Genomic DNA, 121896 nt, shown 5'->3' on the forward strand with positions numbered 1-121896 from the left:
AGCATAAGAAATATGGTGAGTAATTTTTAAGAACTTTGTATGGTGACAGATGGTTAGTAGATTTTCCGTGGTAATCACTGCATAATACATGCAAATGCCAAATCACTGTGTAGTATACCTGAAACTAACATAATACTGTATGTCAACAATATTTCAGTGTAAAGAAAAAAGAACTCCCTTTAGATTGTTGGTCATATAAATGCCATGGGAGTGGGGAGGGGCGAACAAGGGAGAGGGAATTATTCAAAAGTGAATCCGTTTTTAAGTGAAAAACTCCAATTATATATTCCTTTTAAAATAATTTTGTTAAAACATATGTATGTATATAAACAGTCCAGTGTCATAAGAGTGCAGCTCAGTGTGTTTTTATCAACTGAAGACATCCTGTGCTCAGAGCGCAACCAATGCAGGCATATTACCAGCACTCCAGAAGCCCCTCATATTTCCTTGCAGTCACCACATCCCACCAGGGATATAACCACTATCCTGACTCCTCACGTGGATTGGTTTTCCTGCTTTTATACTCTCTGTAATGGAATCTAGCTGCTCTTGCTCAATATTGTTTGAGATCTCTTCATATTCTTGTATTCTGGTATGGATGGTTCCTCCTCCAGGCTGTATATTTTTTCATTTGTGAAGACACCACCAAATGTATTTATCCTTTCTTTTTCTCTTTTTTTAAAGATTAGTGACTCATTGACAGAATTTTTTTTTAATACAGTAGTTTTTATTTTATTTTTTTAATTTTTGGCCACGTCGGGTCTTAGTTGCGGCACATGGGATCTTCATTGCGGCTCTCAGGCTTCTCTCCAGTTATGGCATGTGGGTTTCCTCTCTCTAGTCGTGGAGTGCGGGGTCCAGGGCGCGTGGGCTCTGTAGTTGTGGTGTGCGGGCTCAGTACTTGTAGCATGTGGGCTTAGTTGCCCTGTGGCATGTGGGATCTTAAGTTCCCCGACCAGGGATCGAACCCACGTCCCCGGCATCGGAAGGCGGATTCTTTACCCCTGGACCACCCAGGAAGTCCCTGTTTATCCTTTCTCCTACTGATGGACATTTGAGTAGTTTCCAGTTTGGGGCTCTTTTGAACAGTGCTGTTATGAATGTTCTGGCACTTGTCTGTTGGTGAATGGTCGTTCTAGGAATGGAATTGCTGGGTCATCAGTTTGCATGTGTTCAGCCTTAGAAGGCACTGTCGAGCCTCCACAGTGGATGCCCCAAATTGCATTCCCATCAATCAACAACATATATTCCAGTGGTAGTTCCACGTCCTCTGCAGTACTTGGTATTTCTGTGTATTTTCATTTTAGCCAGTCTAATGGATATGGTAGTTTTAATTTTAATTTCTCTAGTGACTCGTGAAGATGAGTACCTTCTCATGTATTTGTGCATGGAGGGATATTTCGTGTTTACAGATTGGAATACCCAAAATTATAAAGGTGTTGGTGTTCTCCAAATTCACGTATAGAGGTGATGCAGTCCCAATCATATTACTAGCAATGGTTTTTTTGTAGAAACCGAGATGTTCATTAAAAAATTCTCATGGAAATTCAGAAGACCAGGGATAGCTAGTGCATACGTAAAGAAAAAGAACTGGCATATTTCCACTACCACATGTAAAACCCCTTCTAAAGCTCTGTTAACTAAGATTGCGTGGCATTGGTACGTGGCTAGGCTACCTGATCAGTGGAACAGAACAGAGTCCAGGAAGAGACCCACTTACATACAGTCACCTGGTTTATGGCAGAGAGGTAACTGCAGTGCACTGGGAAAGGGATAGCCTTTTCAATCTGTGGTGTTCGGTCTGTTGGATAACCATTTGGGGGTGAAAGTATCCTGACCTCTTCCCCATTCATACATAAGAATGGATTGTAGAAAAAAAATGGACTGTAGATGTAAGTGGGAAAGGAAAGACAAGTTTAGAGGTGTTAAAGAAACAAAATTCAACTGAGTAAATTTTAAAGGTTTTATTGCCTTTATTGAAGGACTCATGAATCAGACAGCATTCAGTGTAGCAGACAGAAAAGAGCTCCAAGGGGCTGTACAGAATGAAAGACTTTTATAGATAGAAGGCAGTGGGAAGAGGGAGCACAGACTGGTTCGGTTGTGGCAAGGTCACTTCCCTTTAGAGGTGACGGGTCTGTCGGGCAGGCGACCTAATGAGTGCTGATCGGGTGATTCCTGATTGGCTGGTTTAAGATTCCGTTTCTGGGAGAGACCGAAACTATAGCTAAGTCTCCGTTTGGTGGTGTGTGGCTTAGCATAACCAACTCCATTTTGGACCTGTTGTTTTTAACAGAGGAAAACAAAAGAAAACAGCTGCATTACTTTGGAATAGGCAAAGATTTCTTAACTAGGACACAAAAAGTGTGAGCCATAAAAGAAAAAAAAATTGAGCTCTACTAAAATTACGGTGTCAAGAGCAATAGTAAGAGAATAAAAAAGCAGAGAAATGGGAGGAAATATCTGGAAAGAGATTTGCATACAGGATATATAAAGAACTCCTACAAATCAGTTTTTAAAAGACTGAAACCAACTCCTAAAAATGGGTAAAAAATGTGAACATTCACTTCACAAAGGTGATATCCAGATGGCCGATTAACTTGGGAGGATTCCCCTTTTGCCACGGGCGGGGGTGTGGTGTTCTACTTCTAATAAGAGAATGTGTGTGTCATTCACATATTCAAATACTTCTTTACTACTGACAGCCTACAGTAGTATGCTTATGCAACATCAAGAATGTGTGTGATTACGTTAACATACAATGTCCTTTAAATATTACTGTTTTAGGCTCATGATGTTTTGATGCTATGGACATGTAAACATGCAGGATCTAAAGGATGCAACAGCAGGAGACACCAGATGGTTTCACACTTACTTATAACCCTAAAGAAAAATTAGCTTTTCCATTAGCATGAACGTGAGCAAAGAGATCCCCCCCTGGGCTTCCCTGGTGGCGCAGTGGTTGAGAGTCCGCCTGCCAATCAGTGCAGGGGACACGGGTTCGTGCCCCGGTCCGAGAGGATCCCACATGCCGCGGAGCGGCTGGGCCCGTGAGCCATGGCCGCTGAGCCTGCGCATCCAGAGCCTGTGCTCCACAACGGGGGAGGCCACGCAGTGAGAGGCCCGTGTACCGCAAAAAAAAAAAAAAAAAAAAACCCGGTTCCCCCGTGCCGCTTGCTCCCCAACTCTCACCCACCCCGCTTCTCTCCCTCTTTCCCTCTCTCCCTCTCTCCCTCTCTCCCTCTCTCCCTCTCTCCCTCCCTCCCTCCCTCCCCCTCCCCCCTCTCCCTCCCTCCCCCCTCCCCCCTCCCCCTCTCTCCCTCCCTCCCTCTTTCTCTCTCTCCCTCCCTCTCCCTCCCCCAACTCTGTCTCCCCCCCCCCCCGCCCCCCAGTCTCTAAGCTATCCCTGACCCACTGCTGGTCACTCATGTCATCTTTAGGGAAATAACGAAAGGACACGGAAGTGGCAGGATAGAGGAGTTAGGAGGCCTGTTGTGTGCTCTGCGTGAACATTTTTTAAAGCTGAAGATTTAATGGTTTGTGTTTTAGGTAAATGAAGTAGGTGTGACCTTGATAGGAGACCAAGTTAAAACCACCTGTTCTAATTCATACTGATGAGGTAGAATCATATGGAGAGCTCCACAGACTTGCTGACCCAGGGGGGTCCGGTGCAGCCTGGACCACGGGAGGCCCAGAAACTCCCTGGGTGATCTGATGTGCAGACGAGGCTGGGATCTGTCCTGGCCAGGAGTCAGGGCACAGTTAACCTGAGACACCTTGACTGTGTTTTGGCTTTACTGGGGGAGGGGGCCTTGTTCTTTCTACGGCTCCTCTCCAGGGAGGATGAGCCCTGGGAATGACTAGCAGGAAGGGGTAAAACTGATACTCTGTAGAGAAGGATTTCCCTCCTTTCCTGATTATCCTGTGAGCAGCGCTAGCTCAGCAGCAAGGCTCTGGCCCAAGAGAAAGGCCTGGGTTGCTGCTGCATCTGAGAATCCGGCAGTCCTCCCTCCTTGCTTCCCTGCCGCCCACCACGCGGATGAAGGAGTCGTGATTGTAAATCAAGCGCGTCAGTGTTGTGAAAGCACGCAGCTCTGCTGCAGCTTCTTCCTGTGAGAAGCACGACGGTGGTGGCTGTTTTCATTTTTATTTTTAAAATCCCATTGTGAATACAACTATCCTGTAATGAAAATACATCACTAAAATTTTACATAATTCATACAGCCTTTTGTGACTGCTTTTCTCAGTAATTAATATCTTATTTGCTTTCCTCTTCAGTAACCAAAAATCATTGATGTACTGTATTTTAATATTTTATATTACACTGTTTTAACTAATTCCATAAGTTATTCCAAACACTGACCATAAAGGTACTTTGAGAAGGTTATAGACAACAGTTTGAAGACAATGCCATAGAAAAGTCTAAATAAAAGCAAATAAAGGAGGGCTTCCCTGGTGGCGCAGTGGTTGAGAGTCCGCCTGCCGATGTGGGGGATACGGGTTCGTGCCCCGGTCCGGGAAGATCCCACATGCCGCAGAGCGGCTGGGCCCGTGAGCCATGGCCGCTGAGCCTGCGTGTCCGGAGCCTGTGCTCCGTAACGGGAGAGGCCACAGCGGTGAGAGGCCCGCGTACCGAAAAAGCAAATAAAGGAAAACTTTTAAAGGTAAATTATACTAATTTATCATTTATCCAACAGGTTTTTTTTCATATCTTATATTTCTTCTGTTCCTTTACCTGTCTCTTGCCAACCAAAAGAAAATGGGAAATAAACTTTTAACCTACAGCCCCTAATCTGATTCTTATTCTTAATATAGCTTTTCACTCACTAGATCAAAATGGCATTCTTTAATAAAAGATATAAATTTATATACCACAAACAATAATTTAGAATGTTTTGATTACCCCATAATTGAGCAGTTTCTTCTAGTTTTAGACATACTGTGTGTATTATCCCATGCAGATTCCCAGCATTTTCACTATGTTGGATAAGACCAGTCGCGTTATAGTCTTCATTTGTCTCCTGGGAGATGTGACTTTCCGTATTGTAAATACAGGATGTAACCATTACTGGATGCCATTTTTCTGATCTGTATCACTTGCTCTGTTTGTTTTGGGAGCATCTTCATCTCTATAAATGTATGACCCAGGTGACGTGGAGGCAGAGGAGGGAAAGGGAAAAGGGAAGAAAATATCTCATGGGCATCAAGCAGATGCCACTTCACAGCTCTGCCTGGTCGAGAACCACGCCCCTGCCAAGCCAGCGTCTGGCCTTGTCCTTCATCTGAGAAAATGGCTGGTGCCCAGCCCAAGAGAGCGGAGCCCAGCTCTGCCGGACGTTGCGGCTCCTGCAGCTTGTGCTTCTCCAGGAGCTCAGAACCTGGTCGGGAAGGGGGGAAAGTTACACACACAGTGGAGCCCAGCTCTGCCAGACGTTGCGGCTCCTGCAGCTTGTGCTTCTCCAGGAGCTCAGAACCTGGTCGGGAAGGGGGGAAAGTTACACACACAGGGGGACACGCCTGAAATTAAAGTTCCACTTACTACTGTGAGTTCCAGAAATAGCCGTGCACTAAAGGAGACCAGAGAAAGCACAGAGCACTTCTGGATGGCTGGTCGGCAGACGGCTCCTTCATGGGAAAGGTCAGCCCTAAACTGGAGAGAGGGGATTTCAGAAGGAAAAACAGAAAACAAGATTCCAGGAAAGGCTGATGGCTTAGAATGAGAAGGCCACAGGGAAGATGAGGATATGGGGAAGCAGATGAGCGGCAGGAAAAGTAGATTCCAAGACCTGGCACACGTGCCAGGCGAACAGGGCCATGTCGATAAATGCCCCACGTCGAGTATTAAGAACTTCGGACTGAGGGGGGTCCCGTAAGGCTTCACAGCAGAGGTATGATCTGAGGTGGCTGTAAAGAGAGGTATGGATTTTAAGGAACATTCTTGAGCAGAATGTCAAGGTGAGAAGGCCTGATGCATGTTGGCCTGCCGATGGCGGAATGACAGCTTTCCCCTAGAGGGGCCTTGAGATGGTTTTGGGTGGTGGCAGTGCAGAACCATTAAAAGTGTTCCGTTTCAAAGGCTCCTCTCACCAAGGTCGCCAGCGACCTCTTCGTTATAAATACTGAATAAATTATAATAAAATAATAATTTCCGTCCCGCATCTCGCATGATCTTTCTCGGCTTTTGAGCATGTGTTGACCTCTTTCTCCTGAAAACTCTCTTGCCCTGGTGTCTGAGTTGCCCCCACTTCCCTGGCTCCCCTGTTCACCACCCTCGGTCCCCGCCGTGGCCGCCCTTCTCCGCACGCATCTCCTCATCCACATTCCCACAGCCTGGCCCTCCGCCCGCCCCCCTCCTTCACCCTCTCCAGCCCCGCACTGACCCACCTTCCTACTCAGGTTTCCACCCGTGAGTGCGAGTGCAAACGCCTGCTGTCAGCCTGGCCCAGACCCGGGTCTTCGTGACTGTCCCATGCTGCGACGCCAGGGGTCACGACGACCCCTCTGCTCCCCATTGCTGCACGTCCTATTCTACACCTGCCTGCACAGTGAGGTGCCGGGACCTTCTTACCACCCACATCTCACTAAAACTGTGAACATGTAAAAAACTCCCACCCCACCTGATGGGCACGTTGCCTCTAGAAATCTTCCCTCCTTCTAGACTTGACCCTCTTCCAACCTAGCAAAGGCAATGACGGTGACTGTATAGACTTGTGCTTGACGGGTGTAACCTCAAATGCCACATACCAGAGGAAAGAACCTTCCATACGGCCACCTTACCTCACTGTAGCAAGTGCTTTGGAAAAGAATATTGTTATTAATACTGGCTGTGAGCACCTACCAAAGGTTTTTCTGCCCGTATTTGCTTATGCTTCTTGAAATACTTTGAAATATTGATTAATCTTAAATCTACATAAATACGTATGAATATAAGTACGTACATACATAAATACATATGTGGGCATACATGCAGATGGATGGATAGATAAACAGATAAGAATAAAACCTTTGGGGGGATTAGGACTCATTTTTCTTCCTTTTTTTCCTTCTGTCTGAGTCTGTCCCAGTAATAAGCAGAGTGGGACATGCTTTGTGTTGCTGCTGACTTGGAGTCGAGAGCTGCTCCTCTTTTCAAAGACCCGCAGCCTCTTTCCGTCGAATCAGGAGTCATGGCGGCAGCAGGGCCTCTCGCTGCTGTCTTTCCCGTGGGCTTGATTTAGTCCAGCCGGTACCCTCCTCCGGCTCAGGCGCTGTTAAGATGGAGAGATACGTTCAGTTTTAAACGAGCGAACCAAATCTGTCTTCTAAAGAAAAGGAGGAACAGCCTTCTGTGGCATGTCTTTAAATGGATTAATATGTTGATCTTAGAGAAAACGGGAGCCTCCCTCATGTTTTCATTATTGAGCCAGGTGAAATGAAACGCGGAACTCACTGCTAAATGCCACCTCTGGGGTTTTGCTGTGTTGTTTCTGTTTTACAGTACCCCGCAGGATTCCTTCTTTAGCTAAAGCAGACTGTTGTAAGTGTACAGTCTCAGCATTCTTTTTGAAACACCAGACACTACTTAGTTGCCTCATACCAAAAACTCTGCAGTGTTAACTGGCCATGAACGTCTAATTGTGCGAGAAACAGTTGCCGTGTGTCTACCTTCACAAGTGACGGAAGCGGCAGCCTGAGTCTGGTAATAAGGTACCGGTTACCAGAGTACTGCCTCTTAGTCCTCGGCAGGCAGCTAGTCCTTATTTATATAAACGTTTGCTTGTAAGTGAAATTATCAGTCATAAAATAAAATGTAGGCATTAAGTGGAAACTCTTGCCATACTAGTTTATTCTTGATGATTCATGAGAAAATACTTTTCCGTATTGTAGGCTTTCATTCAATATCGATTTATAAGTGAGCGAATATCCGTATGATTTTAAGGGGTGGAAGAACGCTTTCTCTATTTTGTAAGGCTCACAAACCTCTGAACCTGACGTTCTGTGCCGTTTATCTGAGTGTAAGGGGAAAGTTCTAGAAGGTGGACTTAGCATTGCTTTACCCTTATTCATCAGGCAAAATTCAAAACGCTGGAAGAGGTGCTTTTTTCTTTCTTTCTTTCTCTCGAAAAGATGGAATCAGTCTGGATGGGAGGATAGGGGAAAGTCTTGGAATAATACTGTGATGTTTGCTGTGATTGGAGACCCTAACGGGTTTGCAGGCTGCTTCGGGGAAGTCAGGGCCAGCTCCGGTGGTCACGATTTCTCTCCCCAAGGGGACCCGAATGTCTCCTTGTGTTGAGCCCTTTCTGTTGGCATGAAACAGATAGGAAGAGGTTCAGAGGTTTGGTTGCATGGAACAGACCTGGGATGGGATTTATTCTAAGGACACCTAGGGAAACAAGGCCTCTCGGCCACGAGCCCCCGCAGATCACCCATCCTGCCTCACCGAGACTGGAAGCCCTGCAAGGATGTGGCAGCAGCTCCCACCATTCCCCTTTCCCATCTCCTTGCTGTCTCCCTGCTTATACTTTCTGCTACCAGTGGGCTGACTCTGTTTCAAACAATTGCTTGGATCCTTTCAGATTGGACGCCCCACCCTTATGGGCAGAGTCCCTGCCCCTGGCCCCTTACAGGCCTGGCCCTTAGCAGGCACCTGGGCTCCCAACACGTCCCCCAGGTGCTCCGCTGCCGCCGGGGCCTCTTGGGCCACTGTAGAGACCGGCTGGGGGCCTCGGCTTGTGGACGGCTGCCTTTCATCTTGAGATGAGGCTGCGCCTCTAGGACAGCCTCCCTCTACAGAGCTAGTGGCAATGCGCCTTGTTATCTGGGGTTTGATAAGGGGTTATTCATTGTTTACCTTTGCCACCTGTTTTGGCAAACACTGTACAAGATAGATGATACAGTCCTATAGAAGAATTTGATGTTGAGTGACCAGGTTATAAATCTATATGGGCGCCTCTGGAAGATGTCCGGTCTGCCCAGCCTGCTTCCAAAGACATCTCAAGACTTTCCTCTCTGCCCTTTCCTCTTAACCATAGAAATCAGCTGGTAGTTGTTTCTTGGGGAGCGTGTGTGATGCCTGGAATACACACAACCTGAGAGCTGCACCAAACCAAAGATCTTTGCTTAATGTTTTACTTTTTTTTTAAGTGCTCCCCATGCATTATCATTTTAACCTTCAGAGTGGCTGGGAGAGGCTGTATTCATCTGCTGCTGCTGAGAAAACAGACCTAGCACTGCACGACAAGCTTAATGGCAGAACCAGTATTAGAATCCCCATTTTCTGGTAGGTTCCAAGACATCCTGATACAAATGTGTCTGATCACTAAATATGTGTGTGCATGGTTCCCCCAACACAGACACACACGTGTGCACACACATGCATACACACTTGTGTAGACTCAGTTATTGGAAAATGACAGAATTTACCAGCATCAATCATTTCTTCTGTTTGTGGTTATGGTAGCTGGGAATTATTAGCCTAGTGAAGATGGAGTCTGAAAACCTGTCCTGTGTTTCTCTAGTATTGTTGAGCCATTAGTCTAGCAATAGGCAGTGCAGGGGGCTCCGTGATTTTGAACAGAAGAGGGTTTCTGTATCCCTCTTCTTCCTGCCAACCACCCTCTTAGAGTGACATCGTTTGTAAAAATTCCCAGACCTGGGGTGAAGGGACTTGAATTGTGATGCCCCTCCACCGGCACTTAGTATGTAGTTGGGTTTAGTTACTGTGAATTTGTGAATCAGATTTTGAAATCTGTAGAATGAGGTACCGGAGTTTTGTTTCCCAGTGTTTCGTGTACATGCTGCATGACCTTAGGTCCTCCACTCCACTCTCTCTACTACGTCACCCACTTTGTAACTCCTTTCCCGTCCAGGCCAGGGCTTGGGGACTGGGAGTGGGGTGTCAGAATATATTAAAACTCTTCCTTACATAGACCCAGTTTGCAGGTGTTACAGGAAATTCCCTCTGCCGTCTAATTCCGCTCAGTTGCATTTTTTATGTTAATAGGCTAATGTTTTATGAACTTATAAGACTGAATGTATGGAGTGAGATGAGTATTTCTGATAATTACTTGATGGGGGTGGGGAAGTTCCACAGAAAGCCATTGAAAACTTCCAGACTGATATTGATTAAAATTAGTGGCTCAAAGACTTAGAGTATCTAATTTACAGGATTTTTTTCACAGGTTATTCTATGACTTAGGCAAAAATTGTAGCGCATCATTTATGATAACATATATCAGGTAATTTTCTGTGCTGAATTTAAAGGAGAGCCAGTAATTTAGAATCAGAGCATTCTGTGTGTCCCTGTATAGGGTGTTCTCAGGCTTAATTGCTGCAATTAAGTATTTTTATCTGGGATGTTCTACTTCTAAGGGGCAAGCTCTGTTTTCTCTTTTGGAATTATCAGGATCTTCCTTTTGTATCTTTCTGTATTTCTTTCTACCAAAGAAGACACAGTGGGATGTACTTTGTTTAGATTAGAAGGATGAAAGATTATTAAAAGCCAGCTCTGGTCCCTTGTTTAGTCTGTCATGCCAGGCACTGAGATACTTACTACAGATGTGTTGCTAGATTACAAGTTGTTTATTTCCTATGGATATTTCCCCGAGTGGCATAAGTTATATGGGTGGTAACATCCTCCTAAGAAATACTTTGGGCATCACATACCTCCCAGCCTTGTCGCATTGATCAGGGAACAGCATGGTGGGTGATGGAGCTCGGAGCTGAGTGTGTGCATGTTGACTTGTGTGCCAACCTCAGGCAAGTCACTTGCCTTCTCTGGCTTATGGTGCCCTTATCTATAAAATGAAGTTGAGTTGGTGGTTTATTTCTAAGGTCCTTTCCAGTTCTCATACTCAGTGATTCCAGTGATTCATGTTAGCAAGAATATTATCATCATACTTTCATTCATTCATTCAGCATGTGTGTATCACCCTCTGTGTCCAAGGGGCTGTGCTATCTGCTGTGGTGACTCCAGCAGTGAGTCACCCAAAGGCCCTGCCCTCCTGGGCCCCCATCCAGCCAAGGAGGGGAAACAGCCACGCAAGTGAAAGGAAGTAAAAGTGAAAAATAGCAGTTGAGAACGACAAGGGAAACTAAACTTACATTTAGTTAGCCTCTCTGTGTGCCGTAGGGACTCCACTTTGTACATTATGTACATTTTATTTTAATTATCATGATAATCCTGTGAGCTAGGTGTTATTATCCCATTTTATAAATAAGGGATCAGCGGTCGTGCAGCTAGAATATTGTGCCAGGATTTAGAAGCAATGTTTTGTGTTTTCGAAGCCCGTGCTTCTCCTATGAAATCATGTTGCCTCCTGATAAAATGCTAGAACTGATAACAGGAGATCGTGTATGCTATTGGGGGCAAGACAAGCACTTTCTAGTAGAGGAGTCATTGGCTCAAGGACTTAAAATGGGTGGAATTGGCACGTGTGACCTGGGGAGGATGTTTCCAGCAAGGAGCCAGGCTAGAAAGGTGGGTGGGCCAGGCTGAGTTATTGAAAAGGCATTTTGGAACCGCTCCAGATTTGGGTAGGAGGTTAAGTGAGCAGAGGTCACCTCGAGCCATGTCTGTAGGGCACCCCTGTGGACGGGGATGGGAGGGGAGCCCTCTGGTCTGGCTGGGGAGCAAGAATGCAGGAAGGAGCTGATAGGGGCTCCAATATAAGGTCAAAATGAGGGGAGGGGATATGCAGAGATGGCTGTGGCTGCTCACAGGGGTCCTGTCACTGGGAAACCAAACCAAGCTCGGGAGCAATCCTGAGAGACACAACGAGGACGAGGACGCGGATTTTGGTGAACCTGAGATGCACATGATTCCTTCAGCTGAAGTCCCGGGACTCGGGAAGCCGTCAGAGCCTGATCCTGAAGGAGGAGGGGAGCCCGGAGGTGTGGGAGTCAAGGTGGACCAGTGAGGGTCGGGTCCTCTCCAGTTTACAGAGCACGCGTGCATTTGGCGTCTCGCACGCTGTTGGCCATGTGGCCAGAGGAGAGGCCACAGAGCAGGGATCCCTCTGCTTCTGGCTAACTGTTACTAAGTGCCGGCTGCGGCCAGGCACTGTGCCCGGGTCTCACATCCCTCTGCGCTCTGTACGAGGCGGGCAGCATCGTTATCTCCACCTCACCCAGGAGCCCGCTGAGACAAGGTGACGCAGCAACTGACTAGGAAATGGCAAAGCTGGTCCCCAGACTTGGTTAAACAGAGAGGAGAAAAAAGTGCTGTCATCAGGGAAAATCAGGCTCAAAGAAAGAATTGCAAGGAGGGCAGATGAGGTTGATTCCTCTGTGTCGTTTGCCATTAGCGCCTTGGAGAGTAACGTGGAGAGTGGAGTGGTGGCACGTCCACCCCCACTGACATCACCCGCAAAGCGTGTGCATCACCCGCAAAGCGTGCGTGCTTGGATTCTTTTGCTGACGTGCTGGGATTGTCCAGACTCAGGGACAGACAGGCCACAGCACAGAGCTGCCTCTCAGTGCCCTGTCCTACTCCGCCTGAGAGAAGAGTGTCTGAAAGTTAGCAAGGGCTCAGGGAGGCTTCTGTGCATGAAGGTTGGATGGCTTTTTTATACCCATCCTAGAGTTGTTGACATATTTTTAAGTGATGTTTTACTCGTAGGAAATCACTTACTGGAGTGACCAACTAGTGACCAACTAGTGACCATCACACCAACTAGTACTGTGATGAGCTAGTAGGATGGCATATCCTTGAAATGGCTCATACACCGTGTGTGTGTGTGTTTGTGTACGTACGTATGTACCTGCACATGTATGATTTATCTGATATTTACATTTACAAATATTCATATTTAACTTTAGGGGAACATTGGCTTCAAATTTGCGATTATCTCATAGTTTCACTATTCCACTCATAGCTCAGGGGGGAGCTTATCTGAAGCTCTGACCACTCACCCAGACGTATTTTAAGATACAAGAAGCCCTTTGATATCCTGATCACAGCAATGGAAGACTTCGGGGCTGTTTTGTTTCCCGTAAGACATGCCAAGATTTTTAGATTACTTTTCCCACCGACTTTAGTGCATCATCTTCTAATCCTAGAGTATTCAGTAGCCAAAGAGATTAGGTAAATCGGGCAGCTGAGGGTTACTGTGCAGTTTCTGGTTCTTTCCTCCCTGCCCCCACCAAGAACACTTGGAGGATGTCCAGAAAAGCCATAAGGATCCACCAGTGGTTTGAGCTGTGACTTTGAAACCCAGCATGTAAGAGAGCTGTTGTGACACGCTGTGTGGCCTCGGTTAAGCATCTGATGTTTCCCTCACTTCCATTTCAGTGTCTGAAATAATGAACCACACAGCATCCCTGCTACCTGTGTCCTCAGAACCTCTGAGAACTAATGAGCTGGTGGCCGTAAGATGCTTTTTATGAGAGTCTTGGGCTGCAGGGCCTCTCGTAGGAAAGCTTACGGTCGAGTGCTTTTTTTGTGAGCATGGTTTCCTTTAGGTCCTCGTTTTGTTATCCTCGTTTTATATATGCTTATAATATTGCTTAATATCACCCCATGAATACCTGTTTCTCTTATATTTTTGAAAACCTGAAAATATCACGCATATTAATGAAGTTTCACTGAGTTGTTGCTGAGCACTCCGGACTGTACATCCAACAGAAAGCTAAATTGGCTAAATATTACTCAGCTGATTGTCTATCTTATGGTGTCATCCTGCCAGCCTAAAAAGTGTAATAATTAATACAAAATTTCAATTTTAAAGTACAGTTTTGTTGTCCCAAGCATGTCAAAAAATAAAATTTTGTTAAAGGAGCTGTTCTAGATGATTAAAAAAATGAAACTTAAGCTCTGAAAAAAATCCAAAACTCACACTTTATTTTATAGTTGGAAGTACATTTTAAAGGTACTTTGTAAACGTACACGGTTCAGGTCCTTCCCAGACACTGTTCAGTGGGCCTTGCAGGGAAGCATGCTTCGGGCTTCCGGGCCGGCGGCAGGCGGGTGACGAGGCACGCTCGGTGCCCCAGCAGCTTGCTGTCTCACCGGGAAGCAGGTGTGAACGTGGGTGACGAGCACCGCATGCGCGGAGAGCGTATTAGAGAATGTAAGCAGTCAAGGGACAGCATGGCGTGTGTGCGCCGAGGGGCTGCAGTAAATGAAAAGCTTAATCGGTTGTGGAGCGCTGCTGGTGGAGGCATCGTGTCCAGGCCGCGAGCTCGTGGAGGGTGCGGGAGAGGCGGCAGGGACGGGAAGGAACGGAGGAGCCTGGAGGTCACGGAGGGAGCCACCGTGCTGCTCGGGGGTGCGGGGGGGGGGGCCGGGGGAGAAGTCTGGGCTAGCGATGCGGGGTGGGCAGTCAGTAGGACCGCAGCACCGGTGCCGAGGGCCTGGGAGCACGCGTCTGTTACAGACACACTGCGGGCCTTCCTGACGTTCATGCCGTGTCACATCAGCGTGTGCGAGGAATGAGGGCTGAAGCGTTACTCTTCTGCTCCGTGGCAGCCACGTCCCGTGTGCGTCTCCCCCGCAGCGACGAGGGTCGCGCGGCTTTGCGTCACCCAAGCCCTCACCATCGCAGCTCGGGGGCCGCGGGCAGCCTGACTCTTCGCCCTGGCGCCGCACACCTAAGCCGTGGGGAGCTGAGCGCGTTAGGTAGAGGGGAGGCAGCCTGAGGAGGGGCGGGAAGGGCTTGCCTGGCGCGGCGGCTGGCATGCCGGGCGGCGGGCAAGGCCGCAGGACGGCCCAGCTTCGCGCCTGACACGGCAGGCGGTGCTGCCCGCCGGGCTCGGCCCGTCCCTCGGCTCCGCCCTCCGCCCCGCCGCACGCCCTCCATGATGGGCGCTTCCGGCCCGGGCCGCCCCGCCAGGCCCGGCCACCCCTCGGCCGTGCCGGCAGCTCCGCGGCTCGCGCCCTCCTCTCGCGGCCCGTCCGGCAACGCCCCGCACGGCGCCTTGGCCCCGGGGGCCTCGGGAGGCAGCGGGCAGCCTGAGCCGAGAAACCACGAGAGCAGGGAGGGCAGCCGCTCGGCCCCAAACGGCCCGGCAGCCCTCGGGGGTGCGGGGTCTCTGGGAAAGCGGGAGGGAAACCCCATCACTTAATACCCTGTGGGAGGATTTCTTCTTTCTTATGTTCTTGACATATTCCTTACGAATAAGCCGCTCCTCCCGGCCTGAGCCGAGGCTGCACCCGCGCCCCGCCCAGCAGGCGGCCAGGGATGGAGGAGATGCAGGCACCCGGTGGGAGCACAGGGGGCCCTGGACGGGTTGCCCCCAGGAAAGCTGACAGAAGTCGGCCGTCCCGGTGGGGCGGTCACCCCAGACCTCTCTCACCCCCCCCCCCAAGCATTTCTTTTTCTGGGGTATGAAACGGCTTTTCTGGGAGGAAAGCAATTTGATGTCAGGGGCTCTTTGGAGCCTTGGGAATTAGGACTCAGAGCCTTGGGGACTGGAGCTCAGCTGCTGGTGGAAAATACACTGTGAATGTTTTATTCAGTAATGCATGTATAACATTGAGCAGAATCCAAACACATAAATCACTTATACAATAGCCGCTAAAAGCTCCCTTCCCGCGTTTCAGACCGGCTGCCAGAATAGCTCACAAAGTCCTCTGTTGCCATCTGCTGGTGGAACGTCTTATTACGATGTTAAGTCTTGCTCTGTTTTTAGTTCTCCCGAGCCTCTTCGTATCCTCTTGCACTCGAGTTTCCCGAGGGTGACATCTGCCTCCACAAAACCAAAATGCCTTGTGTGTCTGAGGACTGCAGAAGAGAACAGCGGCACCTTTAGAATCCTGCTGGGACAGAGAGAACAGGGCAGACAGATAATAAAGCCATTTTTTTCTCTTGGCTTTTAGCCGGGTCTCTGTGCATATCCAGGCGGCCAGAAGCCAGCCTGCATCTCCGGGTCGAGGACTCAGTGCTCAGTCGTCCTCAGAATAACAGGGTCCTGTTGTCATGGGTGTCTGCTTCTCACTGTCTGTCACAGTCCCCAACATATTACATCAGAGAAATAGGAATTATTAGTATCACCAGTGAAACCTGCCCGTAAGTCAGCAAGAGCTCACATGATTCCCGGTTGAGAAACCTTACCCCAGAGGAGACAGTTCATCACCTGCATAAGACATGGCTGAAAATTACTGGGTAACTTTTTGACATCAGTTCAAAACAGCTGTTGTATCCTGAATGACCGAGGTGCACCAACCCAAGCACCAGGCTGAAGATCTTCAGAGCAGCCCTGGGTCTTGAAGCACTGACAGATGTCACTTGCCCTTCTCAGGTGAGTCTTCAGCAACATCCGTGAGCCGTTCGGGACCTGCAGTGGCATGACTGAGGTTGCACCTGCTCTGAGACAATGCATCTAGCATCTCAGCTCTCTGAAGTTTCACAAAGGGCTGGATGGAGGATATCCAGAGTGCAGCCACTTGGTGACTCGGGGTGTGGGGCAGGGACACAACGGTGCCGACGGGCCTGGGGACGCCGCAGCGTGATGCGGGCAAGCTCAGGGGCTACGACTGCAGGTGACAGTGCTCTTGTTAGGCAACGGTTATCCAAAAACCGAAATTAAGAGGCAGAGTCGCTAAAGCATACTGGGCTCTTCACATCTGGGCAAGGCTGTAAGCCCCAAAAAGATGCTGTCTACTGACATTATCTCCTTAAAGAAAAGTTAGGTCATGGATGAAAAAAATCATGTTTCAAAGTTAGAGGGAAAAACTAAAAAGCAGGTTGACTTTCACTTTAACATAACCTGCAGAAAGGAGAGTGGGGTGGTAGGTAGAACAGAAGTGAGAATCGTCCTTTTCATAGAAAATACGGAGCTGTGTGAACCCGGGGTCACAGCACCACCCATATCCCCATCTCCACCCTTCCCATGAAGGGCCTGTGCCCTAGACAGTGCCATCTTCTTTTCAATTCCACAAATGTGACAAATGTTCAGTTACTTTTTATAAAGTATAGATTTGGGGCTTCCCTGGTGGCACAGTGGTTAAGAGTCCACCTGCCAATGCAGGGGACACGGGTTCGAGCCCTGGTCCGGGAAGATCCCACATGCCGCGGAACAGCTAGGCCCGCGTGCCACAACTACTGAGCCTGCGCTCTAGAGCCCATGAGCCACAACTACTGAGCCCGTGTGCCACAACTACTGAGCCTGCACTCTAGAGCCCGTGCTCTGTAACAAGAGAAGCCACCGCAATGAGAAGCCTGCGCACCGTAATGAAGAGTAGCCCCCTCTCTCTGCAACTAGAGAAAGCCCGCGCGCAGCAACGAAGACCCAACACAGCCAAAAATAAATTAATTAAACAAAAAAAAAGTATAGATTTTTCAGTCATGAAAACTCTAGATTAAAAAACTGAAAGTTCGGGCTTCCCTGGTGGCACAGTGGTTGAGAGTCCGCCTGCCAATGCAAGGGACACGGGTTCGTGCCCCGGTCCAGGAAGATCCCACATGCCATGGAGCGGCTGGGCCCGTGAGCCATGGCCACTGAGCCTGCGCGTCTGGAGGCTGTGCTCTGCAGCGGGAGAGGCCGCAACAGTGAGAGGCCCACGTACCGCAAAAAAAAAAAAAAAAAAAAAACACTGAAAGTTCAAAATAGAACTCTGGTAAGATACACATAATAAAGTTTACCATTTTAACTATTTTTAAGTACACTTGTTAGATTTTTTTTAACAGGCTCTTATTGAGTAAGAACCTAAGAAATGACCAGCAAGGAAATGCCAGGCCTCACATGCTTACAGGTGCAAAGCCAGTTGAAGCACCAGGTGCCATTCCTAAGCCTAAATCCAAGCTGCAGAAAAGGGCGTCAGCCACAAACCCATAAATACCTGTAACAGCCTGGAACACTTCTGCTCTAAGTAAAATGCTTAGTTTGACTAAACCTGCATGTGGGTCTCCTTCAAGGCTAAAGCCCTGTGAGTTTGGATGTACTCATTATGTGCTTATAAATTCCCCTTCTTCCACAAATTTTTAAAATTTTGTCAAACTTGGGCTTCTCTGGTGGCACAGTGGTTGAGAGTCCGCCTGCCGATGCCGGGGACGCAGGTTCGTGCCCCGGCCCGGGAGGATCCACATGCCACGGAGCGGCTGGGCCCGTGAGCCATGGCTGCTGAGCCTGCGCGTCCGGAGCCTGTGCTCCGCAACGGGAGAGGCCACGACAGTGAGAGGCCCGCGTACTGCAAAAAAAAAAAAAAAATTGGTCAAAGTTTAGTTAAACTTTATTTTTTAAAAACATCTTGCATAATATTAGACACAATGACATCAAAAGTGTCAAAAACCAGTAAAGAGGTACTGTTTTATAATAAAACAAAACATTTACTTTTACATAATACTGCTCATCCGCTTAACCCCAGCTGCAGCAAATACAGCGTGGCCTGTGTTGTGAATTGGGCTTGATATTCTCTTGCCTGACTTTGAAGTGTATTGTCGATCAGAGTTGTGATGCGTTAGCCATGTTGATAGAGTCGCGCTGATGAGATGGTGTGAACTTTGACTGTTTCTCCATGGGCCTTGGGCTAGGAGCCTGGACGAGTCACAGCTCTCAACCCACCAGCTCCTGTCATTTAGAATAGGCTGCCTGCCCTCTCCAGACCTCTGTCTTCTCGCCCCTACCACAGAGACTTTAATAGCTGTTTCCTAGGGGTGTTAACAAGGGTGACATTCAGTTCTGTGTATAAAGTGCCCAGCATAAGTGCCTGGAACTTAGTAGGTGTTCGGTGAACATTAATATGACGCTTCTGTGGGGATTAACTTTATCTGCAGCAACCACTTAGAAGTCCTCTGATTTTAAGAAAGACTATTTATTTTTAAGGCTTTAAGTATTAACGTGTTTGTGGAGAGCAAAACTTCTCTGTCTAAAGGATTAAGCTCATTTTTACCTTTTAACTTTTCTTAAAGATCTCTAGCACTTGCTTCTACTTAAAATCCGAAAGAACTTTTCCTTTCTATTAACCCTAACCCTTCAGTTTCTTTTACTTTTTTCTCTTTCTTACCCCCCAGTCTTAAGTCCAAAGTCATTTCTGTCACCAGGTTTGTTTTCTGTTGCATCTTTGTGTTTTCTTGGGTTTTGAGCAGGGGATGTATTAGGGTTCCTTATGTAATGCTCAAAAGTCATAATATGTAAGGTTTTTTGTGACATACTCTGGAAATCACTCATAAGAACACTCATTGTCCTTATTGGCTACTTATTCAAAATTCTTTAACTAAGGGAAACTACTTAGTATCATTTTTCTGTATATAAAACTTTGGCAGACATTTTTTTCTTTTGTCATCATGAAACTTAATTTGATAATAGCCTCTCAGAGCCCCTTCTCTACCATTAGTCTGGAACCCTTTTTCAGCTCCTGGAAGACAGCACAATCGTTTTTGTCTTTGTGAGTTGTAGAGCTCTACAATGCCCAATACATTTTGACCAAGGGCAGAAGTGAGTTTGCAGCACATCAACTATATGTAACACGATTGGGAGAGGTCAGATACTGGACAGAAGGCGTGACTTTTTCTGCAGCTCATGTGAGCTCAGAGCCTCTTTTGCAGGTTGATGCTGGAAGGAGAAGCAGACCAGAAATGGGGATTTGCAGAACTGCAGGAGACGTGCGCCATATCCCCCCTTAAACTATATTCTGATGAGGATAACTTCATTGGTGGTTTCCAGGTAACTTGCAAGGAAGAGCCTATCAACTCTGCCTCTGCTTTGTGACTGGAGCTATCTAGAAAAAAGCAGGAATTCTGTCTTTTTGGAGAGTGGGTCAACAAAATAGTAAGTAGTTTTAATTAGAGTAATAGGACATTAAGTGCGGAATACTAAAATGTCCATCATCCAGGGAAAGTGATTTTAAATACAGGTTGGACATACAGAGAAATATATTCGCCAGCCAGGTAGCAAAGTCAATATTTAAAGGACACTGGAGTTCTTATAAGAAGAGACTCAAAGAAGATGCTCGGTATCAACGCAGTGAGATTACAAACTTCAGCAGCTTTTTAAGGCGCTCTCTGAGTGGAGCCAACCCCAGGAGTTTGGTTTCTGCTGGTCTGGTGCCCTCCTGACAGATTCTGGAAGCAACAGTTCTATACTGGTCCTCAAAAGAAGAAGCTGTACAATCCAAGAATTCCACCCCTAGGTACAGACTCAAGAGAAATGAAGACATATGTCCACGCAAAACAGTGTACAAGAATGTTCGCAGAAGCCCTGTTCACTCTAGCCAAAAAGTGGAAACAACCCAGTGGCCATTAAGTGATGAATGGATAAACCAAACATGGTCCATCCACATGATGGAAGATTATTCAGCCCTAATAAGGAATGAAGTACTGATACCTGCTCCAATGTGGATGACCCTTGAAAACATTATATTAAGGAAAAGAAGCCAGACACAAAAGGATGTATTTTGTATGGTTCCATTTTTATGAAATGACCAGAGTAGGCAAAGCCACAGAGACAGAAAGTAGATGAGAGTTGCCATAGGCTGGGAAGGATGGGCGGCTCGGAGTGGGTAACAGTTCATAGGTACAGAGCTTCCTTTGGGGGTGATGAAAATTGATTGTGATGATGGGCACACAAGTATGAAACCATTGAATTGTACACTTTTTTTTTTTTTTTTTTTTTGCGGTACGCAGTCCTCTCACTGTTGTGGCCTCTCCCGTTGCGGAGCACAGGCTCCGGACGCGCAGGCTCAGTGGCCATGGCTCACGTGGCATGTGGGATCTTCCCGGACTGGGGCACGAACCCGTGTCCCCTGCATTGGCAGGTGGACTCTCAACCACTGCGCCACCAGGGAAGCCCAGTTGTACACTTTAAGTGGATAGGTTTTATAGTACGTAAACTATATCTCCATAAGGCTGTTAAGAAGAAGAGGAGGCACCAGGAAGAGAGCAGAGTTCTTTCTATGCACAGCTCTGCTCAGTAAGAAATGAAGAAAGTCTAACAGTCTTCCCGCGGTGTCAACTCCTAGGGCAGCTCAGCGCGCCATGAGCAGAGGCTGTGATTAGAACCTGTGGGCCTCGCCTTGGTGCAGGTGCCCTTCCCTAGCCACCACCTGGGGCTGTGGAGACGGAAGTGCTCTAGTTAAGAGAAGCCGTTCGTGGAATGCTGTGCGCCAAGCACTGTACTAACACATTATCAACACTGTCTAAGTTATATAAGATTGGCATTCTCCCATGCTATAGGTGAGGAAACAGGATTCAAGTTTAGGTAGTATACCCAAGGTTTCAGAGCTGATGAATGGCAGAGCGAGGTTGTATACCAGGTCTGTCTGAGGACAAAGCCCAGGATCTGAACTGTAGATTATCCTGCCTGCCCACTTTTCCACTCCCAGCCCAGCCCATTCTGAAAAACAGCAGGAAACTGGACAGGTTATTTAGAATATTGACTTGGTTTTAAAAGTATTGAATAGAATTGCTGTATGATCCACTTCTGGGTGTATGCCCAAAAGAATTGAAAGCAGGGACTCAAACAGATATATGTATACAGTGTTCATTGCATTATTCACAATAGCCAAATGGTAGAAGCAACTCAAGTGTCCATTGACAGATGACTGGATAAACAAAATGCAGTATATACGTGCAATGGAATATTATTCGCCCTTGAAAAGGAGGGAAATTCTGATACAGGTCACACCATGGATGACCCTTGAAGGCATTATGCTCAGTAAAGTAAGCCCGTCACAAAGGGGCAAGTACAGTATGACTCCACTTATATGAATAGGTCCCTAGAGTGTCAGATTCATAGAGACAGAAAGTAGAATGGTGGTTACCAGGGACTGGGGGAGGGGGAAGCTAGTGCTAATGGAGACAGTTTCAGTCTGGGAGGATGAGAACGCTAAGGTGGGTGGTGGTGATGGCTACACAGAAATGTGAATGTGCTTAATGCTGCAGAACTGTACGCTTTAAAGTGGCTAAAATGGCAAATCTTACGTTGTGTATATTTTACCACCATAAAAAACCATATTGGGTTTGTTTCAAATTCTAGAGCCGGGAAGACTTGTTGAATGGATTCAGCAGGAAAACTTCAAAGAAAACCCTTGTCTTTGGAGGAGACAAGGCCCTTGGCATCCCTGCCTAGGGAGCTAATTCCATTACCATGAAAGCACATCTGGCGGGAATGTGCACTGTGGTCACAGTCCCAGGGAGGGCAGTTAGCCAGCAGCGGAGGGGAGTGAGCAGAGATGAGGTCACAGTCCCAGGGAGGGCAGTTAGCCAGCAGCGGAGGGGAGTGAGCAGAGATGAGGTCACAGTCCCGGGGAGGGCAGTTAGCCAGCAGCGGAGGGGAGTGAGCAGAGATGAGGTTTCTTAAACAAATAAACATTTGCTTCCGTCTTCCGTCAATGTTAGTTTGCAATGGCTGGACTTCTTGTTTGTTTTTTAACTTTTTTCCCTTCTAGCCTTATTGAGGTATGATTTGCAATAAAAACTGTGTATATTTAAGTGTATGACACATATACACTGTGGAATGATTATCACAGTTGAGCTGATTAAAGCATCTATCCCCTTACGGTCACCTTTTGTATGTGTGGTGGGAATACTTGAGATTTACTTTCTTAGCAAATTTCACGTATACAGTACATGGATATGAACTGTAGTCACCATTAGATGGGGACCCCTGGGTCTCCAGAACTTTCTTATCTGATAAGTCAAAGTTTGTACCCTTTGAGAAATATCCACCTCCCCTCCCCCATCTGGTAAACACCATTCATTCTAGTACTCTTCTTTACTGTGAGTCTGACTTTTTTTCTTTATATTTCTACATACACGTGAGATCATGCAATATTTGTCTTTTGTGTCTGTCTCATTTCACTTATCCCGATGTCCTACAGGTTCATTCATGTTTTCACAATTGGAGGGATTTTCTTCTTTTTATGGGTGAATAATATTCCTGTGTGTGTGTGTCTCTGTTTGCGTGCACATGCATGCATGTATATATACATAACGTTTTCTTTATCCATTCGTCTGTTGACAGACACGTAAGTTGTTTCTGTATCTTGGCTATCAAAAGTAATGCTGCATTGAACATGGGGGTGCAGAGATCTCTTCAAGATACTGGTTTCATTTCCTTTGGGTATATATACCCAGAAATGGGAATGCTAGATCATATGATAGTTCTGTTTTTAATTTCTTCGAACCTCCATACTGATTGTCATGATACCTATACCAATTTATTGCTTAACTTTTTATTATGGAAAAATATGAACAAATAGAAAAGTCGAGAGAACAGTATAATGAGTCTCATCCTTTTGTGATTACATACTCACGGCCAGTGGCATTCTATCTGTATGCCCACCCATGCCCGCCCACATTATCTGAGAAAATTCATATTTTTTTTTCTTTTTTTTTTGGCTGTACGCGGGCCTCTCACTGTTGTGGCCTCCCCCGTTGTGGAGCGCAGGCTCCGGACACGCAGGCTCAGCGGCCATGGCTCACGGGCCAGCTGCTCTGCAGCATGTGGGATCTTCCTGGACCAGGGCACGAACCCGTGTCCCCTGCATCGGCAGGCGGACTCTCAACCACTGCGCCACCAGGGAAGCCCAAAATTTACATTTTTTATGAAACTATTTTAGTACCTATTTGAAAAGATAGATTCTTTTTTTTTTTTTTTTTTCCTGCGGTACGCTGGCCTCTCACTGCTGTGGCCTCTTCCTTTGCGGAGCACAGGCTCTGGACATGCAGGCTCAGCGGCCATGGCTCACGGGCCCAGCCGCTCCGCAGCACGTGGGATCTTCCCAGACCGGGGCATGAACCCGTGTCCCCTGCATCGGCAGGCGGACTCTCAACCGCTGCGCCACCAGGGAAGCCCCGTTCCCTGACTCTTGATAGGCTTACTTAGCTCTGATAAAGTAGCAAAGTGTGGTTATGAATATATATAGACAGAGATGTTTTGAAAAGGTCATAGGTTTTGGAGTCAGAAGACCTGGATTGGATTAATCCAGCTGCATAATTCAGGTACCAGCTGTGAAGATGTAGGCAGGTCACTAAACTTCTCTGATTCTCTTTACTCATCCATAACATGTATGTATCGTGTAGTGTTAGGATATTTGTAAAAATTAAGTGAGAAACTAAGTAATGAAGCCGCTCAGCCTGGTACCTGCCCAGTAAACGTGACTTTCCGAAAGACGCATTGCTCAGCAGGTAGAGCAGGCGATCCTCAACCTTAACCCCAGAGAGGCGGGATGTTGAGGAATGGGATGCAGAAATGCCTTCTCTCCTCACTCTGGGGGGTGTCCCAAAGCCACGAGAGTTGGGTACAGTCATAGAAACTTGCCTGGGGTTAAGCCAGGTCAGAATTTCCGATCTGATGATGAATCTTGATCTGTCAGCTGGGGATCCAGGACTGCATGAAGAAAAAGGTATAAGTTCGGGACAGAGTTATGAAGCCAAGGCATGTGATGATTGCCTCTCGATTATGATTTGCATCCTGCTTTTTCCTTTCCACTCAAATTATATTTGCCAGGTCATTAAATATTCTTCTACAATGTCATTTTTTTTATAACAGTCATTTTTAAAGTGGAAATGTACACGCCAATTAAACCACTTCCGTGGTGTTTAACAGTACCTCTTATCACAATAACACATTTTCAATTTTCTATTTTTAATACTATGGAAAATTTTAAGTTACCCTCAAAAACATCTTAGAACATTACTACAGGGAATGTTTAAGTGGTCTTTTAAGTTTAATACATACCAAAGAAAATAAATAAAACAATTAAAACCTGGAAAACCTGGACTACTAGTTTAGAGTTTAATAAGAATTGGTTATGAGAAGTTGACATTGCAGAATTCTGAAAAAGATATATACTTTTTAAGAGTACAGATACATCTGAGATGTTGTGAACTTATACTGTACAATTAAGGCTTTTTTTTTCATTTATTGATTTTTTATTTTTTTAACAACTTTATTGGAGTATCATTGCTTTACAATGTTGTTAGTTTCTGCTGTATAAGAAAATGAATCAGCTATACGTATACATATATCCCCATATCCCCTCCCTCTTGCCTCTCCCTCCCACCCTCCCTACCCCACCACTCTAGATGGTCACAAAGCATGGAGCTGATCTCCCTGTGCTATGCAGCTGCTTCCCACTAGCTATCTGTTTTCAATTTGGTAGTGTATATATGTCCATGCCACTCTCTCACTTCATCCCAGCTTACCCTTCCCCCTCCCCGTGTCCTCAAGTCCATTCTCTACGTCTGCATCTTTATTCCTATCCTGCCCCTAGGTTCATTAGAACCTTTTTTTTTTTTTTTTTTTAGATTCCATATATATGTGTTAGCATATGGTATTTGTTTTTCTCTTTCTGACTTACTTCACTCTGTATGACAGACTCTAGGTCCATCCACCTCACTACAAATAACGTGATTTCGTTTCTTTTTATGGCTGAGTTCATCTATCGATAAACACTTGGGTTGTTCCATGTCCTGGCTATTGTAAATAGTGCTGCAGTGAACATTGTGGTACATGTTGCTTTTTGAATTATGGTTTTCTCAGGGTATATGCCCAGTAGTGGGATTGCTGTGTCATATGGTAGTTCTATTTTTAGTTTTTTAAGGAACCTCCATACTGCTCTCCATAGTGGCTGTATCAATTTACATTCCCACCAACAGTGCAAGAGGGTTCCCTTTTCTCCACACCCTCTCCAGCATTTATTGTTTGTAGAGTTTTTGATGATGGCCATTCTGACTGGCGTGAGATGATATCTCATTGTAGTTTTGATTTGCATTTCTCTAATGATCAGTGATGTTGAGCATCCTTTCATGTGTTTGTTGGCCATCTGTATATCTTCTTTGGAGAAATGTCTATTTAGGTCTTCTGCCCATTTGTGGATTGGGTTGTTTGTTTTCTTGATATTGAGCTGCATGAGCTTCTTGTATATTTTGGAGATTAATCCTTTGTCAGTTGCTTCATTTGGAAATATTTTCTCCCATTCTGAGGGTTGTCTTTTCGTCTTGTTTATGGTTTCCTTTGCTGTGCAAAAGCTTTTAAGTTTCATTAGGTCCCATTTATTTATTTTTGTTTTTATTTCCCTTTCTCTAGGAGGTGGGTCAAAAAGGATCTTGCTGTGACTTAGGTCATAGAGTGGTCTGCCTATGTTTTCCTCTGAGAGTTTTATAGTGTCTGGTCTTACATTTAGGTCTTTAATCCATTTTGAGTTTATTTTTGTGTATGGTGTTAGGGAGTGTTCTAATTTCATTCTTTTACATGTAGCTGTCCAGTTTTCCCAGCACCACTTATTGAAGAGGCTGTCTTCTCTCCGTTGTATACTCTTGCCTCCCTTATCAAAGATAAGGTGACCATATGTGCGTGGGCTTATCTCTGGGCTTTTCTATCGTGTTCCATTGATCTATATTTCTGTTTTTGTGCCAGTTCCGTACTGTCTTGATTACTGTAGCTTTGTAGTATAGTCTGAAGTCAGGGAGCCTGATTGCTGCAGCTCCTTTTTTCTTTCTCAAGATTGCTTTGGCTGTTCTGGGTCTTTTGTGTTTCCATACAAATTGTGAAATTTTTTGTTCTAGTTCTGTGAAAAATGCCACTGGTAGTTTGATAGGGATTGCACTGCATCTGTAGATTGCTTTGGGTAGTAGAGTCATTTTCACAATGTTGATTCTTCCAATCCAAGAACATGGTATATCTCTCCATCTGTTTGTATCGGCTTTAATTTCTTTCATCAGTGTCTTATAGTTTTCTGCATACAGGTCTTTTGTGTCCTTAGGTAGGTTTTTTTAATATACATATAAATTTATTTTTTTTATTTATTTATTTCTGGTTGCGTTGGTTCTTCGTCGCTGCACGCGGGCTTTCTCTAGTTGCGGTGAGTAGGGGCTACTCTTCGTTGCAGTATGCGGGCTTCTCATTGCAGTGGTGTCTCTTGTTGCCGAGCATGGGCTCTAGGTTTGCAGGCTTCAGTAGTTGTGGCATGTAGGCTCTAGAGCACAGGCTCAGTAGTTGTGGCACATGGGCTTAGTTGCTCCGCGGCATGTGGGATCTTCCCAGACCAGGGCTCGAACCCGTGTACCCTGCATTGGCAGGTGGATTCTTAAGCACTGTGCCACCAGGGAAGCCCCTTGGGTAGGTTTATTCCTAGGTATTTTATTCTTTTTGTTGCAGTGGTAAATGGGAGTGTTTCCTTAATTTCTCTTTCAGGTTTTTCATCAGTAGTGTATAGGAATGCAAGAAATTTCTGTGCATTAATTTTGTATCCTGCTACTTTACCAGATTCATTGATTAGCTCTAGTACCTTTCTGGTAGCATCTTTAGGATTCTCTATGTATGGTATCATGTCATCTGCAAACAGTGACAGTTTTACTTCTTTTCTGATTTGGATTCCTTTTATTTCGTTTTCTTCTCTGATTGCTATGGCTAAAAATTCCAAAACTATGTTGAATAATAGTGGTGATAATGGGCAACCTTGTGTTTTTTTCCTTCAATTTGTTAATATGGTGTATCACGTTGATTGATTTGCATATACTGGAGAATTCTTGCATTCCTGGGATAAACCCCACTTGATCGTGCTGTATGATCCTTTTAATGTGCTGTTGGATTCTGTTTGCTAGTATTTTGTTGAGGATTTTTGCATCTATGTTCATCAGTGATATTGGCCTGTAGTTTTCTTTCTTTGTGACATCCTTGTCTGGTTTTGGTATCAGGGTGATGGTGGCCTTGTAGAATGAGTTCGGGAGCGTTCCTCCCTCTGCTATATTTTGGAAGAGTTTGAGAAGGATAGGTGTTAGCTCTTCTCTAAATGTTTGATAGAATTCACCTGTGAAGCCATCTGGTCCGGGGCTTTTGTTTGTTGGAAGATTTTTAATCACACTTTCAATTTCAGTGCTTGTGATTGGTGTGTTTATGATTTCTATTTCTTCCTGGTTCAGTCTCGGAAGGTTGTGCTTTTCTAAGAATTTATCCATTTCTTCCAGGTTGTCCATTCTATTGGCATATAGTTGCTTGTAGTAGTCTCTCATGATCGTTTGTATTTCTGCAGTGTCATTTGTTCTCCTTTTTCATTTCTAATTCTGTTGATTTGAGTCTTTTCCCTTTTTTTCTTGATGAGTCTGGCTAATAGTTTATCAATTTTGTTTATCTTCTCAAAGTACAATATCATTTTTAATGACTACATATTAAGGATATGCTTTAAGAGAAAGTTATGGGCACCTCTCTGGCAGCTAAATCAAAAATCGAATAAAAAGTAAATTAACCTGAGAAATGAAAACTCTTTTAAGATTTTCTTTGGCCAAGTGCTTGAATGTACTGGCTTTGCTCTGTTTTGGAGGGAGAATATCAGAGTTGCCCCCTAGAATCTTATTTTTATGCATCTCTCCTTTCATTTCTAATGGTTTCGGCTTCGTACGCTCAGCTGCTGTCTATTTAGAGCATATACAAGTTTACATCTTGTAAACTGCTGCTGCATCTTTCTTGTAAATGTTGCTCATTATTCAATTTAGTGCTTTTTAGACTCATCTCTACCTTGTCTACTGTTAATATAAACTGGTAGTTTTTTCCCCCAGAATATGCCTAGTGTATCTTTATTCATCCCTCGATTTTCAGTCTTTATTGCTTGTGTTTTAGGAGTTTTGTCTTGTTTTGTTGCCAATCCCAGCTAGTCCTTTCACATTTCGTGTAACAGCTGATGGAGTTGACTTTGTTCCTTTCATCTCGTTCTGTTATTTATCATGACTGGTTTTCTCTTCTCCGCTTCTTTATTTGTGTTGGTTTTATCAGGTAGCGACTCATGCCGTTTTCCCCTCTTTTACTAGTTTGGGAATTCTGTCCTACTTTTGCATGTCGTTAATGATTGTCTTCTGTAGCCTGATGCTGAGAATTAGAAGCATACGTTTTTTACTGTTATTTGAAAAAGGATACCTGGTTTTTCCATCAAGACATCCTGTCTCCCTACCTGTGTAAATTTCACAAGCAAGTCCATTCTTCCCAGTTGTTTCTTCCTGAGTCCAAGTGCGCGAACTGTGCACTGCTGGTCCTCCGCCTCTCCCAGCAGCTTTATGTTATAGGCGGCCATTTGGGTCAGGTTTCGTCCGTCTGGCTCCTAGATTCCCTTAGGTGTTCTGTTATTTTCCTTTGTCATCTCACTGGGCTTCAGTTCTGGTCGTTAGCCTACGCTGCATGGCTGCAGTTCCATACGTGACAAAAGGGAAGTGTTCCCCCCTCCCAGGGACTGGTGCCGTAGTGGTGGCCGCAGCTGCCTGTCTTCACGTCCCAGGTCCCCTAGTGCAATCCCAACTCGCGAGCAGAGAGCGTCAGCCTCATTCTCCAGCCCCTCCTTGACTGACAGAGCTCACTGACAAGAGGCCAGTGTCAGCCAGGTGGACCTCGTCTGGCCACACCCCTACCAGAGTCCCCAGGGCTGGCCTCCAGGCCCTGCATGGTCCCCTGCAGGTCCTTTTCCGGGGGAGGTTCTCACAAGCTCATCCTGCCACAGCCCAGCTGCCCCACTTGCCTCCAAGACTCATGACTGTCTCGGGCGGGAAGGCGAAGCCGGGAGGGGAGGGGAGCGTGGCGTACCCGGGTCCCCAGGTGCCCCGAGCCCCTCCCTCCGTGCTCTCAGTAGAGAGAATGCAGACTCAGCTGGTTTTGTGGTGGGAGCCGGGAACCTAGCTAGTCAGCACCACCTCCAAGAGTGCTGGCCTCCCACTTCCCTTCAGCAGGGCCCGCGCCTTGGGCAGGCACCTCCTTCTCTTGGCATCATTCGTTGTTCAGCAGGGATTGACTGAGGCACGCTCCTAGGCACGAGGCGGGGGTGAGGATTCAGTGTGAGCGAGCAGAAAAACCACATGTGACCAGAGAGGGATGATTCTAGCTGCTGAGCGGGGGTGGGCTGGGCGGGGCAAGGCCCTGTCTCCTCCTCGCAGCGGGCTGCGTCAGTGGGGTCGCAAAAGGTATCCCCCGGGCCGCGTTATGAGGACCAGCCTCCAGCCTCTCACTGGAGGGTGGTAAGGAAGCTGACTCCACACTGCTAGGTGCTAGGTGCCAGGGGCACGAAGAGGACACAGCCCCTGCTTTCCAGGAGCTCTCCGCCTCCTGTCGAGACAGACGCGTAAACCCATCCGGAATAAAGGCAGCGCGGTGTGGGTGTGGCTGGGACCAGGGCTGGGACCTGCAGAAGGCCACGCCCACCGCAGGGTTTTCCAGAGCCCTCAGGCCGCATCCCAGGTCTGCTCCTTTGTGCCTGTGGGAGAGCCCCACGGGGACCTCGCTGGGCTTGAGCAATGCCTACAGAGCCTACTGGCAGAGCCGGGCTGGGACGTGGGGCAGGGGGCGCTTCCTAGGCAGGGACGCTGATCTCAGGACAAAGTCCGCCAGCTGCTCTTTTCTGCAGTCGTGCTGGTTACGCAGTGGGGTCGTTATCTCAGCCCATCTGTGAGAGAGGGACATTTCTGAGGTCATACTTTTAGTCCAATTGGATGCATAAGTAAAGGGGGGGAGGAACAAGTGGAAAAGAGAAAAAAGGCAAAAAACACGTGAACTTATTAAAGTAATATATCTTCCAGGAAAAACACTTTTCTCCAAAATCTTGAAAAGGGGTGGGCGGGTAGACGAACCCTACCCTGGAATTGATCGTGTTTTCAGCTGAGCTACTGGAAATGAGACCGAACCTAGAGCTATGGAAACACGCTGTTGGCCGTTTACAGTTGTGCAGGCTGCGTGGACACATGGGGACACGTGTGTGGTATGAGGGTTCTAGGTTAGGAACACAGACTGTACGTGTACGTGATCATTTGTGAACAGTGTCTTCCAGCTTTTCAAATGTAAACGTGACGAAATTGGTACTTAGAAATAAAAATAAAGTTGATTTGGGGTGGTGGGATTACGGTTGATTTTTTTTTTTATTTCTTTTCATGCTGGGTTTATAAACCACCATGTATTCATAGAATTAACTGAGACTGAAAGGATTAGAATTTAGAGATTTGCTTCAAGTCAGAGTACTACATATGAACCCTGTGATGTTGGGTAAAGTAACTTTACCTCTTAGACCCTCATCTCTTTAACTAAAAGAGACATGAGGACGACACCCACCTGCTCTACGCACCTTGTAAGAATCAGGTGAGCCGATAGAGTGCATACAACCATGTAAACCATCAAGTGCTAGAGAGAGTTTAGCTATTACTGTGTCACACACAGAAGTATGAAGCTGTCCTATTCCTAGTAAAATGACTAGTCCAAGTTCTCCAAAGCAGTGGCAGTGAAGAAGGCCTGTCTGCTGGATTGCAGGTGCCTTAACAGAACAGAACGGTCCCAGGCTCTTTTTAAAATCAGCCGTGGCAAAAAGTTGGGGCAGGAAGATTCATTTCCGCGCACTTTCCCCTTCGCAGTTCAAGGTGAGCACGTTTAAGAGACAGTCTGTGTGCTTCAGAGAAAAGCCGTGTGCACCGAGGCCATCTCCCCGAGGTGGGGGGAGGAGGCTGCCGCAGTGGCGAGAAGCTCCTCTGGGCTTCCTTCTCCCCGGGGAGCCAGGGGGGCACGGAAGGAGGTAGGTGGAGGTGGCCTTGTGCAGGCTCGCCCGGGCAATCTGGCCTGTGCACCGTGTCGCCCGCTGCTGCAGCCTGTCCTGCTCTGGGGCAAGTGAAAGCCGGCCCAGGGGAGGAGAGCCGCATGGCCTGGCCACTGCTGAGTGCTGGCCGGGCGTCTGAGCTTGTGGTTCAGAGGCCTGGTTCTTTCCCCTGTTGTGGGGTCAGCCTGGCAGTTGGCCTCTTGATGCCGCTGCCCACGGCAGGTTATTCGGGGGCCAGTTAGTTCATCCACCGGGACAGCATCCACCTCGCAGTAGGTCTCCAAGGTCTGTACTGTCGGTTACGCAGAGGAGACCAGTAGTGGGCACAGCAGCCCACGGCCCTGACGTTGAAGTTGATGCTTCCGTTTGGGCATCAGTAGGGTCCCTCTGGTATCAATTCTTTGCTTCCTGGGTGTCTAATTGGAGAGTGTGTTCAGTAGCCGGGCTCCAGGGACAGAGCTAAGGCTGTGTACGGTGAGTCCTCATGTCCTACAAGGGCCTGGGAGGTGAGATTGTTAAGAGAAAGCCCCCCGCCCTCTCCTTGACCCTGTGAGCACTGAGGATACCCAGGGGCCGCCGCCCTGGGCTGGCACTGAAAGGGAAGGCCCATCTTACTGTCCCGTCAGACCCGTGGCATCATTTCAGGCTCTGGCTCTGGCCTTCCCTTTCTCTCTCATCCAGAATTACTTCCTGATGGCCTGAAATCTGGCCGTTCTGTCCAGCTGTCTTCACGTCCCCTCTGCGGAATACTGGGAGGAAAGCAGACGTGGGCCTCACGGTCAGTAGCCTGTCGCTGAAAACTCTGCATCCCTTTTCAGTAACAGCCCAAACCTATACCCCAGAGTCCCGGCCCCAGAGCTGATGGTCAGATGTTTACCCACCAGGGCAGCACAGGCATTGGCCCATCAGAATGAAAGCTGGCCAAGCTGGATCTGGAAAGTAGTCCACCAGGCCAGACGGGGACCCCAGCGCGAGGCCCAGGCCTCCTGGAAGGGGGAGACCGGGTGGCAGAGGGGGGGTCGGAGCAGCAGTCAGGTGCCGGGTGTGGAAGTAGTTCAGCGTTTTCACAAGTGTGGCCCTTACCAGCTGAAAGTCAGCCTTGCCCTGTCTCCCGGCCAGCAGGGACCCTGTGCTTCGAGGGGTCTCCTTCCTCCAGACATCCCTGAGAATCCCCAAGTGTCCTTTCACATACGCTGAAGTGTCTCCTAGACCCTGCCAAGTTGGGGCCTGTGGAAGACGGCGGCTCTCTGGGTCTGAGTCACGTCGAGCAGGGGCACAACTTCACTGCCCGGCACTGTTGGCGGCCCTTGTCCCAACTCCCTCCCACCGTCCAGGACCAGCTCCTCAGGGGCTTCCAGGAGCTCGTGGGCTTCTCAGGGCTGGGGATGGATGGGGGCGTGTGTGCTAGGTTGGGGCCCGGTCTGGCATCGCTTCTTAGCATCTGGGCCCACTGCTCCCTCTGTGAGTCTGCCGGGCACTTTGGTTCGTGATGGTGTTTGTCTCTCGGTGTCCACTGGGCTGCTCTTTCAACCTAACTTCGGAGTGAGGAAGACAGAAGGGAGCCCAGTTAATCAGATGTGCTGGGGTATGTCGGCCCCAGTGTTGTTTAAGGAAGCTCCCAAGCCCTGGGAAAGTGAGGGCGTTGCTCACCGTCTGTTCCAGTGTCCCTGCATATTACCCAGCAGGTCCCAGCGGGGCTGGGAGCAAAGGAAGACAAGGCAGCTGTTCGAAAGAAAGAAGGAGGTCTGTGCGTCCGGACACGGAAGGATGCTGAGCTTGAAAAGTAGGTTGCGGGAGAACGCACGGACTGTGATTCCTCATTTGTTTGTTTCTGTTGTTTGCTTCCCACTTCGCGCGTGAGGGTCCTGGCCTGGCCGCTGGCTGTGGTGGCCTGAGGCCCGCGTGCAGGGCTGAGGGGCACCGAGCCAGGCAGCAGCGCGACCTCTGACGGACTTGTCTCTGGCAGCTTGCTGGGGCTCTCGTTGTCGCCGTCCCGGGGAAGTGCCGCTTTCACTCTGACGTGACGCTCGGGCCCTGGGCTCTGCCCGCTTCCAAGAAGGGCTTGGTGACCGAGTTGCTGGTGCTGACCTGCCGCTGGGTGGCTTTCGCCTGCAGAGCTTCCCCACCCACGCCGGGGGACTGCAGGCCACTGGCCAGCAGAGTGTCTCTGGTGTCCCCTCGTGGCCAGCGAGTGTGAGTGTGGAGGGGGACGGCCAGCACCCGTCTCCTGCTTCACCCCGAGCAGTGCCCGGCAGCTGCAGAGAGCAGGTGCGGAGGGGGACGGAGGACACAGCCCCGGCCCTCGCTGACAGTGTGGCGTTTAGAGCGACACTGTGGGCTGCGGGGACGCTTCCTCCCCCACCTGGTCTCACAGCCTCTGCTCCACCTTCTGGAAGGGCTGGGCCCAAAGTGCACCTGGCGGGGAAGTATCAACCCTGGGTTTTGTTTGGTTTTGGGGGTCGTATTCACTCACTGGGGGAAAAAATCTGACCGTAATTTTAGAATAATAATGATGAAGCCCTTAGATCAGCAGTCCTGCTCGCTCAGGGGAGCGAGTCAGTAGCAAGAGAGAGGTGACTGCACCGTCACCCTGTGTCCCTCCTGAGAAACTCAACAGTGGCCCAGGCCGCTTGTGTCCTGGAAAGCTGGCCCTGCGATTCGGGGCCTCGTCCTCGTTGGGACCCGCTGCCTCACGTGCGTGTCTGTTCCTGCAGAGGGGACCCCTGCCGGCTGCCCTGCCTTCAGGCTCCTTTGTGGCCACAGTCCTCTGAGACCCGTTAAAATGGTCTGATTGCCTTTACTCTCGTGGCCTGGAAAACGAAAGAAGCCATCACATTATAGCCTGCTTTTTTCTTCTAACTGAACATCAGCCGTGCAGAAAAGCAACAGAATGGCCCAGAAATCTGACAACAGTTGATAAGAGGGCAACCATGTAATTCATCATCCAGACTGGGCCCCTTGAGGCGAAAGAGACCCCGTTAGCAATCAGGCTGGGATCCTCTGTGTGAACCGGACGTGTGGCCACGCCAGTGAGAGTGCACACACCTGCACCTGTGTTCTCTCTTGTCCCAACAAGCAACGACGAAACACAGTAGCTATTAAACGGAACATGGGATTTAGGGAAGAGATATGAATTTGTTCATCACTCTGCCAGGAGCATCACAGAGGAAATAAGAGTTCAGCTGCTCACCACCGCCCTCTACAATAGGCATAGCCAGTATCTGAACTTCAAGGCCCACAGAGCAGAGTGGAAGGGGGTTGGGGGGAGCACAGAGACCCTTCCCTGGGTTCTTTGAACGGACCTCCTTTCTAGTTGTCGGCTGAATTTTCACACATCTAGTTTGAGTGCTTCACGTGTTCTCCCATTGCACAAGACCATCCAAAATTACAAGTAGCAAAGTTATGTTACTATATGTGAGCATTTTTAGAGGAAGACCATGCAACCTATATTCTTAAGTTTTGGTTTCATAATATCTCTTGTTGCTAAACAGAAAAGACTGGGAAAAATTATATATAAGGTTCAGGAATCTCTTTCATTTTGCTCTTTAAAAATTATTAGGAAGCACGAAGTATGATAAAAATGGGTTATTTGAAAAATGTTTGTTAGGGCACGTGACTTGACTAAGGCTGTGACAGTGACTCTCTGCACTGGGATCTCACTGGAGAGAATTACTGTGTGAATTGCAGGCAGCGTGGAAAGCTGTCTGACGTTGTTATGAAACAGAGGGGGCTATAGGGGCCACAGACGGACGACCTGCTCACCTTCACGGCACGGGCAGGCAGACGGCAGAACCTGCAGGCTGACAAAGATTCATTATCTTGGTGGCTTAAAGGTTGCGGGGGAGGCTTCCAGAGCCCCGATCAAGTGTAGCTACCCTAGGAAGGTGTAATATCATTAAAACACGCCTCACAGTCTGGGTGTGTCAGGAGGCACTCAAAGGCACAGGACAGATACAGTGCATCTTTGTGAAGAGCCTGAGCTGCTGGACAACGTGGGAAACATATTAAAATGAGCATAAACACAGCGTAGAGCAGAATACACCAGTTCCGTGAAAGTCACCAGGAGACTTTCCAAGGACTGCTCCAGTTGCTGCAGCCGCTTCAGTAAGCCCCAGACCCCCATGAGTACGATTTTGTGAACAAAATGCTACTTCTGGACGACAGGGTCTGTTTTCTAACTCTCCTGTTCTGTTCATTTCTCTCTTTTAACTGAATCCCCAAAATGCTTTAATGTCTTCCTTTTCAAAATGTTCTTTTTTATTCTTGACTTCATATTCAGTCAAATAAACATTTCATTTTCTCAAGTAATTCAAAAAAAATCCTGTTGGGATTTTTATTATCATTGTGTTAAATATAATTTGGCAAAAGGTTGACATTTTTGTATGACTCAGTCTCTCCGTGAACATGGTGTGTCATTTTATTCAAACTTATTTTGTATTTCTAAGGTGTGCAGTGTTCTCTCTAAGAACCACACACATTTCTTACTAAGGTTGTATCCAGGCGTGTTGGGTTTCTTGTGTGATGGTTGCTGCTGCCTTTTCTCATTATATTTTCAGTGTGATCCACTGCAAAATGGAAGGGCATGTCCATTTGAGCAATTACAGGCCTTCCAAGTACAGAAATTAAACACCAAGGGTGGAGTTTGCCTATAAAAGCCTTTAAATCGATGGTGATAGTGTTATATTGTCCTCGTAAGTTTGTCCTGAGAGCAAAAGAATCAAATACTTTTTTTTTTTTTTTGGCTGTATCGGGTCTTCATTGCTGCACGTGGGCTTTCTCTAGTTGCGGCGAGCGGGGGCTACTCTTCCTTGCGGTGCGCGGGCTTCTCACTGCGGTGGCTTCTCTTGTTGCGGAGCACAGGCTCCAGGCGCGCGGGCTTCAGTAGTTGTGGCACACAGGCTCAGTAGTTGTGGCTCGCGGGCCCTAGAGCGCAGGCTCAGTAATCATGGCTTAGTTGCTCCGTGGCATGTGGGATCTTCCCGGACCAGGGCTCGAACCCGTGTCCTCTGCATTGGCAGGCGGACTCTTAACCACTGGACCACCAGGGAAGCCCCCCACATGCTGTTCTTATTTAATCCTCCCAACAGCATGAAGGCATCTGATAGATTTGGGCCTAGCAAGTGTCTGGGGCCGTCGATACCTCTTCTTCAAGTCCAGTCGTGTGATTCTCACAACAGCCCCGTGACATAGGCAGTGAGCATCAGACGCCCACACTGAGCCCCGCCACTCCGAGTCTAAGCCAGGTTGAGATGTGCTGCACGGGAGACGCTCCTGGCTTCAGAGGAGAAAGCAGGGAGGACCTGAGAGCCTGGACTACGTTTCGTTCCCTGGATCGTGCTCCTCCCTCCCCAGCAGGTTATTGGTCTGATGAGTCCCAGAGCTCATACGTGTTTCAGGGCCATCCAGTCATCCCATCTACTTGCGGTTGAGTCATCTGTCTGTTTCTCTAATGGAGTCTAATGCCATCTCCCAGAGTTCATAGAGCAAACGTGTGATTGGCTCTAATGGCCCATTTGTGCGTGGTGATAGTCTGGCGTGGGGTGGAGTCAGCTCGGTCCTGGAGGGGCCGTAGACTGCAGCTGTGATCGCACTTGCTCGCCTCCTGGCCACTTCCCCTCACCCGCTGCTGGAGCGACTTGCTCCGTCATTAGCACTGCAGGCTGCCCGCCCCCGGTGTGGGCTGACACAGCCCGAACAAGTGTGACAGAACTGTTACACCCACGTTTATTGCCTCATCTCGACAGCCCTTGTGGAGATGACTTTAATGATTACTCCCTGTGTGAACTGAGTCTTTCCCTTACCCCTCCTGTTACTGCTCTGGATTAATCCCCGTAGCCCTGGATTACAGCTTTAAACCCCTGCTGAGCCACGTTTAAATCGTGTGGTTTTGTTAATGGTGAGTGAGCATTCTCGTTACAGTAAACGGCCCGTCGCTATTTTTATTGACGTGCCTTTTATCAATTCTGTATTTCCACTAGTAGCTCTTCCACCAAAGCATGTCACAATCACTTACTGACCAGATTTTAGAGCGAGTGGACACGTAGAGCCTTATAACCAGGGGTACCAGACCCCGGTGTTGTTAGTTACCACGTCCCTACTGAGCAGGCTGGCGGGCCTGGCGCTGCCCTGGACTCTGCTGGGAAGGCAGCCGAGCCAAGCGGAGCGCGAGCCCCTGTTTCCTCCCACTCCGCCAGTCTCCATGCCGAGGAGCTGACACAGGCACACAAGTCGTGATGGGACAAGGCCGCGTGAGTGCCCCCCGGGTGGCGCAGACATTGCAATAAGTGTTCCCAGGAGAGAGAGAGAGCCCCTTCTGCAGAGGGGACCCAGGGGAGCTTCAGCGGCCGACTCAAAGGGTGGGTGGGCTTCTGCGCGGTGGGCGTGGGTCCACATGAGCCTGAGGGACAGACAGATGGGACCAAGGTCTCCTGGCGCCAGTGAGAAGCTCATGATCACGAGAGGGTGCCGGCCATGCGAGGAGTGTGCATAGCAGACCGGGGGCCTGCACAGATAGAAACATGTTCATCTTCGTGCTCTCTTAAAACCATTAAGATCTGTTTTCATTCAGTTTTTTCCCCCAAAGGCCATAGAAGTGTTGTTTCTGAGTGGAATTTTTAAAATCTTATTCATACTTTGGTCAAAGTGGACTCTACATTTGAAGGTTTGTTTTGACCTAAAAGTTTCCTAAAACTTGAGCTCTTTGGATCGCCCCAGTGCAGCTTTCGTGGAGCTGACTGGGACCAGGTCACCTCATACAGCTGTGTTTCTTGCGAGTGCACCTGCCCGCCAGAGGTTCCACCCTTTAGATGGCCGACCATGAGAAACACATGCTGCGTTGACTGCTGGTGGGGCCTCTGTTAGGGGGGCCGCACAGGAGAGCCATCGAGACGGCGGCCGTGGGCGCTCGTGGTGTCCACAGTGAGTTGGGTGGGAAGACACGTGTTTGTTCTGGGACGCGATCAACACGCTGCCGAACCTTCAAACAGTCCACCAAAGGGAGTGTCAGTTGTCGAGCAGATGCACACTTTTGGGAAGTTGTTTTGCTAGATCCATCAAGATCCATAAAAGTAATCGTACCTGTTTACCCACTAATTCCACTTCCAGAAACCTTTTATAAGAAAAGAAAATCGGAGATGCTGTGCAAGGTTTATACATGAGAATGGTAATCCCAGGACTAAGCAGAAACTCTGCAAGTGCTCATCACATGAGAATGATCACATAAATTACCGTGCATCTCTACAATGCACTTTATCAGTTTCTAAAGATACCCTTTCAAAGACTATTTAATGACATAAGGATATAAAGTTTTGAAAAGCGAGTTATGATTACAAATTTAAATATTCTGTTTATATATACACACACATACAGTTTAAATGTATAAGTGAATTAAAAGACCAGACAGAAAAAATGCTAAAATATTAATAGCCACATACTCTAAAGCAAATATTGCGGGACAAAAGAAGACCTTTATAAGTCCCAGTGTGGTTTTCTTTAAACTTTAGAAATTCACAGACTGTCTGTTAATGGTGCCTTCCCAGGTGACAGGGACATTGTTTCCACTTATCCTAGGGCACAGCACACCTTCTTGTCTGCAGTGACCTTTTTATCAATAGTCACATAGTCTACACTTAAAATTCACAATATACATTCACATCAGTTACGGTTTGGTTTAGTTGTATATAACAAGAAACCCAAATAACAGTAGCTTTAAAAATATGGCAGTTTATTTTACTCTCGTGTAAAAGAAAAGTTGGCATTAAGCCAGTAAGTTGGCTGGTGTGATGGCTCCATGGCCATCAAGAACCCAGGCACCTCCCTCCTGCCTCTCATCTTCCGCGTGTGGCCCCATATCCCACTTGCCTCATAGTGCTAGACGGCTGCTGATGTTCCAGCCATCAGGTTACAGTTGTCTCCCTCCTTGTCTGTCTCCCTCCTGGACTCTGAGCTTCCTGAGGGCAGGGATGGGTCTCCAGCCTCACCCAAGCACAGTCCCAGTACGGGAAGTGCCTGCCATTCATCTGTGGCCCAGCCGGGGCTGGGCTGCCCTTCACACCTCCTCCAGGGCTTGCCGGGGCTTTCATTCAACAAATGCCTGTACATCGTCTCTGCTGCAGAGCCCTCTGCTCTCCACTTCCTTTTCTCATTCCTTTGTCAGTGGTCGCAGGACTGCAGGACCCAGGGCCACAGCATGCCTGGGTCACCTGCCCTACCTTTGAGGGGCTCCCAGGCAGACCTGAAGGAGCACATGACCTCACACAGGCCCTGGGCACAGACCACCCAGGTGGTCCAGGCAGGCTGCAAGGTGGGGACAGCGGGCTTCACAGCCTCCCTCATGGCTGCTGCCGGCTGTAAGACACGTAGGAGTCAGAGAGCCGGCCCCTCAGGAGGTGACAGGAAGCCCTTTACACCTTCCACCGCTGCAGCACAGGCATCCTCGCCTCTGTGTCCACAGTGACGTCCCCTGGCAGGTTCCCCAGCTGCCTCCAGGGCTCTTGTACCACGTAGGTGCCAACTGTGTTGAGGGTCCAAAGGCTGTTGGAGCAGCAAAGGACGTGAAGATCAGCTGGGAGCAGCCCTGTAGCCCTCATCCCACAGGTGAGGATGCTGAGACCAGAGGGAGGAGGTGGACAGCGTGACAGGTGAGTGGCAGAGCAGGGGTACAGCTGTGCTTCCTCTGCCCCAGCGTGGACAGAGCTCACTAGTGCCTTACGGTGAAAGTCCATCCTTGCGGAAGAAACAGTCCTAAAGGCCAGAAATCCTGTTGGGTGAGGAGCTGCTGTGCACAGGTCTGGCTGGGTCTCACCTGGCTCAGGACAGCCCGCGGTCGGGACCATCCCATGGGCGAGCAGGAACAAGTGGGAATCTCCCACTGTTCCCACAGTGCGGGAAGTGGGGTGGGACAGTGCCGGGAATTAGCAGAAGCGAAGCTGGTGACTGCACTCCGCCCCACAGTGCCGTTTCCAGAACGACGTCCTGTGACGGTGCACATCTGCACCTAAATGTAGAAACGCACGTCTGAGTTTCACGGCTAACGGAGCCCGTGGTTCTTGATCTGTGTCTTCTCTTTGCCTCCAGGTACACATTGGCCAAATGTATTCGACTGACAAGCTCATCATTGAGAATCAAGAGAAGCCCAGGACCTAGGGAGCCGGGACCAGCCACCAGCAGCAGCCGTGGACCACTTTCAGCATCCATCCTGCTTGGCAAGGGCACTCCCAGCAGACCACAAGTGGCCTCCCACATCAGCTTTAAACAGCTTCTCACTCTGCCTGATGAACTGAGCAAGGTTCCCGTTCTCCTGCAGTCTTAGCGACAAGGGGCGGCCGTCTCTCCTCGGTTCAAGTGTTAGAGTGAAGAGCTGGAGCTCCTCAGGAGAATGCCGTGTATTACTGCGTCTCCTCCAGCCCAGCCCTCCTGGTAGCTCCTCAGCACTTGTATACAGCATTCCCAGAGTTTGTTTCTTGGTCCTTGACAATAAAAAGAAGGTCCCTAGGCCTCTGTACCGGACGCGCCCATGACGGTTAATGCCCTTCTGTTTCCTGCTGGGTGGCCGGTCAGTGGGGAGACCAACAGGGAGGGTCCAGCCTGAGCTGAGTCCCCCCTTTGCAAAGGCAAGTCCAAGCACAAGTAGAGATTTGGGGGCAGCGTGGAGTAGGGCAGAGCTGAAACGGTAAAGGGTGCGCCCTGCAATTCAGACCTGGGCCCAGTGCAACAGCAGAGGTGGTCTGTGTGTGGATGCACACCTGGGGACAGGTATGTACAACCTGCTGTCAGACTGTGGTCTCGGGATTGGCGACGTCAGCCCCACCGGGGAGCTTGCTGGAAGCGCAGAATCTCAAGCCCCACCCCCAAACCTTTTGAATCAGAATCTTCAGTCTGACACACCCTAGGAGACTCCAGTATACACCGAGGTTTGAGACATGCATCCCAAAGCTCACTTACTGAGTCAGAATCACCTGGAGAGACAGAGAGTTTTTTTGTTTTGTTTTGTTTTGAGGTACGCGGGCCTCTCACTGTCGTGGCCTCTCCTGTTGCGGAGCACAGGCTCCGGACGCGCAGGCTCAGCGGCCATGGCTCACGGGCCCAGCCGCTCCGCGGCATGTGGGATATTCCCGGACCGGGGCACGAACCCGTGTCCCCTGCATCGGCAGGCGGACTCTCAACCACTGCGCCACCAGGGAAGCCCCAGAGAGTTTTTAAAAAGGAATTTCTCAGTGCTTCATACTCTGACTCGATAAGTGAGAGGTGAGGCACAATGATTTATAAATACATTTTAAAGCTCTCCTGGTCTTTCTAATGTTGAGCCAGTTCGGGAAACTGCCCTTTGAGGATGTTACAGGTGAAAACAGTAGTATGCATTTATCCTTGGAAACACATCAGTTAAAAACAGGGAAATAAGGTAGTAAATAACTTACTTGACTTCTGGGAATTTTGTGAGGGACCTGGACACTGGGAGGTTTCTTGGCTTACCTCCATAAACAGTACTGAGTGAATTCATTACTCACGTGTTTGGGTTTGGAACAGGCTCATATAAATAGTTACAGGTCCTAAAATAGCTTTGACTATCACTGACCTGCCACTGAACCGCTCCCTGCGTCTTAATTCTCACAGTCATGTGAGCCAAGCGCGAGTGGCCTGGGTCCATGTCCTCCCTCCCGTGTTAAAGACTGTGAGTGCCCACCTTATCTATGGATCGTAGATATTGTTGTGATGGTGCCTTCCAAATAGGTTAAACGTGTAGTCATTCTGTTTGGCAATATAACGTGTGATTTCAGGATGCTTTGACCCGTGGTTAAAGTCTTGTGTGCCTGTGAGACCAACCCTTGGTTGGTCCCAGATCTATTACCCCTATAAACCCGGATCCTTGCACATCTTAGGGCCGAGGTGTGAGAATGAAGGGAGACAGTGAAGGGAATGGGAGTGTGCGCCCCCCTCAGCTGACTGTCACGGGGCAGCATCTCAGCCGGGGGTGTGGCTCTGGGGCACGTTCCCTTCTGCACCAGGCAGGCATGTGGTCACTCAGAAACAACTACATCCGACCACTGTGCCAGCCAGCGGAAGTCACCTCTGATTTACACTTAATTAAAGCAGCTGCTACTTGGAAACCTAAGTCCAGAGTTGAACCTCTCCCCAGAAATTCTGCTGGAATTGCCAGCAGGATAGCAGCTCCACGGGAGATTCCCCCCAGGTTTTACTCACAGAGAAAGTGGAGCAAGCAAACGGAACTCTGTCCTGCAGGCCTTCAACAGCGGGTGGCTCTTATGTTAATTAAAGCGCACGGATGGGTCTGAACATGCCCCAAGCCTTAATAAACAGAGCTAACTTTTGCAGCTCAGATAAAATTAACTATGCATTTGGAATTTGGAAAGGCATGAAGGTGAATTCTGTGACAAAAGCCACAAACGGGGGCTTCCCTGGTGGCACAGCGGTTGAGAGTCCGCCTGCCGATGCAGGGGACACAGGTTCGTGCCCCAGTCCGGGAAGATCCCACATGCCGCGGAGCGGCTGGGGCCGTGAGCCATGGCCGCTGAGCCTGCGCGTCCGGAGCCTGTGCTCTGCAACGGGAGAGGCCACAACAGTGAGAAGCCCGCGTACCGCAAAAAGAAAAAAAAAAAAGCCACAAACGGATCCCTCAACTTGGCGGTGCAGGTACGGCAGGCAGCACCTTGCACTGGGTGTCCCCCGGTTCAGAGGACCCAAGGGGATGTCCCTGTGGGAGGGCCGCTTGTGTAAAGCACTCCATTTGCTCGACGAGGCCCCACCTGAGGCCTTGGGGTGAGGACGCTCCCTCCGTCCCCGCCGCCTCCAGCCTCCGGAATGTGAGGCTGTCCTAGAGGCGGGATCCCAGCTGAGGATGCTTTCCAGCGTCAGCGCTGAGAAAATAAGAAATACCACAGTGTAAGCCAACTTGTCCTGAGACAGGAACCAAGCGTGCTGGTTTCTAGACCTTCAGAGGTAACACGTGCTTGGTCTGGCTGTAACGCTTCGATGCTGGGAGACCAAGCACATGGCTTTCGTTCTCCAGGTGGAGCTGGCGTAGCTCGCTTTACCTCTGCCTGCTGCCACCAAGCAGCTGTCACCTCCGTCCCTCCATCCCCAGCCTCACCCAACATCTCAAGTCCCTGGGCACAGCAAACGTGCCACCCAACATCCAGGAGCAAAGGCGACAGGCTGGAAGGAGCCACAAAGATGACAAACCTCGGACCAGCAGACACTGGAGCTCAGCGAACTCAACCCCCGAGCCCACAGGTATGAAAACTGAGACCCTGAGCAGCGTCTCCAGTCGGTCATGCGCAGGCCCAGCCCCCTCCCACCCCCCCCCCCGTCGCTCATCTCATCTGTTCAGTGTTGGCTGGGAGCCAGGAGCCGGGGACATACCAGCGACCAAGACCCGGCCCTGCCTTCAGAGCCCGCAGCCTCGCAAGAGGGTTACGTGAGAAAACGGTGGGTCTGCCGAGTGCGACAGATGGGGAAACAGGTGCTGCAGGAGGGGACAGTGAGGGTCGGGGAGGCCTCCCCAGGAAGGGGGCTTTCAGATGAAATGAGAGGCGGGTGGGCTGGGCAGAGGGCAGGGAGAGGAGCTCTCCAGGCAGGAGCGGCAGCACATGCGAAGCCCTGAATCAGGAAAAACAGTGCAACCCAAGGAACTAAAGGAAGCCCAGGATGGCTGGTGGCGAGGCTGGGTCAGGAGGTGGGGACCCGAGGACTGCAAGAAGCTAGTGGGGTTTTTAAGCAGGATCTTGTCTGTATTTTTAAAAGGTCACATTGCTATAGCGGGAATAGGATGCAGGGCGACCAGCTTTTGGTGGGAGAAATGGGGGGTCAGACTGAACACTTGTAATCCAGGCAAGAGATTGTGGTGACTTCACCGAGGCCGGTGATGTTGGAAACAGTCAGCATCACCCTGAGAAGAACTTGCCTCGGCCAGGGCTCTCCTCCCAGCGGGCAGGAGACACGTGGGAGAGACGCCCTGCAGAGCCCCCCAGGCCAGTCTAGCTTAGGTGAGCTGGCTTTAGCCACCCCTTAGCTCTGTGGTCAATAATCGACTACTGTCTAAGGCACTGAGCTTTGGGGTGGTTTGCTATGAAGCAGTGACAAACTAATACAGAGAACTAGTAGAAAACCTTAATTTATTACTTACTCAGGGCCACAGAGCAAACTTTGAAGAGTAGGCAGGCAACCTCAGCCCAAACTGGGGGTCTCCTGGGCAGGGCCGTTTCCACGAGTATCTTCAGGGCACAGGTGTCACGTGTCTTACAGACAGAAGGGCTTGCTAACTACTGGACCCCACTGGGGGGCACATTAGGAACAAAACAGGACGAAAAAAAGAAAGAAAAGAAAATAGAGTCAACAGGACTACCGACTGGGTGGGTGTGAGGTGTACGGGGCGTAAGGGGCACCTGGAGCGCCAGGTTTGGGGCCACGGTGGCTGAGCAGACGTAGGCCACCACCTGAGACAGAACAGGAGGGGACACTGTCTGCGCTTTCTCCCCCTGCTAGGTCCAATCAACTTCAAGTTCAAACAGAAAGTCTAGCGCCTACAAATGTGTCTTTTACCTCCAAATGTTGAAAATACCATTTCTGTAGATTCGTTTTATTTTTTTAAAAAAATCCACTGGAATAAAGCAGCTTGAAAGACCCTTATAAAGAGACTTCCCCTTAGCTCTCTGAAGAACAGATATTCTCCTTCTATAGGTTAAAGCCTATAGATGTATATCATCATTGGGAACAGGACGAGTAGGGGAAATTTTTCCATATTTAGCAAAAGGTGACACGAGATTAAAAAAACAAAGGGCTGAGGAAAGTTGGTCGACATATTCTGAGAATGTGCTTCCAAGAATGAAACTAAAAGGCACAGTAAAACCTCAGCAGGTACATACAGAAAGTGTGCAAGTACATTTTAGAACAGAAGGGACTGCTTTCTTATGAGGCACTTCCTGCAAACTGTTGCCCACTTTCTAGATGAAAGGATTGCTCAGGTATTGAGGCCGGGCTACACTTGTAGCAACAGCTGAAGAAATGACAAGCACTCAGAAGGCAGAAGGAGAAAGCGTTTCCTACACCGAGGATCATGTCCTCTGAGCTTGGGACGGTGTCTTCTGAACCCACCACGGTATGGACACAAAGTGCCTTGATAAATATGGTCAGAACCCAGATGACCAAATCTTGATTGCAGACAACCACGGGGACGGTTTGGAGAACATTTTAAAAGTTCTGCCTTTTAAATTGTGCAGTGGCCTCATGACGGTGGTCATCGCGTGACTCAGAAGCCACGGGAAGCAGCCACGCCATCTGGGTCATGGGCACGGACACAGCTAGTGAGGTCGGCAGACAAAGGCGGAACCCTGTGCTGATGCTCATTCTTACAAACAAAGGGAACAGCCCACAAGGACTCGTGCTCCGTGCGTCCCAGGAGCTCGTCTCATGTTTGCTTTGTTACAAGAAAACTGGAACTTGGTGGAGAAAGCGTGCTTTTCCTCTGAGCATTTGCCCAGGATCTCTATGGACAAAGGTTCACCTCACCCCGAGAACAAATAGGATTCTCCCTTTCCAGTCTGTCTGCAGCCCTTATTAGTCCTTCGGGACCCTTTCACGAAAACGGCTTCTCGTGCTGAAATCTGTTTTGGGGGTAGGATAGATGCTCTTGCTTTTGCTCAAGGGCAAAGCTTTAAGTCCAAAGACCCTCAAGAGAGAACCCAGAGGAGAACTCTGAGATGAATCTGTCTGTGTCTCTACCTGGAGGGACCACTGCACCATAAGAGCGACAGCAAAGGAAGTCGGTGCCTTATTGTCTCGAAATTAGACCATGAGCAAGCGTTGACACCAGTGGAGCTGGAATTGAGCTTGTTCTCAGACTCCTCATCCCTGTGCTGACCCAAGGGCCGTGTCAGTCATTGGACATGCTGGATGCCCCTTCCAGAGGAGCTGGACTTCCAGGGGTCTAGCTCGGCAGGAAAACAAATGACTTGCATCCTTTTCCTACTAAAGTGATGAGCTTTCAAAGGAAGTTCAGTGGTACAAAATAGAAACGCTTCCCTCTCATCAGCCAGAAAGTTACGGAGGGTATCACCTAAATGTCAACTAAACATTGTTAAAATATTTCAGTAGAACTTGCCATCAGTTACTAAGTGAATTCATGTGGCTTCATCTGTCTGGAATACAGAGACAGTTCAATAACAGTATAACTGGTTCTTAGTTCTTAAAGGAGTATTTCATTTAGGTGCATATGTGTGGTATACGAGGCACATAGAGGCTATATGATGAAGGACTCCAGTATTAACGCTAAGAGTCTTACCAAGATTTGCCAGATAGACTCTTCCACTCACACTTCAAACAGGTAACATATTTAGGATTATTAATTTGCCAAATTTTAACATGTATTTTCACTTTAAAAACACAGCCTTGAGGGCTTCCCTGGTGGCGCAGTGGTTGAGAGTCCGCCTGCCGATGCAGGGGATGCGGGTTCGTGCCCCGGTCCGGGAAGATCCCACGTGCCGCGGAGCGGCTGGGCCCGTGGGCCATGGCCGCTGAGCCTGCGCGTCCGGAGCCTGTGCTCCGCAACGGGAGAGGCCACAACAGTGAGAGGCCCGCGTACCGCAAAAAAAAAAAAAAAAAACCCCACAGCCTTACACTTCCTAATGGGACTCTACAAACAGAAGCTGATTCAAAGAGGTGAAACAATATATCCGTAACTCAGACTGCAAAAATAAATAAAACAATTCTTTAAAAAAAAAATTTGGAAGACAGGAATATGGTGTGATGGGAGGAATGCAGGTGGTGGGAGGAAAAAAAAAAAAGCCACTGGGCGGGACAGCCCGAGACCTGGGGATGCTGTTGCGTTTGTGTTCGAGGGGGTCAGCACTGGCCAGACCCCTAATGACCTTTCTAGCTCTAAAAGCTTGCAATTAATCAAAACGAAAGAAACCATCCTCGAGACCATCTGAAAGCTAGGGGTTTGGTTTGGTTTGGTTTTTGTTTTTCCTTTGGCCACACCGCCGGACTTGCGGGATCTTAGTTCCCTGACCAGGGATCGAACCCGGGCCCCGGCAGTGAACGCGCTGAGTCCCCACCACTGGACCGCCAGGGAAGTCCCTGAGTGCTAGTTTTTGGCACAATTCAGCAAGAAATCTTCAGGATCCATCCCCAGCTTCATGTGGAACTTTGGTGCTGCCTGGGGTTGGCCAGAACATTCAGCCCAGCCCATGGTCCATAAGAATATGAATTTGGGATTAATTGGACAGTGAAGCCAGCTGGCCCTCTGCAAAGGCACAGGGAACTCATGGATGGGCTGGGGGGCCGGGGGGAGGGGGGCCCTTGGCCCCTCGGAATCCTCACCAGCCACCAGGCCAGTGTCTGACCCAACAAGTGTGTTTCCAGCTTCTTCTGAACTAAAAACTTTTTCTCCCTGGCTTCTGCTGGCTTCTGCGATTCCTAAAGCAGAATTTGGACCCAGCTGAAAAAGAAAGGGACATCTGGCTCCTGCTCACCCAGCAACAACTGTTCCCTCACATGTCTTCCCAACAGGCACAGGCTTAAAAAGAAAGCTCTGAATGCACTCAAGGCAGAGCAAGCAGTTTGGGGTGGAGGCACATGTGGGCCAGGGGCCCCTGCCCCCGAGAATCTGACTTCATTGTTGGGGGGCCCAACACGTGGACAACCAGAAAACGACCGAGTGCTGGCCAGGCCGCAAGAGCAGGAGAGCAGCATATGGGCCAGACAGAACTCACAGAGATCCTGGGGCTGGAATAAGCCTCGGGGGAGAGTGGAGAGTCGGTGCCAGTGGGTGGAGAGCGTATCAGTTAGCGGGCAGGGGGACTTCCCTGGCGTGTGCTTTCACTGCAGGGCCCAGGTTCAATCCCTGGCCAGGGAACCGAGATCCCACAAGCCTCATGGCGCGGCCAAAAAAAGGAAAGAAAAAGGGAGGCAGCACGCCGGTGAGTGTTCACTGGGACGGGGCAAATCCTGGTTCCTCGTGGGCTTCCTATGGAGAAAGTAGGGACAGGGCCTCAAGGTCGCCCGAGCTACAGACACCCCAGAAAGTCGTCCCTTCCTTCATCCTCCAGCTCTGCCTCTTCCTCATGGCATCTCTAAACTTCTGTTTCCTCATCTATGAAATGGAGCTGGTCACATCCTGGACGTACAGGGTTGCTGTCAGGATTGTAAACACATAAGGCACGTAAAGTTCTCCTCCTGTGTTTGCTACCGAGTAAGCCAGCAGTAACTGGTAGCCGCTTTATCGTTCATTTAGAAACTGTGTCAGACGCCCTAGGGGATGTAGAGATGGACCAGATGTGGAGCCTTCCCTTAATTACAGTACATTTAGCACCGTAGTGAAGACGTGTGTAAATGGCTAAGGGGATAAGTTACCTGGGAGAGTCAGAGATCAGGTAGTGCTGGAAGCGGGGAGGAGGTGAGATACAAAAGGAGAAATTGCTTCCTTCTGAGCCACAGGTTCTGGGCTGAGCAGTCTGAGCCTTACTCAGTGGGAGAGGGAGCATTTAAGCAGGGAATGGTGTCTGCAGCAGATTGACTGGACGGCAATGCAGAGAACGCCCGTGAGTGAAGAGCTGGCCAGGAAACTGATGCCATAACGTAGATCTGAGGGGGCTGCAGCCTGGCTGAGGACAGTGGTGGTGTGGACGGGATACAGGGGAAAGAATGAATCCAAGTGACAGGCTTGATGAGAGACTGGAGACACAGAAGAAAGAAGGGAGTGAAGGAACTCCAGTGCTTCAATCCTGAGACGCCGGCAGGGTGGCTGCCCCTCGCTGAGATGCTGAGATTCAGGGCAGCGTTGCAGCCCCTTAAGGCAAACGCATGTCCACGTGCACACACTGCACGGCTGTACGTCGACATTTCACATCATCGTGTGTGTGTCTTATTTGCAGTGGGGACACTGGGGTATCCGCTGTCTCACGAGAGCCCTGCCTGCCCCCTCACAGCAGGAATCGGGGGCTCCCGGCAACCATTCTGCATCGTGATCCTTCCCCCACTTCCAGCCACAGCTCATGGAACAGGGGTGGACCCCTCACCCACAGTGGACCAAATTTTTTCCCTTAGAAACTCAGCACTGGGAGTGAGAGTTCTGTTTCTACCTGAGCTGTGTGCTGGGACTCAAGTGACAGACTCGGGAGGGACAGAGCAGACTTCGATCTCTCCTGGAGACAGAGGCAAGGAGAAATCCAGTCTGCAGGGAGAGAAGACGGCAGCACACACAGCAGAGACAGTGAGGCAGAGACCCTCCAGGTTCCAGGAGCGTCGCATGGGCCTCCAGGCCCGGAGAGGGCCCAGCTGCCTTTTGGTTGGTTGGTTGGTTGGTTGGTTTATTTTTTGCTGCGTTAGGTCTTCGTTGCTGTGCACGGGCTTTCTCTAGTTGCAGCGAGCGGGGGCTACTCTTCGTTGTGGTGCGCAGGCTTCTCATTGCGGTGGCTTCTCGTGTTGCGGAGCACAGGCTCTAGGCACGCGGGGCTCAGTAGTCGTGGTTCACAGGCTCAGTAGTTGTGGCGCACGGGCCTAGTTGCTCCGCGGCCTTCCTTCCAGGAAGATTCCTTCCGGATCTTCCCGGACCAGGGCTCGAACCTGTGTCCCCTGCATTAGCAGGTGGATTCTTAACCACCAGGGAAGCCCCCCAGCCGCCTTTAGATGCCACAGGAGAGCCCGGGATCCAGCACACCAATGCCCCACTTGCTCAAGATGGCTTGACGTTTCTGTAACTTGCAGTTTGGAACACTGACTAATGCTGTGTTTTATTGAAATATGGGGCCTGCAAGAAGTTAGTTCACATTTTTTAGTAGGTAATTTCCCCAGTAAAAAGGGAACTTGGTCCCAGTGTCAGTCCCCCAGAAGAAGCAGAGAACAGGAACTCTGATGACAGGACCGAGGTAGGAGGCAGAGGGAGGTTGCCCTCTTGTCCAGATATGAAGTCTAGCTGTGTAGGGCCGCACCACTGAGAGGCCCAAGGAGGAAAGGAGGAGCAAGGGCACCCTCCTCCCTCTTCTGTGGCCGAGCTGCGGAGACGCGGTCTCTTCTGTGTCTGTGTCTGTTGCAGCAACAGTGGGTCTGGGTCAGACAGTCTCCTGGGTTCAAATCCAAACTCAGCCCCTCTCTTTTCTTTATTGAATTTTTGTTTTATAGTGGAGTATAGTTAACGTGCAGTGTTGTGTTAGTCTCAGGTGTGCAGCAAAGTGACTCAGTTATGCATATATAGAGAGAGAGATTCTTTTCCAGATTCTTTTCCCATATAGGTTATTACAGAGTATTGAGTAGAGTTCCCTGTAGTACACAGCAGGTCCTTGTTGATTATCTATTTTATATATAGTAGTGTGTACAAGTCAATCCCAAACTCCTAATTTATCCCTCCCCCCGCCCCCCGCCTTTCCCCTTTGGTAACCTTTGGTTTGTTTTCTGTGAGTCTGTTTCTATTTTGTAAATAAGTTCATTTGTATCATTTTTTTAGAGTCCACATGTAAGTGACGTCATACTCTGACTTAGTACGGTCATCTCTAGGTCCATCCATGTTGCTGCAAACGGCACCGTTTCATTCTTTTTTATGGCTGAGGAATAGTCCGTCATCTGGATGTAGAAGCCCAGCCTCTTACTCGCTGGGCACATTATCCAACCCCTCCGAGCTCAGCTTCTCCAGCTGTAACATGGGAGTAATGCCCATCTCCTAGAGTTGCGTTGGAGTCTCTGAGGTTCCCTGTAAATGGCACCCAGCCTCCCAACCCAAGTCTTACGCCATCTAAGAAACAAGGAAAACAAGGTCAGTAGAGACAGAATGTCGTCTTTCTTACCGGTGTGGGCCACAGGGAACAATACTGCCGAGTGTGAGAGTCAGCATGGGTTAAATAAATCCGTTTTCCCAAGGAGACCCTCCCAGCAGGAGAGTACACACGCCCTAGCTGTGGCCTCCCACCCTCAGACGGATGGGTGACGGATGAGCTCACACACGCAACCAGGATCCGTCGAGCAGGTCACTGTGGGCAGCAGTGAGGGGCGGGCGGGAGGAATCCCTCAGCGTCCATCCCTGACTGATGGCTGTTAGGACTGGGTGAAATCTTCCCAGCCAACAGCACCACATCCTGGGGGGATCTAACCAAATCTCAATCAGCCATTCCCCCGCAGCAAGAGGGAGACATAACTGCGGAGCTAGGACACGGCGGGTTTGCGCACCACTGCACTAACGGGCTCTGGGTGTGTGGACCTGGGTCTCCCTCCTCTGTGCCGTCCACGCCGTCTCAGACGCTGCGTGAAGATCTCCAGGTGCCGGTCAGGGCTGTAGCACACGTTTCCTGCTTTTGACTGTTACAAACAACACTGCTGTAAACCTCCTGCACGTGTCTCTTGGTGCCCACGTGTACACACTGATGTTCGAGTGTGGAGTTTCTGACCAGGGGTTATGTGTATGGTCAGCTTCAGTAGATGCCGCCAAACAGGTTTTCACCGTGACAGTCTCACTCCCTGGATGTCTGGACATATTTGCTCGTGAAACGGGTTTGATGTAAAGGGTGGATGGACAGACCAGGCTGTAGGCTGAGAAGCAGCTCCCTGCGGTAGAAGGCAGCAGCCTTTGTCCAAAGACCACCCGCACCCTCCACCACGAGGAAGACCCACCTGAGGGAAGCAGGCAGGGCCACGTGGCCTCCCAGCCCTCCCCTAACAGAGATTCTCACAGCACCCACCCGGGGATGCTGAGTGCCAGAGTTATGGGGGGAAATGGCATTTCCTTAACGTGCGTGGAGCTAGCTCGCTGGGGCTCGGAGAGGAAAGGAAGGTGGAAGTGTGAGCGTAGACGCAGCTTGGGAGTTGTCCACACACAGCCCCAACCATCCCGGATGCGAGCTTCATGACGGCCATGCCCCGCATGTCTTAATCCCCACATGTCCCAGGGCCACGGCTGTGCCTGCCACGTGGGCAGTGCCCCGTCGACACTTGCAGAGACAGTGAATGGATTCTGACAAGCTGACTCAGGGCATGCTGGCCACTGCCGGGGGCACAAAAAGAACTAGACACAGTTCCCACACACACACACCCCGTGGAATTCGTAGCCTCTTTATAAGAGAACAGAATGTTGAAAAATGTTTGGAGGACAGGGTGATGGGAGAATCAGCCCCAACAGAGACTGAAAAGGAGCAGCTTGAGGGGAAGGGGGTGAGTCAGGAGTGGGCGGCCACAGAACCAAAACAGGCCACAAAGAATGGGTGTCAGACAGCAGTCGACAAACAGGAGGCCCCCAAACGTAGCTGCTTAACACAGGGCAGATGATCTCTGAAGAAGCTGTTGCAAGGAAGTGCAAAGATAGAAGTCAGATGAACGTATGTACATTGTACGTATATATGTGTAATATACATGTAATATACATCCCGTCCTGCGAACAGCAGAAACAAATGGCCGTCTGCCCAGGTACCAAGAACAGTCTGTCAGGTTCGCACAGTGGGAGCCCCTACAATTTGTTCCCCAAGTTAGAAGATTCATTCACTCTTCCTCTATTCAGATGAAGTCAGACGGTTTTCATCCTCAGAACGGAGCCAGTAGAAACCAGCCGGCAGAGGCCAGAGAGAAAGAGGAAGATGCTGAGAACAAGGTGTGTGCTTGGCACTCCACAAATAACTTCCCTTCACGCTCACAGCTATGTGGTAAGGCAAGAATTACTGCCCCCATTTGGCAGACGTGAAAACTCCTGCTCCCTAGGGAAGGGACGTATCTGAGAGCACACGGCCAGCCAGTGCCGAGCTGTGTCCGCTGCCAGCCTGGCTCACCTGGAGCAGGTGCATCTGTCCCACGTCAGGCCACCTCCCCGGTGGCTAAGCGCGCTTCCCCACTAGCACAGCGCCTCACGACGCTGTACACGCTTCACAATGGCAGGTTTTCTTTTTTAAAAAAAAGTTTAATTGGACGTTGTTGTTGTTAACTTTTTATTTGAAATGGTTTGAAGCTCACAGGAATTTGCAGAAAAGGCAGAGAATTCCCCTATATACTTCACATAGCTTTCCACAGTGATAGTGTCTTCTGTAACCTTAGTACATTATCAAAACCAGGAAATCAAAGCTGGGACAATATTATCAGCTCAGGGTTCTCCAGCCTCAGCACTGAGATTTCAGGACCCCTTTGCTGGGGGCCGTCCTGTGCCTCGTAGGGTGCTGGCAGCACCCCCAGCCTCTGCCCACTAGGTGCCGGTGGCCACCTCGACCCCCCGCCCCCATCCCAGTGTGACCACCAGATACGTCCGCAGACTCAATGACAGCTTTCAAAGTCCCAAATTGCTTTACATTCTTTATTCAAATCAGGACTTTGGGTTCAGTATTTTTTTAGGTGCAACACATACAGAAATATCACCATACAGCAGAGCAGCAAGCAAAATTTCCCAAAAAATCCTTAGAATTGAAAAGACATTTTCAAACCACAAAAATATAATCATCCTTTTAAAAACCAAGGAGAAACACAAGGGCTGTGTTTGGACTACAGTAGTTCTCAGCTTAAATAAACAGTATCAAAAGTCACATTCACAGAAATCTGTTACTCACCCCAGACATTCCACGGGGCACATTTCTCAGGCAGATCTCAAAAGGGAGGGTAATGAGGTTATTTTCTCTCACGTTGTTAGAAGGAACTGTACAAAATTCCACATAATCGCATTAAAATATCCTGTCTGGAAGAGTGCCCACTCTTGCCACTGCTGCCTGGCTGATAAAGGACCACTTGGGCCCCCTGGTTCCGGCTCGCGAGGGCAGGCTCTGTGCCCCCAACAGCCATGGTCATCTTGGACCCTGAGATCCGCCCCTACCCCACACAGGGCTGGGAGCCTCTGTCGAGTCAGAGCTGTCACAGGCAGTCCGCTGAGAGAGCTCGGGGATCCCAGACACACCTGGGTGAGCTACATTGCACTTTCAGACCCTGGAGGAGTGACGTGGGTGTTTGGTGATATTGCAATGGCCGTGGACCTCAACCACGCCGGGCTCTGGGCTCACCCGCAGAAGTCAGACCATCGCTCACAAACTGAAGGCCTTCACAGAAGCTGGAACTTACTGCCAGACGATGCCCAGCCTCCGCTGTCACCTACAGGTAACACGTCACAGATGTCTGCCAGGGCCCCTCATGCCTGTACCCACAGAGGATGGTGCCGTGCCGATGGCTTCAGAAACCCTTGGCTCTAACAGATTCATCTGGTGAGGTCTCCTGAACCACCTGGATGTGGCAGAGTCGAAAACAAAGGCCCAAGATGCTATGCCTTGGCCTTCACGGCAGCCCAGGTCCGGGCCTCGGGGCAGGGGAGGCTGCCGCAGGCAGGCCCAGGCCCAAAGCAGCGCTTCCTCCCCTGCACCTTCTCCTGGCTCCCTTCTGGTGGGCCGTGCAGGGCAGGGCCGCCCCCAGCTTCAGAACTCAACACCTTACAGCCGTTTTGAAGGTGTTTCCTTGGCCAGAAAATCTACTCTTTCAGGGCAGTCACACCAATAGAGAAATTCATTTTAATGACTATCTGGTCAACAGCAAAGTCCAAAATCACTCAGGATCTGGTAACAAAAGCAACCTCTAGTTCAGATTTGGGGGTCAGGGGGCGGGGAGGTTGGGAGTTAAGCAGGGGACTCACAGATTTTTCTAAATGTGGACTATTTTTTTTTCCAAAAGAACATATTGTGTATTTCATTGTTAAGGACTTGCCTGCAATTTAGTATCCATTTATATCTGTACTTATCCACACTATCGATTTTTAGATATCCCAGGGACCTTCAAACCGAATTCGATTTATATTTCCAATCCTAATACAACAAACAGACTCACTAATTCCAGGGTCGGCGCTTCACTGTGACATGGGCAACACACAGGCTTAGGGGTTTTCTGGCCGAAAAATATAATTTTATAAACAACATGCCTTAAGTCTGTGCGTAAAAACACAACAACTTAACCAGACTGAAAAGGACATACAAATGGAATCCTCTAGGCCATTTAAAGTGGTTCTGAGTATAAACACACCTTTCCTCTTATATAATGTAAAAATGAGGCAAAGCCTAACTCCCTCCGAGAAAGAGTAACCTCTTCCGCCTACTTAGGGTATACAAGGTCCTGCTTCAGCTGCCCCAGAACAGCCTCCTGATAACGGGTTCTTCACCCAAAGCTGTCCAGAGAGGCGCTGGACCCACAAACACTAGAGAGCCCTGCCAGGGGCCCCTATAAAGACCATGAGTTTCCCATAACCATAAACTTCTTATCTTTTGGAGTGGATGCTTCCTTGACATAACACATGTAGCTATTTGTAGAAAGGCCTTCTGTGGGATGTGCTCATGAATTTTTCAACTTGGAGATTAAATGTTCCAAGCTTAGTTCACAAAACCCACCTGCTTTCAATCTTTATTCAGTTCAGATTTTCAGAATGAGTTTCCCGTTCTGGGATACTTCAGGGTGCTGTCGGTTCTCCTGGGGCAGTGACTCGAGCCAACAAGTTTCAGAGAACCTGAGCTGTGCCAACAATATGAACGGGATGAGTAGTTACACTGCTCTAATGTTTTTAAGTGTCTGTAAGTGTCTCTAAAATGCCTTTGCTTTACCAGAGGTGTTTGTGTATCTGAAGATTTTCCGGGTTGAAGTGGCTCTGAACTCATGACCTAAATAGACTTCTGCTCTCCTATTAGATCCACGAGGCACATCTCACTAGCGCGTCTTAAAAGCAAGCCCTTGATCTTCGCCATCTCAAAAACCCTCCATTCAGCCCAAATGTCACTCACTTCTTTCCTTGCCAAAATGTGTCTGCTCACAGAGGGCAAAGCCAAAGAACTAAACTCTACAAGATGCAAATACAACGTGTCCCAAAAAGATTTAAAGGAGTTTAGGTCCTAATGAACCGAAAGTTACAGTGTTAGCTCTCTAGCAACCAGCCCTTGGAGGGTTAACGGACCATTTAGGGCTGCATCCTGACAGCCTCCCCGATCAGAGGGAGTCCAGAGGGGAACAAGGAAACACAGCAGGTCACCTAGTGGAAAGTGTCCATCACTAGTCCCGAGGAGAAGCCAGGGTCAGCCTCTTCCGGGGGTTTCCAGGCACCGGCCCGCTTATCGACAATAAGGCCAGGATGGCCCTGTAGGAGGACAGGTGGGGTCACGGGGCTGGGCCCAGGTTGTCAGTTTCTGCCCTGCTCCCAGCCCCTTGCCGCTGTGACCGTACAAAACACAACCCCCATCCTGAAGACCGTCCAGGCCTGGCATCACGGGGACTGACCGGGCAAAGCTGGACAGCAAACAGCTCACCATTTGCCAGGGCTGCCTGTTAAGTTACCACATGCCACGGTGCCCTCTTTTAACCTATAAACCCGTGTCCATTGCATGAGCCGAAAAGGCACGTCTGTCAGTTCCATGATGTCACACGAAGGCAAAGCCTGCCATTTCCTCCTGAAGGCTGTTCCTTGCACTCCTGACACAGTACACATGACACAGACCACAATTCCCCAAGTGCTCCAAGCCACATGCTCCTACGAAACAAGCAAATGAGTCGGGGAATGAGAAAACTTAGCACACTAAAATGTACAAAACCCGTTGGACCAGAAAGCAGAAATATGGACAACTCGTAAAATGATATAGCCAGAGTCCAACACAAATCTCCAAAAATGAAATGAGCAGGTTCTGCGTGGCCCAAAACCCACAGCATCACCGGGGAAGCCCTCCCCGACTCAGGGCAGAAGGAGGGCCCGGGAGGCGAGGGCGCGGCCAGGTGGAAAATGCACTGCGCACCTGTCAGAAGGTTCCCGTCCCTACAGCCCAGGCTCTGGATGACAAATGCCCACTCCCTGGTGCCTCAGGAGAGCTGCCTGAGCTGTGGCCCTGCTGCCTGGACAGAGACACTTGGTGGCCCCAGAGCTCGACCAGCTCCCAGGCTCCACTGCCCACACCCTGGAGCGGGGTCCTGTCCTCCCCAGTTAGGTCTTGGAAGCGACTGGTCACCTTGCTTCATAAACCTGGGGCTTATCAGGGGACATTTGTTCCGTACAGAAGGCCACATTTCCAGCCACTGCTTCTGACACGTGTTTGGTTTTTTTTGTTTGTTTTTTTGTTTTTCCACACTACGCAGCTTACAGGATCTTAGTTCCCACACCAGGGATTGAACCCGCGCCCTCAGCAGTGAAAGCGCAGAGTCCTAACCACTGGACCGCAGGGAATTCTCTTCTGACACTGTTTAGATTGGGACACTTACTTCATTCAACATCCCCTGACCCAGTGATCCATGGACCCCCTTGCTTATAGAGAAGAAACTGGAGTCTGTCTGGTGGAGGTCAGGACCATTAGCTGAGCTAAGCAGAACTTAGTTTTTGATCACTAGAGCCGGGTGAGATGTTGAAGCTATTACATTTTCAAGTAGGATGACTCTCACTTATCAAGTTGATAAATATTACCACAAAAAAGCCAAGCTGCATTGTGGGAATTTTGCTCTGGAGATAAGTGTGTGTGTGTTCATTCCATTCAGGAAATACAGTCGTAAATACTTCCTCAGTATTGCCTCTTCCTTTGAAACTTTTCAAAAACAAACAAAAAGACCTATTTTAACGTCCCTACATTTCTTCACAAAGTGAAGCCTACGATAAAACGTTGGCGCTTCATAAAATAAAACTGACACTTAGGAGACTGCCGGTTCCAGGACTTTGAAAGTCTATAACCACATGCAGAAAGACTGGGCTGTTGAAAATATTTTACAAATTTCTGAACCTTAGAAGAGCTTTTCTCCAAGATTTATGGGAGAGCAAAACTAGATTTCCTTTCCTAACAGCCACGTTTGAAGTTCTTACATTATTAAATAAGTACTCTTAAAATTGTTTGAATTCCAAAATATACTTTTGAAAATCAGTAATGGTTTTTATAAGAATAAAATTTTTGCTGTAAATACCTCTTAAAAATCCATTTCTTATTTATTTTATTCTAGATTTAATGGGTTACCATTTTAAAAGATACCAGACAAGAGGCTCTCTATTTTGATCATTATACTGTGTTCCTAATTTAATTTTAAATAATCTAAAACAATTCAAAAGAGTGCATTACTACCATATAAACTAGCATTTCAAACTGTGTTATAGGCCATATACACTATCAGTACTTTTCAACTAAAATGTATTCCTAAGTACATAAGAAAAATACAAAATGTATTTAGGTGTTTTTATTATGCAACAATGTGCTTTTAAAAAGGAAGTGATATACCAGACCCCATACCAGACATAGAATGAAAAGGCTTGATTGTGTTTGTATTTAGTAGCAGAAAAATTATGTAATTCTAATAAATGCTTATTGATTTTTATAAGCACATGTGAATTAGGTAGTGTTTCATCCACATGACCATTGTTTAGTCCGCTTTACTCCAAGAGTAAATTGTAATTCATTAACTTGATGGCTTTCCACTAAGAAATTAGTACTTAAATTTTTTTCCCATGATCAGTTACCCCTGGCAAACACTGCTGTAGTCAAAAAGGATGTCCACAAACCGGAGTTCAATCTAAATATTCCTATACTTGAGACACATCCCATTTTGAAGCATCGACATACCTGGCAGTTTTCTGTAGCCTGATGTGAATTCGGATGGTGCTATATTTTAGCTACCTTGACTTTCTGTTATTTCTTAGAAGTAAGAAGCAGGTAGATGCCCCTCCCCAGTACAGTAATAACTGTACATTTGGTGTCTTAGTGTTTACTGTAACCAACCAAGATTCCTGAGAGTAATGTAACCAGTTTTACCTTTACTCAGAGGAGGTTTACTTCAAGTGACAAATTTTACTAAAAGTTTAACTGATTTATTAAGTATGACTCTCAACATATAGTTTTAAAAAAATACTACTTCTCTAGAGCAGGGGTTGGCAGACTTTCTATGAAGAGCCAGATAGTAAATATTTTAGACTTTGCCATATGGTCTCTGTTGCATCTGCTCAACTCCACTCTTGTAGCAGGAAAGCAATCATGGATAGTATGTGAACGAATGTGCATGGCTGTGTTCCTATAAAACTTTATTTATGGACACTGAAATTTGAATTTCATACAATTCTCATGTGTCACAAAAATAGTATTCTTCTTTTGAATTTTTCCAAATCTTTAAAAAATGTAAAAAACATTCTTAGCTCTCAGGCCCTACAAGCACAGGATTAAGGCTGAATGTGGCCCATGGGCTGATTGTACTAGCCACGTGCTCGAACGTATGAGAACAAAAGACAGACAAGTTACCAAGGCAGGACCAAGGTATGAAGAAATCCAGTCCTCAGGAGGCTCACCAGCCCTGATCTTGGCATCCACAGCCATCAGCAGTGAATGAAGGAGGCCAGCCAGGCTGGTGCCCACCGGATTCGGAGCAGGATTTTCTTGCTGGGCATGCTTCATCATTCAAGCCACTGCTCCCTGCTGTGGCTCCAGGAGGGACAGAAAGCCACCCTTCCATCCCTCATCTCCCCGGCTTGGAGTCCAGCCACCGAGAGTCCGGCGTCTCTGACTGCTAATGGCCCAGGAGTCTAGCAGCTACGATGTGCTTTGCCTACACATCGCGGCTGGAGGCCAAAGACCGGCTCTGACGGCTCACCGCCAAGGCCTGCCGCCGGCATTTCAACTCACCAAGCATCTTATTTTGCCCGGGGAAAGAACGACTTCTACAAAACACTTTTAAGAACACTCTAGCCCATTATGGGAAATCTGGGCCTTTCCACATCAGACAGGAGGGATGAAAGAAGGGAAATTTGAAAATATTGTTGTTTGACCACTTTAAAGTGTAGCATCATCCGCTGAAGAAGACGACCCGACTGCCAAGGTCTCCCAAACTTCCGGGAGCTGAAATATCAAGTAACAGACGTGCACGTGACCTTTACTTTTCAAAAGGACATTTGTACGCAAGCGCACGAGTCACCAAACATTTCCCAGATCCCAGGTAAGAGAAAAGGACTGCCCGGCCAAGGCCCCACCTGGTTTTCTCGAGAAACAGGCCGCGGGCTCCCGCGGGCCCGCAGTTCACGCCGTCCCTCGGCGCGAGGCGGAGGGATGCTTCGACCGCTCCCTGAGACCCGAGGGGACGTCCACAGTTAAAGACAAATCCGAAGGGTTTGCAGCCTCGCTCAGGAGTCAGGAGTCTTTTTCGTGGAGAAAGCCACTGCTCGGAATCTTGAGGATTTCTTCCCATTCGACGCGCGGCGAGAACTCCAGAGGCCAAAGCGACGGGAAAGAGGCCGGGAAGGTAGGGCGCTTCGCCGGGTAGGGCTCCGTGCTTGCAGGCGGGTTCTGTCTGGGGCGCGAGCTTGCGGGGAGCGGCTTCTTCTCTCCAGAAAGATGACGCTCCGCAAAGCGTCGCGGCTGCCTGGGCTCCGCGCGCCGTCGGCCCCTTCCCGCGTCCCTGCGAGCGCTGCGGTGCCGAGGACTGCGGGCTCAGCGCGCGTCGGCAGGGCGCACGTAGCGCAGCGTGTAGTTGGCCCCCGAGTTGTTGTCCCAATACTCGCCCTGGGCGCAGCGGTAGCAGACGGCGAAGTGGACGGCGACGTCCGGAGCGTCCGCGTCCTCCCCCTCCTTGAGCTGCAGGCCCGGGGGCAGGCACAGCGCGAAGTGGAAGCGCTCGGCGCTCGGCTCCTCCTCGGCCTCCCCCGGCCCCCAGGACGGCGCCTCTGGCGGCGGAGGCTTCCCTGGCTCGGGCCGCAGCTCAGCCGGCACGTCCAGGAAGGAGCGCCACTCGGTGAAGGTGTAGCGCACGGCCACGACGCGCGGCCCCGGGCAGCCCAGCACCCGGCCGGAGCCTGTCACCTCCGCGCCCCAGGGTGCCGAGCACTGCACGCGCTCCAGGCACACGCGCTGTCGCCGCAGGCGCTCGTCTGCGGCGCTCGGCCCGGGGAGCTCGAAGAGAGGCTGCAGTCGGGGAGGCTGTTCGCGGAGGGGCGCGGCCGCCGCCGCCGCCGCCGCCGCGGCCAGCAGGCCCGGGAGCTGCTCCAGGTTCTCGGCGCGCGCCGGGAGGCTGCGCAGGCGAGAGAGCACGGCGGGCGGCACCTGCGGCTCCTCGGCCACGCTGAAGTGCTTCACGCTGGCCAGGCTCAGCCCCAGCGCGTCCGCGAACTGCACCCGCTTCTGGCACTTGGCGCAGCAGCCCGGGCTGTGCGGCGCGTCCTCGACCCTCTCGCCGCCCTCCGCGCCCGGCCCCGGGGCAGGCGGCCGCTGCCGCTGCAGGAACTTGGCCGCCTGCAGGATCGGGTCGGCGGGCAGAGGGAAGGAGCGCGCGCCGCAGCGGCGGCGGCGACGGCTTTCCAGCAGCTCCTCCTGCTCCCAGGGGGCAGTCTCTTCCTGCGGGGACGGGCCCTCGGCGTCGGAGCTCGGGGCCGCCGACGTGCCGCCGCCGTCCCCGCCACCCTCGGTGCAGAGGACTCCCGGGGCGGGCGGCTCCTCGGCAGGCGGGGGGTCTTCAAAAGGCGCAGGTCCCGGCGCCTCCAAACTTAGCAGCTGCGGCCCCGGGGGTTCCATGACGCCGTCTGACCCCGGGACTTGTTCTCTGGAGACTTGATGCCTGGGGTGGTGGAAAGAGCGCGCAGCGCCCGCCCCGGCCCGAGCGGAGAAGGCAGTCCCAGTCGGCAGGCTCCGGGTTTCAGCCGGGGTGCTCAGGCCGGAGCGGGAGGAGGATGCGGGCCGGACCGGGGCCGGACGCTGCCGCTCGGTGATGCGCCTGCCCGCGGCGCGGGAGGGCCCGGCGCCCGGAGGCGCGGCCGCTGGGCCCGGGCGGGCGGGGTCCGAGGGCTCCGCGGAGAGGGGGGACGGCGCGGAAGTCGGGGCTCCCTTTCACCCCCTCCTGCCCAGCGGGCCAGCGCCCGCCCTGCCTCCGGAGCTCCGGGGTGAACTCGCGCTCAGCTTCCGTCGTCCTCCAGTCCGCAAAGTTGGCCCCGCGGGTCCCGACGGGCCTGCCCTCTGGAGGGTCGCAGAGGGTCTCCTCCCGGCGGTCGCATCGGCCCAGGAGGTCCCCGGGGCAGACGCACAACTGCGGAAAATCGCCTGCGGGGACGGTCTCTTCCTTCCTCCCCAAGTTCTGGGCTCTCGGAAGCGGGCCCGGCCCGGCCCAGCGCGGGGGGCACTCCGACCAGTTGTGGGGCGGAGGCGGTGCGGGGACGCGCGGGGCCGGGGCCGGGGGGGAGGGGGGCCGCCGCCAGCCGAGAGCGACCGGAGGCCATTCGCGCGGGGCCCGGGGGCACGTCCCCGCTCCTCCCCTCGTCCCGCCCGCCGCGCTCCGAGCTCGTGCCCGAGCAGAGGGGCCCGCCGCTCGCCGCCGGCCTTCCAGGGACGCGAACCCGGGGGCGGGGGAGGAGACTGCCCGAAGTGTTTTCTCGCTGTTGGTTTTGCTTTGCTTCGTTTCTAGGGCTGACTCCACCTGCCGCTAAGTAGGGGCTTCTCAAACTCTGGCGCGCGTCAGCGTCATCTGGCGGGGGTGTGTGAGCTCACGGCTGGGCCCTACCCTAGGGCTTCGGAGTCAGTAGGCCCGGGATGGGCCCCAAAGTATTTCTAGCAAGAACGCCCCCTTGCTGGGATCTTTCGGGCCCGCCCGTGCCCGGCGTGGAATGCCGTGACGGCATCTCAACTTGGGGACTTACAAGAGGCCCCAGATACACCTGGCTTGTCTGCCTGTTGGAACAACATCAAGATTTGGGGAAGAAGATGGCAACTCCCTGGCGGTCCAGTGGTTAGGACTCCGCGCTCTCCCTGCGGAGGTAAGCCGGGAGGTGTGGGGGGAAAAAAAAGATTTGGGAAAGAAGATCACTGTTTTTACATTAACGTAAACATTGATGTATTATGGAGTGAAGTACAAAATTTGCCAACTATCTTAAGGATGAAATAGGACTTCACAGAGACTGTGAGGTTGTGGTGAGCTTCTTGGGCTCCAACCTCATTGCGGCTGGAGCTGCTCCAGGGCGGGGACAGGAGGGAGCCGAACTTACTTAAGGAGGCCCCCCCTCTCAGGGCCCTCGGGCCGTGGTCGCAGCCCTGTCCCACTCTTGTTTGGTGGGAACGTCGGAGGTCCCACCCTCGGGGCCCTCTCCATATATCTATCGGAGGAGACCAAGGTTAACCAGAAAGCCACACGGGTACAGAGAGAGTCAGCCCCTGCAGCAGATGCTAAGAAGGTGGGATCCGACCTGGTCAGGGAGGCCAGGGAGCCTCTGTGAGGGAGGAGACTGGGGGCAGCAGCAAGGCTGCAGGGGGCACCTTTCAGCCCTACAGAGGCCCTGGGGGAAGGGGAGGGCAATGCGCAAGCGTGGCTGCAGGCGGCACCTCCTTCCAAGATCCTTAAGGCAGCCTCTATTGTAGCCGGCCTGGGGCTGGTACCCACCTTGCTCGCAGGTGTCCCACCCCTCCCCCACGCGGCCGGCCCCCTCCTCCAGAAGAGCTCCTGTCTCATCCGACCCTAGGAGGCGTTCAGGAATGAGCAAGTGACCCAGCCAGTAAGACGGGGGGAGGGCGGGACGTCCAAGGGGAAGCTTCCATCCTTTTGCCAAGAGGGGGCGCTATAGCGCCCACGACAGTCGAGGCCACCTTGCCAACCGTCAGAGTGTTGCGATTCCTGAGCGTGGGAAACACAGGGTCCTTGAGGCGCTCGGGTTTCTCAGTGTGAACGCTGCTGGCATTGTGAGCAGGACAGTTCTTTGTTGTGACCGTCCGCTGCAAACAGTCTGAGCCCAAACTCCATGAGCCCTACCCTCAGAGCGCCACCAGCAGCCCCAGGAATCGCGACAACGGAGAAGTCCGTACCCCTGTTTGCAAACACGCCAGCTTGGGGGGTGGCACGGCCCCTCCGTCACTGAGAACCAAGGAGCTTGGTCTTTGGACCTCCCACCACGTGAGGTTTTAAAAATAAATAAATAAATACAACCTTCTGGTTCAGTCAGCGTGACTGGACCTTCTGCTGCTTGCAGACCAGTGTCCGAACAGGAAGGCATTATTATCAGAATCTTGAAAGAAAGAGTAAATGGAGCCTCACAGAGGTCAAGGGATGTGCTCTCAACTCATAGGGGATAGAGCGGGATCTGGCTCCAGGTGTAACGCCAGAGCTTGGCCGTTTCCTCGCTGTCTGCTTGCCCTCCAGCCACGTGGAACTTTCTTTGAACTTTCCTGTTCTGAGTTTTCTCCTTCCCACCAACTTCCCCCAAAAGAACAAAACTGGTTGATTTGTTTGGTTGGGGGGAAAAAGAATGAACGAGCAAAAAAACAAAGGATATTTATATGGACAAAAACTGATACATACAGAACACATCTCTGTGTATGCCTGGCGTATCTCTGGAAAGATCTTGTCGACAGAGGAATGGCTCTGGGGAGTCGTACCAAGGGACTGGGGGCGAGAGTGGGAGGGAAACTCGCTTTTCATGGAATTCTTTGTCTCGTGCAGATGTCTTCTGCGCAGCCCCAATGGAGGAATCGTAGCCTGCTGTGACACCACTGTGCACATCTGCTACGTATGCTCCAGACCCCTCACCCGACAACATGTAACTCCATCTGCTTTCACATCCTCCTGTCTAGTCCCCTTCAGATGACATTTTCTGCACAGCTCCCCTAGGAACCCCCTGGGCTGATGTGAGCCGAGGCAGCAGGGCCCCAGGCCTGCCTGAGACAGGGCAATCCTACCTGGTTTACACACTGGGCTTCGCCAAGCTTTGGTTTGGGCAAAGCATTCCACAGCAGAACCACAATGTCACCATCACCATCCTCACCGTCATATTAAACCAGCACTCTAGAGGACGCTCTTCCCTTGAAAGCACCGGTGCTCTCCTCGTTGCCTGGAGTGTCCTGCCCCCCACCTCCACTTACTGAACTTGCCTGGTCTTTAAGGCAATTTCCAAATGTTTGCCTCCTTTGGGACGTTTTTCGGGAGCAGCGCAGTTAGTAATGACGACTTCCGCTCAGAGGCAGATTTATGATGAAACTACAGGCGCTTGAGTATTCTCGGGCCCCTTCTGATGTGTTCCCGTAGTCATGCAATGAAATAAAATACATATTTTATGGCAAGATAAGAAAAGTTTAAACATGCATTTTTTTCTCTGCTCATGTGGGCCTCCTCGCTACCCCTTAGGGTGTATTTCGCCCCTGCGGTAACCAGACCTCCTTGGGAGATACCATGCCTCTTAATCTTACAAATCCACTACTTGCTTTGTATATGCAGATCAGGATTGTATAAACTGTAAATAATACATCATTTGACGTATAACCGTTTGTCTCAAAAACTTATAGGACTGTGCTTTGACAGTCCTCAGAGCTTTCTGAAAGACTGTCTCCCCAGTTAAAATCGTCAGCTTGGCTTGAATAAAATTTTCCATTTCTTTATTAGATCAACTAACCGTTTTTTTCCTCAACATAGTTTTTTTCATCGACAATACCATCTTAACAAACAACCATATATATGTAGAGAAGAGACAAGGAAGGGGGCTTTATAGTTTTAGGAGTGGCAAACCCAGGAAGATAAATATATGAGAGAAACTCATGGAGGATAAGGGTTGTCTAGTAAGGTTTGTTGTGTAGATTCGTCTGGTGCTGTCTCTGGGCTGATAAGAGCCTGGAATCAATGAGTCTATGAGTTCTCTTCCTCCTGGTATGAGGGAGGGAGACAGCTTCGCAAATGGAAATTACGTCCAGCTTTTAGCCAGATTCGGGGAGGGCAGAGAGGGGTTTTTTTCTTGATTTTCTCAATGTTGTGTCTTGATTTTCTTCAGCTCAAAATAATCCTTATGCCAAAGCGGTGGCCTGTTCTGATGCCCTCCGGTGTTCGGTGTGATGCCTTGTCCTTTAGCATGGGCAGGGCCTAGAGATGCCTTCCTACTCAACAGTGATGGGGTGTCGCTTCTGTGATAAGGTCTCTTGCTGGCACTGAAGAAGCCAGCTGCCGTGTTGTGAGATGCTCTGGGGAGACTCGTGGGGAAAGGAACATTTTTTGATGGTTATCATGTGAAATAGAATTGATCAGAGCTCTGGGGACTTCCCTGGCGGTCCAGTGGTTGAGACTTCGACTTCCAATGCAGGGGGTGCGGGTTCAATCCCTGGTCGGGGAGCTAAGATCCCAGACGCCTCGCAGCCATAAAACTAAAACATAGAACAGAAGCAATAGGGGCTTCCCTGGTGGCACAGTGGTTGGGAGTCCGCCTGCCGATGCCGGGGACGCGGGTTCGTGCCCCGGTCCGGGAAGATCCCACATACCGCAGAGCGGCTGGGCCCGTGAGCCATGGCCGCTGAGCCTGCGCGTCTGGAGCCTGTGCTCCGCAACGGGAGAGGCCACAGCAGTGAGAGGCCCGCGTACTGCAAAAAAAAAAAAAAAAAAAACCAGAAGCAATATTGTAACAAATTCAATAAAAACTTTAAAAATGGTCCACATCAAAAAAAAAATCTAAAAAAAATTAAAAAGTTGATCAGAGTCCTGTGTTCGGGGGCACAAACCTATAATACAACTTTTACAGCTGATATATGAAGGAAACTTGAAGGGGATTTTCCAAAATGTTCCTACAAAACTATAGGGGGAAAACATATGATAGAAGCATTTTAGGCAGTTAAAAAATTCTGTTTTCTGGATTTTGTGATGTTTGTGGTATAGGTTAGGTTTTTAATAATTTATACTTCGTTGTTACTTATTTCCTCATTCTAAATATTCATACTTACCTAATTTTTACTTGTGATTTTGTAATCTTTTTCTTAAAGAAGCCTCCCTTCTCCCCTGTCCACAATTATATGTTCCAGCCTCCATATAACCGGGATCTGCCCTTTTTTTTTTTTTTCCTAGTTCTGTTTTTATTTAAAATTTCAGGGACTTCCCTGGCGGTCCAGTGGTTAGAACTCCACACTCTCACTGCCGAGGGCCCGGGGTTCAATCCCTGGGCGGGGAACTAAGATTCCACAAGACACACGGCACAGCCAAGAAAACAAAAATAACAATTTAGATGTTTTGTTTCTGGTGGATTTTTTTGCACTAATTTGGATTTTTTAAATATTGAATTAAAATATTATTTATCTTGATTGCTGAGGTTTTGGTGCCCCTTAAATTTTGTGCCCAAAGCAGGTGCCCATCTTGCCTCACCTGAGTCCTGGCCCTGTTTCTTGGAGGTAGGCGAAGCAAAAGCTGAGATATGTTTTCTTCCTCAGCAGCCCATCCTGGCTCCTTGGGTTAAGGTTTTAGTTTTGTGTTGGCCACACTGCGTGGCTTGCAGGATCTCAGTTCCCCGAGGGGGGATTGAACCTGGGCCACAGCAGTGATAGCACTGAATCCTAACCATTAGACCACCAGGGAACTCCCGGCTTAAGGTTTAATTTAATGTGGTCCTGAAAAAAAAATCTTTTTAAGTATATAGAGCATATGCCTGTACATGCACAGAGTATATTTGAAAAGTTATTTTAATTAATTAATTTATTTATTTTTGGCTGTTGTGTCTTCGTTGCTGCGCGCAGGCTTTCTCAAGTTGTGGCGAGCGGGGGCTACTCTTCGTTGCTCTGCGCGGGCTTCTCATCGCGGTGGCTCCTCTTGTTGCAGAGCACGGGCTCTAGGCGCAGGGGCTTCAGCAGTTGTGGCTCGCGGGCTCTAGAGTGCAGGCTCAGTAGTTGCAACGCACGGGCTTAGTTGCTCCGTGGCATGTGGGATCTTCCCGGACCAGGGCTCGAACCCGTGTCCCCTGCATTGGTAGGCGGATTCTCAACCACTGCACCACCAGGGAAGCCCTGAAAAGTTATTTTAAAAACAGTAATACAGCGTGCTTTGTGGGAGGGCAAAGGAAATGACAGGGAGGGAGCTTGCTTTGGAGACTTGCCTTAGAACGTGTATTTTTAAATTTTTAAGGGAAAAATTTCTTAAGATAAATATTTTTTTTCTTATTACAAAAGCAGTACTTATTCACTATGGGAAAATTAGGCAATACAGATAAAGTAGGAAACAGAAAGCATAACCATTCATAATCCCATCACTCAACAAGAATCCTGTTAATATCTTTTCCTATCTGCCCCATTCGCGTCTGCAAACCCATAGCATCACTGCCTGCTTCGCTGGGATGCTTCTTACCACTTACTGCTTTGGCTGGTTCTGACTTGTTTCCAAATTTTATCTCCAATTAGCACATCTTTGCTTGCAGAACAGGGACTGTGTCTAACTGGTCTTTGTTACTTTCCAGAGTGTAGAATGGGAGGCTTGGTCGGACCTAAAGACCCAAGAGACAGAATAGCTGAGTTCAGACCTCAGCACCATCATTTCTACAAGTTATGTGACCTCTCTGAGCTGCAGTCTCCTCATCTGTAAAATGGGACCAGGTGACTGCCCGTGCAGAGGAAAGAGGGAAAAGCCTCGCAGAATGCTTTGCACAGAGCCCACCGTGCTGATGCACAGTAGTTGCTTTCCGTTATTACCTGCTGGCGCGACGCCTTCATTCGTTAATTCACCGTGTATTTATCGCATGCCTGCTCTGTGCCACACACTTCTCAGTGCCGGGGACACAACAGTCAACCACATGCGAGGCTCTGCCTCCCGTGAGCTCACATTTTATACATTTATTTATTTTATTTATTTATTTTTGGCTGCGTTGGGTCATTGTTGGTGCACGCGGGCTTTTCTCTAGTTGCTGCGAGCTGGAACTACTCTTTGTTGCGGTGCGCGGGCTTCTCATTGCGGTGGCTTCTCTTGTTGTGGAGCATGGTCTCTAGGTGCGCGGGCTTCAGTAGTTGTGGCGCGTGGGCTTGGTAGTTGTGGCTCGCGGGCTCTAGAGCACAGGCTCAGTAGTTGTGGCGCGTGGACTTAGTTGCTCCGTGGCATGTGGGATCTCCCCGGACCAGGGCTCGAACCCGTGTCCCCTGCACTGGCAGGCGAATTCTTAACCACTGCACCACCAGGCAAGTCCCATCACATTTTAATGTTGGGATCGGAGACAACACACAAGTACGTGAAATATACATCATCCCTGATAATGATACCTGCTACGCAATATAAATCTTTGCATGTAGTAGTTACTCATTAGACATGTTGGTTGAGTTGATTTCTTTTCCCTACCCTCCCGTCCCACATCTTCTCTCGGTCCCGAGATCCCATTTCCAGTGTGGTTACATAACATGAGGCCTAAACTCTCGAGACGGACAGTTGCAGACATGGCCCTGGGCGTATGCCTGGGAAGGGCTGCAGCACCCAAGAACGAAGCCCAGAGGTCCCACGACATCCGTACCTGTGACATCGGGAGACGCCAGCAGGTGTCTTGACGTGCATTTTCCTCTGGGTGATCACACTGTTGTACTCCTAAGTTTGCACTCCTCGGCGATCGATGGTCACTGTTCTGTGAAGTCAGGACAGTAAACAGCGGACTGTGCACCGTGCAGGGTGAGAGGTCGGGAGGCGCTGGCTGGACAGTGTGTATGACCCTGTGTGCCTGTCTCCAGGGGTGTCGCCTGGCCTCGTGTTTCTGCTGCAGGAACCGCCACGTGTTTACCTTTCCTCTGCTCCCTCCTGACCCTGGCATCCAGGAGCCCAGCTTGGACCTCCCACTGTGTCAGGGCCAACAGACACCACCACTGTAGGGCAAACACCTGCTTGTCCATAGCAGAAGACCGAAGGCCCAGGGTCAAAATGTATGAGCCCAAGCCCAAAGCAGATGGGAGTGTGGAGACCTGGGATCCTTTTCAAAGGAAATATAAAACCTAGGGTGTATCCTTACACTGTGACAATGTCGGGTTCTTGGATTAAATGCGTGAAAGTTAGATTATTCCTGCCATATGCCATAACCCAGCATTAACATGTTAGTTCACATGAATTTTAAACCTTCATACTATATATTAATATTTAATCATTATGATTCCATTATTATGATGGTTGAAATTCCTCAGCCATCATAATGGACCTTGGGGAATTGGAACAATAATAAAGGAGAGGTAACTGCACTGGAGCCTAAGGTAGAGGGGTGTCCCCCAAACCACTGAACGAAGACAAGTAGGTGTGTCATCCAGAGTGAGAGAACTTGGAGCTCGACAGCTAGAGCCCCTGGGTCTCCCCCATGGACCTCTTTGGTCCCAAGGTTGGGACAGAGGATGGACAGGGGAGGTGGGGGGGAGACTGGGGAGGCCTTGAGCCCCCGCTTTAGGTTCAAGCATGTGCCAGGCTCTCAGTTGCTGCCGGGCTGGGCAGCAGGGTCACTGCGCATCCGGAGCAGGGCGTGTGATGTCAAAATACTTTCGTAGCAATATTAAGACATTACTTGCCTTTTGCACTTTACAGACATCCGCACTGCGCAGAAGCAGTGGTGGGTAAAACCGTGCCAGCATCCTTTAAGAATATCCTAGATAAACCAGTGAAAATTATAAACTTTATTAAATCTCAACACCAGTACCCGACTTTCAATATTCTATGTGACGAAATTGGAAATACGCACAGAGCGCTTCTACTACTGACATGTGATGACTGCCCAGAGGAAGAGCGCCTGGGAAACTGTTGTGAGGTGAACCAGCTGCTTTTTTTCGTGAAACACCATTTTTTCTTAAAAGAATGATGGATAAACCACGGACATTCACATTTGGGCACGTAGAAGACATTTTCTTAAAAATCGCTGAAGCGAGTCTCTGACTTCAAGGAAAACAACAAAAAGAATGTGTTGCCGATTCTGAAATCTGAACTTTGAAGGAAAAATTGTAATTTGAAATACTTGCATCTACCACGGGATTGACAGCTTTCCAGCACTTGCAGCCTTCTCTGATGAGATCAGCAGTGAAACAAATGTGATCTTTTTTAATTTATTTATTTTATTTATTCATTTTTGGCTGTATTGGGTCTTCGTTGCTGCACGCGGGCTTTCTCTAGCTGCGGCGAGCGGGGGCTACTCTTCATTGCGGTGCGCGGGCTTCTCATAGCAGCAGCTTCTCTTGTGGAGCATGGGCTCTAGGCACGCGGGCTTCAGTAGTTGTGGCATGTGGGCTCAGTAGTTGTGGCTCATAGGCTCTAGGGCTCAGGCTCAGTCGTTGTGGCACACGGGCTTAATTGCTCCACGGTGTGTGGGATCTTCCTGGACCAGGGCTCAAACCCGTGTCCCCTGCATTGGCAGACAGATTCTTAACCACTGCGCCACCAGGGAAGCCCACAAATGTGATTTTTGATAGTGGCTGATGAAAGATGGTGATGTTTGGAAGATCTGCATTTCTCAGTAAATCAGTATTTTCCAAACAGCCAATGTATGATGTTACAGAATGGCGTGTGGGCCACTGTATATAAAATAGATGAACAACAAGGATCTACTGTAGAGCACAGGGAACTATATTCAATATCTTGTAATAACCTATACTGGAAAAGAATCTGAAAAAGGAGATATATATATATATCTGAGTCACCTTGCTGTAACCTTGAAACTAACACAGCATTGTAAATTAACTATACTTCAATTTTTAAAATGGTGGAAAAAAAAAATTTTAATTATCGTTATAGGGCATCTCTGTGCTGGAGATCAACGAGAGGAATAAACTTAAGGTCTTCCCAGGGCTTTTCTGAGCCTGCACCCTTCCTAAGGTATGTGCTGGGATTTTCTACATTTCTCTGTATATGTGGTTTCTTTTGAACGTTTTAGTCCTTTAATGTCTGACTCCCAAAGGGGAAAAAAAACCAGAACGTAAAAACAAGCACCAGTTCTTTAAATTCTCTAGAAGTCGTTTCAGCTGGAGGCTGCAGGGTTTGTAGCAAAAACAGTGAAGGCTGCAGCAACGCCGCCCATCTCTGTGTCTGCACCTCTGTGATCAGAGCAGCAATCAGTGACCATAGCACAGATCCCTGTTATTGGAGCACAGGGTCCTTCTTGCCTACCCCAGCTCCTGCAAGCTGCATGCAACCTGTTCTCAGAAATTGTGCTCAGCTGCTTGCGGGGTTGGGGGTGGGGGCTGGAGGATACGGAGTGCTACTGTGATAAGAGCTGAAATTGACCAAACTTAACAACTATGAGAAGTGGTCACAGAGTGTGGTTTTCAACCACCAGTTTTTTCCTTTTTAATTTTATTACTATTTCTTTGTTTAAGAATTTTTTATTGAGGTAGCAATGGTTTATAACATTATATAGATGTGTCGAAATTTTTTTGTTTAAAAAAATTGTGATAAAATAAGACACATTAAATTTACCATCCTAATCTTTTTAAAGCGTGCACTTCAGTGGCGTTAAGTACATTCACATTGTTGTGCAACCATCACCACTAGAACTCTTTTCTTCTTCCCAAACTGAAACTCTTCACTCATTAAACAATAATTCCTCATTCCCCCTGCAACCCAGCCGCTGACAACCACCATTCTCCTTTCTGCATCTATGAATTTGATGACTCTATGTACTTCCTGTGAGTGGACTCATACTATGACTGGCTTATTTCACTCAGCATAATATCTTCAAGGTTCATCCCTGCTGTAGCTCATATCAGAATTTCCTTCCTTGGGCTTCCCTGGTGGCGCAGTGGTTAAGAATCCGCCTGCTAATGCAGGGGACACGGGTTGAAGCCCTGGTCCGGGAAGATCCCACATGCCGTACAGCAACTAAGCCCGTGCGCCACAACTACTGAACCTGCGCTCTAGAGCCCGCGAGCCACAACTACTGAGCCTGCGTGCTGCAACAACTGAAGCCCGCGCGCCTAGAGCCCGTGTTCTGCATGCAAGAGAAGCCACCGCAATGAGAAGCCCGCGCACAGCAACAAAGAGCAGCCCCCGCTCGCTGCAGCTAGAGAAAAGCCTGCACGCAGCAATGAAGACCCAACGCAGCCCAAAATAAAATAAATTAAAAGAAGAAAAGAATTTCCTTCCTTTTAAAGGCTGAATAATATTCCATCGTGTGTTTATGCCAAAGTTTGTATATCCATTCATCCACTGATGGACACTAGGGCTGCTTCCACCTTTTGGCTACTGTGAATAACGCTGCTGTGAACATGGGTGGGCAGATCTCTCTCTGAGATCCTGCTTTTGATCCAAGCTACAGAATTCTGAGGTGCTTCATCACATAGCAGTAGACAACCAGCACGTTGAGCTGTGATTAGACCTCACCAGCTGAAATGGTGGGAGGATGATGGTTGCTGAAGCAGAGAAGCACATTGTCTGTGTCAGAGCATGGGGTCCAGCTTTAGAGACTGGTCGCTGACTGGGTGCCACCAGGTCCTCCGCTTAGGCGGTGGAAGCTCTCACTTCCCTGGCTGTTCGGTAGAGAGGATGAAGCAGGTTACCGAACAGCAGCAGTTTATAAAAGGATTCATGACAGTCGTCAATAAGGAGGAGAGACTACTCTGTCTGTATTCAGGCTGGACCGGCTGCTAACATGTCCCCTCCACCAGGACGATACTAGAGCCAAGTGTGGAAAATCAGAGGTGATTTGGTCAGGCCAGTGCTGGGGAGTTGAGAACCAAGAATTAAATCAACCTTGGCTTTCTCTCTTCTTTTTCTGTGGGGGGGGGGCGGGGGGCTGCGCTGCACGGCTTGCGGGATCTCAGTTCCCAGATCAAGGATTGAACTTGGGCCACGGCAGTGAAAGCCTGGAATCCTAACCGCTAGGCCACCCGGGAACTCCCTCAACCTTGGATTTCATCACAGACCTGATGGGATGGACTGTCACTGTCAAAGTTCACCAAGGCTGACAAAGGAAAGGAAGGAACCACGGCCACCTTCCTGGAGCAAGTCCAGTGGAGGTCAGCTCCAGGCACCAGGGAGCACCTGGGGATCCTGCTCTGAGGAGGTGAGCCTCACCCTCTTGACGTTGGTAGTGGGGAATGAGAGGTTCCCCAGCTGTTTTTAAAAATAGTGTATTAGGGCTTCCCTGGTGGCGCAGCGGTTGAGAGTCCGCCTGCCGATGCAGGGGACGCGGGTTCGTGCCCCGGTCCGGGAGGATCCCACGTGCCACGGAGCGGCTGGGCCCGTGAGCCATGGCCGCTGAGCCTGCGCGTCCGGAGCCTGTGCTCCGCAACGGGAGAGGCCACAACAGTGAGAGGCCCGCGTACCGCAAAAATAAAAAAAATTTAAAATTTTTTTAAAAAATAGTGTATTAATAGAAAATTTGGGTTATACTAAGGCCAACAGATCAGGAGACAATGGCTATTGAAAAGATGTTTTATAATCACAGCTCCCGAGAGGAGGGGGCGTGCCATGCCATGGGGGGGTGGGGCACACGGGGAAGCACCAGGGTTGGTCAGGAGGCAAGCCTCTATTGTGGTTTCCATGACAACAAGCCAGGGACACTTCCGGCCTCCTCAGACCTTCAGGGTTTGGAGCTGCCCCCATGTTGGCTCTGGTTGTAGCCACCTGGGTTGTTTCGTGGCCAAAGGCCCCTGTGAAAGAAATAACAAAATGAGTGAACTTTCCTTCCTCTTGCTGGACACAGTGACCCAGAGGAGGGAGGAATTAAGTCCTTAAACCAGCGTCATTGCTCCTGGTTTGCAAAGAGAAATGCTGGGAATCCCTAGGGAGTGTCTTCAGCAGGCTGGTTGGGGAGGAGTGTATCCTGATCCACGTGAGGGGGAAGGACGGAGGGGGGCTGAGGGCTGAGGCAGCACCTCTGGGAAGCACGGTGGTACACTTTCCTTCCCATCAGAGGCCCACAAAGATGAGGCAAGGGAAAAGCACAGTCGTCTGTGTTCACCTCTGGACCTTTCCTCCGGCTCCTGCCACCTCCCACCTCCTGGTTAGATCAGTTCCTGGTCCCTAGGGTCAGCTCTGCGCAGAATCCAGGTGCTAAGATAAGAACGTTAGAAACTTACAGAATCCAGAAAGGCTGAGTTGATGGAGTAAACAGACAGAGAGGAGAGGAGGTGGGGCGGGCGGACCCTGTGGACTGGCTATCAGGTGGTCGAGCAAAGCAGAGGTAAGGTCTCCGGGGGCTGTGATGAAGGCTGTGGGGTTGAGGGGCAAGAGGGAGATGAAGAAATATAACTTCCTGGGACTTCCCGGCGGTCCAGTGGTTAGGACTCCGTGCTCCCACGGCAGGGGGCACGGGTTCCATCCCTGGTCCAGGAACTAAGATCCCGCGTGCAGGCACGACCGAAAAAAAAAAAGAAGAAATATAATCTTTTATAGATGTCTTCCTGGGTTTTAAGAAAAAAGAATGTTTCCTCTTTAAATTTCTCTCCAGATTTGCACGGCTTTCAGTCCTGCTTTTATGTCAGGCTGTTATTTCCTGGAAGGTGACACCATGCCGGGACTGGGCCACGTGGAGGTCCCACGTTTATGTGGGTTACCTTGAATTGAGATGTGTGTTTTCATCAGCTACATCCAGGGATGATTTTGCTGCTGCCCGATTTTTATAGAAAAGCAGAAAAAGCATCCCTGGCTTGCATGTTTTGGGAGAGAGAGAAGCCTGGGTGTGGGCCCTAAGGCCCACAGATGCTCTGATTTCATCTCCCTTCCCAAGCGCCCTATTCTGATCTCAGGCTCGGAGGTAAAGTGGGTCTGTTTTCTGAGGGAGCGTCTACGCAATGCCAGACAAACTGGAGGAAAAGTAAACAGTTAACAGACAGCGGTTTGGTCTCCGGATTGCAGAGCGGTCAGAAGGGGTGGTTCGGCTCACGGTCTATGGTTTATTTCACAGTTTTCCCTTCCCTCAACGGTCTTATCCGAGTGACTGTTTCAGGTTTAAGCAGGGGAACCAGGGCTCTGCAACTTTTCTCAGCCAGAGAGATCTGGGCTTCTTTGTTTTGGAAAGCAGTAATGTCACGCCCAGTGTCACTTACTTCTGGCAAGTGGGACAGCTGATGGATGACTTCAGGACGGGGACCTGAAGCAGGAGAGCGCGAATGGGAAGACAAACGTGCTGCCGGCGGGCTGCCGCTCTCTGGCGCCTCGGATGGTAAACCTCTGTGGCAAGAGACACCCCCGACCTCCGCCCCCTGCGGCAGTGTAAAGTCAAGAGTAGTGGCTTGCTACTTGTTATTTTTAACTCTGAGGGAACGATTAGGGCCTTGCGAGCTTGTCCCCAGAGGCCCCGGTCCGAGCTGCTGACTCAGAAGACACAGACACACTCCCTCCCGGGGGCAGTAACAGGGCTCCTTAATTGGTTTGAAAAATGGCAGCTGGATCCCAACAGCTGCTGCTCTCTGGCTGCGGCGGGGGAGGGAGGAGGACGCCAGCTCCGCTGCAGCCTGCAGAGCCCCGCCTCGGCTTACCCTCACGCACCGCCTTTCCGTTCCTTCTCCGTGTTGTTCATTTCTGGCGCCCCTCCCCCAACGCTCTTTCCGAGCCTGGTCACGTGACCAGGCCTCTGCTCATCCTCTGCGCTGACGCTGCTGGAGGCAGCACTTCCTGCCTGTGCTGCCGGGCTGGTAAGTCCTTAGTGAGAGGTTCCTCTTCTGTCCCTCTGGCCCTAGGCAGCCCTCGTCTGCTCGTACCTCGGATGGAAAACTTGCGTCTTATTTTCTCTCGAGCATTTGTCCGTCTGTCCTTAACTGCTCCCTTTGCTGCCTCTGAGTTCCGAAGTGTGCTCACTGTCCGGCAGGGCTCCAGGCGTCCTTCTCGGGAAGCAGGGACACTGGAACACACCGGCCCCCCACGGGTGAGAGCAGGTTCCCCACTCTGGCTGGGAGGAGAGCTGAGTTTTCTTTTGCCTTGGTTTCCTCATCTGTCAATGAAGAGGGTTGGGTTCAATCAATTTGTTCTCAAATTCCTTTTTTCTTTCAGCGGTTTTATTCAAACAAAAACTAGCAGGAAACACATCCTGCAGAGCCCTGTCCACTCAGCTTCACGCCCTCTGTCCCCGGCTGACCCCTCTCCCCTGGGGCTCCGCAGAGCACAGCTCGGAGATCACCAGACTGGACTCTCCCCAAGGCTCCTTTCAGCTCTAACAGGCTGGGATCTTGGGGCTGGAGTTTTCAGGCAGGACCCCAGGAGAGGAGAGGGGTCTGCAGTGGGGCAGCCTGGCCCCTCCCATCTAAGTGCTCGGGGACAAGAAAGCCCCGATGACAACTGCTCGTGCTAGTGGCCCCGCAGCCTCTAGCCTCACTTTACCTAAAATCCAGTTGGGGAAACGGATGGGCATTTGCAAGCACCCTGGCCCACCCTGGGCGGTTGAAGAGGCAGGCCACGTGGAGGTTTTTGCACTTTTTTTTCAGTACAGTGGAAAGTTGTTGAAAGGTTTTAAATACAGGCTCAGCAAGATCTGATTTACACACTTAAAAGATTTACATGCTTAAAAAGCTCTAGTATTAGGTTGGAAAGTGGATTGCGAGGATAAACCTGATAGCAGGAAAATCTGCAAACGTATTAGTTTATTCATTAGTCTTACTGAGAGATGACAGGATACCCAGGAGAAGGGAACCTCATGTCTACACAAAAGCCTGCACAGCAATGTTCAAGCAGCACTATTCATAATAGCCCAAAAGTGGAAACAACCCTAATGGCCACCAGCTGCCCAATGGATAGACAAAATATGGGGTATCCATACGGTAAAAATTAATGAATGGAAACCTCAGTTAAATAGAGTCGGGAGACCATCCGGGGGAGGTCTCACCCCTGCGTGGACAGCAGAGCCCAAGGGGGAAAGAAGAAAGATTCCCCTTCTTTCTGGCCAAGACTCAGCCAATAAGAAACAGGGGCTCTGTTTACTAAGCCCGCCCACCATCCTCTCCCCTCTATAAAAGCGGCTCCTTCCCTCGCCTCACAGGGGTTTGCACGTGGCCGCCACGGTTGAAACCTCGAGTTGCAGTTCTCTGCTGATCCCGAGTGAACCCGTCCTTGCTGGGGAATAGCTGGCCGTCTTTTCACTTTAGGTCAACATTTTGGCGACCCATCTGGGAACCAGAGAAGACCCCTGACAGCTCCTGGGCTGCTGAGCAAACAGGTGCGGTGCCCACCCGGAGCTCGTTGTCACTGCTTTTCTCACCGACCCTGGATTTTGAAGGTACATCTTTCTCCTGGGTCCAGCTTCTTTGCGTTTGGAAGCTCTGCAGGTTCTATTCAGGATGGACGTTAAAGTCTGGTCCTTTCTGGTCCAGGCCTTGTTCTGTGTGCACGTACTCATTCGGCACTTCCTGTTCCAACTGGCATAGGCTTGCCTTTTGGGTGGATTCATGGAACGCGGTCTGTTCTAGGGAGCCAGGCTGAGGAGCCTTTGCCCAGGCTCCTCTGGGACCAGACTGTCGCCTTAGAACTGGCTGGTGTTAGGCCTGTGGGCTGTTTGAGCTGTTTTGGCTGTTTGAAAATTAGTCTTGGGAGTTCCCTGGTGGTCTAGTGGTTAGGATTTGGCGCTCTCACTGCCGAGAGCCCGGGTTCAACCGCTGGTCGGGGAACTGAGATCCCGCGAGCCACGCGGCCAAAAAAAGAAAAGTCACTTACTCCTGCCAAACAAACAAAAAATCACCTCTGAGAAACGAGATCCCAGTTATTCAAATATTTTGAGGGTGCTCCTCTGCGCTACTAACAGCCTCCTGATATCTGTCTGATGTTATGTTTTAAAATCGTGGTCCTTCCTCATTCACTTTTCTAACTAAACGGACTCACCTGACCAAAGGCAATTTAGAATCTCAGCAGCCGTTATGCGGAACTTCTGAAATCCCCGAACGTTCTTTTCTTAAAACTGAATTGGACAACCACAGTTTTCAAATTTCCAGAACTGACTGGAACACCTACTTCTGTTGGTATTTTGAGGCTTCCACATGTTGTTAGGAGCCTAAAGTTGCCTCTCTGCAAAATAAGATGTTAAGATTAACCGAGGCCAACAGACAATTAAAGCTAAAGTGGTTCCTGAAGCGCAGGCTCTTCCTCGGCGTCTTTGCCTCAGGCGCGGCCCCCCAGCACTGTCTTCCTTCTGCCCTTCTCTGCCGCCTGCCCCTCCTCTACACCCTCAGCTCCCCCCAGACTAATTCTCTTGCCCAACTTCCCTTTTTCTCTGAAATTCTTTCCACTCCCTTTTCCTCTAAACTGGTCAGAACCTGTCCCTTTAAAATTCAGCCTTTTGAGAATTCAGAGGCTAAACCCTTAATTTCTTTTATTTTCTCGCAATAAAGCAGGATTTTTAATACTCATTTTACTGGTGAAGAAACTTAGGCACAGAGAATATTAAAGGTTTTTTTGCCCATACTCAACTAACAGGAACTCTTCGGAGTTACTGCATGAGTGTGAATGCATGTACACTAAACCGTAATGAATTACAGAAAGAGTTACCGTGTCTGGGCATTCCCAACAAACGTTATAGGTTGAATTTTTATGGAATGCAGGTGGCGTTTCTGTAGTTGTCTCCTATCTTGAGAGATACTCAATGGGAGTCACTGCCTGGTGCAACAAGTGTTTATGTCTTTGAAACCCTCAATTTCTTATACTCCCTGGACTAGAGCTGAACTGTGAGCCACAGTCACAGATATTCCTGAAGTAACCAAGGATCCTCACACATTTGCTGAGGGATTTCACACAGTCATTCAAACCTAGCAACCTGGATTCTCCAGCTTATCTCAACTAGTTCATATGCTTGTCAGGGAAGCCAGGCCCAGCATTCAGTTTGCCGCTAATTGGCAGAGTCCTGAAGGATCTCTAGAATTACAACTGGGAGACCTGGCCATTTACTTATATGATCAGACTCAGGCAATCACTCAGTGACTTTATCAGGCCATTCCTAGGACTTTTCCAAAGACTGTTGATGGGAACAAAATTCAGGCTTGCACACAAAAATCTGATGAATCTGTTCATGACTATTACAATCAACTTCAGATTATTTTAAGGGAAAATTCTGGTCTTCTTTAGATGTTGATTCCACCTGGGTAGCTTTTAACTCTGCTTCTTAATGGGCTGAAGCAGAACCTTTCCCTTCTAGTAAAAAGCACCAGGATGGAGTGGGAAACCCTCCACTGCAGACTTAGTAAATCTGGCCAACCAGCTGTCTCATGCTGGATGCGTCTCCTCAAAGAAAGGCCGCCAGAAGTCTTAATCTTCAACTGAAGCAAACAAAGGCCCCTAAACAAAACCAAAACCCTCCTAGTTTCTGCTGTTATTGCAAAGAGCCAGGACATTGGGAAAGAGACTGTTACAAATGTAAGTGCTTCAGGCGCCTTCAGCCTTCTAAGGTGCCTTTCCAACATCCTCCTGATTCTGAATGACCCAAGGAACTACAGGGGCTCTTCCCAATCTTCCCTCTTAATTGGCTTGGAGAAACAGTTCTCCAGATTGGGGTTGAATCTCTTCCAGTCCTAACTGACACTGGAGCCAGAGTGCTCAACCCCACTACTACGAAACAGCCCCTGCCTCAGAGTGCTGAAACCGTTCCAATAGTGGGGATCTGTGATGCACCTCAAAAGGTTCCTGTCTCTGAACCTATTCCCTTTTGTTTAGGCCCTTTGAGAGATAGACACGCCTTCTGCTTAGTTCCTCTGCCCCTACCCACTTATGAGCCTGAGATTCCTTAGAGAAGTATCACGGCAGAATTTCTTTCTCCAAGAGGGGGAAATAACTCTAGAACTTGACGGCAGTCATCAAAGCAGCCAACCAGGTGAATTAAATGACCCTTTGACATCTTTTATTTGCTCCACCTCTGTTGGTGCTAGAGCTGATTCTGGAAACACTGATCGTTTGTCCCCTTTGAATCAGCTACCACCCTCCTTGTGGGCAAAATCTCAAACTGATATTGGCAAAATTCACAGCGCACCTCCCATCAAGATTCAAATAGATCCCTCAGAACTTCTTCCTGGAATTACTCAATACTTGTAAGTAAAGAAGCCCTTCAAGTCATACAGCCCATAATGGAAGACTGCAAGGCTCCGTGTCCCCTCTATTAGTCCCTGTAACTTTCCCATTTTACTGGTGAGAAAACCTAAGGGCCGAGGGTGGAGGCTAGTCGAGGCCCTCAGAACAATAAACAACGTTGTTTTCCTTCGACACCCTGCGGTCCCTAACCCTCACACATTACTAACGTCCATTCCCAGGGAAGGCATTCTTCACTGTAACTGGCCTATGCAGTGCATTCTTCAGTATCCCAGCTGAGGAAGCTAGCCAACACTTTTTTGCCTTCACTTGGGAAGAAAAACAACTCACCTGGACAGTAATCCCTCAGGATCTTACTGAGAGCCCTTCTTATCTTTTGCAAATCCTAAAGGTTGATCTGAGTGATACAGAGTTCCCCAGAGGTTCTGCTTTGCTGCAGTACGTGGAATGATTGGCTTCTTCACTTTCCTCAAGCCTCCTCACGGGATGACTACATCCACTTGCTAAAGCTTTTAGCCTTAAAGGGACATAACGTTGACAAGGAAAACTGCAGTTTGCCCAAAACCAGATTCCATATTTAGGGCATCTGATATCAGAACAAGGGCTAAACCAAGGTCCAGCTAGACTTCATCATGTCCTAAGTTTCCCAAAACCCAAAACTAAGTGCCAACTGTGAGGTTTTCTTGGGCTAGTTGGTTATTGCTCTAATTGGATTCCAAATTTCTCTTTTATGGCCAAACTTCTGTATGTTTTACTAAAGAATAACAAGCCTGACCTAATTTTATGGGAAGAATAGGACTACATAGGCTCTAAGGCCTTAAAGGAGAGTTTGATGAACCCACCTGCCCTTGGCCATCACTTTTATCAGGTTCCCTCTTTCCTTTTTGTATGTGAAAAGGAAGGGAATGCCCTTGGGGTGTTTATCCCAAAACACAGAGGCCACCATTGACCCATAGGGCATTATAGCCAGCAACTGCCCTGTAAGGGGGGGGGATACCCTCTGTTGCCTGAGGGGCATTACTGCCACTACCCTTTTGATTCTAGAGCTCTCAAAGAAAAGGAATAGAAATTAGTGACAGGTTGGATCTCAGGCATGAGAGAGAGAGGAGTCTGGTTCTTAGGCTCCAGAAGTGTTAGCCTGCGTGGACGGGAGTGCCACTGAGCAGGGCGAGTACAGAAGATGAGAAGCAGATTGAGTGGGAGCCGTGGGGTGAGAGGGGGCGTCTGTGCAGGGAGGGCTGCCTTGAGGTGGGACTTCCACGGGGGGTGTGGCCAGCGGACAGAGGCAGCAGTCTGTCCTGAGATGTAGATGTGGGCGCTGTCACGGAAACAGCCCAGCCCACCATGCTGTCTGGTCCTCCGTGTCTTAGGCACGCAGCTCCCTCCGTCCTGAGCACCTGCCCACCTTCTCTGCTCTGATGCCACCTCCATCCTAACCACTCTTCCCCTCCCATCCCAGGCAGGGCCCTGTGCTTACATTTACCTATGTTCTGACTACTTGGTACTGATGCTGAGTGGGTTTCAGTCTGTGTCCCCCGCTGGGACAGGGTTCCTAGTACATGGCAGGCAGACAGGCATGTGGTTATTGAACTGGAGTAAAACTTTAGCGTTGGTCCATCCTCTTAACTATTTGCGATTGTTTTCCCCACCGACCCCCATTTTTAAGCCACAAGACCAGAACCTCATGAGGCATTCCAGGTCTGGACCTATGGTGAGGCGGCACGCGGGAAAGGGCCCAGGAGTGAATTTCACTGGTCTGGTCGCCAGTGTTGGTTCTGCCCTGAGCTCACGGCTTCTCTTTAGGTAGATTATTTTATACATCCTCTAGGACCTAGTGGCTCAGCTATAAAATAAAATAACGCCCGTGACCTAGCTATTCTCTGAGACAGTACATCTGACAGCTTGCTGTGGTGACAGGGATTCTCCATGTCTGCGCTTCCAGTGTGACACCAATCGCCCCAGGTGCAGCCACCGAGACTGAAATGTGTGTGATTGTGTTGGAAGCTCAGCCCTGAGACCCCTTCCTGCTTGGTGATATCACTTCCTTTGTTGCTCTGTGCATTCAGTCTAATTTTCAAGTTCTGTCCATATGAAAATAGAAAACTCAAAGATAGGCTATCTTTTATCAGGTTTTTGTTTGTTCAGCAAAATGTCAACATGTTTATAATATTAACTAATCATAGAGAAAACATTTTATATAATTAGTTTGAGGAGCTGAGGGACAAACAAAAGGCTGTTCCAGCTGCAGGGCATAGGGAGGTGAGTCAAGGGTCCTGGGAGGAGGGACAGTGCCTTGAACAGACCAGACTTGCCCATGACCCCAGCTCCTGACAGGTGCCATGCAAACAGCCCCACCTGTGCCTCCGCTTCTGCCTGGGGAAGGGGAGGGGGTCCAAGCACTGAGGAGCTGCTGCATCTGCCCACCTATTGGGAGGTGCCAGTTTGGGCACAGACTCACTGCTGTCTATGGACCTGTGGCCCCCCAGCCCAGAAACGCTGTCGTGGGAGCGGTCCTCGCTAGGGGCCATTTGGCAATGTCTGGAGATGCTTTTGGTTGTCACCAGTTGGGGTAGGGAGTGCCACTGGCTTCTAGCGAGTAGAGGCCAGGGGTGCTGCAAACATCATACAATGCACAGGACGGCCCCACAGCAAAGAATGATCCAGATGCCCTGAGTCTCAGTAGTGCTGAGACTGCGGAGCCCTGACTCGTAGCTGTGTGGACTCTAGAAATGCAAAGATCCGTCACGGCAACTCCTGGATTCCTGAAGCAGAGTGACTTTTGAATAAATGACGTGGCGTATCTTCAGGACAATTTCATCATTTGGTTCTCCTTATTCTGTAGACAAAAGCCAGCAGTTGTTACAGTTTCCTACTATTTACATCACGTTCAATTTTATATGAGTTAGGTAGAGCCCAGACGACATTAAACAATGAAGTGAAAAAAGATCAGTTGCAAAATTTTTTTATTATTTTGATCGATCGCAATCATTTTCTATGAAAGAGATTTTCTCTCTTTGTTCATTGATAATTGTGGCTTTTTCTCCCTACTGGTATATATTGATACATGCATAAATTTGTATATACTTTCAAATGGGCTATAATTTGTTATTCCAACTTGCCTGTTATTTATAAATGTGGTTAGATAATATTCACCAGACAATAATCAGTATTTAATACTTTTATTCAGGAATTTCATGTGTGTTATAAACCATGAGCAAGATGAGATTCCTGCTTCACAGTGAGGGAAAACAAAAGCCAGAATGCGGCATAAGTGGTTTCCTGAAAGCTGCAAGAAGAACCGAGTTCCAGATATTCAGTATTTCTATCCCTTGGGTCTCTGTATACAAAACACCTTAGAAAATAATTACTTTTTTGTTTAAACAGCTAAACTTTTCATTTGCTCTGTCTTAAAACTGTGTTTTATTGAGGTATAATTTACATATATTAAAATACACAGTTTAGGGCTTCCCTGGTGGCGCAGTGGTTGAGAGTCCTCCTGCTGATGCAGGGGACATGGGTTCGTGCCCCGGTCCGGGAAGATCCCACATGCCGCGGAGCGGCTGGGCCCATGAGCCACGGCCGCTGAGCCTGCGCGTCCGGAGCCTGTGCTCGGCAACGGGAGAGGCCACAACAGTGAGAGGCCTGCGTATCGCCACACACACACAAAAAAATACACAGTTTGAGTGTTAAAAAACAGAATTAAACAGAATTCAATTCAATTCAACAGAATTATTCCATGATTCATGGATTGGGCATCATCCAGTCCAGCAGACAGAAAGGAGCTCTGAGGAGCTGCACAAAATGAGATTTTCAAGGCAGAAGGGAGCGGGAACCAGGAAAGTATACCAGGCCAAAAGTACGGTTGCTAATTGTAAGGTTACTTTCCTTTAGGGAATGGCGGGGGTCTATCAGGCAGATGACCTAAGTGGTGCTGGCCAGGTGATTTCTGATTGGTCGAAATTCCATTTCTGGGAGAGGGGGCAACTGTGATTAAGTCTCTGTTTGGTGATGTGGGGCTTGGCATAAGTAACTCCATTTTGGATCTGTTGTCTGATTTTTAACATGAGTTATGACTTTAAATTTTTTTTTTTTTTTTTTTTTTTTTGTGATACGCGGGCCTCTCACTGCTGTGGCCTCTCCCGTTGCGGAGCACAGGCTCCGGACGCGCAGGCTCAGCGGCCATGGCTCACGGGCCCAGCCGCTCCACGGCATGTGGGATCTTCCCAGACCGGGGCACGAACCCGTGTCCCCTGCGTTGGCAGGCGGACTCTCAACCACTGCGCACCAGGGAAGCCCTGACTCCGATTTTTTTTTAAACTTTTTAGAGCGTGATTTGTTAAATGTACACTGTGAATAGATCTAAGAGGCACAGTTTGGTTGACTATACGGCTCCTTGGTGCATGGAGAGGTCAATAGCTGTTCTCATGTCAATAACATCTCACTAATTTTGTCAAATTGGGAGAAAGTACAGTGTGACTTAACAGGAACAATTTTTTTTTTTTTGGCTGTGTTGGGTCTTTGTTGCTGCGCGTGTGCTTTCTCTAGTTGCGGCGAGCGGGGGCTACTCTTCATTGTGGTGCACGGGCCTCTCATTGCGGTGGCTTCTCTTGTTGCAGAGCACGGGCTCTAGGAGCATGGGCTTCAGTAGTTGTGGCACACAGGCTCAGTAGTTGTGGCTCATGAGCTCTAGAGTGCAGGCTCAGTAGTTGTGGCTCGCAGGGTCTAGAGCACAGGCTCAGTAGTTGTGACGCACGGGCTTAGCTGCTCCACAGCATGTGGGATCTTCCTGGACCAGGGCTCGAACCCATGTCCCCTGCATTGGTAGACGGATGCTTAACCACTGCGCCACCAAGGAAGCCCAACAGGAACAATTTTGAATTCAGAATATTTGTTAAAGAAAAGTATTTTATTATTCCTTAGGAATTAGGGTCTCCTGCTACAAAATCAGTGTGACCTCAAGCAACTCACTTCACTTCTCTGGATCTCGATTTCTTCATCAGGATAGATTAGGGGATTCAACTGCAAGAGCTCGCGGGTCCCTCCCGGCTCGAAAGCGCTGTCCTGCGCGGAGCCCTGACTCAGCACCCTTCCTCCCAGAGCTCTTCCCTCCTGCCTCCCGTTGCCCAGCGTCCCCTGGCTCTTCTGCTTCTGCTGCTCTTTCTCCGGCTCTGTCGGGCGCTCCTCTTAAATGTCGGCTTGGACCTGTGATGCTGGAGCTACCCAGTCTTCATGGCGGTAGCAGCTACCTACCTGCTAACCACTGCCCGCTGCCATCTCCGCTTCAGGGTCATGTCACCGGCCAACCGGGTGTGGCACACAGATGCCCACAGGCACGTCCAGCTACCGTGTCCAGCGGGAGTCCCCCCCCACCCCAAATGCGGCCCCTTCGCCTACTTTCCTTATTTAAGTGAAAAGCACCTGCGGTCATTTCAACCTCAGAGCAGCTCCGAGCGGTGCTATTGTCCCATGACACAGAAGCTGTACACGAGAGGTGAAAGCAGTGAAGTGCAGAGAAATTAGGGAGAGATCTAAGGCAACACAGCAGTGAGCGGTGCATTGGACGTGCGCCCAACGTCTCTGCTCCAAGGCCAGAGCTCTCGCCCCCTGCCCTACGTGCTCTCTTGCCCAGTGCAGGAGCCTGGGGGTGGTCCTCAACCCTCAATCCCTCCCTCACCCCCCATGCCCAGCCCCACGCCAGGGCCTGCGGACCAGAATGGCCCTCGGGCAGCTCCTCAGACCTCACAGCTCATGCTGTGAACAGCTGTCCTTTCTACTGTCTAGCCAGCGCCGTGTGTTTTGTATTTTTGTGCTTTTAGTGGGTGATTTTGCTGTTTAAATGGCCCCCAGGCCTAGGGCTGGAGTCCTGTCCAGTGCCCCTAAGAGCAGGGAGGCTGTGACCTGCCTTATGGGGAAAATGGGTGTGTGAGGTGAGCTTCGATCAGCGTGAGCTGCAGTGCTGTTGGCTGTGAGGTCAGGCTGGTGAGGCAACAGCACAGCACACCCACAGAGACGAAGAGGGGCTTCCTGTCATGACGCTCCTCCAGAAAGCACTAAAGGCAGCACACGATGAAGTGACAGAAAAGGTGGAAAGGCGGCTAAATCTGTGGATTCGTGAGGTGACAACTGATTAAAAAATTCATCGTGAGCATCATCGTGAGGAAAGCCGAAGACGTCCACGGCCACGGGGACACGGCTGTGGGCGTCTGTGTGCCACAGCCTTCGGAGCTGGGTGGCTGACTCATGTTTCCAGGTGACCTGGCAGAAACGTGACACCTGCGGATGGAAGTACCCGCTGAGTGTCATCCAGGCGAAGGAGCAGGCGGTCCACGCCGCCCCAGGCTTGTTGTTTGAAGACCTGGCGCACGAGCCTGGAGAACACAAACCAGGTCTTGGTTGACAAAATGTGACCAGAGGCTCCCAGGAGGCAGACTCCACACTTCCCAGGAGCAGCAGGTCCAGCCTTCACCCTCCAGGAACCAGACTCCACACTTCCCAGGAGAGCAGGTCCAGCCTTCACCCTCCAGGAGGCAGACTCCACACTTCCCAGGAGCAGCAGGTCCAGCCTTCACCCTCCAGGAGGCAGACTCCACACTTCCCAGGAGCAGCAGGCCCAGCCTTCACCCTCCAGGAGGCAGACTCCACACTTCCCAGGAGCAGCAGGTCCAGCCTTCACCCTCCAGGAACCAGACTCCACACTTCCCAGGAGCAGCAGGCCCAGCCTTCACCCTCCAGGAACCAGACTCCACACTTCCCAGGAGAGCAGGTCCAGCCCTCACCCTCCAGGAACCAGACTCCACACTTCCCAGGAGCAGCAGGCCCAGCCCTCACCCTCCAGGAACCAGACTCCACACTTCCCAGGAGCAGCAGGTCCAGCCCTCACCCTCCAGGAACCAGACTCCACACTTCCCAGGAGCAGCAGGTCCAGCCCTCACCCTCCAGGAACCAGACTCCACACTTCCCAGGAGCAGCAGGCCCAGCCCTCACCCTCCAGGGTTGGCAGCAAGCTCACGGAACACGACTGCGGTCCTGAGAGCCGACCGTGCCTCTCACTGTTCCTGCCACGTGGGCTCCAGGCCCGCTGAACTCTTTGTGGTTGCCTGGTGCCCTCTCCTCTCCACCAGGCCACCTAGACTCACCCTGGAGGCTCAGCTCCAGTCATCCCCAGGGGCTCTCTCTGGATCCCACCCTGGAGATGCTCCTCCCCCGGGCTTGTTAACACACCACGTCCACCTCTGTCTCAGCAGCATCTCAGCAGGGTGGTCATGCACGTGTTTGACTGTCTCCCCCACCAGTGTCTAAGCTGCTGCAGGGCGAGGCCCTTTTACCTCTCTCTGTGTGTGTGTGTGTGTGTGTGTGTGTGTGTGTGTGTGTGAGAGAGAGAGAGAGAGAGAGAGAGATGGGCGGCCAAAACCAACAATCAAAGATATTTTTTATGGTGTACTTTTACTTTATTTTTAAAAGTAACACACGCTACCATGCCGTACTTGATTGATTTCACGCTTCTGTGCTCTGGTTCTTAGCACAGAGCCTGGCCCATAGGGAGGATCAGTACACATTCATTGAAAAGAAAAGCATAAAGGTTAACAATATCTATTCGTTCTACCTAATTGAAGTTCCCGGGTCATAAATTTTTAATAAACAGATAAAATAGTTTGAAATTAACATATTAAATTAATGGCTTGTTCTCTGAAATATTTAAAATAATTGCTCTGCCCTCTCTTTTCAATTTGAGCTCTGTGTAATAAAATTTTGCTGAGCAAAATAAACTTCAGCTTAATCCAAATGGAATAAGTAGAAGTTTGGAGCAGTCAGTCTGAGTTAGCAAGTTTTTACGGTGCTCAGTATAACTCTGGAATATTGAAGCCAGGGAGGGCTCAACGTACACCTGTGTTAATTAGGCTCTTCCAGGTGAGCTAAGGAAGCTGGAAGGGGAGGAACAGAAACAGCCTCATCAGGCTGTCGGGGCCAGGAAGGAAGACTGTCTGTGCACAGCCAGCTCTGGCCTTGGACAGCGCCTCCGGGACTCAGCGACTGGCTGTCTCCCCGTGAGCGGGCATCTGCTGCTCCAGGAGCTGCTGTCGTGGGGACTTGGCTCCTGCAGCCTCTGCTTGGTCATGGGCCGTCCTGACCTGTCACTGCTGCCCCTCTGCTCCTTGCCTCCTTCATGCTCCTGCAGACTGGCAAGTGCTGAGGGTCCCTATAGGTCTCACATTCAGGTCCCCACAAAGAAGGGATGCGATTGCTTCAGATAGTTACTCTCCTTCCTACTGGGCAGAGACCTCGCCCCAGTCCACCTCCTAAGACGGAGGTCATCCTATAAGTTAGCTGCCCGTGGGCCCAGCACCTCCCCTGTGAGCCAGAGTGGTGGGAAGGCACGGCTGCTTCCTCAGAAGGCCCGTGGGCATGCGACGCTCCTCTCTGAGGCCACAGAGGCAGCGCTGACACCTGGAAGGTTAGGTGATCGTTCCAAGGAGCGTCCTTTCAAAGCCCCTGCGGTCCAGGTCTCTGGAGCACATCACCTCCCCAGTTTTGAGAAGACTTGCCTACTTGGCTTGTTTATTGTGAGCTGCTCTAAATGTTTGGGTGAAGCCTTCAGGGATTAACAGACAGATCTCATATATGCAACCTCTAACTGCACCGCCAGTGGGTCCTTTATCAGAATTACTTGTGGATGAACATTAAGGACGTCTGATAGCACTGAACACTGAATAAGAGGGTCGGCAACATTCTGCTTATTTTCATTTATTTTCCTTAATCTAAATAAATGAGTTGCTGCTTTAAAAATATATATGTGAGGGACTTCCCTGGTGGCGCAGTGGTTAAGAATCCGCCTGCCAGTGCAGGGGACACAGGTTTGAGCCCTGGTCCAGGAAGATCCCACATGCCGCGGAGCAACTAAGCCCGTGCACCACAACTACTGAGCCCACACGCCTAGAGCCCATGCTCTGCAACAAGGGAAGCCACCGCGATGAGAAGCCCACGCACCACAACGAAGAGTAGCCCCCGCTCGCCGCAACTAGAGAAAGCCCGCGCGCAGCAATGAAGACCCAACGCAGCCAAAAATAAATTAATTAAATAAATTAATTTTAAAAACAGAGAGAGAGCTTATAAACCTCGGCCTGTGCCCAGACATTGCACTCATTGGTATCACTTCGTTTAAAGTGGGCAGATTCACGCCTCTGAGCCGTCCCCGACTCTGCTTCTGTATGTGACCCAGTTTGTTTACTCTGCTTCCTCATCCCGTCTCCCCCATCCTTGGCCCCTGACGCTTCTCTGTGTAATTAGGAGATACAGCCCCTCCCCACTCCCACCCCAACTGCTCCCAGTGTAGACGGGTCGTGATCCCCACAGTGAGGGTGGGCACCCGGGCTATTGGGCCACAGGGCAGCTCCATGGGGAGAAGAGGCGTCTGACCCCCTGTCCCCCTGGAAGTGAACCAGCAGGCAGAGTCTCCAGGAGCCCACTCCTGTGTCCAGCTCAACCTTGGACCCTGATGGGCTCACAGGCCGAGTGCAGTGTGTGGGCAGCTTCACGCCTGCTCTGGTAGAACGGTTGTGGTGGTCTCAGGAAACACACTTATTATGAAGAAATTAAAATATTTGTCATACTTGTACATTTGTGAGACTGGAAGCCATATTTTACTCTTATATTGCGGTAATCTACCCTCGTATTTAAAATAATGACAATGTCAACCACTATTAAAGTCTGGTAGGTGATTCTGCAGCTCACTGAGACAGAACACACTGGGAGACTTGAAGCCCCATCCAGTAGTTATCTCAGGTCAGCCAGGTGGAGTGAGGTTCACAGGATTTTGGTGAATCTGTGACTCTTGATAAGGAAACATCAAAACCTTTACATATGGATTTCTGGATTTCCTTGTTATAATTTTAGGCATAGAAATTACGTGACTTGGTTATGAAAATAAAGGTCACCTAAAAGATCCAGAATATATACATCTCAATTTGTTTAGATTATCATCTGAAATAAGACATTTAAAAGTATTTTTGAGGAACCTGGGCTCATTGAGAACATGTCCACAGACCTCTGGGAGTTTGAGAATCCTGCTGTCGTTGTTTCAGTGAAAATAATCAAGAGCTCCATCCCTCCCTCCCAGGGTTTGGAGATTCCCGTAAAATGCCAGATTGACCCACCAATCTTGATTGGATGGTTAGCCTAACAAATCTATTGTAATGACCAGTTACAAACGTTATCTGAAAGGACTTTCTTCTTGTAGGACACGTTTAACACTTAAAAGATTATACAAAATACTGTCCCTGCTTTCTGATAGCTTGTAATCCTGCCGTCATCACCTACTAAATGTCAAAATTATAATAGTAAAAATCAGAAACAGAGGAAAGGACCATTGTGAAAATAAAATTCAGTTAAAAATTTATACGAAATAAATGAAAATCCCAGCAATGTTTTAAAAACAGAAGTTGACAGTCTGATTCTAAAATCTCTATGAGCTGCAAAGGGCCAGAAAAAGCCAAGACATTGTTAAAGAAGAACAACTAAATAAGAGAAACTACTCCATAGAAGCAAAATGCAATACAAAACTACAGCAATTAGGGCAGTAATAATGAAACAAGAATAAAAAATAGACCTGTGGAAAAGACCAGAGCCCCCAAACCAACCCACACATGTGCCTATATGATACATGACAAAGGAAGTACTGTAGATTAGTGATAAAAATACATTAAAACAAAATAAAGGTGCTGGGTCATTTGGATAGCCACATGTAAAAAGGCAAGTCTTGATATTGATCTTATATCATCCACAAAAATTAATTCCAGAAAATGTAGCTGTTTGTTGGGGGGTTTTTTGGCCACAACATGCAGCTTGTGGGATCTTAGTTCCCCAACCAGGGATCGAACCTGCGCCCCCTGCATTGGAAGTATGGCATCTTAACCACTGGACCGCCAGGGAAGTCCCTGGAAAGAATGTAGCTTTAAATGTGAATGTTAGAAAATAAACTTTCTTAACATCAATTTTTTTTATGATCTAGAGGTAGGGAAAGAATTCTTAAACAGATCACACACACACACAAAACAACCCAGCAGCTATATGGGAAGAGATTGATAATCTGTTTCTTTTTTTTTTTAATATTTATTTATTTTGGCTGCACTGGGTCTTCATTGCGGCATGCGGGATCTTTGTTGCAGCATGCGGACTCTTAATTGTGGCATGCATGCAGGATCTAGTTCCCCAACCAGGGATGGAACCCGGGCCCCCTGCATTGGGAGCATGGAGTCTTACCCACTAGACCACCAGGGAAGTCCCCTAGACTGATAATTTGGATCACGCTCAAATTAAAAATTTGTTTATTAAAAGATATCATTAAGAGAGTGAAGAGGCAATCACCAAGTGGGAGTAGATAGAGGCAACACAAAACTGACAAAGGGCTCATGTCCACAATATGTAATGAACTCCTATAAATCAATAAGTAGAAGGCACAATTTAATAGAAAAATGGGTAGAAGACCTGACCATGTAATTTACAAAAGAAGCTATCCAAATGGTCTTCAACTTCCTTAAAAATCATGTAAATTCTAAATCTCACTAAAATCACAGTGAGATTTTATACACACCCTCTAGAACAGCTGAGATTAGAAAGACTGGCAGCAGCAAGTGTTGGGGAGCAGTGGGGTCTCAGTGGCAGCTGGGGGAGTCTCCTGTGTTTGGCACTGTGTGCTAGATCTGAAAGTCAGCATATCCTAGGACCAGGCATCTCACTCCTGGTGTAGCGGAACTGCAGGCCCATGTGCCTCAAAAGACATATGTAAGGATGCAGCAGCATTTGTCATAGAAAAAAAAAAAAAAAGCTTGGGAAAAAACTAAATGAGACTCCTGGTTTCCAGCCTGACCTGTCCCTCTTGTCCTCACAACAGGAAAAAAGTGGAACAAACTGAAAATCAATAGCTTTTCTTGGATTCCTCAGAGAACTGAAGTGCAGGGCAAACTGCTACCTCCAAAACTGGGGACAGGGGACTACCAGGAATCGTAGCTCAGCACAGAAGCTAGCACCAGAGCCAGTACTGGAGAAGGAAAATGTTAATTGGCAAGTTGCTGGAGGCTCAGTGCGCACAAGCTTGAAGATTAAAAATTAAGAGAGGCCAGCCTTACGTAAGGCGCCCCACACTTTTGTGAGCCCACCTCCAGGAGCCCCACTGGCTGTTCAGGCTGAGCGTTAGAGAAAAACTCTCTCCTGCTTTCCACGTTTCCACAGGGGAGGGGAGGGGTAGCCCTTTGGAAATAAGCCCAGAGCATTCTGTTCTTTTTTTTTAATTTTTATTGGAGTATAGTTGATTTACAATGTTGCCTTAGTTTCTGGTCTACCGCCAAGTGTATCAGTTATACATATACATATATCCACTCTTTTTTTAATTAATTAATTAATTTATTCATTTTCTTGGTCGTGCCGCATGGCATGCGGGATCTTAGTTCCCCGACCAGGGATCGAACCTGTGCCCCCTGCAGTGGAAGCGAGGAGTTTTAACCACTGGACCGCCAGGCAAGTCCCTATCCACTCTTTATTAGATTATTTTCCCATATAAATCATTACAGAATATTGAGAAGAGTTCCCTGTGCTATACAGTAGGTCCTTATTAGTTATCTTTTATTTTATTTTTTAAATTATTTATTTATTTTTGGCTGCGTTGGGCCTTCATTGCTGCGCACGGGCTTTCTCTATTTGTGGCGAGCAGGGGCTACTCTTCGTTGCAGTGTGCGGGCTTCTCATTGCGGTGGCTTCTCGTTGTGGAGCACGGGCTCTAGGTGCGTGGGCTTCGGTAGTTGTGGCATGTGGGCTTAGTAGTTGTGGCTCGCAGGCTCTAGAGCGCAGGCTCAGTAGTTGTGGCTCACGGGCTTCAGTAGTTGTGGTTCGCGGGCTCTAGAGCACAGGCTCAGTAGTTGTGGCACACAGGCTTAGTTGCTCCGCAGCATGTGGGATTTTCCCAGGCCAGGGCTCGAACCTGTGTCCCCTGCATTGGCAGGCGGATTCTTAACCACTGCACTACCGGGGAAGCCCCTAGTTATCTATTTCATATACAGTGGTGTGCATGTGTCAATCCCAGTCTCCCAATTTATCCCTCCCCCACCCCCACTTCCCCCCCAGTAACCAAAAGTTTGTTTTCTACATCTGTGACTCGTGTTTTGTAAATAAGTTCACTTGTACCTTTTTTTTTTTTTTAATATAAGCCATATCATAAGCCCTTCCTCAAGGAAACTTTCACCAGAGCCCAACCACCTTGGGAATTACCAGAGCCTCAGAGTCCTGGGGGACGGGAAATGCCCAACTGCAGCCTCCTCTACCCTCCTGTGTCCCCTGAGTGGGGACAGGGGAGTGGAGTGGTCGGCTGAGAAGCACTCTGGCAGGTCACAGCCCTAGGCACAGGCTCACTGCATGGTGAGGTCTGATAGACACCTGTAGATAGGCTCTGACATCTGTAGATAGGCTCCTATGAGGTCTGATAGGCTCCTGTAGAATCACAGGAGATTACAGTAGAAAGAACTGCAAACCACATTTAAGAAAAAGACTCTAGGAAACCCCAGAGATGATGGGGAGACAAAAACAAGGGCACAGGAAATTTCAGCCCCTAACACCTACAACTACAGCAAAGAGCAAACACAGCTTAACTTCTAGCCGTACAAACAGAGCTTCTCACTAAAAGCGTATTTACTTTTACCCAGGACATCATGTCTACCTTTCAACAAAAAGTTGCAAAGTGTACTATACGGCAAAAAACGCAGCTTGAAGAGACAGAGCAGGCATTAGAACCAGACTCAGATATGGTGGGAAATTTGGCATTATTGGACCAGGAATTAAAATAACTATGATTAATAAGCTAAGGGTTCTAATGGAGATAGTGGACACTTGTGAGAACAGGTGGGTAATGTAAGCAGAGAGATGGAAACTCTAAGAAAGAATCAAAAGAAAATGCTAGAAATCAAGAACAATGTAACAGAAATGAAGAATGCCTTTGATGGGTTCATTATCACCTAGACATGGCAGAGGAAAGAATCAGTGACCCTGAAGATACATCAACAGAAAAGTCCCAAACTGAAAATCGAAGAGAAAAAATGTCACCGAGTCCAAGCTTGCACTGCTCACCGCACGAAAGGCCAATCGATCGAGAGACGAGGTGTTGGGACCACGAGTAGTGGCTTTGTTTGGAAAGCCAGCAGACGGGGAATTTCTTCTTTCCTGCAGGCATTCACACGTGGGCCTGGTCAGGATGTTTCCTGTGAGCTAAACAGTCAGGCACGGGAGGCCAGGTTCCAGGAAATGGGCCATTCTGTATACTTTAAGTTATAGGCAACATCCCTTTAGTAATTAACTTGTAGCAAAAGCAATAGAACCACAAAGCATAAAGTAAAAGAAACAGGTCTAATATGGAGTCAGAGTTGTTCTTCCCTGTTACAAAAAGCAGGAAAGAGAACAGAATATCCACGAACTGTGGGAGAATTACAAAAGGTGTAACATACACATGATGGGAACACCAGAAGGAGAAGAGAGAAAGGAACAGAGGAGATATTTGAAGTAATAAAGGCTGAGAATTTCTGCAAATTAGTGATAAACACCAAACCACAGATTCAGGAAACTCAGAGAACACTGTGCAGGCAAATACCAAAAAGATCTACTCTAAGACATATTCTAACCGCAGAAAAATCAAGGACAAAGAAAATCTTGAAGAAAACAGGAAATAAAGACCTTACCTCTAGTGGGACAAGGTAAAATTCCATCTGTCTCACGAATCATGCAAGCAAAATAGAAAAAACTCACCAACTTAGAATTCTGTATCCAGTGAAATTGTCCTTCATAAGTAAAGGGGCGGGGCTTCCCTGGTGACGCAGTGGTTGAGAGTCCGCCTGCCGATGCAGGGGACGCGGGTTCGTGCCCTGGTCCGGGAAGATCCCACATGCCGCGGAGCGGCTGGGCTCGTGAGCCATGGCCGCTGAGCCTGCGCGTCCGGAGCCTGTGCTCTGCAACGGGAGAGGCCACGACAGTGAGAGGCCCGTGTACCGCAAGAAAAAAAAAAAAAGTAAAGGGGAAATAGACATTCTCGGACACACAACATTGAGGGAGACACCCCCCGACTACTGGAGGACCCGGCAGACTGAGTCAGTGCTGTGCCTGGGCTACACGTGGGAATCGGTCCAGGACGCACTGATGGGCTTGAGCGTGACGAAGTGACGACCACCTGTCCGCTCCTGGGCTACAGGACACCCCAGCTGCAGGGCTGCACCGTCCCCATGAAGCCCCGCCCTCAGCCGACCCACTCACAGTTGCAGTCGTTCCCCGGCCTGTGAGCTTGTGCCCTAAACCTCGGGCTCCACAGCCTCCCGGGCTCAGGGCTGTGGCCTCTGGTTGGTGACACTGTGTCTCTCGAGTGGGCAGTTCGGTCGTGGGATTGATGAGACAAGCAGCCACGGTGGGCAGCACTTTTCAGAGTTCCTTGTGAATTAACTTGTCTGCAGTCCCCTGAGTCCTTCTCTGCACAAGCAGGGCAGGGCCCCGAGCACAAATTCTACCTGAAAGAAAAATGGAGCTGTCCAGAGTGCTGGAATCGCTGAGCGTGACGGAGCCCTGTTCAGCTCAGGGGACAGTGCCCTGCAGGCCTGGGGTGCACTAGCGCCCCAGGAGTCACAGCATTAGGAGGAGCCTGATCCAGATCTAACAGGAGGGCGGTGGCTCAGGGCAGCCTCCCTGCTCCTCTCTGCTCCTTACGAGCTGGAGGGCAGACACGGAGTGATGCCTTCGGCAGTCACTTGTGAAAGTGGAAGAGCCCCTTTCCCCTGGCCAGTCCTTTCCTATTTTGTACAAGTTAATTTATCCAAGACGTTAATATTTTGACTCCTGAGGGAATATTAGGAGCTGGGTACGTAAATACGGATGATAAATATTTGTTAAACAAATGTATTTATTGGGCAGCTACTGTGTGCTTGGATGGTGCTAGAGCTAGAAAGCTGATAAGATACAGTGCTTGTCCTCCAGGAGCAGTAATTAGTGGGAGATTCAGTCACAAGTATTTATTACGTGCCCAGCACCCAGCAAGTAATAAAGAAGCGTCTCTTTACTTTTAGTTGGTGAATGGTGCAGATGAGTGTAGAGGCTGCGCCCTGAACCCGGCCTGGGGGTTTGGGAGGTTGTGGGGAGTGGAGGGAAGGTGAGGCTTCCTAAAGGAAGTGAGGATTGAGTGCGTGGGTGGGTGGAAGTGAGCTGGCTGAGGAAGGACGGGATAGCAGGGAGCTTCGGAGACCCGGCCCTGACAGAGCAGAATGTACCTGTCAGGAGTGCATTTAGCAGTGAGCTGTGTGCGTGGTGAAAACAGTATTCCGTTCACTTGGAAAGGTAGGTGGAGGTAAGTTCTGCGCTGCTGGGGTCCAGCAGAGGCACACAGCAGCTCCACGTGCCTTCCTGAGTTGCCCGGAACATAGACATTAACTGAGAAGATTTCAGATGCATGAACTCAGTGCTTTCCATAGATGTTCTGTAGGACCAAGGTGCTTGGATATTAATAAGTGCCACGTGATAAATAGATCCCAGCGTCAAACTGGTTCAGAAGATGCAAATACCCACTGTGAATCTCTAGAGAGGGTAAAGCCTTCAATCTTCCAGATGGTCTGGGGAGATTTTCACCTGAGCCTCTTGAGAAGCAAGTGCCCAGAGTACACGCTGGGGATGGCCGTGTCGGCACCCAAGTGGCAGGGATGCTGCGTGGCAGGTCTCGTAGTTCTGATTCTCCCTGAAGATGCACTGCTCCCCAAGATCTGCACAGCTAGAGGCAGGCTGGAGGGAGGTAGCTGCAAAGCACTAATGATGAGAAGACCCGCAAATGGAGAGTGAAAGGAGGCGACCGGTTGACAACTTCAGTGTTACCCACAGCTCCTCTGTTGTGTGCTGGGTGTTGAAAGCCTTTCAGCTCTCAGAGTGCCAGCTCTACCTGATGGCTGGAAAGCATCTGCCCTTTCTTCTCGCGTTTCTTTGCATTCTTCTGATCTCTTAAGGCAGTGCAGAGACTGGCATGGCTATTAAAGTCAACAACTATTTTTATAGGTGGGACGTTGGTTGGGAGAAAGGACTTCTTGATTGGAATAGGAAACACTGACTGGCAAGTAATTGTACATCTTTTGGTCCCTCGACACTTGAGAAACTTGTGCTTTCTAAGAATGGTGGTTTTCAGAGGAAAACTAGCTAAATTTTTTAGTGAAAGCTACTTAAGGGTCATTTCTCATCCATATTATAAATGTCAGGGTTATCAGCAAGTGTAGGTCTTTCCTGGAGGATCTGACCCACGCTTGGGCTTCAAAGGGAGGAAAAGGAACAGATTTCTCCTGATTTCATAGAGCATCTGTTCTTGGGTCACCTGTACAAAATCATCGTTGCCCCAGTTACTCTTCTGACGTCAGTATTAATTTCAATGTCATGTGATTTGCAGTTTTCATGATGCTCGTGTCTTTTTAAGATCCTGTATGAAAAAAGGTTCTTACAGATCACATAGGATTGTGCATCAGTCTCCATGTGTTCTTGCTGAGTTTGTAGACGTCGCCTTTAAGGGACGTCTCTCAGGATGGGGAAGACTTGGACTTGAGCAGAAGGGAGGTAACCCTGTGAGCAAATGGAGGTGGGAGTGTGGGGTGGGTTTGGGGTGGAGTTCTTGTGTTTATTTATCGTTCCCTCTTATCACAATTGATCCCGGCCTCGGTGCCTTGAAGGAGCCAAGGTTAGGACAGTGCAGGGGTGGTGGGTGACAGCATTCAGAAAGGGAAATGTACAGAGAGCAAATTTTGTACTAACCTTTGTTGTATCTACTTCATCTCCATTAGGTAGATGTCTTCTGCGTTCCACGTATACTCCAGAATCATTCTTCATCCATATGGAAGTCTCTCGTGTAAATTGCTTAAATTTTGAAAGTTATCCTATCTCTAAAATCAAATCTGGTTGGATGTTGCAACCTCCAGCCACCACCTTTCCTCTCCCGCCTAAGTCTTTCACACGCTCATCCTTAGGAAGTTCTATATCATTTTCCTAAAATCATTAATAAAATGTAATTAAATACTTGCTCATCTGCTTAAAGATGTGCATTATTGCACCAAAAAATAGAGCTACTCAAAATTTACGATGTGAAGGGAAGTAAAATCTTGCATTATTTTCGATTAACTCTTAGTGTTGAAACCTTGTGTCTCCCATGTGTGAGGTGAAAAATCTGAGAAACTCACTAGTTTTAAAAGTGTCATTTGGGAATTCCCTGGCAGTCCCGTGGTTAGGACTCGGTGCTTGCACTGCCGTGGGCCCAGGTTGGATCCCTGGTCGGGGAACTAAGATCCCACAAGCCACATGGCACGGCCAAAAAAAAAAAAAATGTCATTTAAGGGGGAAGGAAATGAAGGCCTGTGTTGATCTGGGCGTGTGATGATTCACACCTCTCTTTCTGGCTTGCAGTTTGAGGGCTGGGGAGTGATGCTTTTATTCTGGGCAGGTCTCTCTGAGAATAAGCACAGTATGTTAGCAAGGCAAGGAAGTCTCAGAATACCGCTTTCTCCTTCTCCCTTTCTCCAAATGAGCTAATGACTTATCATTCATGCATTCCTCCTTCACATTTTCCCTCTCTTTGCAGATGCTGTCACAAAGTTCTTCTAACGCCCCCTTCAATAAAGTCAGACTGTTGGCATCCACTCCTGAGATGCCAGCTCACATCTCCCTGACCAGGGCTCAGCCACCACAGCCAATCCCCTGAGCCCCGTGTGCTTGGCCTCTGTCCTCTCAGACCGTCCCCAGGCACAGGGGACAGATCTCAGGTGGGGTGGACCTGAGCTTTGTCCAGAGTCAGACTGCTTGGTGAGGCCACCAGAGAGTTCTGGAAGGTCCCTTGATTGAAGATTTTGTGGTGGGTTTTGTTTGGTTTTTTAAATTAATTTATTTGTTTTTATTTTTGGCTGTGTTGGATCTTCGTTGCTGTGCGCGGGCTTTCTCTAGTTGCAGCGAGCAGGGGCTATTGTTCATTGCGGTGCACGGGCTTCTCATTGTCGTGGCTTCTAGTATTGCAGAGCACGGGCTCTAGGTGCACAGGTTTCAGTAGTTGTGGCGCACGGGCTCAGTAGTTGTGGCATGAGGGCTCAGTAGTTGTGGCTTGCGGGCCCGAGAGCGCAGGCTCAGTAGTTGTGGTGCACGGGTTTAGTTACTCTGCAGCATGTGGGATCTTCCCAGACCAGGGCTCGAACCCGTGTCTCCTGCATTGGCAGGCAGATTCTTAACCACTGCACCACCAGGGAAGCCCCTCGTGGTGGGTTTTTCAGCATGCCCTCTAGGCTGAGGTGCTACCCTTTGGGGGCATGGACTTTCTCCTTGAGTATGGCCAGCACGGTGCCCAGCACGTAACACTGCTCATGAAACAGCATTTCCCTCTTTTTCCTGCAAGGGAGTTCCAGAAAAAGAACCACAAGGAAATTTCAGAAGAGAGACCACAATGTACAATTGAGGTAGATCAGGAATGTTTTGTGGTTGAGGGTGATTTGAACCAAGAATCGAAGCATAGGCACCTTCGTTCACCAGATTCTATAGTCTCCCTGGTATAGTTCAGGTACTGCTACAGGATAAGAATGTAATAGTGACGAAACAAACACAAGAGTTTGCAGTCTGGTGAGTCAGACAAATGTTCACCAAATAATTGCGTAAATAAATATAAATTTAATTGGAAAGTGACCTAAATGTCCAGTGAATATGGGGAAGTAAAGTATAACATGTTTTTATATTTTTTTCTTGAAATACAGTTGATTTACAATATTGTGTTAGTTTCAGGTGTAGAGCAGAGTGATTTTTTTTTGCAGATTATATTCCATTATAGGCTAGTACAAGATACTGGGTATATTATAAGATATTGGGTTATTATAAGATATTAGGTATAATTCCCTGTGCTCTACAGTAGATCCTTGTTGTTTATTTTATGCATAGTAGTGTGTTACTGTTAATCCCGTGCTCCTAATTTGCCCCTCCCTTCTCCTTCTCCCCTTTGGTAACCATAAGTTTGTTTCCTATGATACGACATGTTCTTTGGATTTAATATTATATAGCCATTGAAATTGTTTCAAAGAATTCTGAAGTGATTGCAGTAACACTGGTTATTTAAAAAGGGGTGTATAAAAGCATAGAGTGTAATCTCTATTTTACAAAAACAAATGCATGATTGCCTCTGCACGGGAAAGTTGGTTATAGCACATTTTTCTTGTTTCTAGAGGTAGGCTTGTAGTGATATAAACTTCCTTCTTAGAACTGCTTTTGCTGCATCCCATACATTTTGGGTCATTGTATTTCCATTTTTATTTGTCTCCAGGTGTTTCTTGATTTCTTCAGTGACCCACTCGTTGTTTAGTAGCATGTTCAGACTCCACACGTTTGTGTTTTTGCAGTTCAAACACACTCTAACCACCCTACATCTCACTCCCCAGGGGAGTCCCAGTTGGCCCCTGCCTCTCGGGGAGGCTCTCCAAGATCAGGTAGTGAGTCTGACCCAGGCTCCTTTCCGATTACTGCCTCTGCACTGGGACTTGGAGTGTGTGAGGTTTGGCACATGCCCTTTAAGAGGGGAGTCTCTGTTTGCTACAGCCCTTTGGCTCTCCTGAACATAAGTGCCACTGGTTATCAAAATCAGATGTTCTGGGGGCTCATCTTCCCCAAGCAGGAACCCCAGGCTGGGAAGCCTTATATGGAGCTTGGACCCCTTTCTCCTTGGGGAGAACCTCTGCAGTTCTGAAAATCTTCCCATTCTCCCTTGTGGGAGAACCTCTGCAATTCTGAAAACTGGGGCATGTGTCTGACTGTACTGCATCTCCTCCTATCCATCTCACCATGGTTCTTTCTTTATGTCTTTAGTCGTGGGAAATCTTTTCTACTGGTCTTCAGCTCATTCTCATAGATAGTTGCTCTGTAAGTAGTTGTAATTTTGATGTGTCTGTGGGAGGAGGTGAGTTCAAGGTCTTCCTACTCAGCCACCTGGGCCACCCTCTCTGGTGGGTGTCTCAAAATCTGGGGGTTTTTTTCCCCTCCATCAAAGGGGACAGGAATTGTTGACGTACTGCTTTCTGGAGTACTTAAAGCAAATATGTTTCCAGTTTGAATATTACGGCTAATGAAATTACCAGAGTGATGCGTTCTTAATTTTGCTCCTTGATGCTAAGTGCACGTGACAGGTCTGCTGAGTGTTGCCCCTTTGCCATCCAGCGGCAGGCGGGGACTCACGGGGACTCGCGTGACCCCAGCTGCTCTGCCTGCCTCCCTGGGAAGGGGCTGCGTTCAGCTGTGTCCTCCCTCCAAGCTTCAGGAGCCCAAGACTCACTCTGTTGCTGAAAAATAGGAACCACAAGCGTTTCTGGTGGTTTACTGTAAGGTGCAGTGATCTTCCTACAGCTCAAGGAACAGGTTCTAAAAAACAAGTATCAGGTAGAACAATTTTGCACACATTTTCAGGTTAACCATGAAAAAAAAATGTCCACTTGTTTAAGAAAATGCCACGATTTATGCTTTGTGATAAAAATTGTTTAATGATTATTAATTGTCAAGCACCATGACCAAATATTTCCGATGTACGCAATGTATGTGATGGACAAATTAGTAACGGAACAATCAGTACTCTAATACAAAAATATCAAGAACAGGCAGTTTAAAAAAAAAAATTTAAACTCTAATTAAAATATGAAAAGATTTTAAACATCACTAATAAGAAATAAATATAAAAGCATACATATTAAAGGATCAGATTGGCAGAGATCAAAAAACTCACAATACTCAGCATCAGGAAGGAACTGGAAATGTGACTTCTTACTATCAGTGGGAATACCCGTAGATACATTTCTGTAAGGCTGCTTTCCAAAATATTATGACAACTTAGAAGATGCACATGCTTTTTTGACATGACGGTTACCTTCGTCCAGGATTGCTAAGTACGGCATTAGTTATTTCACATGACCATGAGTGGGGAGCTTACTGGGCCTGGTCCCTCTGAGCTGTAACTCACTGGATTCAGGGCTTACACTTAGCCCCAGGGGAAGCCCAAGTTGCTGTGCTGGTGACCGAAAGGACATTTATTCTGGACAGAACGATCACAGATTCTAGAGCAGGGGCCCTGACATGTTGTCAGAAGGGACACTTTTCACTTCCTTCCATCAGATCACTAACATCTGTGCAGGGCCACCCTGGCAACTCTGCAGATGAAGGCTCACCCACGTGGCTCCCTCTCCAGGGCTCAAACGGCTGCTCTGAAATCTTCCTGCAGATCCTTATCTAGGGCAAATCCCGTTTCTCCACCCTGTCTGGACTAGAGATCGGCTGGGCCTGAGGCTGTGAGGAAACAGCAGGTTCCTCCTTTTCTCCCTTCTTTACCACCTTTGTTAAAGCTTTGAGTTCCAGGGACAGCAGCCTTGTCACCCCACTCCGTTTTGGAACCTGGGCCACATGGACACCCCGAGTGTGTCCCGCCCCACCAAGAACGCTGTTTGCTCTGCTGATGTGAGTGTCTCTATACACAAGTGCCCTCAGATGCTCAGAGTAGCGAGTGTGGTTATTGTGGTGTGGACTGTGTTGTCACGAGGCAGAATTTGGGCCTGGAGACCTACCTACATACACTTGGCACTGATTTACATACCAGCCCCTGACAAGTCCCTCCAAATACTTGTCTACGAATTCAGCTATATGGTGCAGCCAGCCACTGTCGTAGCCAGATCTGCTATTACGGGCTTCACACACACGAAGTACTGAGTAGATCTGTCAAAACGTAATCGTGATAATAATAAATTAGGGCTTCCCTGGTGGCGCTGTGGTTAAGAATCCGCCTCAGGGGACACGGGTTCGAGCCCTGGTCCGGGAAGACCCCACATGCCGCAGAGCAACTAAACCCGTGCGCCACAGCTACTGAGCCTGCGCTCTAGAGCCCGCGAGCCACAACTACTGAAGCCCACGTGCCTAGAGCCCGGGCTCTGCAACAAGAGAAGCCACCACAATGAGAAGCCCGCAGACCGCAATGAAGACCCAACACAGCCAAAAATGAATAAATAACTTTAAATAAAATAATAAATCAGCTCAGGCAGCTCACAAATACAGCTGCCAGTAGCTGCTCCTTAGCCCTGGTTCCTTGTGCTGGAGCGACGTCTCAGTCAACATTCTCTAGGGAAACTGCCTTTCTAACCCACCGCAGAAAAGCAGAGAAGGAAAGGAAACTACCATTTCTTTACTGTCTTTCATCTGGTAGGCACTGTCCTAGTGCTGCGGTTATCTCCCGTTTCTTTCTATTATTTAATGTGAGATCTGCATAGTTTGTGTAGTTGGTTGGAGAAGAGAACACACAGGAAAGATCACGTGGACTTTGAAGCCTGCCTGTAGGGCTCGCAGTGCACAGTCTGCACCACTGCAGTGCAGCTCTTCGCTGACCTGAAACCACAGATACTACTGAACCCTATATATATGGTATGATTTCTTTCCTATACCTACACACCTATGACAAAGTTTAACGTATAAGTTAGGCATGGTAAGAGATTAACAGCAATAACCAATAATAAAATAGAACAATTATAACAGTATACTGTAAAAATGTTACATGGATGTGGTCTCTCTCTCAATATATCTTATCATACTGTACTCACCCTTCTTCTTGTGTCTGGGTGACGAGATGAAGTGAGGTGAATGGCGTAGGCATTGTGACATAGCATTAGGCTACTACTGACCTTCTGACCATATGTCAGAAGGAGGATAGTCTGCTTCCAGTGATCCTGGATTCTCAGCCGTGATGACGTGGATGGTTGGGTGCCGGGAGCAGACGATGTCCATGGCGGGGGAACCCAGGCGGAACAGAGCCGGACAGGAGAGATTTCATCACGTTACCCAGAATGGTGCCCAGTTTAAAACATGAATTTTTTATTCCTGGAATTTTTCACTTAATATTTTTGGACCGTGCTTGGCCATGGGTAACTGAAACTGCTGAAAGCGAAACCACAGCTAAGCGGGGGGGGGGGGGGGGGGGAGGGGGGGAGGGGGGGACTACTGTACCATTTTCCAATAAAAAGAGTCAGGGTTTCTTGGAGAAAAGGCTAATTCTGGCACTGAGGTGGAAGATACAAGATGAGCCTGGAGCATCTTAATAATGCCAGAAACTAAGAAACTGCTTTTTTAAAAAAAGTATGGAAATGTCAAAAAAAAGCTGACCTGGAAGAGCTCCCAATGGCTCAAACTGGAACAATGTGAGCCAGCATTGGATTATTACCCAGAGGGCGCAGTCCTCACCTGATACGCCAACAATGATGAGCGTAGGCGAGATTTGGTCCTGAATGCAAACATTCCCAGGGAAACTTGAAGGAGACACAGTATATTGGCCTCAGATATTTCCTCCAAATATTTATTAGTAAATTTTTATCTTATTTTCTTTAAAAGACCTATGAGTATTCAAAGCAAAAATTATAACATTGTGTCGTGGGGTTTATAACGTGCAGGTGTAAGATGTATGTCAACAGTAGCACAAAGGATACAGAGAGGTTTTCATAATGTCCACGTCTGACAACGGTACACTCTTAGTTCTAAGTGGATTGTAATATGTGAAAGATGCATATTGTAAGCCCTGGAACGACCACTAAAACAATGCAAAGAGGTGTCGCTTAAGTGCTAGTAAAGGAATTAAATGGAATAAAAAAGTGTTTGTACAAGCATGCTCATAGACCCTTGGGCCAGAGTAGCCCAAACCAGCAAGTAACCCAAATATCCATACACAGAAAAATGTATCAACAAACGGTGATATGTTTACACAGGAGAATACAACTCAGAACTTAAAGGAGCAAACTACAGGGACACACACTGCGGATGAATCTCTAAACACACTGCTGAGTGAGACAAGCTGGCCGTGACACATGATTGTAGGATGACAGGCAAAATGAACCCGTGGTGAAAAAAAATCACAAGAGCGTTTGCTTGTGCGGGGAGAAAAAAATTGCCTGGGAAGGAACTTGAGGGAATTTTCTGGAGGTGATGAAAATATTCTGTTCTTGAAAGGGGTGACGTATACATGGGTGCATTTATTTCTCACAGTTAATGTCTGTGCCTTTCAATGTATGTACCTCTTACCTCATGAAAAAGAAAAACAATTGAAAAGAAAGTGAAGGGTGGGTAGTAGCTTGAGGTATTGATGAAAGAGAAATAGCAGGTAATTAGGAGTCACTGAAGCTGGGTGGCAGGTTTCTTACAGCTTTTTGCTATTCTGTAAATGCTTAAAATTTTCTGTAACAAACTGCTTTTATCAAAAACGGAAATTGGTCTACCGTGTTAGCCGGTGAGGTGTTGGTTTCTTCGTGGAGGAGAGAGGGAGAAGTGATGGCGGGGTGTGTCGGGGAGGCCGGAGCGAAGCTGATGTTGCTTTTGGCCACACAAGCGTGTCCACTCTGCAATGACCCATCGAGGTGCCCGTGAATGCTTCCTGCATACATCTCTGTATGCATGTTACATGCCGATAATATTTAAATGCTGCATATTTACACAAAAATCCTAACTCAGTATCTCAGAATAACAGCAGGGTTTTGTCTTGGTTTTTTTTTTTTTTTTGCGGTACGCGGGCCTCTCACTGTTGTGGTCTCTCCCGTTGCGGAGCACAGGCTCCGGACGCGCAGGCTCAGCGGCCATGGCTCACGGGCCCACCAGCTCCGCGACATGTGGGATCTTCCCGGACCGGGGCACGAACCCGTGTCCCCTGCATCGGCAGGCGGACTCTCAACCACTGTGCCACCAGGGAAGCCCTGTCTTGTTTTGAAGCAGGACACGTTCACTGATGGTCTCATCAGGTGGATTTTAATATCCCAAAGTATTCACGTCCTAACCCTCAGGTGACCCCTTAGAGTCTTCCAGTTTTTCCCTCCATTTGGTAGGTGCCGTGATTTTTATTTTTTATGATGCGATACTTTTTCCAGAGCAGCTCATCAGGACCACGACTCTTAGCACAGCACCCCGTGCACAGTGGGCACTCAGAACCTGCAGAACTGGGCTGAATCAGGAATAAAACTAGTGGAAGGGATGCCGAGGGTGGTAAGTAGGCTGTGCAGGTGAGGCTGGAAGACCACGACCCAGCAGCGAATGCTTTTACTTGATGAACCATTTGGAACAAGTTCACCCAAAGATGTGGGTTTAAAGCGATGGTCTTCAGCCTTGACCAGGCCCCGTAATCACCTGGAGAGCCATAAAAAATACCGATGCCTGGGCCTCACTCTAGGGATTCTGATTTAATTGGTCTGTTGCACTCGGGTTTAAGGAATTTTAAAAGCCCCCCAGGTGATGGTCCTGTGCAGCCAGGGGTGAGAACCACTGACTCAGGGCTGTCGAGGCATTAGCTGCAAGTGATTTCCACGTGTGCTCCGGGGTCTCCGAAAACAGCTTTGCCCTGTTAAAAGCAAAGGACTACTTCTTACTCAGCAGCAGGAGGAAATGTCTTCTTAGCAGATCTATTTCTGTGTCACTTGCTGTCAGATTCAGAGGTGGTTTTAGACACGGTAGTTTGATTTAGTCTGTGTTGAAAATCATAAATAGCCTACCAGTACCAAAAAAAGATGAGAAGAATTTGCCAACACGTGGAGTGCATTATGTATTTTTCAAATTTCTCCTGTGATTAGTAATGAAAACGGTATTGCTGGGGCCTGATTTCCTCAACTCAGCCCTTGGCCATTTCCCCAAGTTATTCCAAGTCTTTCCAAGACACTTCACCACTCTCTCAAGGGGATTATTCCCAAAGGTGAGGAGTACTAGACACTGAAATCTCTGCACAGTCTGTTCCTACTGCAAAAGTGTCCACCTCCAGAACCTCGAATGACTAGGAAGGCTGCATCAGCAGTGGGTCCAGTGGCAGTGGGTGGGCTCTGAAGACAGGTGGACTTGATTCCCAGTCTCAGCCCAGCCACTCAGTAGCTGTGAGGCTTTGGACAAGTTGCTGGGCTTGGAACAGCTACAGAAACCTCGTTTTCGAGAAAAGGCATCCTTACACCGAGTGCACAAACGGCAGCGATTCTTCATCCCTCCCTGTATCCAGGCCCTTTGAAATGTGATTTTACAGCTGCTCCCACTGAGAGGTAGAATCTATTCCTCCAAACCTTGCATCAGGGCTGGCCAGTAGAGTGCAGTGGGCATGCCAGTGGGCCAGCTTGGGACCTCGGCCTAAAAGGTCTTTCAGAACCCTGCCGTCTCCATGACAACAAGCCCATGTTAGCCTGCTGGAGGATGAGATACTTCAGGGAGTAGAACCAAGGTGCCCAGTCAACAGCCAGCTCCTCACCAGAAGCAGAGCCCCCAATCAACCTGCAGCTGACCACACATGCATGAAGGAGCCCAGCTGAGACCAGAAGAATTGTCTCGCTGAGCCCAGCCTGAGCTAGGTGAGTACTGGGGTGGCTTGTTATGCAGCAGTAGCTAACTAATACATACGCCCACTGCAGACAGGATGCCAGGATTCAATGATATGTTCATCACAAGTGACTTGGCAAACAGTAGGCACCCAATAGGCGCTGGTTTCCCTTTCCCCTTGTTTAAAGTTGGATCTCTTGAGTTATACAGAAATTCTTGTCATCATGTATGCTTGTAATTGGTTCTTAAATGCACTCAGTGCCCCACCTGACAGGAGGAAAGAGGCAACCAGAGTCTGACCACTAGGGCCCAAGGCCAGATTGCAAAATAAGAAGTTTGTCTTTAATCTCTCCAAATCTAAACTCTGGAGGTCAAGGTTGTGGACAGATTTGAAGACATTGGGCTCCACCCTCTGGGGGCCCCATCTTCCTTCCTTTGCTGTCTGATCTCTGGAAAGGGGGAACGGGCCCACACCAAGAAGCAGCTGGGGCGCAGTGGTTGAGCTTCGGAAGCTTTCTGCTTGCACCCCTCTGCTCCCTCCCTGGACTTGACACCGTCTCTCCCCACCCTGGGTCTGAGGAGAGATGTTGGTAGTACTTTCAGCTCTAGAAACCAGAAAAGCTGACACAATGGTATGAACAAGCAAGGGCAGATGAGGCCGCAGAGGTTGGCAGGGGCCAGGTTAACTAAACTTTTATTCAACTGCAACGAGAAGCCAGTGATAGGGTTTAAGTGGGGGCGGGGTTTGCATATATCATGTTGTTGACATTTTCCAGAGATCAGTCTGGATGCTGAGTGGAGGATGGACTGTAGGAGGACGAGATGGCTGGGAGGCTGTGACTGGCAGTGGACCAGAAAGAGAGAAAGGTTACCGGCAGTGGTTGTAGGGTGGAGACAGTGGGGAGGGGCTGCAGAGCCATTTCAGTGAAGCATTGTGGAGAAAAGCTGGAATGAAACGGGTTCAGTAGAGAATGTGAGGAGAAGCAGCCCTAATGGAGCAGAGAAACAGCGGCAACGCAGAGCGACCTGTGGTCAAAGGAGGTCTGCTTGTTTAATGCACAACACGAAGGCATGTTTGTCCGCTGACACAAACCACCCAGTGGGGAGGGATGGGGGGAGGAATGTGATCGGCAAGGGACATTACACACGCAGAACTCTGGGGAGGGAGGCAGAAAGGACTCCTCAGCCCCAAACTGACTTGAAGTTGCAGCTTTCATCTTTGAAATAAATAGGATTTTGGCCTTCTATTTCATAACACAGGACACCCCGCAGATCATATCCTCGTCACGCTTCCCTGTAAGAACACCTCTGAGTTCTCAACACCCAAAATGCACAGCAGCTACTTATCTCGCCATACATTTTCCAGCTGAAGTTCATACGTATAGAATTTACACCAAGCCTTCAAAACTTAATACAATATTTTGGGCTTCCCTGGTGGCGCAGTGGTTGAGAGTCTGCCTGCTGATGCAGGGGACACGGGCTCGTGCCCCGGTCCGGGAAGATCCCACATGCCGCGGAGCGGCTGGGCCCGTGAGCCATGGCCGCTGAGCCTGCGCGTCCGGAGCCTGTGCTCCGCAACGGGAGAGGCCACGACAGTGAGAGGCCCGCGTACCGCAAAAAAAAAAAAACAAAACAAAAAAGAAGCAATGCTTTAAGCATTCTACATTCTAATACAATATTTATAAGGTATATCTAGGTGCTATACTGTGATTTAGGAAATCGGTAGTTTTTCGATTAACTTGCTAGGCCTTATCATTTTTCTTATTTAAAATAATGGAAACAGGTTTTCCTTCGAGTATTCACAGAGATAATATGACATCTAAGGCACAGGATACTGACATTAATGGCAGAGGACTTCCCAGTCTGTCTTAGTTTTAGATTTGTAAATACCTTCCAAATTACTTAAGTTCTATTCTTCCAAATCTTATAGTAAAACTGATGCTCCATCAGGTTGTACTACAAATACTCTGCCGTTTTGTGTCCTCTCTGCATAGAACTGGGGCTGTGCGTACTCCAGTTTGAGAAGCGTGTAGTAGTACGGCACTTGGAGTTGATCAGAAAACTTAGATGGAAAAACGCATTATCACTATAACCTCCAATAGCAAGAAATTAAAATCGGTTCCAAAAGGATATTTTTAAAAGCATCTTGAAAGTGGTTCTGAAGGAGTCTTAAGGAGCCCTATTAAAGGTATTATGTATTAACTTTAGACACAAATTTCCTTAACAATTTGGGAAGGAGCAACCTGGGGCCTAGAGGAAGGATTCTGGCAAGAGAACTAATTTCAGGTAGGGTACCTTGCAGGTAACCATCAGCGAGCTTCTGCGTAGGCCCCCCAGAAGCCTAGGCCCGCTCCCAGCACGAGCCCCGCCCCTACCCGGGACCGCCTCAACACGTGCGGCGTGCCTGCACTGCGCATGCCCGCGGGGAAGGGGCGGGGCGAGCCGAACGCTGGCAGGACCTGCGTGGGGAAGACCATGGCCATGCTGTGTCGGCTGCGAGAGGTGCCCCGGCACTTGCTGGTCTGCGAAAAGTCCAACTTCGGCCACGAGAAGTCGCGCCACCGGCACCTCGTGGAGACGCACTATCACAACTACAGGGTGAGTCCACATCCCGGGCCCGCGGACCGCACACCATCCCGCCGGCGGTGGAGGCTTGGGGAAAGCCGCGCTCTGCTCCCCCGCCCTCGGCGCGCGGAGGGGGCGGGGCCCTCCCCAGGCATGCTGAGAACCGTACTCTCTAGCCGTTCCGGGCCTGTGGTTTGCTCCGCCTCAGGACTACAAGTCCCAAGATGCATCGGCGCGGGGCGGTGTTCCGCCTTAGGAGGGAGAAGCAGGTTGGCGTGCGCCTGACAGAGTTCGCCGCGCCTCTGGCCACTTACTCCTGCCCAGCCCCGCTGCGGGTGGGGTGCGTCCCGGAGAGGGGCGAGGCCGGGACCAGGCCCTGGCGGGTGTGCCCCGCAGCCCGGGACGGACCCGCCCCTTCCCCATCCCGGCTTCCTTCCCCCGCCGCGCGCCGGAGGGTCTTTGCAGAGCCTCGTGCGGAGTCCGGGAAGCTGCTTGCCCTTCTGAACCGCTTATGGGCGCTAGTTTGATACCTGAGAAATCTCCCCCTTTGCCTGCTGCCTTCTGCGTTGTCCAGCCAGAGTGCACCATTTCGGCAGCTTTTGCAGAAATTCGCCGAGGCTTCCCTGCTCGCATGCGCAACTTCAGAGCGATTTTCGCTGTTGCTCCGTGAAAATGTCACCCTCTCGGGCGCCTTTTTCGCGAATGTGGTGGTTGAAGCATCGGTGAGGTTAATTATCAGTTTATCCAGGATCTGCTGAGAGTAGAAGAAAACATTCCTAATTCCCAGGTAGTGTATGCTGGGCGGGCTTCACCAACCCATTTAAGTGAAGGGGCTTCAGAATAAACCTTACAATGAAAATGCTTTAAGCCTTTTCCACTTTAAATAGACCAGCCTAATCTCAACTCAGGCCTGACTGGCTAGTTTCTCAGACACAACTGGTGACCCTGGTCCTTCAGGGACAAACTGGTGTCCCAGCTTCGGGAGAGTGATTTTTCAAGGTGTGGAGCACCTGGGCGACGTTTGAAACCTGTCAGGTTGATTATCTCTGCTTTGGATGGAAAGCTCATCACAGACAGCAGTCGGAGATGTGTACCTTATCTCTCCCGTCCCATCTGTAGAATTTTTCTATCTGTAAAGTGTAAACATCCAGCAGACTTCTGCTTCCATGTAACCTCTTAATAATTGGTGTCCCTAAATTCCTTATGCCCTAAGGAACAGTTCCTTTGATTCCAGCCTGGTACTAGGATACACAGATCTAGGGATATTCAATTGTACTATATTTCCCTAAAAATTAATTAATGTAGTGATAGGAACGGGACATAAAATATATTGCTCATTTGTAAAAGATGAAACACAAGCAAGGGCTTCCCTGGTGGCACAGTGGTTAAGAATCCACCTGCCAGTGCAGGGGACACAGGTTCAAGCCCTGGTCCGGGAAGATCCCACGTGCTGCGGAGCAGCTAAGCCCGTGCGCCACAGCTACTGAGCCTGCGCTCTAGAGCCCGCGAGCCACAACTACTGAGCCCGTGTGCTACAACTACTGAAGCCTGCACGCCTAGAGCCCGTGCTCTGCAACAAGAGAAGTCACCGCATGAGAAGCCACACACGGCAACAAAGAGTAGCACCCGCTCACCGCAACTAGAGAAAGCACGCGTGCAGCAAGGAAGACCCAACGCAGCCAAAAATAAATAAAATTAATTTTAAAAAATTATTTTAAAAAAACCCACAAGCAAGAGCTTCCCATTAAAATTGTTTTGCTCAGGTTTCCCTGGTGGCGCAGTGGTTGAGAGTCCTCCTGCTGATGCAGGGGACACGGGTTCGTGCCCCAGTCCGGGAGGATCCCACATGCCGCGGAGCGGCTGGGCCCGTGAGCCATGGCCGCTGAGCCTGCGCGTCTGGAGCCTGTGCTCCCGCAGCGGGAGAGGCCACAACAGTGAGAGGCCCGCGTACCGGGGGGGGGGGGGGGGGGGGAATTGTTTTGCTCATTCACCTTTCCTGTACTGTAAGCTCGAATACAGAAATGGAAAACTTGAGTTGTCAAATTTCTCTTTTCCTGAGATTAGTAAGTTTTTTTGTTTTGTTATTTTTATTTTTAAAATTTTTATTGGAGCATAGTTGCTTTACAATATCGTGTTAATTTCTACTGTACAGCAAAGTGAGTCAGCTATATGTATACATATAGCCCCTCTTTTTGGATTTCCTTCCCATTTAGGTCACCACAGAGCAGAGCAGAGTTCCCTGTGCTATGCAGTAGGTTCTCATTAGTCATCTATTTTATACATAGTATCAATAGTGTATATATGTCGATCCCCATCTCCCACTCTGAGATTGGTAAGTTAATTTCAGAGTTTTTTTGAAAGCTGTGGAGGAATGGTTAGCAGCCTTCATGATGTATCATCCCTAAAAACCTGGGTGTTGATCTACATGAAAATAAGACTTGTTTAAACTTATAATGGAGTATAATCTGCAAAAATACTGAATCACTATGCTGTACACATGAAACTAATGTAATATTGTAAGTCAGCAATGCTTCAATGAATAAGACTTGTTTCTATTGCACATTCCAATAGGTTTCCTTTCTGATTCCTGAATGTGGGATACTATCAAAAGAGCTGAAGGACCTGGTCATGGACTCTGGACCCTATTACTTTGTGAAGGAGTTACCTCTTCATGAGTTAATTGCACACGAATTCATCAATACTTTCGTCAAGAAAGGTAAGGAAAGCCGTGTAGTGTCTATGAACGCGGTGAGGTGAGGAAGTCCAGGGAGATCGCATAGCAATACCAGGGTCCTTGTCTTGTTCTGAATAGGACTGCTGGAGATCGCCTGTGTGGTCAGGTGTGTGCGTCCCTCCCTGCGTCCCGCAGTAGCTCAGCCGACTCTGTGTGCCCTCATTAGGTGCTGGTTTCTGATTGCGCTGGTCCACAGGTGTTGTGTGGGAGTGTGTCGTATGAGGGTTAATGGAAAGGAAAATCTTCGACCGCTGTGTTCAGATGCGCTGCCATTGGGTGTGTGGCTGCAGAGACAGACCGCTGTTCTCCCCACAGCCCCCATGACAGCTGTCTGGAGAGGGTGGTCTCCTGATGCAGCCACAGCTGCTGGCCCCGGAGTCAGGTGCTGATTGGGGTTCAGCATCTTCCGCTTAGACGTTGTGGCTCTCAGCCTCGCCTGCGCACCTCATTCCCATCCGTGTCAGCTGGCTGGATTGGCTTGTTCCAGTTATATCCTAGGAGCCACTTGTTTGAAACTATTTCAGCGTGTCTTTAGGGATCCACCCTCACTATATACATCACTGCACAAGGGCCACTGACATCTTGTCTTTGGTCACACGGACATGATTCCTTTCTTCGGTTCTGAAGCTTGATGCTGGGGGATTCCCTGGCGGTCCAGTGGTTAGGATTCCTCGCTTTCACTGCTGAGGACCCGGGTTCGATCCCTGCTCGGGCAGCTAGCATCCCACAAGCTGTGTGGTGTGGTCAAAAAAAAAAAAAAAAGAAGAAGTCTGAGCTATTTTGATAACAGTGTATTTTGGACACTGGCCACGGCAGGGACTTTTACATAGCTGAGCCGACTTAACCCTGGCAACAACACTATGAAATAGGCCTGCAACGCCCATTTTACAGGTGAGAAAATGAGGCTCAGAGAGATTGAGTCGCTTTCTTGACTTCACACAAGTTTGTGGCACATGTTGAGTCTTCATCTGGAGCTCTGCCTTTCAGGTGTGTACGCTCACCTGCTTTTCCACTTTGTGCCCCTCTGCCAGCATCCCCGGAGGTGTGTGCTCCATCCTGAGTCCACTTTCTGCTCGTTGGTAGCCAGCTTGCACAGCTGGGCCCGAGGCAGGGGCGTCAGCTAGCTGTGCTTGGCCTTGCGTGTCCTCCAGCTTGGCTGAGTGAGCTGGAGCAGTGACCCGGAAGGTCTGTTATCCTGTGAAAACAATCCACTAACTTCTTGCAGGTGTGATTTTTTTCTTGTCTTAATTTCTCCTCTGGGTTTTCTCTTACAGGTGCGTGCTATGCACTAACGTACAACACAAATATTGACGAGGATAATACTGTGGCCCTGCTGCCAAACGGTAACCACACTCATTTTTTCTTCTTTCTTAATAATGGAGGAAACACAAACGGTAAAAAAGAAAGAGTCAAGTCATTCGGATGTGTGTAAAGTGAAAGTCCCCCCTTTCATCCCCGTCCCTCCAAACTCACTGCCATTCTCAGCAGGCATTCTTTTTTTTTCAAAGAATCAATTTTATTTATTTATTTATTTTTGGCTGCATTGGGTCTTCGTTGCTGCGCGCCGGTTTTCTCTAGTTGCGGCGAGCGGGGGCTACTCTTCATTGCGATGCGCGGGCTTCTCTTTGCTGTGGCTTCTCTTGTTGCGGAGCATGGACTCTAGGCGCGCGGGCTTCAGTAGTTGTGGCTTGCGGGCTCTAGAGCGCAGGCTCAGTAGTTGTGGTGCACGCAGTCCCAGTTGCTCCGCAGCATGTGGGATCTTCTTGAACCAGGGCTCAAGCTGTGTCCCCTGCTTTGGCAAGCGGATTCTTAACCACTGCACCACCAGGGAAGCCTAGTACATACAGTTTTAATTTACTCTTTTTAATGTCTTGAAAATATTCCAAAGAAGAAGTATACCATAATTTGTTTACTCTTTCTTTAATAAAAACTTCGATAGTTTCTAGTTTCACTCTAATAAATGATGTCTTTGTACATATAATGTATTATAAATAAGATACATGTATGAATAAATAAGACCCTTGTGTGCACTGGTATTTAACTGCCCAATTTGTCTTGCTTTCTCTTAGAGAACACATGATATTTTTAACATCTCTTATGGGAATTATTTGATTTATAGGGAAATTAATTTTATCACTGGATAAAGACACTTACGAAGAAACTGGACTTCAAGGTCGTCCGTCTCAGTATTCTGGCAGGAAGACCATGAAGTTTAGTAAGTATTACGCTCACTCCGTCAGTTTCTAACAAGGTAGTAGTCTTCCTGTAACAATTTGAATTTAAATGTTTGAATTGCCTCTGTTCTCTTTGTTCAGAAGAAGTGTGGCTTTTTCTTGTCTTTAAAACTCCTTACTCCGGGGACTCTCGGGTGGGCATCGAATAGGATGAGATAGATACTGCTGTGCATCTGTTTGTCTTCAGCTGTCGGCTGCATCTTGAAAAGATCACAGACTTGGACATGTTCCATTAGATACATATGTTTTGGGTCACAAATTAAAAGTGATGAACCCACTTGTTCTTTTTTTTTTTAAATTGAAGTATAGTTGATTTACAGTGTGTTAATTACTGCTGTACAGCAAAATGATTCAGTTATACATATATGTACATTCTTTTCCATATTCTTTTCCATTATGGTTTATCACAGGGTATTGAATATAGTTCTTTCTGCTATACAATAGGACCTTGTTGTTTAACCAGCCTATATATACCAGTTTGCATCTGTTCCAACTTGCTCTTAGTAAAGAATTTCCTTTAATTTTCCCAAGTTTTATGATGACTAGTAGAAATTCACCCATGAGTGAAGAGATGTAGTTCTGTTGATGGTCTGGCTTGAACATCAGTAGTTACGGCTGCCACCTCCACAGCTAGGTTAGAGTTGATCTCTGCCCTTGGTCTTTGACTACGAAAAATGTGAATTTAAAACACCTGTTGTGGGACTTCCCTGGTGGCCCAGTGGTTAAGAATCTGCCTGCCAGTGCAGGGGACACAGGCTTGAGCCCTGGTCCGGGAAGATCCCACATGCCGCAGAGCAACTAAGCCCGTGTGCCACAACTACTGAGCCTGCACTCTGGAGCCCGTGAGCCACAACTACTGAGCCCACATGCCTAGAGCCCATGCTCTGCAACAAGAGAAGCCACCGCAGTGAGAAGCCCGTGCACCACAACGAAGAGTAGCCCCCGCTCACTGCAACTAGAGAAAGCCCACGTGCAGCAACAAAGACCCAATGCAGCCAAAAATAAATAAAAATAAAAATAAATAAATTTTAAAAATAAATAAAAAATAAAACACCTGTTGTAATTATCTGTCAATGCCAGAAATGTCCATCAGAGGCAGAGTTTTGGTTTGGGAACCCAAAGGGAGGGCAAGAAATACAAAATAACTTTTTTTATCCATAAAACTTCTAAAACTCCTGATGTTTTTAATCTAGCATGTTTTGCACAGTGCAATCTGTGTGTATATGAATGAACTGTTTATTCCTCTCCATTTTTTTAAGTTGTTTCCATTGATTTGATGGATTTATCCTCTAAACTGGACTCTAAGAAGTATAAAAGAATATCTTGGGCTTTCAAAGAAAAGAAACCATTGAAATTTGATTTTCTTTTGGCGTGGCATCAAACAGGTATGAAAAATAAAATGTGTAACGAAGGAGTGGTTTTGAAATCTAATGGTTAATTAAAGGGGAGTAGTGAGGAGAGAATGGTGATTCACCCCAGTGGTCAGGGATGTTGTGCACGTAGATGGATACAGGTGTCCCCCGCTTTTTGAAAGTTCACTTTATGCTCCTTTACTTTTTACAAAAGCAAAAAGTGAAAATAATGTTCAGCGTGTGTTTTGCAGTGAGCTGCTATAGAGGCAGTGTGCACCCCAGCAGCGAGAGTGGCACCCCCAGCTCCCTCCCCCAGAACTGCACTCAGCATCTTAGCCTCTAGCCGGCAGAGCTTTGAACTGTGTCTTTGAGCGTTTATTTCATGCATCTGTTAGCAAGATGTGTCTAAGGTAATTGCTTCTTCGCTTTATGCCATTTCGACTTAATGAAAGGTTTTGTAGGAACACTACTTTGGGATGGGGGGAAACCTGTAAACGTTGTTAAGGAAACTGCTTTGACCCCTCTGGCATCCCTGAGAGCCGTAGTCCGGGATCATCTCGGCATGCAGCCGTCTGTCTCCACCTCCTTGGGTTGTGTGTCGATCAGGAGCTCCTGAGGGTGGGGTCTCGGGCAACTAACCTTTGTCCATTTCTCCCTTTCCCTCCAACAGCCTTGGCTGGAGTGTTTTAAAATAACACCAGTTGTACTGCTAGACACAAACTGTTTATTCGTTATTGCAGGGTAGTAATCATGCATATCATTAAATGTCAGATTAAATTTGTTGTACCTTTTAATTGATTAGAATAATACATTTAGTTCAGAGTTTCATGTTCACCAAACATTTTAATCGGCTCACAACTACCATGTACCTCGCTCCTTTTAGAAGTGTATGTATCTTTGGCCCAAAACAAGATTAAATGAATCAAATCATCACAATTACAATGGTGTAGTTCTCTCTTGGAGAAGAGGGAAGCCCCTAGGTCCATTTTGGAAATAGGTCCATCCGCTCCTCCTGGAAAGTTCGTGGTCACTGGGTGCTACAGGGTTGCCTGGGTGAGGCCTAGGTCTGTAACACTTGGGTGCTTCTTCTGTGTGTGGTGCAGACACAGAGGGCAGAGGGGCTGACATCTCAGTTGTAGGAAGTCTTTACTGAGGGCCTCCTATGCAGTGGGTTCTGGAGACCACTGTGTTCCTAAGACTCCGAAGTATTTTAAGGGCTTGTCAAGACCTGTGAAGCACCTGAGATTTTACCCACTTAGCAAGCTAAGAAGTTAGCCAGCACGTTCTCGTGTGCTCTGGCCGGAGACACGAGGCCCCTGGGTCAGAGACAGAAAACCTAATGATTCCCAGCAGTAGCAGTGGGCAGAGCACAGCGTTTGGTCCAGTTCACCAAGTCCTGGTTCCTGCAGGGTGATGCATGGTGGGCAGGTGATGCTGGTGCAAGCAGGGGGTTGCATTACAGGAGCGGAGCCTGGAGCCTGAGGAATTCAGATCTTTTATATTGGGCGGGGTGAGCCTGCTGACCTTTGCCCTGGAGGGAGGGAGGAGGTGGAGGGAGACATTATTTCTAATACACTGGGCAGTAAGCAGGCCTGCCCTCTGCTCCAAGAGGGCCACTATTTCCGTCTTCAAGGGAAAATCCTTCAGGATACACTGGATCTTACTGGGGTTTAAAGACAAGCTGGACTGAGATTCTGTCTTCAGCTCCTCTTCTGTTTCCTTCTTCGAGAGTGTGCAAATACGCTGCTTTCTCTGTAGAGTTCACTAATTTTATCTAAACATAAGTAATGCTTTGATTAAGTCAGAAGTTTCTTAGTAGAGCAGATGTGGAGACTAGTATGGCTTGAATCTGAAAGCCTTATGACTTTCCAGGAAAAGTGTGACGGAAGATGAACGTTGACAGAACTTTGGCACAAGGAGGCGAAGGCAACTTAAATGATTTTAATTTGAGTAAAGCTTTGTACAACCTCCTCTGGCCTTACTTCATCCTGTCTGCTTCCTGAAACCCTCCAGTGGGAATGGGGCGGACTCAGGGATTCACTGAACTTGTTTACACTATTCACGTGGCCTTATTTGGTGTGTTTGAAGGTGCGGAAGGATCAACGATGATGTCATACTTTTCCAATTACCGGATTCAGGAGCGTCAGCCAAAAATAGCGCTGAGCACGGTGACAGATCTGCCGTGCCCCGTGCTGCGGAGCGGCGAGCTCAGGGGCGAGCCGGAGGCGGCCTGCAGCGCCCAGGAGCTCTTCGAGTGGCTGGGCGCCGTCTTCAGTAACGCCGAGCTGTGCGTATGAGGGTTCCCGGGTCCTGGAGGGCTTGGGCTGGCTTCTCGTTTTCAGCAGGGGTTTAGTACTTTGAAAGTTGATCGTGTAGTGGATATAGATGCGTTTTCTTTCCCTTTTTTGGTTACAGAAATAATGAGCCTGATAATTTCATATCAACCTACTGCTGTCCCCAGCCAAGCACAGTGGTGGCGAGAGCTTACCTGTGTACAATCACTGGTTTCATCCTTCCAGAGAAGATACGTCTTCTGTTGGAACAGCTGTGGTGAGAAAAAAGAACAGCCTTTTTTGCCATTTGTGCCTTGCTTGTCTCCGCTAATGATTCAGGTTCCAGGGTCCTCTCACAACGTGTCCCCCTTTTCCCTTGCTTGGGCTCACGTGCAGTAACGTTATCATCTCACATGATGTAATTATCCCTGGTGATATTTCCAGGGTCCTCCCACAGCGTGTCCCCCTTTTCCCTTGCTTGGGCTCACGTGCAGTAACGTTATCATCTCACATGATGTAATCATCCCTGGTGATATTGCCAGGTCCTTGTCCTTTGAAAAGAGCGGAGCTTTACTGCGCTTCTTGGGAACAAACTGCTCATTGTTCTTGTTCTGCTCCCCCAGACCATTTCGGGGCAGTTGAAGTTACAGTATCACTTAAGAAAACGGCAGTGCTCTATGGAACACATTATGATCTGTCTTAAATGCTGGATTTCTGCAAAATGCTTCACTTTGAAATGGGTGGGAAAAGGAGCTGACCACCTCTGAATCCAAATCATATCCAAAATCTGCCCTGGCTCTAACATCCGTGAATCGCTGGGCACCGGTAACATGCCACGGGTTGTATGGAGTAGTACTGGATTTTCACTGTGGGAGGTGTTCTGTAAATAAAATGTTAGGAAGCTCAAATCCCGTATTGAAAATGAGCACCACGCCTTCTGAGTCTTCGCTTGAAAAATGTCTAAGATGTAAGTGTTGAGGGTTTTCCTTTTTATATCCAACATCCTCTTTCACATTTATTAGCTTTGTACTTTTATTTTCCTCAGTAAGAAGATCGAAGTTTTAAAAATTGGATGGATTTTAAAAAAGAAATTCGATAAATTATTCTGCAGTGTTTCAGTTTACAGAGCCTCCGTAAGCAGCACTGTTCAGGGGAGGGAAACGATTCTTACACACTTGGTGGGGAATTTTTTGTTCTTTAAATCTTATATGCTCTTCCACGATAAGGGTAGGAACCGCTGAAGTTTGTTGTGTGCGCTGCATGTTGGTGAGCCTTTACTGAATTCACAGTATAGCACCAGGAATTTAATTTCTGTCTCCTAATTTTTATAAATGAAAGCTAAGGTCAAAGCTTCATGGGAGCATCAGAAATACCGCTTATCCTGAATAAGTAAAAAAAAATATATGGGACCCTTCCTAACTCTTCCTGTTTGTTAAGAAGTGTCTGTCTTTTTCAGTCGCTACTTTGATGAACCAAAGTTGGCCCCGTGGGTGACGTTGTCGGTTCAAGGTTTTGCAGACAGCCCTGTTTCCTGGAGAGAAAACGAACACGGTTTTCGAAAAGGAGGAGAACATTTATACAACTTTGTGGTTTTTAGTAATCGGGACTACTGGCTTCAGTTGGCTGTTGGGGCAAATGATGACTGTCCACCATGACAAGCACAGAGTTTAAAGTCGTGTTTGTTTACGTTTATGCTCGTTTTCCGTATTTCTCGGCAGTATAAGGACTGTGTTCACTCAGACTTGGGTGATGAGGACATTTCTCAGATCAGCATCTGTTAGCATCTGCCCTGGACTCGGGCCCATCCTGTGACAGGCTTGCCGTCAGGTGGAAGCTCATAGTTGATTTCTCCCTGTCACTATGAGCCCAGGGCGTGGGCTACTGCGTCGTAACTTGGGCCACGATGGCCAGGGACTGGGGGTTATGGGACCACTGGGTAAGATGTGTGCTGTGATTGTGAGTTTCTCACATCATAATAACAAGAAATCCTTAACATCATACTTACCAGAGCCAGTTCCTGCATTAGTGCTGTTCATCTATTACCTCATTTAATTCTCACATCAGTCCTGTGAGGGAACAGAGTGTACATAAGCTACTGAAGTCACCTGCTTGTGGATTCAAGACTTGATCTCAGATCAGCTGGTTCCTGAGTGTGTGCTGAGTGTGTGCTCACTCTCCTGCTTCTGGGTCAGGAGGGATATTTGGATACTGTATATTCATAAAGAACAAGTTGAATTTTGCAGTAACCTATAAGGGAAAAGAATCTGAAAAACATATATATATGTGTGTGTGTGTGTGTATATGTAAAACCGAATCACTGGGGCTTCCCCGGTGGCACAAGTGGTTGAGAATCCGCCTGCCAATGCAGAGGACACGGGTTCGATCC

At 48.9% G+C, this 121896-nt stretch overlaps 3 protein-coding genes across 7 annotated transcripts in view; 2 read left to right on the plus strand and 1 right to left on the minus strand.

The window, feature by feature from the left end:
• The window catches only part of LYRM4 (LYR motif containing 4), a 117360-nt gene extending 76431 nt beyond the window's left edge, over window positions 1–40929 (plus strand). The window contains exon 3 of the mRNA XM_030881504.3: window positions 40493–40929. Coding sequence (XP_030737364.1) covers window positions 40493–40561 — 69 coding nt within the window. The 3' untranslated portion in view covers window positions 40562–40929. The remainder of the gene's footprint in view (window positions 1–40492) is intronic.
• Window positions 40930–53596: 12667 nt separating this feature from the next.
• On the minus strand, window positions 53597–62109 carry PPP1R3G (protein phosphatase 1 regulatory subunit 3G). Its single transcript, XM_030881505.3, has one exon. The coding sequence runs from the start codon at window positions 61858–61860 to the stop codon at window positions 60784–60786; it is 1077 nt and encodes a 358-aa protein (XP_030737365.1). The 5' UTR covers window positions 61861–62109; the 3' UTR covers window positions 53597–60783.
• Window positions 62110–73785: 11676 nt separating this feature from the next.
• Window positions 73786–121510, plus strand: RPP40 (ribonuclease P/MRP subunit p40). Of its 5 annotated transcripts, XR_009565848.1 has the most exons (11): window positions 73786–74060; window positions 78079–78209; window positions 110655–110950; window positions 113489–113633; window positions 114926–114994; window positions 115771–115866; window positions 117145–117270; window positions 119326–119524; window positions 119653–119787; window positions 120134–120477; window positions 120967–121107. XR_009565848.1 is itself a non-coding variant. In XM_060308031.1 (10 exons), coding segments are annotated over exons 3-10 (954 nt in total). In that variant the 5' UTR covers window positions 73786–74060; window positions 78079–78209; window positions 110655–110767; the 3' UTR covers window positions 120135–121102. The 5 variants fall into 5 exon arrangements, 4 of the variants coding, with proteins under 4 accessions (XP_060164014.1, XP_060164013.1, XP_060164010.1 ...); XM_060308031.1 differs by having other exon boundaries at window positions 120134–121102; XM_060308027.1 differs by lacking the exon at window positions 120134–120477 and having other exon boundaries at window positions 73787–74060; window positions 120967–121510.
• Window positions 121511–121896: the final 386 nt, after the last annotated feature.

Source organism: Globicephala melas, chromosome 11, assembly GCF_963455315.2.
Source record: "Globicephala melas chromosome 11, mGloMel1.2, whole genome shotgun sequence".
Classification (NCBI taxonomy): Eukaryota; Metazoa; Chordata; class Mammalia; order Artiodactyla; family Delphinidae; genus Globicephala; species Globicephala melas.

Bases quoted from the DNA above. Each gene is read 5' to 3' on its own strand.
- RPP40 (XM_060308027.1), top strand. From the start codon at position 110,768: ATGCCCGCGGGGAAGGGGCGGGGCGAGCCGAACGCTGGCAGGACCTGC. The intron at 113,634-114,925 runs GTAAGGAAAGCC...TTTCTCTTACAG, and splicing joins CAATACTTTCGTCAAGAAAG to GTGCGTGCTATGCACTAACG. The intron at 114,995-115,770 runs GTAACCACACTC...TTTGATTTATAG, and splicing joins TGTGGCCCTGCTGCCAAACG to GGAAATTAATTTTATCACTG.
- PPP1R3G (XM_030881505.3), bottom strand. From the start codon at position 61,860: ATGGAACCCCCGGGGCCGCAGCTGCTAAGTTTGGAGGCGCCGGGACCT.